The 144,179-nt window shown below is 43.8% G+C and overlaps 1 protein-coding gene across 3 annotated transcripts; it reads right to left on the reverse strand.

Moving 5' to 3' along the window:
- Positions 1-2,848: 2,848 nt before the first annotated feature.
- Positions 2,849-95,206, reverse strand: ULK1 (unc-51 like autophagy activating kinase 1). 3 transcript variants are annotated; one of them, XM_073676092.1, is made up of 28 exons: positions 94,582-95,206; positions 92,444-92,536; positions 92,321-92,362; positions 62,336-62,368; positions 61,275-61,311; positions 49,305-49,478; positions 48,220-48,293; positions 45,867-45,968; positions 34,304-34,362; positions 33,074-33,156; positions 32,435-32,485; positions 30,010-30,098; positions 28,372-28,540; positions 23,826-23,883; positions 23,455-23,541; positions 22,365-22,487; positions 20,303-20,451; positions 18,993-19,076; positions 18,117-18,376; positions 16,945-17,138; positions 14,294-14,409; positions 12,066-12,203; positions 11,792-11,979; positions 9,306-9,481; positions 8,738-8,856; positions 7,727-7,884; positions 6,427-6,562; positions 2,849-5,019 (listed from the first exon to the last, which is right to left on the reverse strand). In XM_073676092.1, exons 1-28 carry the CDS (start codon positions 94,669-94,671, stop codon positions 4,964-4,966), a joined length of 3,138 nt encoding a protein of 1,045 aa, XP_073532193.1. In that variant the 5' UTR covers positions 94,672-95,206; the 3' UTR covers positions 2,849-4,963. The 3 variants fall into 3 exon arrangements, with proteins under 3 accessions (XP_073532193.1, XP_073532192.1, XP_073532194.1); XM_073676091.1 differs by having other exon boundaries at positions 9,306-9,484; XM_073676093.1 differs by lacking the exon at positions 6,427-6,562 and having other exon boundaries at positions 9,306-9,484.
- Positions 95,207-144,179: the final 48,973 nt, after the last annotated feature.

The following is a 144,179-nucleotide window of genomic DNA, read 5'->3' on the forward strand; positions in this document are numbered from 1 at the left end:
TCCCTGGCGAAAGGCTACAACTTGGGGTGGAAGGAGATGAGCACTAGCCAATCTCCGCTAGCAACTAAAGACAATAGGAAAAGCCAAAACAAGGGAATAACAGCTTAGCTTTAGATGAACTCCAACAGTGCACACGGCCTCAAGACTCCAGAGAGGACGTGGTGCTGCTACAGCCAAGATCCAGGAAGGAATGAGTATAACCGGCGACGCCCACCTGGAGAGACCAGGTATATATACACCCAGGCCAGAGGGAGGTAGTCGCTGGGTCCTAAAGACAGCCTCCTATCTAGGAAGCTGTCTGCAATGCCAAGCGTGGAGATCTCCTACAAGTCACTGCAGGGTGACTGTTTGTCACCTCCGACACACCCGTGACACTTGTGGAGTGTGTCAATGACGGCCTTCTGGACATCTGTCAAGTCAGCAGTCTTCCCCATGATTGTGGAGCCTACTGAAACGGACTAAGGGACCTTTTTAAACGCTTAGGAAGCCTTTGCAGGTGTTTTTTGTTAATTATTGTAATTTACTGAGATAATGACTTCTGTGTTTTCATTGGCTGTAAGCCATAATCATCAACATTAACAGAAATAAACACTTGAAATAGATCACTCTGTAATGACTCTATATATTATATAAGTTTCACTTTTTGTATCGAAGAACTGAAATAAATTAACTTTTTGATGATATTCTAATTTAGTGAGATGCACCTGTATGAGGTCTACCAAGGCACACACCTGTGTCTTGATATTAAGACTTTTTAGTTGCTCCGGAGTGCTGTTACCTGTTCCCGGTCTTCCAGGACCTCTGCTACCTGTTCCCGTTCCTCCAGGACCTCTGCTACCTGTTCCCATTCCTCCAGGACCTCTGCTACCTGTTCCCATTCCTCCAGAACCTCTGCTACCTGTTCCCGTTCTTCCAGGACCTCTGCTGCTTGTTCCCGTTCTTCCAGGACCTCTGCTACCTGTCCCTGGTCTTCTAGGACCTCTGCTACATGTTCCAGGTCTACTGTCCACCTGCAGCTTTTGGGACTCCTGTCTGTCAGCTGTCTTTCAGGACCTCAGCTACCTGTTTCGGGACTGCTGTCTGTCAGTGGTCTTTCAGGACCTCTGCAACCTGTTAGTGGTCTACTGTCCACCTACAGCTTTCGGGACTCCTGACTGTCTGCTGTCTTCCAAGACCTCAGCTACCTGTTTCGAGACTCCTTTGTCAGCAGTCTTCCTTACCTCTGCTGTCTCTTTTCAGCGTGCCTCAGCTGAATGCTGCACCGACACCCGTGGGCCTTGTGCCTAGCCGGACCTTGGGATTTGAGGATCCACCTCACCTAGTGAGCCTGACAGGCACTGTGTCTGCATAAACTACAAAGGGGCCATGTCAAACTTTGCAGCCTAATTATTCTTTTAGGGACTGTACCAAGTTCTGGTGATGGATGTGGTCCCAAAACAAGACTAACATTGTTCACATATTATATATTACACATCCCTAGAAAATGACACAAATCTTCAAAAAGGTACAAACCCCTTTACAAGGCATCCTGCGCCGGGGTCCTGATTGTCTCTTACAGTGGTGGTGTCAAGTGACCGTTGCCGCTGATCGGCTGCTACCTTGACGTTAAATTTCAGCTAGAAGAAACCCTCATGGACCGAGCCTTAATTTGTTCTTTTTTTTGGGCTTGTTTTAAATAAAAACGAGAACAATACGTTTTTAAGATTTTATTTCTTTTTTTTTGTTTTTACATTTTCTTATTGAAGGTATACAAATAAAATAAATCAATGCAGCACACAAAAACAAAAATCGAAGAAAAATCAAAAAACAATCATATCTCAAACACTATCAATTTAACTATTTTTTTTTTTTATAAAAGCAGACATTCCACATCATATTTCTTCAACCATGTATTTTATCACCCAAACCAGCGTATTTCACATAAGTTTTCATAACACAAACAGCACATTTAGTAGGGAAGCCTACCGAAAAGTTATTTCTACATGTGTTAATATCAGATTTCTGCCATTAGTTTAACCCTTTCACTCTAAGAGAACAGTGGAAATGTCCGATTGACTCAATCCAGCAGAGTCTCTCCAGAAATGTATGCCTTTGGTGCAACGTTGGACTGTGGAACCAAGAGTAGTGGGCATAATGGCCAGTCCCTAGCTATTCACCAGAAAGGCTTGCCCAATGTCCTGCACTGAATTAGTAAGGCTTTAAAAACAAAGTCTTGTAAAACATTTTTCCATCGGGCCACTCACATATCATACATAAGCACACATGACAAAGCAGAATAAGTTACCTTCAGCCTTAAGTAGAGAATATTCAGAGTATCACTTGCCTGCGTATGCAATACTCTGATCAACTATGGTACTAAATGGGTTAAAAGGGCACTTTTCATTGTGAAAAATCTGCATTTTTTTTTTAAATTTCACCTTTTTTTATTTACTTATTGTCTTTTTGGCTAGCACACAATAAATACCAAATCTTTGAATAAATGCTACAAACAACATAAAAACGTGATAAAAATGCAACCCAGCTAATGGCAAATAAAACACAGTTACTTCACCCTTGTGGCCAGAGGCCTAACGCTACCTAGAACAGCAAAATAGATTTTGCTTCTACAAAACTGATTTCATTCCTAGGTCTCGATCGGCCTCAAGGCGCTTAATGTTTATCGACTAAAAGCTTTAAATAAATTTTCAAGTATTGAGAAGTAAAATTTGAGAAGCAGTGGTGACATGATCTTCCCAGGTTGTTACAATGACCAGGTTTCAGTGATTTCTCTACTACAACCCCTGGCAAAAATTATGGAATTTTTTGGTCTGAAAAAAATTACCCTTACTGAGTTCCACATTTTTAGTCTTGATTTCTTTTAGTGTTTCTTAAAGCCCTAAAGTTGCCATTTGAAATGACTTTAGTTTTGTGCCATGTCTGTGATCTGCTTTTTTTCAACATGAACATCCTCTTAGCCCGGTGATTCCATAATTTTTGCCAGGGGTTGTATGTAGGACTAACCCCAGATGCAGCCCCAGAACCTGAAAAAAGGTAACACCATAAATACTAATTAACCTGTATTCAGGGTTAATAGACAGGTCTATTGACAATACAGATAGAAGTTACCTCCATTGTATACTATCTGAACATGACCAACTGCTTCAAAAGACCTGTAAACCATAAGTTGCGGAGTAATACTTCTGGAACTAAGCAGAGTTCTTAATAGCAGCTCCAATCAGATCCCATTTCTGCCACCATCAAATTCTGTTATTGAGTCCGTCCATTCCCAGCTCATTTTTCAATGCAATTGTGCACTTATTACAGCCATATATTGCAAGTCCAGACTTAATCCATTGATACATATCTCTATTAGACACGGATTGTATGTATTAGATGGATCGGAGTATTAAAGTGGCGATATCCCAAAAGGCTTGTTGCTAATCCTTCTTCTATAGGCATCATATAAGTCCACAATAATGACCTTGCCAACACACGCGTGTCGGGTCTGAACTGCGTCGTCAACATAAGCACGGAGGAGCAGCAACCTTACATGACTATTTTCTCTGTTACACATGAGTGGATCAAACAATAAGAAAACTATAGGAAGACAAAGCAACAAACGTGTGATAGTCGCATCTTCCTGCAATTTACAGTTCTTGTAAAATCTACATTATATACATATATATATTTTATATACACTAAAGTATTTACACTGGTAGTGTAGTACAAAAGGAAACAAGACGAGAGAAGTAACCTTGGCTTCGGATAACCTGGCGTTTCGCCGTCTGTGCCACCTCTGAACATACCAGCCAGCTTCAATAATGATACGCTCTTTGTATGTTCAGGAAAACATTTTGGTTAACATTCTCAAATCTTCATTAAAAAGTGAATAAAGTGCAAGGAAAAACAGTTTTATAAAGAGAACATGCAGGGAAACGGTATTCTTCAACACTGCACTAGGGATCACAGTTCTATCCTCAGCTACATGAGGACATTTCTAAGTTTCTGATCCATATGATTCACTCATTCACTAAACTCCCAGGAAAACTTCAGTAAACTGCTCAAGACTGAGAAAAGGAGGCGTTTCAAAAGGAAAGGAATCCTAAAGGGGCACACCTAGGGAAATTAGCTCAATTTATGTCCTTGGATTACTCCATAGCCTGTGGCAGGTTAAAGTCCATGAGTAAGACTCCATTCTGTGCAAACGTTACTCCAAGCCTTGGCAAGTAAAATACAGTACTTTTTTTCAATTTTCCTTGATTATGGTGTTGAGATACATCCATCATTCATAAAGTATATTAGTTCTCAGTAAAGGAGAGCAAGGATCCAATCTACAGAACAGCTTCAATTATCTGGAACTGTGCAAAACGAAATATTAATAGGAGATCTGCAGAAAAGGTAATGACGGGCTTGTGCGAGATATCACGCAGTGAGGAACCTGTGATGTTCAGGGCCAGCTTGGGAGGGGAACATTACGGAAACCAAGACATGGCTGCTTCCTAGTCCACATCCCGGGCAGACTATGTGGCTATATAAAGAGTAACAGTGTTATCCTTCTTGTACCATCAGGCAGATCATGTCTCCATTTTGGCTTGGGTGATATTTGTTGCGGAGGGTGTATTTTTACACCAAGTTGGGCGCTCTCCACAGGTGACTGTGCTGTTATGCAGAACTTTACAAGCACTCTTGGCCATACATGTCCTTAAAGAGTGCATGGCGCCACATTTACCTTCTCCTTCGTGCCGTCCTGTTAATCCATGGTGTGTTCTCCAGGCGTTCTTCATCTGAAATAATGTCATATTAATGTATAAAGGAAAATGATGAAAAATGTAGTGGGGGCTTTCCATGAGGTACTGAGAGAATCAATGTTTTATAGGATTTATTCTAGGTAAGGAAATGAGAAGCATGGACTAGACACAATGCTGGCAATGCTCTTCTTCCAGAAGGAGAGGAAATGTAACCGGAAGACGTCTGGGACACGGACTCATGCACAAATGCTGCCTTGAAGTGCATACAGTCGTCGCTCTATACACAGTTTACCTGTAGGAAAGAACAGAAACATTCACAATGAGGATGAAAGGCAATGATCTATCAATCTATTCACACATCATCAATGGCGTTTTCTATGGACACCTTCTGAAAGTATAACGAACCTGACCGCAACTAAGATATCTCAGTACTGCAGCCTTAGGCCTTAGGGCCGTAACTTTAAGAAAACACATTCCAGCATAGACGAAGTATATATACAAAGGAATGTCTAATGTTGGAGATGTCGGTCTGTTACAATTGCTCCAGTTTATAGATCGGAGCTTTTCAAGTGATATAAACCTGCATTTGTCTGGGGCAGAAGTTGCTTAGCCATTAAAAGCTTGTGGATGATTTACTGTGAGGCAAATATGGGAATAATTTTTGTTCTTCATCCCTTTCACTATTAAATTAACTGAAACCTAAAAGTCTGATGAAAATACTGTAAAAGTTGGCAAACAGGAAATAGTTGTGTCAGGACAAACATCCAGTATTCAGTATTCCTGACACCTGCTAAAAGAAATCTGTCATCAGGTTTTTGCTACACGCTCTGAGAGCAGCATGATGTAGGGACAGAGAACCTGATTCCAGAAATGTATCACTTACTGGGCTGCTTGCTGCAGTTTTGATAAAATCACAGTTGTTTTCTGCTGCAGATGTAGCAGAGTACTGAGTTCTGTATAACCCCACCGACATCACTGATTGGTGGCTTTATATGTACACAGACAGCTGCCAATCAGTGGTGCGGGTGGGATTATACGGAGCTCATGAATATGAAGGTCTAGCTATCTTTCTGTTATTTTCATGAGAACATTCCCTGGTCCTTTTAAAAACTGAAGTAGGTAGACTGTCTGAACGTCTTATCCATTGACACCTTGCAATGGTTTTGATCTATGTTTAATGGACAACTCAGATCTGCAAAAATGATTACGGGACACGCACTGGCTTGAACTGATTGGACACAGAGATCCTTAAAAAAAATACAGATGTGTGAATAGTTCCATTAATCCCTTACCGACATCCGCCGTACATGTACGGGGCAAGTCTGTAGCTGGTGTATGGAGTGGGTTCACAGTGCGGCTCATACCATGCAGATAATGGCTTTGACATGCAGCCAGGACCTGCAGGACCTGGTGGAGCAGAGGTCCACCAGCAACTGTTAACCTGTTAAATGCGGCTGTTAAACTCTGACAGTAGCTTTAACTGCGTGCCGGCATGGGGGTGCATCATTACATGCGCCCATCAAAGCACCTGTGACGGGTCAATGGGATGCTGATGGGTTGCTATAACAGCTAAGGGTCTATTGAAGACCTCCATGCCTGTCATCACGGCGCTCCTATGGCTGGGCTTCAAATGAGACTGTGATTTTTACTACATGCAGATATACTGTAGTGAGTAACAGACATAACTGCATGAACTTACATTTGCTGATATTCTCTATATCAGCCTGGTCAGTCATGACGTTCAGCAATCCATCCATCAGGAGCAGAGCTTTGTGATATCTCTGCACACAGTCTTCTCGATGGTGAAACATTTCATCTAGCGCTGCGGACTGCACCTGTAATAACATCTCAGTATTATGATATATTGTTTAATACTGAAAAACTAAAAACCTAACATTTTTATGATAGTTTCTATGCAAGTTTGTGATTTTTAAAGGCATATTACAAATGGTGGACGCTAGAAGAGGCCTCTATATACTAGGAATGCCAGCAGACAAAGAAACCTCCCATTGCAATGTTTGAACAGAGTCATTGTAGCAAGTGATGGCCGGGGGTGATGGCGGGGGTCTGACCTAGGGAGAAAGTAACTCATCAGCATTTTCTTCAAATGAGGACCTACAAATTAATTGTATGGGAACTGAGGCCTGGTACAGCACTTGGTCAAGAGTGGGACAAGAAAGAAAAAGAATTGTCCACTTTGGGTGACATTTTTTTTTACTCAAATGCATGTAATTGGAGCTAAAAATCACTTTTGCACTTGGGTTGCATTAAAAATTGTGCACAATCTGTCTTCTATAGATTTTGTTATATACTCACCGATCACCGTCCTCCCACTTCCAGCGCCGATCCAGTCCTCTTCTGAGTCACGTGACTTCTAATCCAACTAGTTGACTTTGGGGCTTATGTGTGAGAAATCACTTTTACAATGTAACCCTATAGAGTGTCGGTACGAGGCTCCATAGACTTTCTTTGTAAAAGACTTCTGGCTCACACAAACCAGAGATTCGGAATAGAAGTCTGGAAACTGGGGAGGATGGCGAGCGGTGAGGATATTAACATACCTACACTAATAAAAATGATTGGGAGTGTTTTTTTAAATGATAATCCATCAATCATCCTGTTACTAAAGTCCAAAGGGGAGTTTGTAATTATTTTAAGAAAACACTGACACCCCTTTAAGAATAGAAAATTAATTAGAGGCCATTACACCCCCTACAGACCTTTAGATCCTTCATTCTAGCATGCAGTGGGGCTCCCCGTGGTTGGTCCCCCATATATGCCATCACTTGTTACAAGGGTTCTTGCCTGTAAATCTGAACACGTGTCTGACTGGTATGTCTTTTTTTTCAGTCCTGTAATTTTCTGCTGTTGATGGATCCACATTAAACAATTATTAAGCAAATGCAGAGGAATTATGGCGCGTAGAGTGATTCACTCATTCGTCCCATGATGATGACAACTTGAGACTGAATACTATGCCTATGTCTGCTGCCACTCACCATCTGGACCGTGTAGCTGAAGATCAGCTTTTCTGCGGTGATGCTGTTGATCCGGTCCATGAGCTTCTGTTTGTCAGCAAAGAACCTCTGGAGCCGCACGTTCAGGCAATGGCAGGAAGACACGCACGATTTGTACAGATCATTCAGCTTCTTTACCACTAAGAAAGCAAAAGACAAAAAAAAAAACTCGCATACCTATTGTTATCTATGTGCCGGAGATTACATTATAGTAAGTCAGAAATGGTAGATATTTGTCCATCTTGTTATTTATGAAGAACCTATGTCTGAGGCCGCCGTAGACTTCAGGATATGTCAGCAATGGTCATCTAATGTCTATGAAGATTCTTCCAAGACATCAGTAAAATTATCCGATACATTGGATTTTTACCTGTAGGCCAAGGCCCCACTATCAGTATTCGGTCAGTATTTTTTCTCAGGAGTGGGTGATAAATGCAGAATTGGTGACTTTTTTCTATTATATCTTTTCTCTGATTGTTCCTCACCTGGTTTTGGCTCCCACTCCTGAGAAAAAGTGGGGCCGTGGCTGTAGTCTGAAGTCCTTGTGTACCAAGAGATGAGCAGCGATGGATCTGCCTGGCAGCTATACTAAAGTAATGGCGTCAGGAAGGTTCAGATATTGGATATTTGTATAATTTCTTCTGACAGGTTACTTAGCATTACCCATCATGTGTGTGTAACAAGAGAAGCTTTGTTGACAATATTATTACTACATGGTTAGTGCTGTTGAAAAAAAGGCACATGTCCATCAAGATTAAAAGAGGAATGGGATAAGGTAAAGGGATGGTCACAAAAGTCACCATCTGGAGACCTGCTCTTCATAGCTGTTTGCTAGACCTGGTGCTAATGCACTAAGCTGGGAGGCAGCCGCGAGCCACACATGATGGGAAAGCGAGCCACAAGTTGGGGACCTCAGGACAAGATCAACAGTCAGAACAAGAATTATGGACATATACATAAGGATTTGTCATTGTCCTGCGCACTATTGCCTACCCTGTTTAACTGTAGAGGAGAGACACAGTTTCCCGGTCTTGACCTGCTCAATGGCCGCCTGAAGCCCATTCGAGAGAAGTTCCGCTGCTTTGAGATAGAGAACCAGTTGTTCTGCATAACTAAAAGAAAGTACATAAAAATGAGCTTGCGACCAATTGGCATCCATATAATTGTTATATTCACTCATTTTTGCATCCAAAAGTAACGTACGGCTTTATTTTCAAGATTCGAAAAAAAAAAATAAAAGTACCTTTAAGACTGGAAGTTATTTATTGATAAAAAAAAAACAGAATTATTAAAGTACAGAAAAAAGTGGCTTGTATCATTTTGGGCCCTGTTGCTTCTTGTTTTTAAGGTAAATTACTTTTTTCCCCAATTCACAGATTTCCATCAAAGCAATAAGATTACGTTTGTAGGGCAATCCTTAAAGGGTATAATTGTATCTGTCTGAACTACATGAGGTCGAGAGGATTAAATTCATGATAATGTCCTAATAATCTATGCACGATTAATCCCCCTGTCTGGATATTACATCTGTAGATTATGCACTTGTAGGAGACAGGCTTACCTCCACTCTCGGCTTAGCAGGCTAATCTGATCCGCCACAACACTCTCCTGCATTTGGTACTCGGATGTCACAGACGCACTCACGTCCACAGATCCCCCTCTGAGACTGGCGATTTCCATAATAGAATGAGCAAAGGCAAGTGTGAATCGCAGGCTGCGCAGCGAGTCTGTGTGCTCCTGCTGTAGAGAAAGTGCAATGTTACAGGCAGATTGTAGAATAAGAAGAAATCAAGCAGATCTAGAGCAGATTAATGGCTGATTTAAGAGGAGATTAAAGGGGTATTCCCATCTCCAAGATCCTCTCCCAATATGTAGTAGGTGTAATAATAATAATATTAGAAATTACCTCCAATTAGAAATGTAGTATAGTATTTCTGATTCGCTATGTTTGTCTCTTTCCTCATGTGCAGGCATTGCAGGACCTTTTGTATCCATGGTGACGTCCACTGATAAAGTAACAGTTAGTTAGCTGCTAGTGGTTGTAACCGTGGATACCTAAGGTCCTGTATTGCCTGCACATGAGGTAAGTGACATAGCGAATCAAAAATACTATACTACATTTCTAATTGGAGGTATTTGCTAATATTATTATTATTACAGCCACTACATATTGGGATATATCTTGGAGATGGGAATACCCCTTTAACTTATGAGTAACATGTGTATGTATGTATATACAGTATATATACACACAAATATATACATCCATGTGTAACAGCTGTAGTAATACGAAAAATAAATTACACACAGGTAGACTCAATTTACTAATTATGAAACTTCTGGAGGTAAATGTTAGGGGTATCGGACTACAGGGGGCTGAATATAAATGTACGTCACAATTTACTATTTTACAGCTGTGATTTTGCTCTAAACCACAGCTAAACTGCAGTCAGAGTCGCAGTCACCTTACATTTGGTTGGGCATATGGCAAGCGAGTTGTGAGCGACTGGCAACCAGCCACAGAAAATCTAACACGTGTGGAAACATTTGTGACGTTGTGTTGCATTAGGTCGCAAAGTAACAACATGAAAAATCCTTAGATGCAATGTAGCAGTGGGAAACTGCAATTTCAATGTTGCATGTAGTCAAAGCCTTAACGGGAATCTGTCTTCAGGTTTTTGCTACCCCATCTGAGAGCAGCATGACATAGGGGCAGAAACCCTGATTCCTATGATGTGTCATTTCCTAGGCTGTAGGTTTGATAAAATCAGTGTTTTATCTGCAGAAGATCTAGCAGTTCTCTGAATGCTGAGCTCCGTATACCCCCCCATCATCACTGACTGGAAGCTTTCTGGGTACACTGTGCATAGGCAATCAGTGGTGGGGGCTGGGTTATACAGAGCTCATGAATATGAAGGACTACAAGGTAGCAGCTTTACTAGTCCTTTACTGTTATCTCCTCTGATAAAACAGTGATTTTATCAATACTACAGCAAGCAGCCCAGTAAGTGACACACTGCTGGAATCAGGGTCTCTGTCTCATTATGCTGCTCTTAGATAAGGTGGCAAAAACCTGGTGACAGATTCCCTTTAAAATAACTAAATCCAATAAACGCGATGAGTATTTCCTACTGAAACAGAATTTCACTATCCTCAAATTAAAAATGAAATTATTTGGAAGATTTCCCACACTGATAAAGTCATAACCACATAAGTGATATATAATAACCTGGCACAGTGAAAATAGTGTTTATAATGTGAATATGGCAGATCATAAATCATACGTCAGACTCAAAATGTGAAATGGTGGGATCATGGTTACTGCACTGATAGCAATGGCTCGGTAAAGATGATGCTCATTTCTCATACACTACAATGGAAATCTATGTAGTCAATGGACAGCACATCGGCCACCACTGACATCTGCCATTCTGAAATGCTTGTCGTAGAGTAAGAAGAAAGTTTCTTTCAGCTTCACCAGATTTTAGCAATCATTGCTCCTCTGATTTACTGGATAACCACAAGGCGGAAATAGCGACACTGCATTATTGCCCCGAGTCCTGACCCGAATAAAGTGGAAAAAAACTCAATCTAACCACAAGTGCCTCTGATTCCACAGATTCCCATAATGACCACTTATGAAGGGCCGATAGTTACACAGCGGACATGTGTGCACCTGACCAAACATGACCTAATGATTGATCATCACACAGAATGAGCTCTGGTATGGGGCACGGCATCACAGACTCATATTTCCCGCGAGTCTGGAAAAACATGGCAAGCTTCCATTGTAACTTGTTTGTGAATTTCTGGTGGCCTGATCCTGTCCTCTTCTAAGGTCAGTCGCTCTACAAGGGTGTGTGCAGGAAACATGACTATTAATATAGAGCGGAAGGATGAAAACTATATAGGGATACTGTGTGTTCTCAGTGGAAATTGCTTACTAACTTTTTCCAGCTTTTTAGCTATTACTGTCATAGGGCATCTACCACCTAACACAACCATCATCATCGTCATCATCTTAGCAAACCTACTAATCCGTCTTACCTCCATCAGCGTCTCTTCAGGAAGCTCAGGCACTTCAAACATCACAATGCCTTCAGCATTTGCCATCCCAGTGTCAGGGAATGCGTATCTAAGGCTTGATGGGGCTTCAAATGTTTCGCCACCTGCCCCAACTACAAGATGTCTTCCAGTGTATGAGCCAGCCGAGCTCTGAGAGCTGGATGATCCCACTGAGAGGAAAAAGAAGTAAGGAACAATGTAAAAATGCATGAAAACATAACAAATAGTATAATAATATACAATCTGTCCAAATTACCCGAGAAGAGTCGCGTGCGTGTTGTCTGCGGCGGGGTCATGCCATCTGGTGGAGAACCCACGGTGAAAATGACAGGAGCGGGACTGACTGAGCCTTGTGCCCCGCAGTGCAGGTTCCCTCCATAACCAATTAAGGGAGCTAAATAGCAAAATAGTTTAGATAGTTGTTAGTTGACAGATATATAGTACAAATATTATTAAACAAATAGAATTAAAAATATATTAATGCATTTATTATGCAAATTGCCTCTTCAGAGAAAAAGAGGACTTGAACTCTATAGCGCCACCTATTGGAAGCAGCAATCCTATAAGTCACAATCAACCCACACAATCAATTATGTAATTGTCAGGATTTCTGTTGCCCTTCTACAGTAGTGGCCGCTATTAGTTACTTTAATATTGTGCTGCAGTTTCACTCCTTACCAATGGAGGCTCCTGTTGTGTTGTGCAATTGTCCTTTACCAAGGTGACGGTTTCTAAATCTATGGAATCCATCTTGTTTCCTTTTTGGGCCTACTTAAAACTGCATGGATCTCTCACTCATTGCTTGAGTATTCTATCTAGCTATTAGCCTAGTTTCAGTCTCCAGCTCTTGGACATTCTTACCCAGACTGTTCTATTCATCTACAGATTGTTTCCTAAAAAATCTTTGCTATCTCCAAGAACTTTTACTACCGCTTGCTGTTCCTGCTTGTGCTCCTTAGGCCCCTGGTTTCCAGAAGTACTACACCAGTATCATAACAGTAATTATGTACTACATTATATATATTGTAGCACAGCCAGGTAGGACTGGGTTAAATCCTAGCACTACAGGTCTTGATTAGATGCACCTCACTAGCTTTGACTAAGAACCAGGCTATGTGTTCACTAGGGGTGTCAGTCTGCTGAATATTGAGCAGAGTTGAGTGTACTGCTGGTGAGTAACCAGCCAAAATGTGAGCTATGGCTGGGAGAGAGACATATCAGGGTCTCTCTCTGAATGGAGACTACATGGGTCAGCTTGGAAAGCTGAACAGTCTATGTGTTGCACCTGCAGAGAACGGTTTGGAAGCTGCAGCCTGTTCAGTGTGAACTGTGTTCAGAGTTGAATACTTCTTTTTGGTACTGGAAGCTGCTGGAGCTTGGGCTGAAGGGGATACAGAGACTGGTGGGATAAGGCCTCTTCTGTGTATGAAATTTGCTCAGAGAGAAAGTACTGTAATCTGTTCCGGTGAGCTCATACTGTCATATACGTTCCCCTGCTGAATGAACTGTTTATTTGCTGTGATACCTTTGTGCCCAGAAGAGGCTGCTTTTGGTTTTGGATCCCTTGGCATTTTATGAAAGCAATAAAACTGCACCTGTTTGAATCAAACCGCATTGCCTGTGTGAACACTACCTAATGCCTACCTGAGAATGTGAATTCCTACTATATATTCACTGAAATACATCATTACTTAATAAATATTAAATGGTAGTAATATGTATTTATGTAAATACCCATTTTAATTATATTTATACTATATGTATGTCAATTAAAAGCAATCAAACGACATATATGGACACACAAATAATCGCCTGGAAAATACAGAAAGACATTGAGAAGAGCAGCAGAAAAAAATGAAGTCCACAAGATAAAATGAATGATACACGGAGCGGACAGTGTGCAGCCACAATGAGGAGAGCACGGAGGTAATTCATGACCTGGGATGTTTAATCGGTCTAAGATTACAAAGAACAACCCCATCTCTGAAACTAACAAAACACACAAAAGCTTTCTCATTTCACTGTATTTCCCTCGTCCTCATTCAGTTCTAAACAGAAATATCAGATGTGCTGCACCCACATAATGGAGCAGAGCTCATCCTGTGTATGGATGGCACCATGTATCGCATCCCCACTATTATAGGGTAACCACTATGTCGTTCCTTTACACTAGTTGTATACAGGAATAGTACACAGCTGATTCTTGACTTGAGAAAGCAAGTGGAGGATACAATTTTCTCTTTTCAAAACAATATAAGAGAATATTTTCGGAGCTAATGGATCACGGCTAACTGCACTGCTGGATCACTGGGGTCTGATCACTGTATAAAAGGATTGTCAGGGTCTGGACATTATTTCACTGACCCTAGACTGGCCAGAATGTCACAAGAGGTCGGATTTTGCACCACTACATAAAAAAAACGTAATGCATTACCCTGAGAAAGGAAATATGATATGGGATTATAGAAGGAAAGGGACGCTCACCTGCTATCTCCATTGGTTTCTCAGCGTTGAGGCTCTCTGTGCTGCCAATGTCTGGAGCCTGTGTCCCGAATGCGGCTTTGAGCAGGAGGTCTGTGAGTCTGCCAGTGCTGAGAGACCTGCAGGGACCCAGGGGGAGAAGCAAGTGAGAGGGGCCGGACACCGTGCACTCCAGCTATAGGGCAGCTGCCAATCTGATACTGTTCAGTTAGTGGTCTTAACCTTATTCCATGATTTCACACACATTGTGGACCCATCAAAATATGTTTGACACCCCCAGATTATTAATCTGCACATTAACCATAGGTATGAAGCGTATACCGTAGTGGGCACTGAGGGATACAGAAGCTATAGCATCAAAAATCGCCATTTTCCTGCTTTAGCATCCTAGACGTCCCTTGGCAAAATCAGAACGTTTGCTCTTACTTCATAAATGAAGGGTATTAATGCATTATTGGTTTAGCCTAGAAAATATTATGGCGCTAATTCATTAAAGTGGCGCAAAGCACTTTGAAAAGTCACATTTTTGTGAAATGTGAGGTTGTGGAAACATTTTGTGACTTCTGCAGTTTTCATGCCAGTTTCGACCAGCTCTGCTAACATGGGCACAGCTGGGTTGGGACAGGCAGAACGCTGTGTGGTGACGCCTGTTCGTCTAATTCAGTGTTTCCCAAATTTCAGCCGTCACGGCCCCCCACAGGTCTTGTTTTCAGGATTTCCTTAGTATTACACAGGTGAGAGAATCCCTGATGCCATAATAGTAATTCCATCACCTGTGGAATACTAAGGAAATCCTGAAAACAAGACCTGTGGGGGGACGTGAGGACGGAGTTTGGGGAACACTGGTCTAATTCATGATGAGCTGTGGTGTACCTTATGCCACAAACCTTACTCCCCTCCCTGACTGGAGTAAGATTTAAAACGAGGCGCACACGGAGGCACACGCCACTTGTAGTACGCGCCTCTGACTCCAACATGCTCTCTTATTAAGACTGGCATGAACAACACCAGATCTAATATATCTGGGCCATAGTTTTCAAAGTAATACTATTTTATTCAACATAAACCTTTCAACTCTATACATTTAATGCATTGATCAAATATGAATTCTAATCCTTTAGAAAGAAAAAAAATTGTGATATTATTCTGCAAACCACAACTCCACACCATCATGTTTTCTGGTTTTTGAGTTTCAGTTATAGAGAATAATCAGATGAGGCCAAATCAGAAGAATAGGGTGGGTGATCTACATTTTCAAAGCTGATTTTAGGGAGTTTTTGCAGGGCAGCACAAGACTTGTGGGTGGGTGCACTATCCAGCAAAAACAAGACCCCTCTGGAAATTTTTTGCTGAAGCTCCAATCTTCACCTCACTTTTCTGAATCTCAATTTCAAAATGACATCAACTTTTGTGCTAAAACTTAGTATGTGCACTTGTCAAAGTTTATTACTTAGTTATTTTTCTCACTTATATGGCGCCATTAATTTTCATAGAGCTTTACAGACATCACTGTCCCCATTGGGGCTCCCAATCTAAATTCCCTATCAGTATGTCTTTAGAATGTAGCAGACTCCTCTGCTAGAAATATTCAGCTTATCAATAATCAGCAAAGACCAGAGAAGCCTTTTCTAAATCAGACCAAAGTCTATATAGGAGAACGCTGACATAGTCTGATCATAACCTGATATGAAGGGGCAATTGATGTTTGCTCTACGACTAAAAGGCTGTTTTCTCCAACAGCCTACTCTATTAACCCAACGCTAAATATATTTAAGAGGGATGATAAGGACACGTATAAACACATTCTACATCTATATATAGCTGTCCAAACGATAATGATCTCAGCTGCACACAAGCACATTTATGAAAGCAATAAAAGGGTAATTACGGGCAGGGGGGAAACAAAGGTAAGGTAGCCATACACATTAGGTGGACGTTAGCTGCACTTGCTGATTGTGGTTGGACCTGTGGGCCATCTAATATGAGTGGAGGTGGCCAAAGTTTCCACTAACAGCAGATGACAGGGTAAAGAAGGATGGGGAATATGCTATATGAACAGAGGTCTACGGGGTAACGTCTCTCCTTGTGGAGAGTGCCAAGCCATGTAAGGAGGCCTAAAGACCATGCAATGCTCTTCTGGGAAATGAAATATGCAAATTGCCTCTTCAGAGAGGAAGACGACTTGAGCTCTTGTGCCACCTATTCGATGTAGCAATCCTAAAAGTCAATATCGACCCCTTAACAAGCCTTGCGACATGATTTAGGATAAAAGCCAAACCAGATACTCTATTTGCAGACATGTGTTGTTTCGGGATGTTTGCCCTTCCTCAGTGCAAGATTAGACCTTAAACACCCCGAAACAACACAGGTCTGCAAATAGAGTATCTGGTTTGGCTTTTATCCTAAATCATGTCGCAAGGCTTGTTAAGGGGTCGATATTGACTTTTAGGATTGCTACCCCCAATAGGTGGCGCTAGACTCCTAGTCCACTTCCTCTGGGCCTTTTATATGAACAGGAAACGCTCGTATCATCTCATAACTGAAGGGAGGAGATGTAGTAAACAGGTAACACAGCTCCGATGAAAACCATAAACTTATATACTGTGAATGGCATGCATAAGTGACAGTAAGGGACAATATGGCAACATGATTACCTGCCAAAAGGCCCCTTCATTTCCTCCACAGGACGCATGCCCATGCCAGTTTGCTGGCACTGGTATTGCCCGACATTCTTTAGGTCAGGAAGGGTCTTGTTTCTGGTCGGTGGGATGATCACCCCTTGGTGAGTGAGAAGCGTCACAAGATTCTGAGAGCTGGTTCCCCTGGGAAACTCGAATGGGGATATACTCTGAGGAGTGGAGGAAAGAGGAGATATCAGGTATTCATGGATTCAATCCTAAAAAAAGTGAATCATTTGCAGGAGACACATACTTTATGGCACATGTGGTATAAAGAGGAGACACATGTTCATGAATCATCAGCACCTACAATCAGGCTCAATGATAAGTTATGTCTTACAGAGTTGTCTGGTGCTGCTCACCTTCCCCTGCGGATGGCGTCATCTTCCAATACTGAAAGGAGCTGCACCAGAAAAACCCTTTTCAGCTGGTCATGTACATGTGTTTAGTGCTCCATATAGGTTGCCTCCCCACTCTTTCCTATTTTCTAGGACCACGCCACAAACATTCCTTTTATAAGGAACGACTGAAAAGTTACTCCCAGCTTGGCTACATAGGAAAGATTGATAGGGGTCCGACTACTGGGATCCGCACTGATTCTAAGAACAGTCTTCTAGGACCCCCAGCCATCAGCAAGCAATCACCTTGTCAAGTTAGGAATGACCTTTCAATGTTTCCTTAAAAAAGATTGTCACCAGGTTTTTGCCATTTGATATGAGAGCAGCATGATGCAAATACAGAGCAATGTGTCACTTACAGGCCTGCTTGCTGTAGTTTTGATTATATCATGGTTTAATCAGCAGAGTATCACTAGATGCCTTGTAAACCTGCTGAAAGGTAGTCCTCCATATTCACAAGCTTTGTATAAAGCCGCCCCCACCACGGATTGGCAGCTTTCTGCCTATGCACAGTGTACACAGAAAGCTGTCAATCGGGGATATTGGTGGGGTTATACAGAGATCAGTATTCAGAGAACTCCTAGATCTTCAGCAGATAATACAGGGATTTATGACAACGCTGGAATTAGTGTCTCTGCCCATACATTATGCTGCTCTCAGATGGGGTAGCAAAAATCTGGTGACAGATTTCCATTAAACATAGATGTAAAATACTTTTTGTTACTCCTTGATTGGTTAATGGTTTCTTACCTTTGTGGGTGAACCCAGTATAGTTGGAAGGGGGCTCCTATGCATAAACTCAGATAACTTGGGGGAGGATCTGAGAGGTCGAGTGGATTGAAGGCCGTGGATCTGCTGTGGAGAACTTGGCTTTATAAAGACGTCTCTAGGTATAACAGGATCTGACAGCTGTTTCTTTATCTTTTGCTTGCTTGGCTGTAGGTCAGACAGGTTCGGGGCGCTGTTAAGACGGGATCCCATTCTACAATTCTGTGCAGCCACCGGAATACCTGGAAAATGCCGAAAAATAAATGATTCAACCATCCGGCGAGTGGTGAAGCAAATACTGCGATAACATGGTGAGTACGGACCAAGATCCGGTAAAGCTGAAGACCTTGTTCTTTATCAAATAACTTACATTTACCACTTAATGACTCTCCACAATTGGCTCAATTAGAAATACCATTTACAGCCTGATTCTGGTGAAATTGTCTGCGTGACCTATGTGAGTGCTTGTGTGACGTGTCGCTGAGTGACTCACAATGACTCTCATATGTTTACTACATACACCAAAACCCGATGTTCTCATCTCAGGAGAGTGTTGTGTACGCCTAGTATAGATATCAATACTGAGTAACCTCGTCATGGCCACAGTGGTTTGTATAGCACAAATCTCTCTGTCCCCCCTTGGTAGTCGCTTTTATCTACACTGATCCATTGCAAGAAATTCTCAGGTCTATAAGCAATATATTATTATTACAGATTTTCCGTTTCAAAGGCATGGGGACAGAGATACTGATGCCCGTTACTATATCAATAGCAGACAAATAGGGGTTCACCGTGTGACTCCCCCACCAATCAGCTGCCTACGGGGACTGTCCCTTGTATTCTGCATGCTGTACCCACCATAGTCAGGGCTCCTGTTTCTGGGTTCTGCTCCTCCGGGGCTCCTGCTGATGTCCTGCCCTGGTTGCTCTGGGATAGTGCCCACTGCAACACATGGAGGAAGCAAAATTGTAATTAAAAAGAACATAAAGCTTGTAAGAATGAAAAAGTGATAAATACATCACAGTTTTCACGACCTTTTAATACAATGTTTTGTGTGCACAGTGTATTTAAAGGGAGTCTGTATGCAGAGAATGACTGTTCAAACCAAGCACAGGGGCTCGGTGCACCCTGACATGACCAAGCACCTTCCCACCTACTTGTTTTGTACTTATCTCTGCCTCGCTCCTCCTTCAATGATGGCTCAGACTTTACAGGAGGACAGAGATAGATGGAAACATGAAGGTGGGGAGGATTCTGTGCTGACAGACCCCATTTAAAGGGAATCTGTCACCAGGTTTTTGCCACCTAATCTGAGAGCAGCCTGATGTAGAGACAGAAACTTGGACTCCAGCAATGTGTTACTTACTAGGCTGCTTGGTGTAGTTTTGATTAAAATACTGTTTTAATCAGCAGGAGATTATTACTAGAGTACTACTTGGCCTGCATTCATGTAGTCCTCCATATTTCTGACATCTGTATGACCATGGACCCACCACAGATTGGCAGCTTTCTGCCTATGCACAGTGTACACAGAAAGCTGCCAATCAGGGGATGTGGGCAGAATTATACAGCATTCAGAGAACTGCTAGATCTGCAGCAGATAGAACAGGGATTTTATCTAAACTGCAACAAGCAACTCAGTAAGTAACAAATCACTACAATCAGTGCCTCTGCTCCTACATCAAGCTGCTCTAACACAGGGTAGCAAAAACCTGGTGAAATATTCCCTTTAACTCAGTCAATAAAACTATTTACACAACTTTTAATTTTATCTTTGATTTTGATGTTCCTGTATAAGTAGAATAACCTCTTTTTTATGAATGCAAAACACATAAAAATGAGAAAAAAAAAACATATGAAAAAGTGGAGGTTAGATATAAAGACATCAAACAAACATTGACATAGTTGTGGAGGTGAAGTCATATACATTTGGGTATACTATATACAACTTATGTCAATGTGAAGGTTATGCCTTTTAAGCCCTGTTAGTAGCTTCCGTCACAATGACAGAGAAATCAGCGATGCAATTGGAGTTTCTGCTATTTTTAATGGCAAATCAATGGCCATCGTGGTATTTACAGTCGTCAGGCATGATGGTTTCCTTTTACAAATGTAAACTGCCCACAGATGGGAATACAGGCAATAACCATTGTAACAATCCAGCGTACCTTGTGGAGAGGGAATGTATGGTTTCGCTCCTCCGAAAGACAGCCTCCTTGTTGGTGCAGAGGCAGTTTCTACAGGAAAAGGAGGAGAGGTTCCTGCTCTCATGAAATGAAGGGGGCTGGCACTGCTGGACTTACGCACCATGCCAGGTCTGGAAGATGACATACAAAACATGTTTGTTGTGTTGGAGAAATGTAATACAAGAGATCATGTTACCTTTTAATATGCCCAACAAAGAACACCTACACGTGCATACATACGTACATACTGCGGCACAGAGCTGAGGCTACACAAGCAATCTGGCACACTTTGTAATCTAGCCGGTATGCTAATCACAGCTCTGCTTGTCAAAAAACAGCTATTAGATTCCACAGGTTACTAATCACCTACACTACTGACAGCCTGAATCTTCTATGTCCATAGGACGGATGTTCACATCATTACAGGTAGATTACTATGAACAACTGTGCATGTTTGACTGCCGCACAAACAAAAAAGTGCCGCAGCACACTGTGTGCACCAAGGTATTTGCAAACATTGAATAGCTGAATTTTGAATCGCATTACTGCTATATAAACTACTCAGCACACAAATTGCCCAATTCATGTGTGCCCACCAGCCATGACAAGGCGTACCTTTGTTCAGATACTTCCTGTTGTGGCTTGTGAGCACACACAAATTGACTAATTTGTGTGCTAAGGAAATCAATTTTTTGTAAGTACAGTTTATACAGAAGTAAATCAAGTTTGTATATCATATATTCAATGTTTGCATATATCCTGGCGAACACAGTGTGTGACGGCACTTTTCCTACGTTAATGTTGCAGTCACTGCAACTTGCACCTGTTCACATTTGTTTCATTCTGTTAGGAGGTGCTGGCTTGTTATTTTTTTTCAGTATAGCACAAGTCGGGGACAACCAACTACTTATTATATAAATAATAAAGACAACGTCTGTGTATGATTGTTGCAATATGAAACGGGCTTTTAGGCTATGTGCCCACGATGCAGAAATGCTGCATATTTTTTCCGCTTCTCCCTGGCAGGAAAAACACATGCGGATTTTACATGCGTTTTTCCCACCAGGTAGAAGCGTTTGTCAAGCGTTCTTCACATGCATTTCTGCATGCGGGTTATCAAGCGCTTGACAACTTGGTCACAAATTATAAATCCATGCAACCGGCATGGATTTATATAGTGTGACCAAGTAATACTTAAAAAAAAGAATAAAAATGGTAAAAAAAATAAAAAATAAAGATTATACTTACCTTTCGATGGCCCCCAGTGTTTTCTCCCCTGCGTCCGGTCTCCCCGTGTCTCGCGGTGGTCTAAAAGGACCTGGGGTGATGTCATTTAGTCATGTGACAGGTCACGTGACTGCCGACGTCAGCGGTTGCGTGACCTGTCACATGACTAAATGACGTCACTGCAGGTCCTTTTAGACAATCGCGAGCCGCCCAACACACCGACGTATCGCTAAGGAGACCGGGGGCCATCCGGAGTTAAGTATAATCTTTATTCTTTATTTTAAATTCTTTTTTTACAGGTTTTATGGTACACGGTCCAGAGGAGAGCCTCCTCTTCTCCTGACCCGGGTACCATCCGCACACTGAACAGCATAACATCCGCATGTATAAATGTATACATAAGGATGTTAAGTGATTCAATGCAAGTCAATGGCGGCAATTACGCAGAGTTTCCGCAAAATTAATGGACATGCTGTGTATTTTTCCGCAATGATAATCCGCAGCGGAAATTTCTGCAGCATGTGCACAGCACATGCGGATTATCATTGGGGACCATGGGGCACGTATTACCAAGCATTTTTTAAGCGTTTTCGCTGCAGAAATTCTGTGGCAAAAACGCTTGAAAAATGCATAGTGGGCACGCAGCCTTAGTTAGTAATTTAGACTGTGGACTTATCACTGAAGTCAGACTAGACCTTTTTAGATAATAATACTATTAGCAGTTATCTAACCTGCTCCATCTCTAATAGGACAGATGTAGACAGGCAGCCTAGAGAAAAATGCAAGTCGTTCTTATATGGCATACAGGCATACAAACCTCTGTGGCGGGTACTGATTGGGTGACTGTAAATTCTGCTCAATCCTCCGATAATTGTCAACTTGAGATGGGACAGGAATGGGCACAGACTGGCCATATCTACTGGCGGACGCCTGAGACAACCTTAAGTAGAAAAATAAAAGAATACAAGAAGATGTTCTATAATTAAAGTCTTGTCAATACATATGGAAGGTTCAGATCATATTAAGATGCTAATGCCTAGGCCACATTCTAGTTATTCAGTAGGAGTTTGTGCACTTCTCTCCATCCAGTACTGCAATAATGGAGATATCTGGATATGTTACATGTATACATAGAGTGCTGGCTCTGTCGATACAGGCTCTCGAGTTATCTGCTATAGATTCTTTTGTGTCTTGTTATTACTTAGGATTTCATTGTACAGGTTCTAAAGATACAGTCACTTTAATACAGATATTGACTGAGTTTGTGTAAAATGATTCAAACTGATTCACTTTAAAGGAAATCTGTCAGTAGGATGGACCCTCCTAAGCCGTCTACATAGGCATGTAGTTCATAGAGCATTGAATAAAATGATACCTTGATATGTCTTATTTCAGAGAAATCCATGTTTTTCTCAATATGTAAAAGAGCCTGTTAAGATCTATAGGCCGGACACAGATCTCTCTGAGATTCTGCCCCCAGAGATGATTTTAAATGAAAGGTGACCTTACCAGTGTGAGACATGTAATGACTGACAGTCTGCTCTCAGGAACTACATGTCTCACACTGGTAACGGCCCCTTTCATTTAAAATAAGCTCTGTAAGCAAAGTCTCATGCAGATCAGTGTCCTGCCCATAGATCTTAAAAGCTCATATAAGAAAAAGACGGATTTCTCTGGAATAAGACATTGGATCGCAGATATGAAGGTATCAATTTATTCCACTTTCTATGACCTGCACGCCCATGATCCTACTGACAAATTCCCTTTAGCAGCAGCTTGAGGCTTACAGAAATCTGCTCAAGAATCCTTTCCTTTACAGGAAAAAAAGTGGTTAGTGCAAAATAAAACCTGAAAAAAAGCAAAGAAAGACTTTTATCTATGATTTGATCAAATAAAAGAGTTTTTACCGAGATGGACTGGGGGAGCAGCTATATGGAAGCGTTGGGGAAGGTGTTCGAGCCCGGCCTTCGAGACCAGCTGATGTCAACAGAGAACTGAGAAGAAACAGAGATAAGGATGAAGACCTTAAAAAGTATGAATTCATATTACTATGCCCATGTGCCGGATATCTGTCATTTCAAATAATTGGCTCAATATGAAGGGATATTGCACTGCGACACAGAACAGTCAGATCACTCACTATGTGGTATGTGTACTTTGACCTCCATAAAATTCAGTAAAAGTAGAAAATGATCCATCTGCTCAGCTAATGTAGGCATGACAATTCAGGGGTCCGATTATCGGATTAGGTGATATGTTAGTAACTGCACTTACTTACCCACTATACATTAAGGTATCATGAATGGGCTTGCTTGTGGCAGCTTCTGCGAGATCTCCTAGAACATAGAAAACAACCAATTAAGTAAGCTTGAAGCTATAATAAAGCTAATTATAACGTTACCATTATAATCCAACAGGTTTTTGTCTAACAAAACAGACATGGAAGATATAGCAAAATATCTCCATTATTAACTGCATTTTTGATTCTTGCCCAACATTGTCAAAAACACACGTTTGAAAAGCCACATTCATTTTTTATGCTTTCTTTTCTAATTATTATTATCAAATGTAAGACTAATGCAATTTCACTAGAAACTGAAGCTAACCATACACAAGATAGCCCATAGCAGAACGCTCATTGGGCCAGCACCTACATATGCGCCATATGCAGGGGAGTTAGTAGTGGAAGCTATAGGTTTTGTTGAGCCCAGAAATAATCCCAAAGAGCCCAGATTGTCTGGAATGAGCCGACCCATGCATCCAAATGGCAGTCATGTGTTCCATGCAACGAATATTGCAAACTCTTCTGAGATATTCTTGGCGGGAGGGAAGAAGAACCTGCTCCCGGCAGCAAGCTAGCAAACACCTAGCAGTCATTACCAACGGCAAGAGCAATGTAGAAGAGTTGTTGTCCAACCCTCTGGGGGAGATGTTGAGTAGGTAGACCAATGGGTCTAAGGAGACCTCCGGGAATAACAGTGCCTGAATCAGGAATTTGACTGTTTCTCAGAATGGAGTTACGGTAATTTAGTACATGACCAGAAGACGTGAGTTAAAGTATCCACTAAGGACCCACAGCGCCAGCAGACATCTTGGATTTGAGGATTCATCTTATGAAGAAGTGTGATATCGAAGTTTTGCCTGCTTTAGTCCAAGAACGTCTCCCATCTAGTCATATAGGAGTGTTTGACAAACGAGTCCCACTGTGGAGAATTAATTAACCTATAAATGTCAGATATCAACCCTTTAGTGGACAGGCCTCTCCTGCAAAGCCTTTCAAACTGTTGGGGAAGAAACTTTAGGGGAGCCAAAGAGAGATGTTGGTAAGTATTTGATCTGCAAGTATCGGAAGAATTCTTTAAAGGCTTGAGGGGCTGAGGCCACAGATCGTTCTTGAAGTTGTCTGGCAAGTAGCGAGTGTGACTTTTTACCTTTTTTGTAATACTTCTGCTTAGTGCATAGAAGCCACTTCTCAGTCTTACGCATAGACAGGTCTTTTAACTCATCTCTGAAGGCGATCAGTTTCCTCAGGGTCCCAGTAAATGGGGATTTGACCAGTATATTCTCCAAGTATTTAAGCTGAGTAGTGAGGGTGGAATGAAGTTGGCTAGCATTTTTCTTTGACCTAGACCCTTCAGCTATACAACAATTTCTCATGATGACATTATGAGCTTCCCACAAAATGTTTGGGGCAGAAACTGAATCAGTATTTAACTGGAATACTGGTTTATATGTTTAGTTAAGATGCTCCTGATAATGGGATCCTGAATGAAATATTCATCTCAGCGCCAATGGTTGGCACGAGCTTAGGCATTACTGACTATTTAACAGGAGTTTAAATGCGATTGGCTAATTCTGAACACATCCATATCCCCAAATATAAGAGGGTGTTTACACTTATGCAACTGCATTATTTTAGTTGTGTTACTTATATGTTTTCAGTTTGTTTCTCAATGGCTTTCTACAGATTATAGATGACTTTAAAAGGTGGAAAAAGTTCTGAAATGATTCTTCTTGGTATGATTTTTTTACATGACAAAAACCTGGCATTTTGACAGATAGACTGTATGTCTATCTATATATCTATCATAGGCATTGGAGACAAATATACTATCCTTCTCTCTTTCACAGTCAATGGATCCATGAAAAATAAAAACTGGAATCTTTCCAAACCATTCCTATAGCTCTTGGCCAAACTGTTATTTCCCACCTGCCAAAAACCTGAAGGGGCTTGGGCATGAAAACATATCTGAATCTTTGCTTTAATTACCTGGGAAACAGCCCAGACTCCAGACTTTAATTACTATATTCAGACGGAGCAGTCTTAATTAGCTAGCACTAAGCAAAAAGGAAGATCATAGGGACACAGAACGAGCATGACAATTGTCCTATTAGCCAGTGGAAGTCACTTGGCCTGTCCTTTTCGGTCACTGAGCTGCATTGAGCTTGAAACTAGAAGGGGCTTCAATGGGCAACAGGGGCTTTCAAAGTGCTGCATTTATACAAAGCTTTATGCAAAGTGCTCTGAAATGCTTGGAAGTGTGCTGTGCCTCGCTTTCCTGCTTTTCACAGCGTGTCAGGCAGGGAGACAAGTCCGTAACTGCTAAATACTTAAAAGAAACAATGGTTGAGACTTGAATGGAATAAAGAGTTTCAGGCGCCTCAAAGAGCAATAATCAGTCATTTGTGAAGCTGGAATGTCAGAACATGTCAGCTGGATTAGTCCTAGGTGAATGGATTACATTTGCAAATCTCGTCTTTCATTACCTATGTCAGTGGGTTGTCTCAGTGATGTACAAGTGCTTCTCACAAAATTAGAATATCATCAAAAAGTTAATTTATTTCAGTTCTTCAATACAAAAAGTGAAACTCATATTATATAGAGTCATTACAAACACAGTGATCTATTTCAAGTGTTTATTTCTGTTAATGTTGATGATTATGGCTTACAGCCAATGAAAAGACAAAAGTCATTATCTCAGTAAATTAGAATGATTAACAAAAAACACTTACAAAGGCTTCCTAAGCATTTAAAAAAAGTCCCTTAGTCTGTTTCAGTAGGCTCCACAATCATGGGGAAGACTGCTGACTTGACAGATGTCCAGAAGGCAGTCATTGACAAACTCCACAAGGTCCCAGAGTTCCAATTTTCATTTGGAAATCAAGGTCCCAGAGTCTGGAGGAAGAGTGGAGAGGCCACAATCCAAGCTGCTTGAGGTCTAGTGTGAAGTTTCCACAATCAGTGATGGTTTGGGGAGCCATGTCATCTGCTGGTGTAGGGCCACTGTGTTTTATCAAGACCAAAGTCAGCACAGCCGTCTACCAGGAAACTATACAGCACTTCATGCTTCCCTCTGCCGACAAGCTTTTTGGAGATGGATATTTCATTCTCCAGCAAGACTTGGCACCTGTCCACACTGCCAAAAGTACCAATACCTGGTTTAAAAACAACAGTATCACTGTGCTTCATTGGCCAGCAAACTCGCCTGACCTTAACCCCATAGAGAATCTATGGGGTATTGTCAAGAGGAAGATGAGAGACACCAGACCCAACAATGCAGACGAGCTGAAGGCTGCTATCAAAGCAACCTGTGCTTCCATAACACCTCAGCAGTGTCACAGGCTGATCGCCTCCATGCCACGCCACATTGATGCAGTAATTGATGCAAAAGGAGCCCGACCAAGTATTGAGTGCATTTACTGAACATACATTTCAGTAGGATAACATTTCGGATTTTAAAAACATTTTTCAAGCTGTTATAAAGTATTCTAATTTACTGAGATAATGACTTGTGTTTTCATTGGGTGTAAGCCATAATCATCAACATTAACAGAAATAATCACTTGAAATAGATCACTCTGTAATGACTCTATATAATATACGAGTTTCACTTTTTGTATTGAAGAAATGAAATAAATTAACTTTTTGATGATATTCTAATTTAGTGAGATGCACCTGTATACACATATATATTTTTTCATATCACTATCTACATGAAAAAATATAATAAATCTTGCAATTTTCCTACTAGTCCTAATATTAGACTGTTTTGTACAGAAAGCCACATGGACATAGGATGCAAAAGACTGGCTCAAATCCTATTTATTTATATAAAAGTTTCTGATCTGGGCAAAGGTTATTGTGAAGGGGATTGGAGGAGGTGAGCTGTGACATAACGGATTGTGATTGCTGGATCCTGTGTTATCAGCGGGTATAGAGGTGTTACATGTCATTGTAATCCTGTCTGTGCTGATAATGAGATTGCTGAAACGTCATCTGTTCACAATAGGAAGTGTGAGTCTGGTATTAGGCTTAGCTGCCAGTGTGACAGTTGCAAAATTTCTAATATATCTAGTGTAATAAGAAAAAATATATATATTATGTGTTTTGAGTATATATAGGTGATTAGATGGGTGCAAAAACTCCCCCAAGGATACAGGTCAGTATCTCATCAAAAGCATACAAATCCAAAAAAGGAGGCAGCTCCATAGAGAGAACTGAAATGTAACATATCTATCTGTCTATCATCTATCCCATAGCTATCTATTATCTATTTATCTATCTATCTATATATTATCTATCCATATATCTATTTATCTATCTATCTATATATTATCTATCCATACATCTATTTATCTATCTATCATCTATCCATACATCTATTTATCTATCTATCATCTATCCATATATCTATTTATCTATATCTGTCTATCATCTATCTATCTATCTATCCATCTATCTATCTATTATCTGTCTGTCTGTCTGTCTGTCGTTTTCTGATGTAACATTCCCTTTAATATTATATTGCTCTCAATAAACAAACCTTGGGTACTTGGAAATTGTGCAGGCACCATAACAAAATCATCGGTGTCACAAGAGGAGTTTTTGCTGCTCCCTGCAGATTCCTTTGAACCTTGAAGAAATCCTGGAGAATCAGGAATTGGGGAAACCAGTGTTTTTTCCTGCAGTTGCTGCAATTCACCTAGGGATTGCTGGGAGTAAAAGAATTAAATCACATAAATATGAAAGTAGTAGTACTAATTTACCATTTAATGTATTAACACTGCACTGCATACCCATCTATATAGTGGAGGCAGGTATAATAGAGAAATAATAGAGATGCAGGAGGAGATAGACAAGATATTGGAATATTGGAGGGATGGGGGAGCTAATGATTGATTTATACATAATGATGAATTACAACTGACATTGTGCAACTACCACTTCGGACACTGAATACAGCTAGAAAGACCATTAAACAGAAGGTATCAGGACTATTGACACTAGTGGTATGACTGCATTACCTGTATTATAGTGATTCAATGTGCCAGCACGGCGATATCAAGCTGTGAAAGCACATGCAAAATAGCCTGGCAGTGCATTAGGGGTGTATTGATGCGTCTTAAAGGGAATCTGTCACCAGGTTTTTGCCAACTAATCTGAGAGCAGTATACTGTAGGGGCAGAGACCCTGATTCCAGTGATGTGTCACTTAATGGGCTGCTTACTGCAGTCCTCCATAATCATAAGCTCTGTATAACTCCAGCATCGACTGGCAACTTTCTGCCTATGCACAGTGTACACAGAAGCTGCCAATCAGTGGTGTGGGCGGGGTTATACAGAGCTCAGGGTTCAGAGAACTGGTAGATCTACAGCAGAGAAAATGGATTTTATCAAAGCTGCCTAGTAAGTGATACATTGCACGAATCAGGGTCTCTGCACCTACATAATGCTGCTCTCAGATGGGGCAGCAAAAATTTGGTAACAGATTCCCTTTGTTACACTCCCACAATGCACTTCCAATCTAATTTGCATAGGTCTTCAAAGCTTGATTTCTCAGTGCTGTTACACTGGATTACTGCAAAACAGGAATCAATTTAATTGTTGTATTAAGACCAATTCAGCCATAGCACCAGCTTCAGTAGAAAAATCATCCTGATTATGTTGAACTTCTGAAAAGGAAACAATCAACCAAATTTTCTAAAAAAATGGCTGCAAACAGTGTAGTAAAGCAGTGATATGTGAACACAACCTAGGAAGAAAGTAACCAACACTTACATTCAGTCCATAAGGGGGGTTATACCTGAAGGGGCTCACTGTGTCCTGAATGGGCCTGAACCCCCCAATATTGATATGCTAAATAGCAGCATTCAGCCATCTCAGCAGATGCCATGGATTGTAGTCTCCAATATGGCAGGGTTTGGAATAAATTAGCAGCTTTCCTCCGGCCTTTCTTTAGGAAGGCTCCAGACCGAGCTATCTGCTGCCACACTTGTAGGTGTAGTCCGGCTCTGAATGCCGGGGCTCCGCTTCCTACAATCAATAGGTCCAGCTTGATCATACACAGATCGCTGGGTGAAGCCAAGCACTGACCGTTTACATAGTGTAGAGTGACATTTATCTGTAATAAATGCAGGATTGAAGGGATTTAGGCACTTCTTAAGGCAAATCGATATACTTACAGGTGGAGATGCCAAGTGTGACGTGGAAGAACTGCTACAAGAACTGCCCGAGCCTGAGCTGGGATATGACGGCATTGGCACAGGAGCAGCTAGAAGACAGAGAGGAGTATTACCGCGGCTGAATGAGAACGTATCTAATACAGGAAAGCTTCAGCACACATTTACTAGGTATTAAGATATTCACAAATGTTCAGATGGAGATTAATAATTAAAGGGAATCCGTCACCAGGTTTTTGCTATCCCTTCTAAGAGGAGCATAATGTAGACCCTGATTCCAGCGATGTATCAGTTACTGGGCTGCTTGCTGCAGTTGTGATAAAATCATTGTTTTTCTCTGCTGCAGATCTAGCAGTTCTCTGAATTCTGAGCTCTCTATAACCCCACCCACATCACTGATTGGCAGCTTTTGTGTACACTGTGCATAGGCAGAAAGCTACTAATCAGTGGTGAGGGAGGGGTTATACAGAGCTCATGAATATGCAAGAATACCTGGCAGCAGGTTTACTAGTCCTCTGGTGATAATCTCCTGCTGATAAAATAGTGATTTTATCAAAACAACAGTAAGTAGCCAGGTAAATGAAACATCGCTGGAATTAGTGTCTCTGCCCCTACATTAGGCTGCTATCAGACTAGGTGGGAAAAATATGGTAACAGATTCCTTTAAAGCTGTTGTCTGGGAATGATCTGTTGATTACCTACGACCAGCTGAACACAACAACCCCATACATTGCTTCACGGCCGCTGCCGAGTGCTGCACTTAATTTCTTATTCGCTTGAATGAGTGATAAAGGGCAGTGCTAAGCAATGGCCACCAAGTCACATACAGGGCTTATATCCAGCTACTGCCGGAGCCAATATCAGCTGATCAGTGAGAATGTCAGGTGTCAGAGCCCCACAAATCTCATACTGATGATCTAGCCTATAGGAAAGTCCTTGCTAGTTCAGTCCTGGACAACCCCTTTAAGAAATTGGAAATAAACGACATAAAAAATAAGTTAGATATTATACACTTTATTATATAATGCACATAAAAATATATTCCAATAAGAAATAACAAAATAAAGTGAACATACACACATGGAAAAAATACATTTATACACCACTACATGCAAATTCTACCCATATAGTGAAGCAATGGGATTGGCATTAAAACCCCCAGAGCTACATATTAAAGTGAATCTGTCAGGATAATTTCACCCCCAAACTATTTATATACACATGTAGCTCTTTCAAAGACAAGTCCAGCAATACTTTTTACATGACCAGTACATTCCTCTATTTCTGAGAAATCAGCGTTTGAATTGTGAGGCTGAAGGACTATGGTAGATCTGAAGCCTCTGTCACTCCAGATCTACACCCCACCCAGCGCTGCCTCCTCTTACTGCTTGACTGACGGCTCCTTTGCCTGAAGACACACAATATAAATGCTGTCAGTCAAGCAAGAGGGGGCAGCCCTAGGTGGGGAGTAGAGCTGGAGTGACAGAGGCTTCAGATCTACAGCCACATTTACATATCAATTAAAATGCTGATTTCTGAAGAATGGAGTAACAGACTGGCGAGGTAGAGGTATTGCTGGACTTGTCTTTGAAAGACCTACATGCGCATATCAATAGTTTGGGGGTGAAACCTTGCTGACAGGCTCCCTTTAAGAGTATTACAGTAAATAAAGCATTATGGAAATACAATATTCCAAAATGTTTTCAATATTAATTTCTCATTTTATTTAAGATCTCTGCTTGCTAAAACATTCATTGTTCACTTCTATGCGATGAAAATCAGTCTGTGCCATGTTATGGCCACACATACTCAGCTTATTACCCAGACCTAATAACTGAGCTATAAGTCTAATGAGACGTGTTCATCACATGGCGCTCAGGACAGATTTTTACCCCTGACGAGTGCTATTTATTTATTTTTCATGGGCAGCACTCATACCTATGACATTCTATGGGGCTGTTCACATGTCCGTGATTTTTTGCGGACCAATGGCTCTAAGGATCGGCCATGTCTCTGCAATTTTATGAATGTCAGATTATACTTGGCGATGGATGCTTATGGGTCTGTGAAAAAGAACAGGCAGCGTTTGGATGCCATCCATTTTTCACTCACTGATAGGAGAAGGTGGAGAAACTGGTTTTCTTTCTTCTCTTCAGTGAAAAAAACTAATAAAACTCTGACCAAACTCTAATGAAATGCAGTCTGTTTTTCTCGTATGTAAAAAAAACCCTGATGTCTGAATGAGGTCTTAAGGATAAACGTTAAGGCTCCTAATGAATGAAAGAAATCAGAGATTATGAAAATCCTAAATAACTAAAAGCATAAAATACATAGGACAATTGTATTATTTCTAATCAGACATTGGAAAAAAAAATTCTTCAGGAAGTGACAACTGCGCTCAATCTAAGTCATTATGAATGATACATACATTTCTTCATGGAGGAGCCTGCATCCAAAAAAGCATGGTGGAAGAATTCATCTGAAGAAGAAACAAAATCAAAGTTTAAGATCAAGCCAACGAAAGTAGTAAACATCCAAAACATTACATACCATTACGTGGCATCAAATCCACCATCTGTGTAACTAGTGAAGCATTAGGGACTTTTTTTTTACTTAAATGCGTGTATTTGGGGCTAAAAATCATTTTTGCTTTTTTTGTGTTTCATTAAAAATATTGCACCATTTGCCAGATGTAATCTGTGGTGATAAACCAGCTGAGAGGCGTTCAGAAAACCACAGAATTACAAACTCCCTGTCAGACCGTCATAGCTGACTTACTGACAGATTCTCTGTTAACTCATTCTGCAGCCTGCAACAGACAGTGCAATATAGAGGCCATAAAAAGTAACACTGTAAACATTTTTTAATAGAAACCAATTACATAAATGAACTTTAGCCCTAAATGAATGCATTTAAGTAAGAAAAAAAATGTCCCCAAAGGTGGACAAACCCTTTAAGTACACATTTTGGCTGAGATTTTAAGACATACAAAAATCTAGAAACTGCTTTACTAGTTCCTTATGCATTTACAGGAGCATTATCAAAAGAAGTATTATTAATACTTTACCAAAGTCCATTCGATCCTTCTGGTTCCTTTGTAAAAGCCCAAAAAGAAGCTGCTTCAAATGGCATGAGGTTTCTCGGGGGATACTGAAATAGGAACACACACAACAGTTAAAAAACACATACCGGAACAAAAATACAAGGGCGAAGCTGTCCAGCCGAGCAAAGGGAGAGCGAGAAGTCACAGTATAGGAAAAATGCTGAGCAGAAGATTCGAGCAGTCTGTGCGAGCGAAAAGCGAGAGGGGAGCTTGTTTGCCAGGGTTAAATTTAACAGTTGCAGGCACCCTGGGTATTATTCTTCATCACTCCTAAACTAGACTCAGTGTAGTAGCTAGAAAGGGGACAGAAATGCTGGGAAGTCGGCGAAATAACACCATGCGAGTCAACTAATATTGGCAAGAGATCAAAGAGATTCTACATCTATACAGAAACTATAGGAGGGTGTTGGGAGCACAAACGTTCGTAGCCCCTAACCTACTTCTTTAGGTCTTACATATGTGTAGATATTACGTTTGTGCTGATAATGATCTGTTATAGGAGTTACACCCAGTTATCCTTGGCCAACCTGATCCCGAGAACCGAAGCTCTAAAGAGCTCCATGTGAATGAAGCGGTGGTCGATCATGCGCAACTCTACTCCATTCATTCTCTATGGGACTGCTAGAGCACAGCATTCCGCTTGTCTTCGTCACTCCCATTAAGAATAAATGGAGCGGAAGTGCGCATGGTTGACCACTGCTGAAGAGTCCAGGTTATCAGGAGCAGAGGGGGTCAGATCCCCAGCGATCGGGAAGTTATCCCCTATCCTAAGGATAAAGGGGTAACTTCTAAACTCGATACAACCCCGTTAAGTACAGGAAGTGTCAATATTACTGTGTGCACTGTGCTAACACAGTCCCAGCCATTCCAGGCCTTTAATTTGGCCACTTTTTTGGTATAACACCTCATTAAAAATATAAACTAGTCTAAACATTTTCTTGTGCCCCATAGACTACTTCTGTAATAAAAAAAGGGTTTCCTCAAATAACCTGCCCCATTTGCTGGAGGGATTAAAGGGCTTTCTGTCTAAGCCTGGCACAAGCAGTTGTGCAGTGTTAATTAAGGAATGCTCAGGCCGGTGCCAGACATGCAGTGCCCATCTCCCTGGCAGCCTGGAACTGCTGCACAGAATCAACAGGTGTAGGCAGAGAGCAAGTCAATGGAAAAAGGCAGTCATGTTGAGAGAATGATTACTTGGGCGTGAGGGTCTTGTTTTTTTCATAGTAGAGACGAAGGTCCTGAGGGCTGCTGGCCTGAAAAGAGAAGGAAGCTTTAACCATGGGTGTGCTGTACGCTCCAAGAGATCTGGGCTGCGGATTATTATTTTTATCATAGTCATACGATAAGTAAGACACCCTATTGGCCTACCCAACACCTCCCTAACCACCGATGTGCTTATTTAGAGGCGACATGAAAAGAGCTATTCTTGTTATCTGAAACAGAAGAGGTGTAACTATGTCATGTAAACCACAAGGTGCAGCAATACACCGCCATTCCTCTGTGGATGCTAGGAAAACAAAATCCTTACTGTACAAAGTTTGTATTGTGCACACCAATTGCAATGTATATTATATTTTAGATCAGCTGCACTCAAGCAATGATTTCTGAGCCAACAGTCAAGAAGAAATAAGGATGGTCACTCAGTCATTCAGCCAACAGCTACAGTACTTCACCTCCTGGTACTATACACATGCAAGCTCAGCCAAGCATACATGCAGTGTCAATGTGTAAAGAACAAACCCATCCCAAACTTCTGTTAGGTTAAGTTCCCATGATGAGTTTTTGACGCGGCATATTTTCACTGAGGAAATATCTTCGGCATCTAAATCAGGGATGTCAAACTCAAACACACAGAAGGCCAAAATGAAAAACTTGGACAAAGTTGCGGGCCAACCAGTATACAGTATAATGGACCCCAGGTAGTCCTCCACACAGAATAATGGGCCCCACACAGTCCTCCACACAGAATAATGGGCCCCACATAGTCCGCCATACAGAATAATGGCCCCACATAGTCCTCCATACAGAATAATGGGCCCCACATAGTCCTTCATACAGTATAATGGGCCCTACATAGTCCTCCATACACAATAATGGGCCCTACATAGTCCTCCATACAGAATAATGGGCCCCACATAGTCCTCCATACAGAATAATGGCCCCACATAGTCCTCCATACAGAATAATGGGCCCCACATAGTCCTCCATACAGTATAATGGGCCCTACATAGTCCTCCATACACAATAATGGGCCCTACATAGTCCTCCATACAGTATAATGGGCCCCACATAGTCCTCCATACAGAATAATGGCCCCACATAGTCCTCCATACAGAATAATGGGCCCCACATAGTCCTTCATACAGTATAATGGGCCCTACATAGTCCTCCATACACAATAATGGGCCCTACATAGTCCTCCATACACAATAATGGGCCCCACATAGTCCTCCATACAGAATAATGGGCCCTACATAGTCCTCCATACAGTATAATTTCCCCACATAGTCCTCCATACAGAATAATGGGCCCCACATAGTCCGCCATACAGTGTAATGGCCCCACATCGTCCTCCATAAAGTATAATGGGCACCACATAGTCCTCCACACAGAATAATGGGTCCCACATAGTCCTCCATACAGAATAATGGGCCCCACATAGTCCTCCATACAGAATAATGGGCCCCACATAGTCCTCCATACAGTATAATGGGCCCCACATAGTCCTCCATACAGTATAATGGGCCCCACATAGTCCTCCATACAGTATAATGGGCCCCACATAGTCCTCCATACAGTATAATGGGCCCCACATAGTCCTCCATACAGTATAATGGGCCCCACATAGTCCTCCATACAGAATAATGGGTCCCACATAGTCCTCCATACAGAATAATGGGCCCACATAGTCCCCCATACAGAATAATGGGCCCCACATAGTCCTCCATACAGTATAATGGGCCCCACATAGTCCTCCATACAGTATAATGGGCCCCACATAGTCCTCCATACAGTATAATGGGCCCCACATAGTCCTCCATACAGTATAATGGGCCCCACATAGTCCGTCATACAGTATAATGGCCCCACATAGTCCTCCATACAGTATAATGGGCCCCACATAGTCCTCCATACAGTATAATGGCCCCACATAGTCCTCCATACAGAATAATGGGCCCCACATAGTCCTCCATACAGAATAATGGGCCCCACATAGTCCTCCATACAGAATAATGGCCCCACATAGTCCTCCCTACAGAATAATGGGCCCCACATAGTCCTCCATACAGAATAATGGGCCCCACATAGTCCTCCATACAGAATAATGGGCCCCACATAGTCCTCCATACAGAATAATGGGCCCCACATAGCCCTCCATACAGAATAATGGGTCCCACATAGTCCTCCATAAAGAATAATGGGCCCCACATAGTCCTCCATACAGAATAATGGGCCCCACATAGCCCTCCATACAGAATAATGGGTCCCACATAGTCCTCCATACAGAATAATGGGCCCCACATAGTCCTCCATACAGAATAATGGGCCCCACATAGTCCTCCATACAGAATAATGGGCCCCACATAGTCCTCCATACAGAATAATGGGCCCCACATAGTCCTCCATACAGAATAATGGGCCCCACATCGTCCTCCATAAAGTATAATGGGCCCTACATAGTCCTCCATACAGAATAATGGGCCCCACATAGTCCTCCATACAGTATAATGGCCCCACATCGTCCTCCATACAGTATAATGGCCCCACATCGTCCTCCATAAAGTATAATGGGCCCTACATAGTCCTCCATAAAGTATAATGGGCCCTACATAGTCCTCCATACAGAATAATGGGCCCCACATAGTCCTCCATACAGTATAATGGCCCCACATCGTCCTCCATACAGTATAATAGCCCCACATCGTCCTCCATACAGTATAATGGGCCCCACATAGTCCTCCATACAGAATAATGGGCCCCACATAGTCCTCCATACAGTATAATTGGCCCCACATAGTCCTCCATACAGAATAATGGGCCCCACATCGTCCTCCATAAAGTATAATGGGCCCCACATGTGCAGATTTTCAGAAATAGAATTGCATTGAACAAGGAAAATCCGCAGGTAAAAATTGCGCAGGTAACATGCATGTAACCACACATTAATGTATCAATAAAATATTGTCAAAGCCAAATACCAGGATGTATCAAAAACAAAGCAGATTTATCTAATACATAGTGGCTTTTCTCACGCTGGAAGAACGGATCTTACTTACTGAAATTCAACAAGCTGATACTTTTTTTCTCTCAACATCTGGGAGAGAATCGAGGGAAACCCATATACATAAACAATCCAAAGTCTGCCTGTCTGGCTTACATGTATCTAATGTACAAAGTAGAAACCATGTAACAGGTAACATTTCTTTTTCCTGACTGATTTAGCCCCCTTCTTTTTTTCCACACACGTTCATGGCTTCTGATTTAAAGATCTCAGCAGATATTGACTGGACGTCAAGTAAAATCTTAAATCCGTGACATGTCACATTATTATAGAGCTGTGATCAGGTAACAACTGACAAATCTCAGAGCTGGAATGGCATTCATCTAGAAAGGACTCTAGATCATTCCCATACGACTAGACATGAAGATTGGATACCTCTTTATTAATATTGTGGGCCCCTGGACATTTTCTCATATATAATACAGCCTGAATTTTGCTTCTTACATTTATAAAGAGAAAGGGAAAATGGAAATACCAGCAAGTTGTGAAGAATACATTAAATAGACTAAATGTGTTGATCCCTAAGTTGTGCTCATTTCACATAGGCTGGATATAAAAGTCTTCACACCCTTTTGTCATGTATAAAAAGTCATACCAAGAAGAATTATTTCAGAACTTCTTCCACCTTTAATATCACCCATAATTTGTACAACTGAATTAAATAATAAACTGAAATATTTTTCAGGTCGAAAAAGAAAAATGAAGAACTAAAATAATGTGGTTGCATAAATATGCACACCCTTAAACTAATACGTTGAAGTACCCTTTGACTATATGACAGCAGTCAGTCTTTTTGGGTAGGAGTCTATCAGCATGGCACATCTAGAGTTAACAGTCTTTGCCCACTCTTCCTTGAAGCTGTGCTCCAAATCTGTCAGTTTGTGAGGGTATCTCCTGTTTACAGCGCCCTCTTCAGATCACCTACAGATTTTCAATTGGATGCAGGTCTGGGCTCCGGCTGGGTCATTCTTAAACTTTGATCTTCTGGCGAAGCCATTCTTTTGTTGATTTGGAGGTATGCTTAGGGTCACTGTTGTGCTGAAAGATGAAATTACTCTTCATCTTCAGCTTTTTAGCAGAGGCCTGAAGGTTTTGTTGCAAAACTGACTGATACTTGAAACTCTTCATAATTCCCTCAACACAAATTCCAGCTGCCAAAAAAAGCCCCATAGCATAATGCTGCCTCCACCATGCTGCACTTATCGTGGTGCACAGTGTTGGCATTTGTGCCAAACATACCTTTTGGAATTATGACTAAAAAGTTCAACCATGGTCTCATTAGACCATAACACATTTTCCCACATGCTTTTGACAGATTTGATGTAAATTTTGGCAAAACATAGCTGGGCTTGGATGTTTTTCCTTGTAAGAAAAGGCTCCAGTCTTACCACCCAATCTCACAAGCCAGACATGCAAAGAATTTGGGAGCTTGTCACATGTAGTACACAAAAAGTGCTTGCCAGGAATTCCTGCAGCTCCTTTAAAGTTGCTGCAGGCCACTTGGCAGCCTCCCAAAGTAATTTTTTCTTTTAATCAATTTTTGAAAGATGTCCAGTTCTTGGTAAAGCCACCGTTGTGCCAAATTTAAACCTCTTTTTCACAGTGTTCCAAGGTATTTCTAGTTCCATGGAAATTATTCTGTGCCCTTCTCCTGAATGATATCTTTCAACAATGAGATCCCTTTGCTGTGCTGTAAGCTGTTTACGGACCATGGCTTTTCCTATATAATGCAAGTAAGAAAATGTCAGGAAAATCCTACTAGAGCAGCTAAACTTTATATGGAGTTAATCCAGAATCCCTTAAATGATGGCAGCTGTGTACTGACTACTATTTAACATGAGTTTAAATGTGAATGCCACAACCACATCTCCAATTAAATGAGGGTATTCACACTTATGCAACCATTCTCAATGGATTTGTTCAGATTATGGGTGACATTAAAGGTAATAAAAGTTGGAAAATGGTTCTTCTCATGACAAAAACCTGGGACTATAACAAGGGTGTGTAGAATTTGTATATTCACTGCAAGTAATCAATGCAATTGTGCCCATCTATTACATAAAAATAGGAGAGAAGTATTATATTCTAAGAATAGAATCATGGTCTGACAAAGATTAGAATCTTAATATTAGCATGGAAACCATGACTGACCATGGATGTTAGAACAGAATGTGCTTGACAACTATTTGATAAGTCATCTAAAAGAGACTCTGTCAGCAAGATTTCACCCACTATGTATATGTGCATGTATCTCTATCAGAGACAATTCCAGCAATACCTTTACCTGTACAGTCCATTCCTCTGTTACTGAGAAATCAGCATATGAATGGACATGCAAATGAGGATGACGAGATTTCCATGTGTGGAAGCACTTCACAAACCTCTGTCACTCCAGCTCTATTCTCCATTCATCTCCTCTGCTTGAAGTCACACAGCAAAGTTGCGGTCACTCAAGGAGGAGAAGACAGGGAATAGAGTCAGAGTGACAGAGGCTTGGGAAGTGCTTCTACATGCGAAAGCACTTCAGCCTCATTTGTGTATTGATTCAAATGCTAATTACCAATAAATTATATTTAATTCTTATATTGCCAAGTTCTACCAATTTCACAAACTACTTTGACATATACTTTTCAATAAATTCTCTGACACACATGACCTGGCCCACATTTGACCATCGAGATCATATAAGAACTAAGAAGTAGTACTACTTTTTCTAGTAAATCAGTTTTTTTTCAGTGAAAAGCTCAAGAATCTTGCCAAATATAAATGTCTTCTGTTTTTTTTATTAACAGGAATATTATTTTGGTACTTTGAAATGTCCCTATAAAGTATGGGTCTAGACCCATCTGTGAATTCTTTAAAATCGGCCAAACAATGCTAACTTTATACCGGGCTTGGAGAAGGGATTTCTTCGAAAGTCAGATGCCGAGGGCGGCCTAGACGTAAACAGGAATTAGGTTTCCGAGTTACTGAAAGCGTTAACAGAGTTTTGCCTGTGAGCTGCACTTCAGGAAACATGTGGGGCCCGGGTCAAGGTCTCACATTCCTGCTGGTATAGTAACTTACTGTATAGCGAAAAAGCCCCTATATTTCAAAGTTGTGTATATGGTTTCTTGATGACACTTCAAGTGAAGTGTGTTATAGAGCGTTCCCTTTTCTACCACCATTTCTTTTTGAATCTAAATATCATTTTTAGTTAGAAAAACACGTATCCCATAACAAAGTATTCCAAGCACTTGGTCGAAACCTTTTTCATCAGATTCCTCGAAACCATCACACATGGTAATCCGTAGAAAATAAACTACTATGCTGAGATAATCTTCTAAATTATTCCGAGCAGCCCAAACTCACGCCCCAGAGAATCCTGTGCGCAACGGCCCCATAAAAAGGCCAATATCTCTAAAACTATATGGTGGATGTGAATAAAATAATAAAACAAAAAAACAGGTCCCCTTTAAATTCTGATCATGGGTGTTGTAAAAGAAAAAAAAAAGATGAACAAACAAAAGAAAAGGATAAGTCACAGCGTCATGGGATGAAGGATATCTGCTGGGTGTTTTTATGTACTGCTTTATTTAATGTGCTAAAGAGCTTACACTTTATTTTATGGAACAGACTTTGCGACCTTTCCAGGAAATCATTGTGTAACTGATGAATCATACCATTACATCCAAAATTTGTCAATTATCTACATGAGAGGCTAGGGGTAATAGATTGAAAAAGTTGCATCAGCCACTTGTAGGCCAAAAAAAAAGTGAAGAACGGGGGATTTACGTGAGTTGTTTTGTAAACTCAGTGAATAGAAGCAGAATATACATGTTAGAAAGACCCCGGTGATGCGATGAGTGCAGAGACCTCAGCAGAGTAGACTTTTCATAAACTCTGCCTGTCCTTCAGAACAGATGAAAACAAGCCTGAGGTTCTGTTCCTGGAGATCCATGCTGACGTGCATTTATACCAGTGACCAATGGGGCTGTATCTCCAGCAGAGGGCACAGCCATTGTACATGGTGAATTCTCTCCTTATTAATCCTCATGAGTCAATGATCTATAAATACGTGAGCAACAATCAATTAACCTTGCCGTGTTGATCTCTGAGGGCTAGCATAACACGGACACATGCTATTTTTACTTAGGATTTGCCTACCGCGTACAAGAAGTACTCGGATCACTGCATTATTTGGGGATTTGTAATATATAACTTCAAGGCCAGATGATGGACTAAAAATACCCTAAAGAAAAATATATATATTACTACCCTCCTAAACAACACACCCATCCACATAACAAGAAAAGAGCACTTCTTTCAAATTTAAGACCCTTAAGGTATTTGCACAAAATGTCTTTTTCAGGGGGATTTCGCTCTGAAAACCGCCTGAAAAAGTGCTACCTAAATTCTCAATAGAATGAACATATGCATTTCTATGTAAAAACGACTTGCGGTGCGAATGTTCAGGCTTTGAGCATCTTTTAACCTCTTCAATTTTTCAAAAACACCAAGCGGTAAAAAAAAAAAGAGCCGACAACTCTGCGGGCGCTTTTCGCTCTGAAGGCACTCTATTCTTTCTAATAGAAGTCAATGGGAAGGGTCAAAGGACGTCTGGAAGACGCCAGTGCATCTTTTTGAGCGTTTTGCCAGCACTTTTACTTGAAAAACTGCTAGTGGGTTGTTCAATGGTAAATGGATTAAATAAAAAAAGACTGAAAAATGCTAATAAAAAAGGCGCCACATAAATGGCGGAAAAACACAAAAAACCCCCCCCAAAGAACGCTGGCAGTTAATAATGAAAAAAAAAGCGCCCATGAGCCGACTCCCCCAAAAAAGCCAAAAAGAAGATCCAGGGAAAAAAAAGCCAACGTTTCCTGTAGCATCTCACTCCTGGTAAACACGGTGGGTCGGCCCGTCTGGAAATGACGTCATGAGCACATACCCCTAGGCTGTAAATGTCTTGGATAGAAACAAGCATACAGCATATGCCACAAATGTCCACCTAATCCACCACTGGGACTTGCATCCATCTGAAAAAAGGGGTCTGTCAGTAATGGGGGGGGGGGGTCCACTCACGGCTCTCTCATTTATTCGATACAGGATATTTTACTGCACCTCTGACAGACAACGGTACAGGCATGCTTAACACTGTTCTGGTTTATGTCTGGGGCTGAGACTATGACTGGAGCCAGCTTTATAACACGTTTTAAATAAATTAATACTTCAATTGTTTCATATTTGTCTATGCAGTTAGCATTTTACTGGATGAATAGACCACCAACAATCATATCTTTCATAAACACACAGAATTGGAAAACCTTCTCCATTTCCTGTCTGCACAGCCTACAACTTCTTCAGGGAGCCATAAGCTTAAGGGCCCCGTCACACTAAACTCTGCAATCTACAAATGCCATATCTATAGAGTGCAATATCTGTAGAGCGCTAACAAGGCCAAGTAGGGGTAGATGTAGAGTGCTACCAATGACATGTAGGGGTAGATGTAGAGTGCTACCAATGACATGTAGGGGTAGATGTAGAGTGCTACCAATAACATGTAGGGGTAGATGTAGAGTGCTACCAATGACATGTAGGGGTAGATGTAGAGTGCTACCAATGACATGTAGGGGTAGATGTAGAGTGCTACCAATGACATGTAGGGGTAGATACAGAGTGCTACCAATGACATGTAGGGGTAGATGTAGAGTGCTACCAATGACATGTAGGGGAAGATATAGAGTGCTAACAATGACATGTAGGGGAAGATATAGAGTGCTACCAATGACATGTAGGGGTAGATGTAGAGTGCTACCAATGACATGTAGGGGTAGATGTAGAGTGCTACCAATGACATGTAGGGGTAGATGTAGAGTGCTACCAATGACATGTAGGGGTAGATATAGAGTGCTACCAATGACATGTAGGGGTAGATGTAGAGTGCTACCAATGACATGTAGGGGAAGATATAGAGTGCTAACAATGACATGTAGGGGAAGATATAGAGTGCTACAAATGACATGTAGGGGTAGATGTAGAGTGCTACCAATGACATGTAGGGGTAGATGTAGAGTGCTACCAATGACATGTAGGGGAAGATATAGAGTGCTACCAATGACATGTAGGGGAAGATATAGAGTGCTACCAATGCCATGTAGGGGTAGATATAGAGTGCTAACAATGACATGTAGGGGTAGATATAGAGTGCTAACAATGACATGTAGGGGTAGATATAGAGTGCTAATAATGACATGTAGGGGTAGATGTAGAGTGCTACCAATGACATGTAGGGGAAGATGTAGAGTGCTACTAATGACATGGAAATGTAGATATAGAGTGCTACCAATGCCATGTAGGGGTAGATGTAGAGTGCTACCAATGCCATGTAGAGGTAGATGTAGAGTGCTGCCAATGACATGTAGGGGTAGATGTAGAGTGCTACCAATGACATGTACGGGTAGATCTAGAGTGCTACCAATGACATGTAGGGGAAGATCTAGAGTGCTACCAATGACATGGAAATGTAGATATAGAGCACTACCAATGCCATGTAGGGGACGATATAGAGTACTACCAATGCCATGTAGGGGACGATATAGAGTGCTTCCAATGCCATGTAGGGGAAGATATAGAGTGCTACCAATGATATGGAAATGTAGATATAGAGTGCTACCAATGACATGTAGGGGACGATATAGAGTGCTACCAATGACATGGAAATGTAGATATAGTTTGCTACCAATGCCATGTAGGGGTAGATATAGAGTGCTACCAATGCCATGTAGGGGTAGATATAGAGTGCTACCAATGACATGGAAATTTAGATATAGAGTGCTACCAATGCCATGTAGGGGTAGATATAGAGCGCTAACAAGGCCATGTAGGGGTAGATATAGAGTGCTACCAATGACATGGAAATGTAGATATAGAGTGGTACCAATGACATGGAAATGTAGATATAGAGTGCTACCATGGCCATGTAGGGGTAGATATAAAATGCTAACAATTCCATGTAGGGGTAAATACAGAGAGCTACTGACTGTTAGCAACCAATAGCTCATCTTACATTACTAGATTCTTGGCCTCATTGTCTTATTGGTACAGTTGTAGCAAATCGGTTTCCATGACTTGGTCCATCGGTCACAACAGTAACCTATGGCCGCAGGACGGGAGCCCTGTGAACCAACTCTTACCTGACGGCATCCCTGGCTCTTCTTTTGATTTGACTGCTCAGCGGAATGTCATTGTTGTGGCGTGACACACGTGATGTCACACTAGGCCATCTAATCAATGGAAGAGCCGCGGATGCCATCAGATAAGAGGCAGTTCTCAGGGCTCCTGAAGGATCGGGTCCTGAGAATTCATTTGCACAAATTCTACTTATTGGTGTCAAAGTTAGATGAAGTCAAATATGCTTATTAATGCGGACAACTGGCGTCTGAAGAAAAGCTGGTCAGCTACTTGCATAGAGCGTCTTGGATTACCGCTGTACTCTGAGCGCCGGGTGGTCTGAGAAGTAGAACAGCCAACTTAAATGACAGCAGGGGAGCCTGCAAATCGGCAGCCTAAATTTTTAAAAAGAAAGCTCCAGGTACATCAGCTTAAAAGTAACATGTGGGATGTTTGGGATAAAGTACAATGGAGATAGTGTTAGTGTTCAATCAATTTGATGCCCAGTTATAATGCCAACTTATATGAAGCATACCACCAAACCAACTAAAGACATCATTTTAACCAAGCTTTTCATAAACCACTGTTTCTAAAGTGGCAACTTCCTACCGAGTAATCAATCCTGTAGGCCACAATGAAGTGCACAATCCACATGCAGAGAACTCTGACAAGTATACAGGTGTGAGCAGCATGGAACCTAATCAAGGTAAATGAACCCATCCCTGAGCCACCATGGTCTAATATATCAATGTCTTTTTGTAGGCCTATCTAGAGACATTTCATGGAGCTGGTGTTTCTCTCAGAATTGTCCATGTTCTCCTGCTGGTGCTTATGGCAGTTCTGATGAGAACACGAGACAGCGGCTGGTTCTCATTACACAGACAGGTGTCAGTTTCTCTCAGAGATGTCAACTACTAAAAGGTGCTGACATATGAGGCTTTTGTTACCCTGTCTATGAGCTTGATGAAGGTCTGAGCTCATTTAATCAGGGTTAACAAAAGGTTAATAGCTTTCAAAGGTCGTAATGTGAAGAATACCGGTGTAGCTGAATGAGAACTATAATCCAGACTGGGGGGAAAAGCAGACATACCATTGCTGCCGCCTGTGCAGCCGGAGGGGGGCCTAAGAGGTAAGAGGACCCCACTTCCACCTCCAAGTCAGTGAGCAACATGTCACAGACACATAATAGAGTGCAGTATGATGAACAATTGGCCATATAGGGCCCATAACTGTATCGTACCATGAAGGCAATTAATGTAAATCATCAGGAGCAAATTCAGTTCACGGTCACTAATTCTGTGGTAGATCTGAGATGACACTTACCTGGAATGGAGCCTTGCCAGTCAGGCACTGGTAGATGATCGTGCCAATGCTCCACAGATCAGCTTTGGCATCATAGTGCTGAGACATGATAACCTCCGGTGCCTGGCAGGACACACAAACAAAGACACCATGGATCTATAGTCTGTAGCTCTTTTACAATGTGTTAACCTTAACTAGCACCCCCCCAAGCATACAATGTACACATCTGGCCCCGAGAGCCAACACCAACTGCGTGGCCCAGGCGGCTGTATTATGTGTATGCCTAACAGACCTACAAGTATGTGTTTAGGAAAACTAAATGATGCCGAGGACGGAGGAAACACACATGCCGGAATTCTGAATTCTTTCCATGAACCGGACCCTTCGTAAGATATCTGTTTAGGATTCATATTCTGCCTGTGTAGATGTTTAGGCAGAGGCAGTAAATCACTAGGTATAAATAACATCAAACTGGCGGCCCAGCCGTCTGTCCGGCTGAATAGGGAGCAGGGCCTGACTGACAATGAGAACGGCTGGGATACATGAGTTCCCATCACTTCTGGGGTTGCCAGCTGTCTACTTAGCAGCAAGCAGTCAGGAGGCACAACCTTGTTGGCAGATGTGGTTAACACCCTTCCCTAAAGTAGTCAGGGAAAGAAGGTGAAAGCTGCATTACTCTAATCCATCTCTCACACTGAGTGCAGAAAGAAGGAAAAACATAAAATAGGCAAGCTACAGTTTATTAGAGATCACTCCCTAAAAAATAGAAACAAAGACAACCAATATTCCTGAAATTACACATCAGAAGCACAGCCAGGATCAGAACACAGAAAATCAATCCTTCAATAACGCCCCAGGGGAGTACTAATACAATAATTGGCAATCAATGTAGGTACTCTGGAAAATTCAATCATGAGCACCCATCAGCCACCGAGCCGGCTCTTTGACTGGCACACTGACCAGCCTTGGCCACTCAGCAGGACCGTCACTAACCCCAATAGACTTGTCAACTGCCCAAACCCTCTCTCCAAAATTTGCTGTCAAGAGACAATCTGGGGGCCTCCATTTGCAGAAGATGGTTGTCCTGTCTAAATTCACGGGCTCGTCTTACATAAATTTTTATTCTACTAGTTTTCCAAAAACAAGTCTTGCCCTAGTTGTGCTGCAATGCTGCCTCCTCTTCCACAATCAAGCACTGGATGCAACCCCTGTAGAAGCTGCAATTGCATAAATGTTGGTAGATAAATTTGCTGAACAAGAAAAGGACAATTTAGAAACTGTGCTTAACGAGAACCTGTCACATGATTGACGCTGCCTGAGCACAGACAAGCGGCCTTCTCCCCAACCACCTAGCTAGACTGACAGATCTCTCTATGTGAGTGTACAAAGGGGAACCTGTCAGTCTAGCTGAGAACGGACGTAGCTGCAGGACATAGCTCTTCAACTAATCACTAGGGATGAGTCAATCGATCTGCAGTTCTCTGGCCCAGCGGCCACATCAGTGGTACATGGCTGCCGGAAGGGAGAACTGCCTACATCCCAGGCACCTCTTCTGATTAGAAGGTCTAGGCTGACATCATGCTTATATCATGCCACAAAATGACATCACACGGCCTACAAGAAGAGACGCTGGGGATGCCGGCAGGTAGGAGGCGGTGTGCAGGGCTCCCATCCGGAGGCAATGAAATGCTGATGTGGCCTCTGGACGATGGTACTGCAATTCGATTAGCTCATCTTTACTAGACACAACTTCTTGGTGGCGCTTTCTCTGAGATGGTTTGGTTTTGGCAGCATGAATCGTGTGACAAGTTTCCTTTAGTGGAAATAATTGGTAAAGAAAAGAAATAAATTAAATAGATTCTGCTAACAATGTCCCCAACGTGCAGAATGTGGTTGTGGAACTACTCTGACACGTAAAACTACCAACAGCCTATACGCTTGAAGAGGTTAACAATGCACAGGAAAGGGCTTTAATAAACCATCATTATATTAGGAGAAACAGCAAGTTAGGCCCTGTGAATCTGTGGGAAGGCACCACGGAATGAAAGTGTCTACTAAGTACTTAGTTTACTGAACTTATATGCGAGGAATTATATTTAGAACATATCAAACCCATAAACATTAATCTGCTTTGTTTTGGGGGCTTCATCCTAACAGATTACTGTGCTGAAGCATTTCTTTTTTCCATGTCGCACATGTGGAGACCAGATTTAGCTTTGGGGACCTTTTTTTGACATATCAAAACAATAATTGTAAATTTTGGAGGACATTATTTTGCAGACAACAGTCCAGAGAAAGCATAATGGGCCGTTATAGTCCTAACTAAAGGTCTATAGGACTTCATGGACAGTAGAGCTAGGAAGATATTGATTACCATATACATGGGGGATCCACACAAAGTTGCTGCCATCATGTTGTTCTGCAGATACCTTGCAAATCCAAAATCAGCTGTGAAAGGGAAAAATCAAAATGGTTACAAACCTATTTCTCGCTCCCCATTTACCCTGCACACATTTTGCTTAGACCTTACATTGAAAAATTAGCTACTTTCGGGAAGAATCCCCAACAATAAAATTGACCTTTAAGGGAATCTGTCACCAGGATTTTGCTATGTAATCTGAGAGCACCATGATGTAGTGGAAGAAAGCCTGATTACAGTGATATGTCACTTTCTCTGTTTTGCTGCTTCAATATAATCAGTGTTTTACCAGCAGGAGATTATCACTACAGAACAACTACACTCCAGTTATCAGGTTTAGTTTGCTTTCATGGAGGAGTATAGGAAACTAAATACAAGGGACTAAAAGTAGAACAGTAGAAGTTAAGATCCATTTACATGGATCATTTATAATAACGGTGGTTCCTTATACTGCATAAATCAGCCGATGAATGAGCAAAATCCTTGTTTGTCAGCTGATTGGATGGTTTATGCTGGCATAAAAATCACCATCGTTCTGCCCTTATCCAGTTTGTATCACTCTGTGTACAGTTGATTGGCGCTTATTTACGGGGTGAATCTGCCCGCCTAAATGCAATATCTTGGAAAAAACACTTGCCTCACATAAAAGAGACTATGGGTGGGGAATCTTGCAAGACGACTTAAAACAATCACTAAACAAGCAAGAAAAATAAGACTACGGTACTGTAACTATAAATAACTAGATAAAGTACTTGTATACAAGGCGCCAGGAAAGGGAGCAGAAACAAAGCCAGGATAAAAGGAGTGAGGCTCCTACTGAGCTAGGGATTTATGCTACACTGACCATTAATAATAGGAAGACGACCTAAGATGGTCACCAGTTACTAAGGAAAACGACCATAGTGGCACCTGCGCACTCCATCCGGCACCAGATACAAACTACAAATATTGTACAGGTACATGTGTGATCTCTGTAATATGGGGCAGCATTGCTCTACACGTTGTATATATACATATGGGGGGATCCACATATATCTCACCTATCTTAATGCGGATATTGTTGGGGTTGGACCTGCGGCCACCTGTGCAGGACAGGAGGATGTTCTGAGGCTTCAGATCGCGGTGAATAATGCCTTTACTGTGCAACATCTTCATTGCTCCAGCAATCTGCTGCAGGAATAGTCGGATGGTGTCTTCGCTGAGGGTCCGCATCGCTAGAAGATAGAAAGAGAGAGTGAGGGTCACGTACCGTCACACGCTACATCTCTGATGACTCCTTACAGCAAGATCAATATTATGCTCAACTGACTACAAACCTATCCGTCACGTGAACACATCTCTTGCAGTTTCTGTTAATGGTTTGAACACATTTATTTCATACAGTGTACATGTACATATATATATATATATATATATATATATATATATATATATATATATATATATATATATATATATACATACACACACACACACTAATATATTATATATATATATATATATATATATATATATTATATATACACATATACATATGTGTGTGTATATATACAAGGAGAAACGTTACCCCTTAGACCTCAGTCCAGAGTTTTTCACCTAGCCAAATCAGTTCTCATACTTTGCACTGACGAGGGGCAATAGCCCGAAACACCGTGTCTGCAGAATGAGATTCTGATTTGGCTATTATCCCAAGTCATATTGCATGACTCGTTAAAGGGTCGAAAGTGACTTGTAGGATTGCTGCCTCCAATAGGTGGCGCTATAGAGTTCAAGTCCGCTTCATCTCTGAAGAGGCAATTTGCATATATATATATATATATATATATATATATATATATATATATATATATATATATATATATATATATATATATATATATATATATATATATATATATATATATATACACACACACACACATATACAGTCATATGAAAAAGTTTGGGCACCCCTATTAATCTTAAGCTTAATGTTTTATAAAAATTGGTGTTTTTGCAACAGCTATTTCAGTTTGATATATGTAATAACTGTTGGACACAGTAATGATTCTGCCTTGAAATGAGGTTTATTGTACTAACAGAAAATGTGCAATCTGCATTCAAACAAAATTTGACAGGTGCATAAGTATGGGCACCTCACCAGAAAAGTGACATTAATATTTAGTAGATCCTCCTTTTGCAAAAATAACAGCCTCTAGTCGCTTCCTGTAGCTTTTAATGAGTTCCTGGATCCTAGATGAAGGTATTTTTGACCATTCCTCTTTACAAAACAATTCCAGTTCAGTTAAGTTTGATGGTCGCCGAGCATGGACAGCCTCTTCAAATGATCCCACAGATGTTCAATGATATTCAGGTCTGGGGACTGGGATGGCCATTCCAGAACATTGCAATTGTTCCTCTGCATAAATGCCTGAATAGATTTGGAGCGGTGTTTTGGATCATTGTCTTGCTGAAAGATCCATCCACTGCGTAACTTCAACTTTATCACTGATTCTTGAACACTATTGTCAAGAATCTGCTGATACTGAGTGGAATCCATGCGTCCCTCAACTTTAACAAGATTCCCAGTGCTAGCATTGACCACACAACCCCAAAGCATGATGGAACCTCCACCAAATTTTACTGTGGGTAGCAAGTGTTTTTCTTGGAGTGCTGTTTTTTTTGCCACCATGCATAACGCCTTTTTGTATGACAAAAAAACTCAGTCTTGGTTTCATCTGTCCACAGGACCTTTTTCCAAAAAGAAATTGGCTTCTCCAAATGTGCTTTTGCATACCTCAGCGGACTCTGTTTGTGGCATGCTTGCAGAAACGGCTTCTTTCGCATCACTCTCCCATACAGCTTCTCCTTGTTCAAAGTGCGTTGTATAGTTGACCGATGCACAGTGACACCATCTGCAGCAAGTTGATGCTGCAGCTCTCTGGAGGTGGTCTGAGGATTGTCCTTGACTGATCTCACCATTCTTCTTCTCTGCCTTTCTGATGTTTTTCTTGGCCTGCCACTTCTGGCTTTAACAAGAACTGTCACTGTGTTCTTCCATTTCCTTACTATGTTTCTCACAGTGGAAACTGACAGGTTAAATCTCTGAGCCAGCTTTTTGTATCCTTCCCCTGAACAACTATGTTGAATAATCTTTGTTTTCAGATCATTTGACAGTTTTTTTTGAGGAGCCCATGATGCCACTCTACAGAGGAAATTCAAACAGGAGAACAACTTGCAAAGTGGCCACTTTAAGTAGCTTTTCTCATGATTGCATACACCTGGCTATGAAGTTCAAAGCTTAATGAGGTTACAAAACCAAAAAAAAGTGCTTTAGCAAGTCAGTAAAAAGTAGGTAGGAGTATTTAAAACAAGAAAATGATAAGGGTGCCCATACTTATGCACCTGTCAAATTTTGTTTGAATGCAGATTGCACATTTTCTGTTAGTACAATAAACCTCATTTCAAGGCAGAAACATTACTGTGTCCAACAGTTATTACATATATCAAGCTGAAATAGCTGTTGCAAAAACACCAATTTTTATAAAACATTAAGCTTAAGATTAATAGGGGTGCCCAAACTTTTTCATATGACTGTACATACACTGTCGCCTAGAATTGATACTACTGTGGTCGTTTATAGTCAAGCATGAATATCCACTGCCACCAAAATAGAGAGGAGGTTTATGGAGAAAGCTGAATGCTCATATGATATTCCATAAACGTGCAAAAGAATGATGGCGAGAGCAGCATCATCTAGTATAGGAAATACTGTATACTCATGTGTAGTATAATATTCTAAAATGCTATCATCAGCTAATGAATAAAAGAAACGGAAAAAAACAAAAACAAATGGTGAATATATTACACATAATAAATATATTTTTTAATTGCCACAGTTTTTTTTGTTCTGTATGTCCCTAATGTGACATGTTATAATAACTGAATAATAGGTCTAATATTGCTGAGCACTTAAAGGGGTTATCAGGGACTTCCATCAATACGAGATTTGTGGGGGTATGATACTGCCGGGGTGAATATCAGCTAATTAATGGGTGTCAGACCCCCATCAATATCAATATGTACTGTAAGTCTCTGACAAAGGGTAATGCCCAGCTCAAGACCCTGACAATCCCTTTAATGAAGCAAAATTGGGTTTTAGGTAAACAGCCAGGAGTAAGGCCTCATTCACACCACAAAACCAGGAGTGTCTCCAAAACACAGAACAGGTATCAATCTTTCAATTATAGATGCTCAGTAAGATCCACTCCTGGTTTTGGCATATAAACACTGACGTGTGAAGGAGGCCTAAAGCTTGGATAAAAATCATTCTCGGCAGCACATCATCCTATGTAGTCAGGACATGTGCTGCCGAGAACAATGAAAGTCTATGAGCACAAAACGATCTATTACTGATCATTCTGTGTGCGATTAGCCTGACTACTGCTATTAAACAACCGCCTATTGGCAAACATGTAGCCGGTTGGTTTACAGCCGCAGGTCGTATAGTGTAAATGCGCCCCTACATCTCTTTTTATGGATATTTAGTAAAATCTGTTCATTTTATTCTTGAGAAAATAAACAATGGTGTCCATCTCTCATGGTGTACAGGCACACGCTGTTCAGTACGCACACAACACAAAGGAATAAGACATTCACGGGACACAATCCGACCTGAGATAAAAGAGGACTTTCCACATACAGCACATCAAACACGGCTCTGCTCCCCGAGCCGCTCGCCAGCTCTACACGGCCCGCAGTAGCCTGAAAAAAGCTCCGTCATCTAAAGGCTGGAGGTTATTAAACGCTTATGAAAATATAGTCTATGTTGTAACAGCACTCGAGAGCAACACAGGAAATGGAAGGTTAAAAGTCCCAGCAAGCGTGGGAAAGTGCGCGGCTTAATATGGGCTTTAGGGGAAATATGGAACATGGATAAATAATGGAGAGCTTTTTATTATTGGGATTCTATAAACATGTTAGCAGCTCCTATACATGCAACCCGCTGAATACGGACAGTGCTTCCTTTATGTATTGTAGTCAATAGCATTAGGATTCCATAATGTGATCATTTCTCTCTAGCCGTACAAGTATTTATATCATAAGGGTTCGGGCACAGAGTTTAAGGAGGTTTATTTTTCATTTTTAGAGCTAGATACTCCTAAAATCCTAAACAAAAACTCTTGAAAAACCTGCCAAGGATGTGTGCACACGACGTCTTTTTCAGGCAAAATTCTGCACACGATGGCATTTACAGCTGGATTCCGCCCAGTATCCCCCTGAAAAAGCACCGCAAAAGCGCCCCATACAACAAACATAATGCACAGCAATGTCAAAACGGTATTGCTATCAGGGCTGTGGAGTCAGTAAGCCAAACTTCCGACTCCGAAATTTCCATGACACCGACTCCCTCATACAAGGCTCATGTGTAAGTGATAAATTTACTGTAGCACAGATTCATCTCAGCTAAAAGTCTAGACCCTTAGATCAGGAATAGGACAGACATTTATAGGACATTTCATAACTTTCACAAATTCTTCTGAAAAAATATTCCCCACAAACTGCACTGAACTACTGTACCCAATTTATTATATATTTTAGGAGTCGGAGTCGATCCATTTTATACCGACTCCGACTCCACCAAAATGGGCTCCGACTCCGACTCCACAGCCCAGATTGCTATGCACATATTCTGTCTTACATCACTTCTTTTAACCTCTTCGGGGTTCGGAAACCCTGAAACGGTTAAAAGAAGTGACAGTGCTCATCCTTTTAGCGGCTTAACAGTAAAAGTGAAAGCTGCAACAAGAAGGAGTGCAAAGCTGCGGGAAAACGTGGTGACTGTGCCGACGTCTAAATGATGTCGTGTGCCCGTACCCTAATTCATTTCTATGGGATGAGTTTTTGGAGAACGGCAGCAGCATGGGAGGTGAGTATAGGTGGTTTTATTTTAGCGGGGGCAAACATTCAGAGTGAGGAGGGGTTGTACTAGTAGTGGACAACCTCTTTAAGGTGAATTTGACAGGCTAAAATTGTCACGTGTAAATGCACCATAAGCCCTGTTCTATCACAATACTTAGGCTACATGGGAGGTGTACAGTTCGGGAAGCTGAGAAATATCCCATTCTATATAGAAGGCTGTGATGTATCCCATTGTATATAGAGTTGTCGAATATGTAGCCTTCTTCGTCTCTGCACCATTGGTTCTGCAGACCCTGCTCTGACAAGGGACTGCAGGGTGAGTGCAGGGGGCTTCGCTTGTGGTCTGATAGCAGGAGGTGGGGGGGGGGGGATATCTGAACTGGCTGATGCTGGTTGCATTGCTCTGATGCCTCCAATGTAGCAGTAGATGCGCAGAGGAACAACCAGAAGTTACTTCTATTAAACCCCCAAGCCATTACTGTAACAAAGGTGAAGCCTTACCAGACCATATCTGAGTAAGCAAGTCACTGACACAAAGCACTAACTATTCTATGGAGAATCAGAGGTGAGAGCCGGGGGGTGAGGTGTGACTGGTGAGGCATTATTGGGGGAGGACACACTGCTGAATGCTAATTCTCCGCAGTCTCCCCGGGACCAAGAGCAGACCTCAGTCTGGGCTCCTGTAGGGTCACCTAGGAAGCGCTAATGATTAGTGGCCCATTATAGTGCCATCACTGGAGCTTGAGGACACACACTAAGGTCTCCTTCACAACTCCGTATCAAACACGTTCGTGAAAAAACGGTACCGGTGTCAGTAATTTGCATCAGTGTGTCATCCGTGTGTCAGTATTTACCATCAGTGTGTCATCCGTGTGTCCGTTATTACCATCAGTGTGTCATCCCTGTGTCCGTTTTTACCATCAGTGTGTCATCCCTGTGTCCGTTTTTACCATCAGTGTGTCATCCGTATGTTCGTTTTTACCAGTGTGTCATCCGTATGTCCGTTTTTACCATCAGTGTGTCATCCGTATGTTCATTTTTACCATCAGTGTGTCATCCGTATGTCCGTTTTTACCATCAGTGTGTCATCCGTATGTTCGTTTTTACCAGTGTGTCATCCGTATGTCCGTTTTTACCATCAGTGTGTCATCCGTATGTTCATTTTTACCATCAGTGTTTCATCCGTGTGTCCGTTTTTACCATCAGTGTGTCATCCGTATTTACCATCAGTGTGTCATCCGTATGTTCGTTTTTACCATCAGTGTGTCATCCGTATGTCCGTTTTTACCATCAGTGTGTCATCCGTATGTTCGTTTTTACCATCAGTGTGTCATCCGTATGTCCGTTTTTACCATCAGTGTGTCATCCGTATTTACCATCAGTGTGTCATCCGTATTTACCATCAGTGTGTCATCCGTATGTTCGTTTTTACCATCAGTGTGTCATCCGTATGTCCGTTTTTACCATCAGTGTGTCATCCGTATGTTCGTTTTTACCATCAGTGTGTCATCCGTATGTCCGTTTTTACCATCAGTGTGTCATCCGTATGTTCGTTTTTACCATCAGTGTGTCATCCGTATGTCCGTTTTTACCATCAGTGTGTCATCCGTATGTCCGTTTTTACCATCAGTGTGTCATCCGTATGTCCGTTTTTACCATCAGTGTGTCATCCGTATGTCCGTTTTTACCATCAGTATGTCATCCGTATGTCCGTTTTTACCATCAGTGTGTCATCCGTATGTCCGTTTTTACCATCAGTGTGTCATCCGTATGTCCGTTTTTACCATCAGTGTGTCATCCGTATGTCCGTTTTTACCATCAGTGTGTCATCCGTATGTCCGTTTTTACCATTAGTGTGTCATCCGTATGTTCGTTTTTACCATCAGTGTGTCATCCGTATGTTCGTTTTTACCATCAGTGTGTCATCCGTATGTTCGTTTTTACCATCAGTGTGTCATAGAATGGTAGAGTTGGAGGGACCTCCTGGGTCATCTGGTCCAACCCCCTGCTCAAAGCAGGATTCACTAAACCATCTCAGACAGATGGATAAAGAAAGAAATAAATGACAAAGCTTCTCTTATACTTTGCAATGTTAAACACAGGCAGCACACGGTTCACACATGGATGTCATCCGTGTGCTGTACGTTTTTCACAGACCCATAGACTTGTACTGTCCCTTTTCATCTTTGCTGTCAGAAAAAAACTGACACGTCTGTGTGTTCTGCAGGGACACACGGTCCATGTAAAACCACGGACATGTGCACAGCACCATAGATTATAATGGGCACGTGTGGGATTCGTGAAAAAAATGGATGTCACACGTACTGGAAACACAGAGGTGTGAAGGAGGCCTAACAGAGAACATACAGTGGTATTAGTCATCCACAAGACGGTAGATTATTTTAACTGGACCCGACAAAATGCAATAATGCAATTATTATTTTTGCAGTTTATTTGGTCTTTATATAACATTAAAATAGTTTTATTTCACAGACATTTAAATACAGCAGTCCTGTAAGTTTCTCCTCCAAAAAAAGCCTTTCGAGACTGTTTGAGCTTATGCTTTGCTGTAAGGAGCAAGATACAGAATGACATAAGAAATCTTCCATGTCTCCACTCCAGATCCTGTCCTTCCTCACCCCTCTAACCCTACAATCTGATTTCTCTTCCTTAGTAGAAAATATAAGATCAAATACTGTCTTTTATAAGCTAGATTTTAGTTAAAATGCTACATCTATTATGCTACCTATTGGGGGTAACAATCCTAAAAGTTAATATTGACCCTTTAAGGGGCCTATTTACACAACTTCAGATAAGAAGTCAGACCAGAAACTTCATTTACATACACATGTTTCGGGTATTTGCCCCTCATCAGTGCAAAGCAGGAGATCTGGTTTGGCTGGGTGAGAGGCTTCTGACAGGAGATCTTTTCCATGTAGAGAGTTTCTCTGGGAATTTGAATATGTATTATTTATATTGCACAATATCCACCTTGTTAAACAAAAAGTGACTAAGCCAAATAATATGTGATCTATAAGGAGTATCCGGTCTTCCTGTGAGTGGCTCGCCTTCTGCCTCAGACACCAGCATGTTAAATCCTAGTAATATATGCATTCAGTAGGATAGGCCACAGGGGATAGATAAGCCAAGCACTCATCAGAGCTCTCTGCGGCACCCGATAATAAGCAGTTTATTTGCTCCCAGGACGCAGCTTTGCCAGCAGTGCTTGGAAGTAACTATATCCTTTGTTTATTTCTCTGGGATGATGATGAGACCGAATGATTCTCCCAGGAACGGGGCTGTTTATTTAGACGTTTCCCCTCTCATCTGCTTGGCATGAGATCGGTTTCACAGGGTAAACACACGCTGTCTGACCAGGTCATGCCTAGGAGCAGTCTGGTGTAACATCCCAGCATCCTGATAGACTTTACGAACACTACAGCCTAGCATGGAAAATCAGACAGCGCCAAGTCCATGCCAAGAGGATGGGAAGAGCAAGACATTCCCAGAGATGCTAATCAAATACTTATGTTTATGCTAACGTCTTATGCTGGGTTTACAGCCGTCAAGCGCGGCTGGTAAATGACCACTGATCGGCTACATGCAAGCTAAATCAGCATTCATTTAATGGCGTGTTTGGACAGGCAGAACACGTCTGTGAGCACAAGACGATTGTCAATACGATCATTATTTGTCCATAGAATATTATTGGCAGCACATAGCCTGTTTCCACAGGACGATTGTCAATATGATCATTTTTTGTCCATAGAATATTGTTGGCAGCACAAGCCTGTTTCCACAGGACGATTGTCAATACGATCATTATTTGTCCATAGAATATTGTTGGCAGCACATAGCCTGTTTCCACAGGATGATTGTCAATACGATCATTATTTGTCCATAGAATATTGTTGGCAGCACATAGCCTGTTTCCACAGGATGATTGTCAATACGATCATTATTTGTCCATAGAATATTGTTGGCAGCACATAGCCTGTTTCCACAGGACGATTGTCAACATGATCATTATTTGTCCATAGAATATTGTTGACAGCACATAGCCTGTTTACACAGGATGATTGTCAATACGATCATTATTTGTCCATAGAATATTGTTGGCAGCACAAGCCTGTTTCCACAGGACGATTGTCAATACGATCATTATTTGTCCATAGAATATTGTTGGCAGCACATAGCCTGTTTCCACAGGACGATTGTCAATACGATCATTATTTGTCCATAGAATATTGTTAGCAGCACAAGCCTGTTTCCACAGGACGATTGTCAATACGATCATTATTTGTCCATAGAATATTGTTGGCAGCACATAGCCTGTTTCCACAGGACGATTGTCAATACGATCATTATTTGTCCATAGAATATTGTTGGCAGCACATAGCCTGTTTCCAAAGGACGATTGTCAATATGATCATTATTTGTCCATAGAATATTGTTGGCAGCACATAGCCTGTTTCCACAGGATGATTGTCAATACGATCATTATTTGTCCATAGAATATTGTTGGCAGCACATAGCCTGTTTCCACAGGATGATTGTCAATACGATCATTATTTGTCCATAGAATATTGTTGGCAGCACATAGCCTGTTTCCACAGGATGATTGTCAATACGATCATTATTTGTCCATAGAATATTGTTGGCAGCACATAGCCTGTTTCCACAGGATGATTGTCAATACGATCATTATTTGTCCATAGAATATTGTTGGCAGCACATAGCCTGTTTCCACAGGATGATTGTCAATACGATCATTATTTGTCCATAGAATATTGTTGGCAGCACATAGCCTGTTTACACAGGACGATTGTCAATGCGATCATTATTTGTCCATAGAATATTGTTGGCAGCACATAGCCTGTTTCCACAGGACGATTGTCAATGCGATCATTATTTGTCCATAGAATATTGTTGGCAGCACATAGCCTGTTTACACAGGATGATGTGCTGACGTTAACAACGATTTTAAATTGGTGTAAAAATCATCACTCTCGTGGAACTATGGTTTTTAGTCGTTCAACAGGTGATTGCTGGCCTGTTTATATGGCCTCATAGTTGGAAACCTGAAACGTTCGTTTGGAAATTATCATCCCATTGAAAAGCAGCATTAAACGAATACTACAGGACCTGAAATCCTATAATATCAGGTCAATGCTATACCTTATAATCTACATATAGGCATTGCCTTACAGGGGTATTCCCATCTCCAAGATCCTATCCCAATATGTATGGTGTAATAATAATATTAATAAATACCTCCAATTAGAAATGTAGTATAATATTTCTGATTCACTATGTCTTTTTCCTCATGTGCAGGCATTGCAGGACCTTAGGTATCCATGGTTCTGACCACTAGCAACTAGCAAACTGTCACTATATCAGTGGTCATAACCATGGATACCTAGGTCCTGCAATGCCTGCACATGACAAAACAGACATAGTGAATCAGAAGAACTATACTACATTTCTAATTGGAGGTATTTGCTAATATTATTGTCATTACACCTACTACATATTGGGATAGGATGTTGGAGCTGGGAATACCCCTTTAAGCCCACTAGAATACTGGGTCCACCATCTCTAAAATGGCAGTGAGATCCCAGAGGCTGAAGGATGGTACTTTTAGTCTCCATAGAGGTGGCATTGTGTACAAGCCCTAAAATGTAACCACTTAACAAATAAAGTAGCAGACTGCAAAGCTAAGTATGTAAACATGAAATATGAGTAGCATTACTGCTGTAGAAAATAGAAATAAATTAGAAATCTCAGCGCATAAATTGGCCAATTCATGTCTTTCTTTTATAATAAATTTGCAAAAAATTCTACATTTCAGTTTTTTTTTCAGTCAAGATGGGGCACAGAGTGTACATTAACGAGAAAAAAATGAACTTTTTATAATTTACCAAATGGCTGCAATGAAACAGAGTGAGAAATGTAAAGGGGTCTGAATACTTTCCATACCCACTGTACATGGGAGTAGGATATTGTATGTGCTGTGCGGTACGGAAACACACTCAAGGCTCAATGGTATAATGGTAGCTCTACTTGTAGAACTGATATGAGTAAATGTTCCTTTAGGAGGATTTTATGAAGGCACACACAGTGGTATATAAAAATATACAGCGTCTTTGTTGTCCTTATGGTTAGTCTATGTCTGGCCAGATGACGACTCAATGTTACCAGATGGCGGTTATAGAGAGAATAGAAAATGATGGCACAAGTCGGCAAAAGTCTTATCACCCTGTCGGCTGTGGAGGCAGCCATAAAGCCTTCAGCCGGCTGGCTACTTGAGGACACTCACTTGTCAGCTGTTTCACGTACGGTACATTCCTATTCCTATATCCTAGACAGTAAATAACAACTTACATTTACAGCCATCAGAGCAGAGATTTGCATGCTAATTCATAGGAAATGTCTCTATCATACACAACCCAAGTAACGAAAGCAAAAAACACAACATTTCCAATGATGGCAAAGAAAGACATAAAATACTCAGACATAATAATGAAGCCATGTACAAAGCGGTTAAATATTCTGCCCACTGAATACCACGGGATACGATACCAGCCATAATCCGGCAGTAGGCACGTTATATATTTATGGCACAACATGCTGCAGCAAGTCTGGGAGAAATACGTGCTTTATTCTTCCAATTCAATTATTGTGGTTTTAATGTAGCTTTTATGTCACATTCAATCTGTTCTTTGTGCAGAAAAGCCGGGATACACATTGTGTCTGTGCCCACCGTCATGGCATATGCTCTGACGGTGGGCACAGTCAGGATTGATGCGTCCGCCATAGGGACCTATTGTTTAAAAACATATACCATACTGTATGCTTTCCTTTACAGGGGTCCTCTGTATAGGAAAGTGAAGTCAGCTGCACTTTCTTATACAGTTAAATGGTATGGAGGCGCACAAATAGACCCTGTCACCTCCGTCTGGTGAATGGCCGCCTATAGCGACGTCAGTATACGTAGAGAAAAGCTTTCAGCCGTATACCATGGTTAGGTGCATGCACACAGTCTGCACTTAGCCTTAGTTGTCTTCAAAGACTACAATCACTGAATGAAAAAAAAATGTTTTACTTACTGTGCAGGTAATCTGCTAAATCGCCACCATTGCAGTACTGAAAAGCAGAAGAAAGAGAATAAACATTGAGAAATTCTGCAAAACACACACCGGACAATGTGCAATACTCTACAATGGTGGCGGGGCTACATGTGGGCTGTGTTCTGTATGGGAAGAGGGGGTACGCCACTGACTGACCACCTGCGAGGCCGATTTCTCCAAGGAACAAAAGGATCAGACATACTGAAGTCCAATCAGAAGGCCTTCAACACATTGTATGGATGGCCAGCTCTCACAAAATCATTGCGTGGCGGCCCTTAATGTGTGAGCCGGGGTCTCCAGTGTAAAGCCAATCACACCTTACATAGCGTGCATGTCCGACATATCTCCCAAGGAGAAGAAAAAGCTCAAAGTCTAACATGCTAGATCTTCATTTGCGCCACATTAGATTTCCAGAGGATGCGCCAATTTTGGTGGAATCCATTGACAATAATCTAATATTAGTTTTAGATTACTGCATTCTGCTGCCCAAAAATTGCCAGTCCTACAAGCGGACCCAAGCTAAAGGCAATGAGAGTGGGAAATTCTCTATCACCTTTTATTTTCTGAATACATAAGGATGACTTCTCAGAGAAGGTAAAACTTTAAAGAAAAAAAGAAGTGGTTTTGGATTGCAGGACATTTAGGCTGGGGCTACACAGCGACTTTGGCAGTGATGCAGGTCTCAGAGTCAGATATCCTTATACGCCGCTGCTACATCACTGCAAAATGCCAGTGGATGGGGTTGCGTTGTGACCCGTAAAGTACCACTACAAGCAAAAAATCCAACTGGTCCTGACTTTTTACCACTTGCTTGTCGCGGTACTTTGCAGGTCGCAATGCGGCCCCATCCGAAATATGCTGCAATATCACAGCAGCAACTAGCAATATATTTCTTATGTCCACACCAAATTGCCGTGTAGCCCCAGCCTGATTGTCATGTAACAGAAAAGTCACTATATTGTCTACCAATATAGGGAATGGCCACCTACGGAGAACCACTTTATCCCATGCTGTGTATATGTGAGAATATAGGAACTCACCTCCATAACCAGGTAGACGGAATTGGCCACTTCCTGAAAACAAAGAAATGAACATCAGATAGGATCCGATTAAATGACTTACACAGTGTCTATTCAGGCCAGGTGACAGGCTAGGGGGTCGCATATCATACATGGATACAGCACAATACAGCAGGTTTACATCACACCAAGGGTTATCAGGCAAATTAATGCAAAACCAGAAGTGCAAATTTACACCGGTCATCATTTGCCTAGGAAAAGGTTTATTGTTGGTTGTTATTGAATGCAACTAATCCGTGGATATGGTACATCCGCATGATCTGCTGCCATGGCCATAAGTACAGTATTTCTTTTATGACACCTAACAATGTACTGAAAGAACAGGCAATTCTGAGAAATGTTTGCTTTGATTTATTGACCATGACATTATCCATTAACATTCTGCTGCCTAGTTAATAAAGTACCCAGAAGCCTAGGGGCGAAGCACACGGAATTATTAAGACCCGGGGGGGGGGGGGGGGGGGGGGGGGGTAATGCAGCACAGCACACAAAGAAGAGCTCTCGTAATTGGCCACAATTCCTCTAATGTACAGTATATTTACTGCACATGCATTTGTTCTGCTTGTATAGCACCAACCTATTCTGCAGCGCTTTACACTCACTATCCCGAGTTGGGCTCATAACCAGTAGGTCTATGGAGTGTGGGAGGAAACCGGAGTAACCAGAGGGAACCACACAAACAGGGGGAGAACACACAAACTCCATGTACAGTGGTGGCCAAAAGTATTGGCACCCCTGCAATTCTGTCAGATAATACTCAGTTTCTTCCTGAAAATGATTGCAATCACAAATTCTTTGGTATTATTATCTTCATTTAATTTGCTTGCAAGGAAAAAACACAAAAGAGAATGAAGCAAAAATCAAATCATTGATCATTTCACACAAAACTCCAAAAAAGGGCCAGACAAAAGTATTGGCACCCTCAGCTTAATACTTGGTTGCACAACCTTTAGCCAAAATAACTGCGAACAACCGCTTCCGGTAACCATCAATGAGTTTCTTACAATGCTCTGCTGGAATTGTAGATCATTCTTCTTTGGCAAACTGCTCCAGGTCCCTGATATTTGAAGGGTGCCTTCTCCAAACTGCCATTTTGAGATCTCTCCACAGGTGTTCTATGGGATTCAGGTCTGGACTCATTGCTGGCCACCTTAGAAGTCTCCAGTGCTTTCTCTCAAACCATTTTATAGTGCTTTTGGAAGTGTGTTTTGGGTCATTGTCCTGCTGGAAGACCCATGACCTCAGAGGGAGATCCAACTTTCTCACACTGGGCCCTACATTATGCTGCAAAATTTGTTGGTAGTCTTCAGACTTCATAATGCCATGCACATGGTCAAGCAGTCCAGTGCCAGAGGCAGTAAAGCAACCCCAAAAGATCAGGGAACCTCCGCCATGTTTGACTGTAGGGACCGTGTTCTTTTCTTTGAATGCCTCTTTTTTTTTCCTGTACACTCTATGTTGATGCTTTTTCCCAAAAAGCTCTACTTTTGTCTCATCTGACCAGAGAACATTCTTCCAAAACGTTTTAGGCTCTCTCAGGTAAGTTTTGGCAAACTCCAGCCTGGCTATTTTATGTCTCGTGTAAGAAGTGGGGTCTTCCTGGGTATCCTACCATACAGTCCCTTTTCATTCAGACGCCGACGGATAGTACGGGTTGACACTGTTGTACCCTCGGACTGCAGGGCAGCTTGAACTTGTTTGGATGTTAGTCGAGGTTCTTTATCCACCATCCGCACAATCTTGCGTTGAAATCTCTCGTCAATTTTTCTTTTCCGTCCACATCTAGGGAGGTTAGCCACAGTGCCATGGGCTTTAAACTTCTTGATGACACTGCGCACGGAAGACACAGGAACATTCAGGTCTTTGGAGATGGACTTGTAGCCTTGAGATTGCTCATGCTTCCTCACAATTTGGTTTCTCAAGTCCTCAGACAGTTCTTTGGTCTTCTTTCTTTTCTCCATGCTCAATGTGGTACACACAAGGACACAGGACAGAGGTTGAGTCAACTTTAATCCATGTTAACTGGCTGCAAGTGTGATTTAGTTATTGCCAACACCTGTTAGGTGCCACAGGTACGTTACAGGTGCTGTTAATTACACGAATTAGAGAAGCATCACATGATTTTTCAAACAGTGCCAATACTTTTGTCCACCCCCTTTTTTAGGTTTGGTGTGGAATTATATCCAATTTGGCTTTAGGACAATTCTTTTTGTGTTTTTTCATTGAAGACAAATTAAGTGAAGATAATAATACCAAAGAATTTGTGATTGCAATCATTTTCAGGAAGAAACTGAATATTATCTGACAGAATTGAAGGGGTGCCAATACTTTTGGCCACCACTGTATACGTTGCCCTTCGTTAGATTTGAACCCAGGACCCCATCGCAGCAGTGCTAACCACTGAGCCACTCTGCTGCCCATGTTACACAGCTGATACAGATGTTGCTGTCATGTCACTTTTTTTTCTGCAATTTTGTGAAACTGCAGCAGTAAATGTGAAGAAACTATTAGTATATTTTCCCAGTATTTAACTGCAGGGCTCATGTACGTGGTCACACTGCAGGTCCGCACTGGACGGATCTATAAAATGGATTTCACTAAGGTAATGGGGCCTCTTCTGTACCTCCATAAGCTTTTTATTTCATACACAGGCATACAGACATTTTCCCCATCACAACATAAAACGTTGCGTGTTCCACCGCACTCTATATGTGCAGAGATCTTCAAGGGAGATAATCACTACAAACTCTGCTTCAACCATCAAACCCAATTCGTTTGCAATCGTACAGGTTGTAGGAGAAATGAAAGCTCACTAGTTGCATATAAGAAATTATAGCCAACTCTTCTGTTTTATACTGTCAGACGTCAGCTGTAAGAGTACCAACATTTTCTCTTATCCCAGGAGGCAATCACTAGTGACAAAGATGAATGCAAGCTCTGGTGTCTACTCTGCCTGGTAACAGGGCTGCCAGCTCTGCCCACCCTCCGGCAGCTGCCTCCTACAGATAAGGGGCCATTGCAGGCCATCTGTTGATGTCAGGAGCACGTAGGCCTGCTATATAGATAGGACAAAGGCGTTGGGGTATAAGGACATGTCTGGTCCTATTTCACCCTCCCTCATTTCCCTATCAATGGACTGGAGTCAGACACACAAGGCACCAGCTGAAGACACGAGACAAGGACTGACAATGTGCATTATACATTGGTGTAATATATATCTGGATATATATTACACACATACACACTTGTTGCTAACTACGAGTCTTTTCGTGTAACTGGATGTCCTCGTACAATGGTGCGTTTTTCACTACAAATCCCAGTAAGCAATGCTTCTAACCAGCATCAATAGTAATCAAATAAGCGTCCATCTACACTGATCACATATAGGCACCAAGTAAGAAATGTCATCCAATACCACCCATAATATGTGCATCGTTGAAAGACTGAAGGTGGATAGAGGTATTACTTCTTTTAATAAGACTGGATATAGGTCAGATGTAGATTCATTTGCAATTATGAATTCTGATTGGAAATATTAATACTTTCATTTTCTGATATTTTATATTGTGTCAGAAGGGACTGGATCCCAAGGTTTTCTGCATCTTCCTGCTGGCCAAAATACTATGAAATGAAATAGAGACCTGAGATAGAGCCACTAAAGCGAATGTGTCATCAGAAAATAACCTCAGGCTTTTGTTTTAGGAATTTTTTAAGAAGTTTTGGTAATTTTTTTTTTTTCAGATCATGATCTGTATTAATAATGATCTTGTAGTTTTCACAATATCTGCTGGGGCCTTTTAGACATGTACTTTCAGGAAGAATTTTCAGCAGGCTTGTTATCATCAGAGGCAGGGTTACAATGACAGGTAACACTTAAGTACACAGCTGATAACACAGGATCCACCATTAACAAAAGGCGATGTCACAGCTCCTCCTGCTCCTGTCTTCACAATGACCTTTGCACACGCTCATTAGATGCTTCAATACAAAAGATGTGGTCTGAGGCAGTCTATTGCTGCTAATGTTCATGTAAATTTCCTAAAAAAAAATGGAAATTAAGAGTCTAAAATAGCCCCATTGGCCAGTGTTAAAATGGAAAAATGCTGCCAAAAATGAATGTATGTATGTATGTATGTATATATATATATATATATATATGTATGAATATAACACAAAATTGTAATTTAAACTATAGGTCATTTTCTGATCATCCCATTCCTTTAAAAGGTTGCAAACATTCTGTAATAACTTTGAATATTCTCTATTATCCAAACTGCAAACATAAAGTTAACAGTTGGAGTAAAAGAGCTATAGTGCAATTTCTCCAAAAGTTATAATAGAATTGGACCAATACTTAAAGAGGTTGTCCACTACTTTTTCATTGATGACCTACCCTATAGGAGGCGGATGTACAGTACCCGGCCGCGGCCACTATCAGAAGACGGAGCAGGTCCGCAATTGGGCAGTTCCAGCCAGCGCTGCCGACACTGAGAACATTTGATCGGCGAGGTTGCCGGGTGTCCGACCCTGACTGATCAGACACTGATGACCTATCCTAAGGATAGGTAATCAATGAAAAAGTAGTGGACAACCTCTTTAAAGGTCATGTGTAGCTTGTACATTCCCAACACTACAGACGCATGTCCAGTACCAGATTCCTATAAGAATCAGTCTCATAACTTGAAGCTTGAAGGCCCCAATGCAAGATCTCCAAAAGAGCTCCCAACCATCAATAGTATTGGCCTTCTCATATGGGACATAGGGATCATTTGGGACTTCCTTGGCTCAAGGGCCCGGGTTCAACTGCAATTTGATGACTTCTGGATTGACTTTATGTTATATGCTGGATCATTTACAGGTGATGACTATTTAAAGCCCACCATAAACATGTGATCTTCTCTGACTTGTAATATTGAACCTGGGTGTTGTAATGTTCTATGTCTAAAGTTTGTCACGTGATAGTTGTTTACTATTGCAACAGCAAATTACTAGGTATTTGTCCTGCAGCTTCCATGATTTTTCTTCTTAGGTTGTTTTTTTCCCAACCAGTGGCTCAGGATCCTAATGTGGCCCAGGTCTAAGGCTATGTTCACACATGGCGTTTTTGCTGCGTGCTTTACGCAGCATATTTGGTGAGTAAAACAAGAAACATTTTACATTACCAACATAATCAATGAGGTTTCTGAAATCTCATCCGCACGCTTCACTTTTTCACATGCATTTTGATCCCTGCTGCGTTTTTGACAAGATGCAATATGTCAATTCTTTCAATGTTTTTGCAGCCTTTTTCACCAAAACAAACGGGGAAAAGGCGCAAGTAAAAACGCACCTACTATTTTATAAACCATTTCTTACTGCCACCATTCTGGTTTTTGGTGCAGAAAAAATGCTGCAAATATGCCATGTGTGAACATACCCTTAAAGGTGGTTCTATAGCTAATGGCATTGTAGACCAATGACTCCAGGGACATTATGCCAATACTAAGACCATTCCATTCAGAACTATACCACAAGCAATTGGCACGAGACCCAAACCCATATCCCTTACACCTGGCTCCTTCATTTCGCTAATTCATATAATAATCTTTATTTTTGGCCTTAATTGTATTTTTTTTCACTGTTTAGCAATATTTTTTATGATTTATTCTTTAATATTTTATATCATTTAACCTCACTATTGATTATCCCATACACAAGTTGGCCAAACTCGCTGCTACTGGCAGGCTCGGCAAACAGTCTAATGTGTATGGGGGCCTCTCGTTTCTACCTCAGGTGACATCAGGGGAGATTAGAATCCAACACGGTCGCTAAGGTGGTGATTGGCACATGGCGCCGCACCTTTACGGTCATGGACCCACTAAGGGGTTCACCGTGATGTGGCAGTGGGCTTCATACAGTCTAACAAAAAACAAATATATCTAGATATTCAAGCAAAGCTTACAAAACCTAGATATGTAAACTATCATAATACTATGGAGCATACATGTCAAACTCCGGCCCCTGGGCTAAATCTGGCCCACAGGGTGGTTATATTTGGCCTGAGACACCAGCACCACCATTCCAATGTGGGGCCATTATTCTGTATGGAGGACTATGTGGGGCCCATTATTCTGTATGGAGGACTATGTGGGGCCCATTATTCTGTATGGAACACTATGTGGGGCCCATTATTCTGTATGGAGGACTATGTGGGGCCCATTATTCTGTATGGAGGACTATGTGGGGCCATTATTCTGTAGGGAGGACTATGTGGGGCCCTTACTCTGTATGGAGGACTATGTGGGGCCCATTATTCTGTAGGGAGGACTATGTGGGGCCCATTATTCTGTAGGGAGGACTATGTGGGGCCCATTATTCTGTAGGGAGGACTATGTGGGGCCCATTATTCTGTATGGAGGACTATGTGGGGCCCATTATTCTGTATGGAGGACTATGTGGGGCCATTATACTGTATGGATGACTATGTGGGGCCCATTATACTGTATGGAGGACTATGTGGGGCCCATTATACTGCATTGATGACTATGTGGGGACCATTATTCTGTATGGAGGACTGTGTAGAGCCATAATTATGTATGGAGGACTATGTGGGGCCACTATTCTGTATGGAGGGCTATGTGGTGCCCATTATTCTGTATGGAGGACTATGTGGGGCCCATTATTCTGTATGGAGGACTATGTGGGGCCCATTATTCTGTATGGAGGACTATGTGGGGCCCATTATTCTGTATGGAGGACTATGTGGGGCCATTATTCTGTATGGAGGGCTATGTGGGACCCATTATTCTGTATGGAGGACCATGTGGGGCCCATTATTCTCCATGGAGGACCATGTGGGGCCCATTATTCTCCATGGAGGACTATGTGGGGCCATTATCTGTATGAAACACTATGCGGGGCCCATTATTGTATATGGAGGACTATGTGGGGTCCATTATTCTGTACGGAGGACTATGTGGAACCCATTATACTGCATTGATGACTATGTGGGGACCATTATTCTGTATGGAGGACTGTGTAGAGCCATAATTATGTATGGAGGACTATGTGGGGCCATTATTCTGTATGGAGGGCTATGTGGTGCCCATTATTCTGTATGGAGGACTATGTGGGGCCCATTATTCTGTATGGAGGACTATGTGGGGCCCATTATTCTGTATAGAGGACTATGTGGGGCCATTATTCTGTATGGAGGGCTATGTGGGACCCATTATTCTGTATGAAGGACTATGTGGGGCCCATTATTCTCCATGGAGGACCATGTGGGGCCCATTATTCTCCATGGAGGACTATGTGGGGCCATTATCTGTATGGAACACTATGCGGGGCCCATTATTGTATATGGAGGACTATGTGGGGCCCATTATACTGTATGGAGGACTATGTGGGGCCATTATAATGTATGGATGACTATGTGGGGCCCATTATACTGTATGGAGGACTATGTGGGGCCCATTATACTGCATTGATGACTATGTGGGGACCATTATTCTGTATGGAGGACTATATAGAGCCATAATTATGTATGGAGGACTATGTGGCATCCATTATTCTTTATGGAGGACTATGTGGGGCCCATTATTCTGTACGGAGGACTATGTGGAGCCATTATACTGTATTGATGACTATGTGGGGACCATTATTCTGTATGGAGGACTATGTGGGATCCATTATTTTTTATGGAGGACTATGTGGGACCCATTATACTGTATGGAGGACTACGTGGGGCCCATTATACTGTATGGAGGACTATGTGGGGCCCATTATTCTGTATGGAGGACTATGTGGGGCCCATTATACTGTATGGCGGACTATGTGGGACCCATTATACTGTATGGAGGACTACGTGGGGCCCATTATACTGTATACTGGTTGGCCCACGACTTTGTCCAAGTTTTTCATTTTAGCCTCTGTGTGTTTTGAGTTTGACATCCCTACTATAGAGGTACACACATCATCTGACAAACAGAACATGGAGTAGCAGCGGCAATAAAATACTCCAATTTGTGAGGATTACGTGACCCCATGTTCACCCATTGATCTCTACTCTGTAATATGGCTCCTCTCTCTATTAACATTTCCTCAAAAATTATTTTATTTCATGTTTTTCAGTGTCGAGTCCTCTATAATGGTACACTCCCACGCAAGGATGGATTATAATGGTTCCAGTTTCCCAGGCCTATAGAATGCAGATGACCAAGTCTGTAATATGTAGGCGCTATTTAAGCAAGTATAATAAATGACGAGCACAACGACGGCAACCTGAAGTAAACCGTGCCTTTAATCCCATGCGGGGGCTGTAGATTATGCATTATAGATAATCCCGGGTGATGGCATATTTCCCACAAAGCATTCAGCCTCTTCTCAGTAACAAGAACAAAGCCAATTAAATTGCAGATGAGGCAGGAGACTGATGTTACTATGGCGGTACAGACACCACCTGTAACCTTACATCACCTCCATTCCGAGCTGGACACCTGCCACCATTAACAGGCTCCAGGGGACTGAGATATAAAGGAAGAGGAACCATTCAGCTGGAAATACTCAATTACACTGTGTGACAATGTGTGACCAGGAGGTGACCATCCCCCCTCCGCTTCCAAATGGGGGGTTTAGAAACCTATTGACTAAAATGGCCAGAGGTCATCAAATGTCAATGAGTGGTATCAGTATCACTAGTGGTCACCAGAGGTCTACTGCAGAAGAAAGACTCATGTATTGCATCTGTCTGTATAAAGCCACGTTCACACATTCAGTATTTGGTCAGTTTTTTACCTAAGTATTTGTAAGTCAAAACAAGGAGCGGAACAATCAGAGGAAAAGTATAATATAAACAAGTCACCACTTCTGTATTTATCACCCACTCCTGGTTTTGGCTTACAAATACTGAGGTAAAATACTGACCCAATATTTTGATTGTGTGAACATGGCCTAAGTGTGATTTCCACTTATATTATGCTATATACTTTTCTTTTTTACATTGATGGCTATAGGTAATATAAGCCTCTCTATGGTTATGAAGTAGAATACATGAAAGCCTCCAACAGAAGGAATAGATTCCTACTCAACATTATTGGCACCCATGAAGTTTAAGTACATAATGTGGAATATCTCCTGAAAAAAATGAATCAAGTGAAACAGTTTTTTGTATAGAGAACTCGTGTTAAATACAAAAGATAAAATAATAATTTATAACAAAAAACAATGGGAGGGAAAATAGAAAAACCTAAAGCTTGCTGTGTCACTGGTATTGGCACCCTTTACATTAATTTAGTATGGAAACACATTTTGACTCAGCTGTGGTAAATCATAAAAGAGATTCTCCTGTGATTGTCGGTGCCAATGTGACATGAATTAGCCAATGAATGATAACTTCAGTGTTTTAAAAAGCCACATGGTAGGCCCTGTTCCTTTGTCACAATGATGAAGACAAAGGAGCTGTCTGAGGACATGAGAACTGCTATTATTAACAAACACAAGATTTCCAAAGGGTATAAGGCCGATGCGCGTTTCAGTCCTGCCTTCGTGGTCCCCCCCTGACGAAGGCATGGCTGAAACGAGCGTCGGGGCGGACGTGCTGCCAGTGGAGTCTTCTGTGCGCTCTCTCTTTTCCCTGCACCCTAGGTATTGAATTTTTGTTATAATATGACACCATTTTGTTTGATGTGTATATGAGGTTCTACTGTTGCAGGGTATGATACTATATGTATTGCTATACCCCTTACTTATACGGATGTCTACCTAATGGAGGATCCTTTCATTACTTGGCAGGGGTGATGGATTGATATATATAGCTATGACGTATGAGAGATGTATATATACACTGCTCAAAAAAATAAAGGGAACACTTAAACAACAGAATATAACTCCAAGTAAATCAAACCTCTGTGAAATCAAACTGTCCCCTTAGGAAGCAACACTGATTGACAATCAATTTCACATGCTGTTGTGCAAATGGAATAGACAATAGATGGAAATTATTGGCAATTATCAAGACACCCTCAATAAAGGAGTGGTTCTGCAGGTGGGGACCACAGACCACATCTCAGTACTAATGCTTTCTGGCTGATGTTTTGGTCTCTTTTGAATGTTGGTTGTGCTTTCACACTCGTGGTAACATGAGACGGACTCTACAACCCACAGAAGTTGCTCAGGTAGTGCAGCTCATCCAGGATGGCACATCAATGTGAGCTGTGGCAAGAAGGTTTGCTGTGTCTGTCAGCGTAGTGTCCAGAGGCTGTAGGCGCTACCAAGAGACAGGCCAGTACACCAGGAGACGTGGAGGGGGCTGTATGAGGGCAACAACCCAGCAGCAGGACCGCTACCTCGGCCTTTGTGCAAGGAGGAAGAGGAGGAGCACTGCCAGAGCCGCGCAAAATGACCTCCAGCAGGCCACAAATGTGCATGTGTCTGCACAAATGGTTAGAAACCGACTCCATGAGGGAGGTATGAGGGCCCGACATCCACAGATGGGGGTTGTGCTCACAGCCCAACACCGTGCAGGATGCTTGGCATTTGCCACAGAACACCAGGATTGCCAAAGTCGCCACTGGCACCCTATGTCTTCACAAATAGAAGCAGGTTCACACTGAGTACATGTGACAGACCTAACAGAGTCTGGAGACGCCGTGGGGAGCGATCTGCTGCCTGCAACATCCTTCAGCATGACCGGTTTGGCAGTGGGTCAGTAATGGTGTGGGGTGGCATTTCTCCATGTGCTCGCCAGAGGTAGCCTGACTGCCATTAGGTACCGAGATGAGATCCTCAGACCCCTTGTGAGACCATATGCTGGTGCAGTTAGCCCTGGGTTCCTCCTAATGCAGGACAATGCCAGACCTCATGTGGCTGGAGTGTGTCAGCAGTTCCTGCAAGATGAAGGCATTGAAGCTATGGACTGGCCCGCCCGATCTCCAGACCCGAATCCGATTGAGCACATCTGGGACATCATGTCTCGCTCCATCCACCAACGTCACGTTGCTCCACAGACTGTTCAGGAGTTGGCGGATGCTTTAGTCCAGGTCTGGGAGGAGATCCCACAGGAGACCATTCGCAACCTCATCAGGAGCATGCCCAGGCGTTGTAGGGAGGTCATACAGGCACGTGGAGGCCACACACAATACTGAGCCTCATTTTGACTTGTTTTAAGGACATTACATCAAAGTTGGATCAGCCTGTAGTGTCTTTTTCCAGTTTAATTTTGGGGGCGACTCCAAATCCAGGCCTCCATTGGTTAATAAATTTGATTTCCATTGATTATTTTTGTGTGATTTTGTTGTCAGCACATTCAACTTTGTACAGAACAAAGTATTCAATGAGAATATTTCATTCATTCAGATCTAGGATGTGTTATTTGAGTGTTCCCTTTATTTTTTTGAGCACTGTATTATGATATGGATATTTAAATGAAGTGCAGCTCCATTGCCGCGCGTCCCTTGCGCACATAGTCATTTGCACGTTTGCACTTTCTCCCCTATTCTTCCTGTTTATTGTTGCTAATAAAGAATATTTTTATTGAGATAACAAAATTGTGTGGCCTTTTGATCGCTTTTGTCGTGGTTTCTGTCATGGTCTATGATGATTGTCCAGTTATGGGTTCCTATGAATCACCTTTATACTGTAAGTCAGCATAATAAATAATAATCACTATAAAAATGAATAATAGATTCTGTATGATAGTGATTGGAGTCTTTTTCCATAATACCAGGGAATCTCTATGCCAGCAATTGTTTGTATTAGGGCCATGTTCTAATGCATACTTAATAACATTAGTAATGCAGGTCAATGTGATAAATAAGAGGTCGACAATTAGGCGGTGGTCCCGCATAGTGTTTGGCAACGGCTTTCTGCTGTGTCAATTAATTGCAAATGGCTTGCTTAGCGCTAATGGACACACGATTTTAGATGCTAACGGGACCCCAGCCTGAAACAATATATTTTTATATATCATTGAACAGTTTTTACTACTGATAAATTACCTGGAGACTATACTTACAAGACCATATAAATTGGCCTTTATGTGTATGCTGTTATCACCAAAAAAAACAAACACTATTTATCAAAACCAGAAAGTTCCTGAACGAGGCAGGAAAACCAGCAGATCTATAGAAGTAAGCATAATAATATCTTATCAGGGAACAGAAAATGATAAGAAAAGTTATACTCAGCTTGCATCTACACTTGCTGACTTGCAGCGTTTAATATGTACATATAATATAGCCTGTTTAGACAGGCCGATAGCACTTGCCATGTGCACAAAAATCTGTAATATATCATTCTCTGGTCATTAAAGAGGTATTCCCATCTCCAAGATCCTATCCCAATATGTAGTTTGTGTAATAATAAAAATAATATTAGCAAATACCTCCATTTGGAAATGTAGTATAGTTCTTCCGATATGCTATGTCACTTACCCCATGTGCAGGGCATTGCAGTAGCTTAGGTATCCATGGTTAGGACCACTAGCACCTTACTAACTAACTGTCAAGATATGACTGGTCGTAACCATGGATACCTAAGGTCCTGCAATGTCTGCACATGGAGTAAGTGGCATAGCGAATCAGAAGAACTATACTACATTTCTAATTGGAGTTATTTGCTAATATTATTATTATTACACCTACTACATATTGGGATAGGATCTTGGAGATGGGAATACCCCGTTAACTGTCATTGTTCTCGGCAGCACATGCTGTTTATATACGACGATGTGCTGACAAAATTTATGATTTTTAAGCCAGCTTAAAATTATTTTGCACGTTCATCAGGTGATTGGCGGCCTGTTTACACTGGCCAATTCCTAGGAACGTTCATTCATGATAGTAGTCCTGTGTGAAGACACTCTTAAGCTTAATTTGTGGATATATAGGAGTTTAATTATAATTCGAATCCACTGTGGGACGCTAGCCTATACAAAACTGTATACATTTTGAAAGCAAGGTTAATTAAAAGTAAATCATAAATGTCACTCGGGATCCTTCACGGTATTTTAAAGAAGCACATTTATAGGCAGGGTTCTGCCATAGATTGCAACAAGCTCTCCAAATTTCAGGTGTGGGCTGCCCGTGGTTTTTTCCTAATAAAATGGACACCATACCAGAGGAGGCAAATATAAGGAACATGTTATGGTTGGGCTGGACAGATTCCAAGAGTTGCAGAATATGTTGACTAGGAAAATGTAGAGTCCGAATTGGACCATTCAGATGAATGACCGGCTATTTGGTAAGAGTGCATTTACACTGGCCGATTGTGCCTAGTAAATGATCACCGATTATAAGCTGATTGGCGTTCGTTAATGAACTTGTTTAGACAGGCCGACTGCACCTTCATGAGCACAGAACGATCATTAATATCGCCCAATCTGGAGCCACAACACAACACACAGGACATACATCGAGCCCTGGCTTTAATTGTGAGCTACGTCCGGTCTCCTTTTCACTTCCCATTCAGATGAGGTTGGTTTGGCACATGGATAGGTAGGACATTAGTGTTTACGTATATTAAAGGTCACCTTGACGTGGTTGGATGTCTTTTGTGCTGATTGATCAAAAAACGCTAACTAAGTTCCTCATATTTTTACCATTTGCAGCAATATTGGAGAACATGTATTCAGTAATCGCAGTGTGATGATGCGCCGTGTAAGTATATGTTCGTATATTGGCCACATAGCGTATTTGTGCACCTGTACATTAATTTAATACTAATGGTATGGGCCTTATTTTTTCTTTTTGTAATACATCGAGCCTTTGGACACTTCAGTATCAGAGTTTGAAAAGCAAGTTAAACCACTGTTACCTAAAGGGACATATATGACTGAACTCTTACACATTCTATACATAGCTGAAATGTTTAACCACTGTCCATCATTTACTGTCAATTCTTGTTTTTTTCTGATTTATGACCAAGGAATCCAATTTGCCCTTCAACCGTTGTATCAATCTAGGAATAGATGTCAAGGAGACTTCTAAATGTGACCAGATAACAGAAAAGGAAAAAGTCCAAATTAATAAATTCCGGATGACGGGCGCTAAAGTCAAAAGACTATTTTAGTATTTTCATGGAATTGGACACTTGTTATTTATTGTAACATTTTAGTTAATTAATCCCAGTTCTGATCTAATATGAAATACGAGAATAACAACTTATGGAAGTAACCTTATTAATACAGAGGAGATTATTAGTCACAGCTGCCGATAAGCAAGAGCTGCTTCTAAGTCTGCAAAGCTACTTCTTTAATAAACAGGATCGGGGCTACTTAAGTCTTCGTTGTGTCTGCTCTGGTGTTTGATGTGAATTACAGCTGACCTAAATCCTCTTGCTTGTCCTCGTGCTACCCGCTCTTTGGAAACAAAATAAGGTCATGGTCTTGCCAATAAAAAACTGTAAGGTAGTGCTAGGGCATAGGTGCAATAAGGATACCTATGAGCTCACAACATATAGAGGTCCACATAGGTAACAAGTCCTGAAATTGTCTTATCTAGACAGGTGTTCTCGCTGAAAACGGACCATGACCTATTGCTCAAACACGTCTTGCCGCCACGTGTTGAAAACATATCATAAAATATAGAAGCACAACGAGGGAGTCTCCGAAAACAGGAGATAATAAAACCAAGCAGATAAGAGGGCACCCAATAATGTAAGTACAACTGATGACATCCAGTAAGTCGATCAAACCACGCTGACATCGGCGGGATTGTCCAAGAGTCTAATGTGTATGGTGGTCGCCCGACGCTCCCTGACAGATGCTGTTGGGGAAGAGAAGGATCCGCCCTGCTGGATTTTGGAAGATAAGTTAATGTGAGAAGAGACAGGCAGCGGATCTCTCATAGAGCGCTCAGTCGAGTGCAGTCAGGGAGATAGTTGTTGCCTGAATAATTGTTTAGCCGACAGCTGTCTAATGTGTATGGGGGCCTTTTGGTGAGTGCCTGATATGACAAAGTTTATGCACAAATTTGTAAAAGAAAACACACATTGTTATGTAGTCTTAAAGTTGTCCACAGACATTAGAAGATTTTCAGGATCTGCTGGCCATATACAGTGGGGAAAAAAAGTATTTAGTCAGCCACCAATTGTGCAAGTTCTCCCACTTAAAAAGATGAGAGAGTCCTGTAATTGACATCATAGATAGACCTCAACTATGAGAGACAAAACGAGAAAACAAATCCTGAAAATCACATTGTCTGATTTGGAAAGATTTTTTTTTTCAAATTTTGGTGGAAAATAAGTATTTGGTCAATTACAAAAGTTCATCTCAATATTTTGTTATATATTCTTTGTTAGCAATGACAGAGGTCAAACATTTTCTGTAAGTCTTCACAAGGTTGGCACACACTGTTGCTGGCATGTTGACCCGTTCCTCCATGCAGATCTCCTCTAGAGCAGTGATGTTTTGGGGCTGTCGCTGGGCAACACAGACTTTCAACTCCCTCCAAAGGTTTTCTATAGGGTTTAGCTCTGGAGACTGGCTAGGCCACTCCAGGACCTTGAAATGCTTCTTACAAAGCCACTCCTTCGTTGCCCTGGCGGTTTGCTTGCGATCACTGTCATGCTGAAAGACCCAGCCACATTTCATCTTCAATGCCCTTGCTGATGGAGGGAGGTTTGCACTCAAAACCTCACGATACATGGCCCCATTCATTCTTTCATGTACACAGATCAGTCGTCCTGGTCCCTTGGCAGAGAAACAGCCCCAAAGCATGATGTTGCCACCCCCATGCTTCACAGTAGGTGTGGTGTTCTTTGGATGCAACTCAGCATTCTTTTTCCTCCAAACACGACTAGTTGTGTTTCTGCCAAACAGTTCTACTTTGGTTTCATCTGACCATGACATTCTCCCAATACTCTTCTGGATCATCCAAATGCTCTCTAGCAAACTTCAGACGGGCCCAGACATGTAATGGCTTAAGCAGGGGGACAAGTCTGGCACGGCAGGATCTGATTCCCTGGCGACGTAGTGTGTTACTGATGGTAGCCTGTGTAACGTTGGTCCCAGCTCTCTGCAGGTCATTCACTAGGTCCCCCCCGTGTGGTTCTGGGATTTTTGCTCACCATTCTTGAGATCATTTTGACCCCATGGGGTGAGATCTTGTGTGGAGCCCCAGATCGGGGGAGATTATCAGTGGTCTTGTATGTCTTCCATTTTCTAATTATTGCTCCCACAGTTGATTTCTTCATGCCAAGCTGCTTGCTATTGCAGATTCCGTCTTCCCAGCCTGGTGCAGGGCTACAGTTTTGTTTCTGGTGTCCTTCAACAGCTCTTTCCACCAAAATTTGAAAAAAAATTCTTTCCAAATCGGACAATGTGATTTTCAGGATTTGTTTTCTCGTTTTGTCTCCCATAGTTGAGGTCTATCTATGATGTCAATTACAGGCCTCTCTCATCTTATTAAGTGGGAGAACTTGCACAATTGGTGGCTGACTAAATACTTTTTTTCCCCAATGTAAAAACTCTATAGAGGTGTCAGACCAACTGGCAAAACCTACAACATATATAGTGGCTGTGCACTGCTTTTTACCTTGTTAACTGTCATCATGGATATTAGAATGGTCTATTGTATGATTGTATTGTCCTTACACCATACCATCTGCCCTACTAGACTGACCATCTACTGCTGCTGGTTACTTATTAACTTCACCATATTCACAATTTTTGCATGGTGGTTACTAGACATCCACAAGTCTTTAACTACTTTTTTTTTAAACCCAATATCTGAGAAGCCCACCGTTTTTTTGACGTTTTATACGGACTTATCTTTATTCTTCTACATATTGACAATAGCAGTAGAATTGATATTGCGGGTTTTTTGCGCCTTATTGCATTAGAAAAGTAGTGTGATATATTGTTATGCTTAGCATGTCTGGTTGTGTGTGTTAGTTTATGGGTGTTCGTATGGTAATATTTATTGACATTTCATTTAGCCACACGTCACCAATGAATGATTAACTCTTAAGGCATTCGGCAGCACACAGCAGTCATGGGCGTTAGCACAGCAGGTCTGACTGTGATTGGGGAAGAATCCTCTAACGGGTCGGGCTCAGGTTGTTCACCTGCAGGGTCACTGGGGTCAGGTGTACAGCAGCTGTCACCGGAATCTAAGTAATATATCAGATGCTATTTATTTCTGTTCCTAACAGTCAAGGACAAGACTGTGTCAGCAGGTCCATGGAGGAAATAATCAGAAACGTTCATTCCGAGTCATAAACAACTCTGCCATTAAATTCCCATTAATGAAAGAAACAGGTCAAAATAGCTTAACTCTCCAGCTCTCATTGATGAGCTTCAGATCACCTTACAAACTTTAATAATAAAGCCCCCCATACACATTAGATACCTGTCACAACAACTCTATATCCCGAATCCCCCATACACAGGAGCGTTGGGCTGTGCGCCCTTGTGTTCTCTATGAGAGCTTATCTCCAGGAATTGTGAATGGCGAATACATTTTATGCACTTAAAGCTGCGCCACAACCTAAAATCTACACTGGTGTTGATGTCTGCTAATATATGGTGTGAAATATAGTAAAGTCGTAAGATCAACGCCCCTCCCGCCAACTTATATATTTTGTTAAATATCAAGTTTACGCAAATCTGCTGTCAAAATGTATTTTTTTCGCTAGAATACTGGGGCAAAAAGCCTAATAAAGTCCCCAAAGAGTACTAGGAAAATCTAGTGCATGGAATGGCAGCAGTCAGGTGGTTATACTAGTTATACAGTATAATAGGTCCACATTGGGCATATATGTATGCCAGAGCCATCTCTAAGTCATGCCAAGCCTGGTGGCTTTTTTCCTGCCCTCAGCTAAGCACTTAAGGTTGATCAGTCATATATCTAATACAGGGGTTTACCTTACTCTCCCCAGACAGCAGATGTGATGACTGAATGAACACGCCCTAGCATTAGGTTCATATTTTTAAGCGTATCAGCCCATTATTTCTGTATTGAGAATGACTTAAAGGGGTTCTCCTATACCACTCACTTCCGCACCAACATTATTCATTCATTAGATGAGGAAAGATGTACCACGTCGGACAATCATACATGCATCCTGGCAGGTATGTGAAGACGCAAAGGTTATGTTCACACACTGCTGTGGATTCACAACAAGTCTGCCATGAACCACATGTGTGGATTTCACCCTACTCCATTTTCTAAGTATTGAACAGGGTGAAATCCACAATGAAAAGCCGCAATTGCTGAAGATTGCGGTTGTAAAACTGTGACATGTGAACTTGGCCAAAGTCTTTTGCACTGCTCACCTCTCGAAGTGAGAGTCACCGGACAAGCCATCTAAGCATGACTGTTTGCTACTTAGCAGCTCCATTTGTGCTTGTTAACCAGCATGTCCCTATCTACTAGACGTGTCCCTATCTACTAGACGGTCAGAGATATCTCAGCTCGTCAGCTCAAAGCAGAATAGACGCTGTGCAGAAGGATGAAGCAAATTAGTGGCGGTCAGATGAAGAACCTCTACACATTCTTCTACTAATCGATCTGTTCTCTAGGGGTATACCCGTGGTGGAGAAATGGAATTGATTTGCCCTTCAATCATGTCATGACTAGTCTTGGCTCGGGGTCAAGAAAACATCAAAAGAAGGAAAAGAACTAAAGATGCTGACCATCACCGGCAGAATTCATCATCATCTTGTATTCCTCCTAAATCATGGATGATATGTGACTGTCACTACCAGTTGAGCTGGTTCTCACGTTTTGCCCCATGAGCACAGAATTAATGTTGGCTGTGATAAGATGAACGATGGCTGAGGAATCCTACATTTCATAGCAAAGTGGTGACACGGACATGAGTCATTAGGTAAAGTAGAATTCCAGTAACCTGGCGGAATAACACCCTATAATTCAACCATTGTCAACAACTCGGCGTTCTCCTGACAGGTGGCACGGGAATGAGACAATAGTCCGGCTCCTAAGGCTATGTGCCCACGTTGCGGACCTGAAGCATATTTTTTACGCTTCTCCCTGGCGGGAAAATCGCATGCGGATATTACATGCGGTTTTCCCGCCAGGTAGAAGCGTTTGTGAGGCGTCTTTGCATGCATTTCCGCATGCGGGTTATCAAGCACTTCTCCAAGCATCACTTGGAAAAGTGCTTGACAACTTGTTCAGAATGGTAAAAAATAAAAAAATAAACTTTATACTCACCTTCTGATGCATTCTCTGCCCCGTCCGGAGGGTTGAGCGGCTCACGCTGTTGTGTGCAGGACCTGCGGTGACGTCATTGAGTCATGTGGTGGGTCACATGACTCAATGACGTGGCAGGTCCTTCAGACAACAGCGCGACGGAGGGAAAACATCAGAAGATAAGTATAAACTTTATTTTATTCTTTTTTTTACAGGTTCTTTGGTACCCAGGTCTGGATGAGAGTCTCCTCTCATCCAGACTTGGGTACCATCCGCACATTGATTCCGCTGCGCTTCCGCAAAATTAATGAACATGCTGCGGATTTTTGACCGCAGCATATAGGCTGCGGAAAAATCCGCAGCATGGGCATTGACATTGCGGAATGCCATTGGGGACCATGGGGTGCGGATATACATGCGTTTTTCAAGCGTTTACGCTGCGGAAATTCCGCAGCATATACGCTTGAAAAATGCTACGTGGGCACACAGCCTAATACGCAATGGCTTTGTTTTCTATAGACTCCTTAATTAGATCATTAACCATTTCAGAACCACCATCCTTACTAGAGCCATCTTGGTGATTTTGATAATGTCTGTGTACTATTTTCTTTCCCCACAAACTAATACCTTTCATTATTACCGTAATAGGAAATACACGTATTCTAGGTATAGAAAATAAAGACCACAGACGTTTTTGGTTGGTTTTCCACATACTTACGCACTTGCTAATGTGCCTCTAACAAACATCTATCACATCACTTTTATAAAATGAGAGTCCCCACATAGTCCAGTGTATCTAACAGAAATATCCCAAGGTAATGGACGTCTGACACTAGCACCACTCGGGAAAAATGACCTATTACACTATAAAAAGTAACAGCTTTCTGGCGCGCGTCACCAGCCATGTGTTTCTTAGAAAGGACAACCAGCAGATGTACCGTGCATGGGGACAAGCCATTAGGAAAGCGATATCTCTATATTTACTGGGAAGCGTGGCTCCTGAGTCAGCTGGCAGGAGGCTTATACACATGGAATTACTTTAGGTGAAACTTTTTGAACTTAACCAACCACTCATTGATAGCACACCTTGCTTAGCATCGAGGGCCCGTGGATAAAAGTTAAAATATACGTCTTAACTAAACTAACATTCAATGTGCATTTTGTCAATCTTCATTACTTAAAGGTCCACCAAGCAATTAATAAGGTCCATACGGGCAGGGATTTTTTGGACTTTTTATCATTAGTCCCAAGCTAGTCAAACACTTGTTCAGCCAACGACTATCTCTCCAGCTTCCAATACACATCAATGTTCGATTCAGCCAATCGGTCACGTGTTTTCAAAGGGGAGAAAGAAGAACGCAGCGGCCAGAGAGTTGTGGTGGCGGCTTATATCCCAAAGAACAAAAGAATCAGGGAATTCCATGTATGGCCCCCAATACACATGAGATTGAAGTCGGCTGAACCCGCTGACATGGGTGTAATCTGCTGACCATCTGATGCGTATTGGGGGGCTCTACAGTCAAGGCCCCGTCACACTAAGCGATGCAGCCGCGATCCCGACAACGATACGACCTGTCAGGGATCGTTGCTGCGTCGCTAATACATCGCTGGTGAGCTGTCAAACAGGCAGGCTCACCAGCGATCAGGGGAGCAGCGACATCGTGGAAAGGATCTTTCCACGATGTCCTGCTCCCGGTTACCAGCCTGCTGCTGAAGCAGGAGCAGGCTGGTAACCATGATAAACAGTGGGTTACTAAGTGCGCGTGTGCCCCTAGTAACCCGCTGTCTACCATGGATACCACTCTGCTACAGTGCGCGGGAGGTTACCGTTCACCTTAGCAGAGTCGTATCCATGATAAACATCGGGTTACTAGGGGCACACTCGCACTTAGTAACCCGATTTTTATCATGGATACGACTCTGCTAAGATGAACGGTAACCTCCCGCGCACCGTAGCAGAGTGGTATCCATGGTAAACAGCGGGTTACTAAGTGCGCGCGTGCCCCTAGTAACCCGATGTTTACCATGGATACCAGCCTGATCGTTGGTCCCGCTGGTCACACACAGCGATGTGTGCTGACCAGCGGGAGGGCAACGACCAAAAAATGGTCCAGGACATTTTGCAGCGATCAGCGACCTCACAGCAGGGGCCTGATCGCTGCAAAGTGTCACACATAGCGACATCGCTGGTGAGGTCGCTGTTGCGTCACCAAAACCGTGACACAGCAGCGATCACGCTATGTGAGACGGGGGCTTCAGATTATAATGTCTGCTCACAGGAAACAAAAGAGAGACTTACTGATCACTGTTTGGCAAAGAACGGATTTCTCCACTGTCCCTTTTCTTATTTTGCTCTTTCACAAAACTGTCAAGAGTGTAAATGTATGTAACTGTTCACACAACCGTATTTCCGGTCAGAGTGCTGTGCATAGAAAAAAACTAAAATCACATGGACAGCACTAGGACCAATGTTATTCAATAGGGCTTTTCAGAAGAAATTTTTTTTTTGTTTCTTTACAAGGACTCAATGTACAAGTGAAAATAATTGAAGCCTCCAGTAGTTTCTTTCGTATAATGTATCAGATCCCATACAGATCAACCGCCTAATATCCGATTATGGATACATTTCCATTATTAACCTAGGAAACTGTACTTGGGTCTTATAAATTTTATTCACTGCTGATATATAAAAACTAATGCCATATGGGTGACAATACAGGTGAAAAAGCACCCGTTTTTTTCCTAAGTGGACAATTTTTTTTATACGCTCATGTGAATTGAGTTTAAAAGTGCCAACACAAAACTCAGCCAAATCTGCAGACGCCACGGGATTGTCTGACGATCTGTAATGTGTAAGCGGTCTCCAGACTTTCCTTCACTGGTGTCAAAAAAATGTATTCCAGATCGTTTGCTCTCATGGGGTATAAACTCCCGATAGAGAGGTCTGACAACGGCTTATAAGCGTCTACCTTTTGAACTACACGTGAGCTTGTTCCTTCTTCTTGGCCTTGTTTATCGTGAAGTCGGTTGTCAGTAGTTGCCAACAAAAACTTATTTCACGTGTACGCCCTTTGTAAGATTAGGACCACCAGGGTCAGTCACAGACTCCAACATCAAGTTGCTGCAGAATAAGACAATTTATTCCATCCCATGGTTTAGCTCATTTTACCATGATTTACAAGATTAATATCTTTCATATTGTGTCCTGAACAATAAATAATCTCATTTTGCTATGAAAATGCCAACAGACAAGGGTCCTAGACAAATATATGACTGGTAGCTGAGATACAACTGTATACTGGGTGACAGGCCAGAGCTAGAAGAATGGCGTCTTCAGTCCTCTTCTACCAATGTGAGACAATTCTGGCTCGGGGGTAAAGCTGCAGTCAAACATGGGAGTGAATCGGGGCTAAGGCTATGTGCCCACGATGCAGAAATGCTCCGAATTTTTCCTGAGCGTTTCTGCATCTCCCTGGCAGAAAAAATGCATGCGGATTGTACATGTGTTTTTTCTGCCAGGGACAAGCGGATGTGAAGCGTTCTTCACATGCATTTCCGAATGCGGGTTGACAGGCGCTTTCCAATCGATTTTAGCATCACTTGGAAAGTGCTTGTCAACTTGGTCACACTATATAAATCCATGCAACCGGCATGGATTTATATAGTGTGACCTTAAAGAATGTTTAAAAATAAAAAACTAAATCTATACTTACCTTCTGATGGCCCCCGAAGTCTTGCTTCGCTCTGTCCTGGCTGCCGGCAGCTCACGGTACACTGCACTGAAGGTCCTGCCGTCACATGACTACGACGTCAGCGCAGGTCCTTCAGTCCACCGCGATCTGCCGGCAAGGGAGAACAAGCGCACCGCGGGTCATCAGAAGGTAAATATAATATTTATTTTTTATTTTATTCTTTTTTTTACAGGTTCTATGGTACCCGGGTCCAGAGGAGAGTCTCCTCTTCTCCAGACCCGGGTACCATCCGCACATTGAAACGTTTGGATTCTACAGATGCAGTGATGCGGATGTTGTGCGGTCTAATGCAAGTCAATGGCGGCGAAAACGCAGCGGTTCCGCAAAATAATTGGTAGTGCTGTGGATTTTTCCACAATGATAATCCGCAGCAGAAATTTCCGCAGCATGTGCACAGCACATGCGGATTATCATTGGGGAACATGGCAGGCCTTCTACCAGGCATTTTTTAAGCGTTTCTGCCGCTGCGGAAACGCTTAAAAAATGCATCGTGGACACACAGCCTAAAGCTGAGGAAGGCGACGATTGCCGTCATGATGGTGTATGGCATTCACACAATCTCCTTGAGGCAAATACACAATTATGTCGGCTCCTGCTAAACGTGCTCACTGCCCGGCAAAGAGATCCCAGCCATTATTACTGATTCACTGCAAAAACACTAAAGAAAGCAAGAACGCCCTGAGATGACTAATGACATTATTCACATGCTCGTCCTCATGTCACTGAAGGCCTGATGTAACATTTGCCATTTATTACATAACAAAGCAGGTCCAGGGCACATTATGCATGAAACAAATGCCAAGGTGATGCCCATTGTACCATAGCTGAGGTCTAACATCACTTCCTTCGTTACTAATGAGCCCTAATGCCAAGGATAACACAGCTCTAGTCTCCCAACAATACAATATTCTCTATATACATTGGACATATACAGATTAGATAGTAGCTGATACATACAGCCTGTTTTACCTACCTACTCCCAGATACACATACATACAGCCTGTATACCTACCTACTCCCAGATACACATACATACAGCCTGTATATCTACCTACTCCCAGATACACATACAGTCTGTATACCTACCTACTCCCCCATACACATACATACAGCCTGTATGCCTACCTACTCCCAGATACACATACATACAGCCTGTATACCTACCTACTCCCCCATACACATACAGCCTGTATACCTACCTTCTCCCCCATACACATACATACAGCCTGTATATCTACCTACTCCCCCATACACATACAGCCTGTATATCTACCTATTACCCCGCATACATACAGTCTGTATACCTATCTACCACTCCATACACATACATACGGCCTGTATACCTACCTACTCCCCCATACACATACAGTCTGTATACCTACCTACTCCCCCATACACATACATACAGTCTGTATACCTACCTACTCCCCCATACACATACATACAGTCTGTATACCTACCTACTCCCCCATACACATACATACAGTCTGTATACTTACCTACTCCCCCATACACATACATACAGTCTGTATACCTACCTACTCCCCCATACACATACATACAGTCTGTATACCTACCTACTCCCCCATACACATGCCTACAGCCTGTATACCTACCTACTCCCCCATACACATACATACAGCCTGTATATCTACCTACTACCCCGCATACATACAGTCTGTATACCTACCTACTCCCCCATACACATATATACAGTCTGTATACCTACCTACTCCCCCATACACATACATACAGCCTGTATACCTACCTACTCCCCCATACACATACATACAGCCTGTATATCTACCTACTACCCCGCATACATACAGTCTGTATACCTACCTACTCCCCCATACACATACATACAGTCTGTATACCTACCTACTCCCCCATACACATGCCTACAGCCTGTATAACTACCTATTCCCCCATACACATGCATATATACAGTCTGTATACCTACAGTGGCATGTAAAAGTTTGGGCACCCCTGGTCAAAATTACTGTTATGGTGAATAGTTAGGCAAGTTGAAGATAAAATGATCTCTAAAAGACCTAAAGCTAAAGATGACACATTTCCTTTGTATTTTAGGCAAAAAAAAGGTCATTTTTTACATTTTAAAAACTACAAAAAGGAAAATGAACCAATGCAAAAGTTTGGGCACCCTTGGAGATTTGTGTGCTCAGATAACTTTGACCAAGGTTTCAGACCTTAATTAGCCTCTTAGGGTTATGGCTTGTTCACCATCATCGTTAGGAAAGGCCAGGTGATGCAAATTTCCCAGCTTTATAAAAACCCAGCCTCCTCTAACCTTGTGCCAAAAAACAGACAACAGCCATGGGTTCTTCTAAGCAGCAGTCTAGCACTCTGAAAATGAAAATAGTGGAGGCCCACAAAGCAGGAGAAGGCTATAAGAAGATAGCAAAGCATTTTCAAGTTGTCCTTTTCTCAGTTTGACATGTAATTATGAAATGGCAGTTAACAGGAACAGTGGAGGTCAAGATAAAGTCTGGAAGACTAAGCAAAATTTCAGTGAAAACTGCTCGTAGGATTGCTAGAGAAGCAAATCAGAACCCCCGCTTGACTGAAAAAGACCTTCAGAAAGATTTATCAGACTCTAGAGTTATGGTACATTGTTCTACTGTTCAGAGACACCTGCACAAATATGGCCTTCATGGAAGAGTCATCAGAAGAAAACCTCTCCTGTGTCCTCATGTTAAAATTCAGGGTCAGTAGAATGCAGAAGAACTCTAAACAAGCCTGATGCATTTTGAAAACCAGTCCTGTGGACCGATGAGGTTAAAATAGAACTCTGGCCACAATGATCAAAGGTATGTGTGGAGAAAAAAGGGAACAGAATTTCAGGAAAAGAACATCTCGCCAACCATTAAGCATGAGGAGGATCAATCATGCTTTGGGGTTATGTTGCAGCCAATGGCACGGGGAACATGTCATGGGTAGAGGGTAGAATGGATTCAATGAAATTTCAACAAATTATTGATGCAAACGTAACACGATCTGTAAAAAAAAGCTGAAGTTGAAAAGAGGATGGCTTCTACAAAAGGATAATGATCTTAAACACACTTCAAAATCCACAATAGACTACCTCAAAAGGCGCAAACTGAAGGTTTTACAATGGCCCTCACAGTCCCCTGATCTAAACATCATTGAAAATCTGTGGCTAGACCTCAAAATGGCAGTGCATGCAAGAAAACCCAGGAATCTCACAGAACTGGAAGAATTTTCCAAGGAAGAATGGATGAAAATCCCTCAAACCAGAATTGAAAGACTCTCGGCTGGCTGAAAAAAAGTCTTTACAAGATGTGATATTTTCAAAAGGGGGTGCTACTGGGTACTAACCATGCAGGGTGCTCAAACTTCTGCATTGGACAATTTTCCTTTTTGTAATTTTTAAAATGTAAAAAATGACAATATTTTTTTTTTGCCTAAAATACAAAGGAAATGTGTCATCTTTAACTTTAGGTCTTTTAGAGATCATTTCATCTTAAACTAGCTTAATTGCTCACAATAACAGCAATTTTGACTAGGGGTGCCCAAACTTTTACATGCCACTGTATCTTATGAGTGCCCCATACAAATGCACTCTCGTCTCAACTGAGTGTACATATGTTCTCAAGGAGGAGATGGAATTGAGTAACTCCCAAAAACAGCTTATCTCCCCCAAGAACAAAGCAGACATGTTGAAATCTAATTCTTCTGCACTGGGAGGAGAATTGGGACATCCCCAAACCCATCAGACGGTTGTGTGATGCCCATTGTAACTGGCAGGTCTGGCTGACATTCACATAGCATGCACTGCTGTACATTTATCTGTGCCACCAGAACTTCTGGGTGCCGCTGCCAGGGAGATGAAGGTGGCAGACAGTACCCAGGGTCACTGGAACAAGGACGGCTTGGTTTTTCCATTGGTGGAGTATTGGAGATGAAGGAGGCCTCAGGGGACTTTGAGTTTCTCTGCCGGAGTTCACCGGACTAATATTTACTACTTATTATCTAGATCTGTCTTAGATATTTTACTTAGCATTTAAAAAAAGTCCAAAGTACATAAAGGTATAGTTGTCTGAATGAAATGTATGAAACAGCATGTGGAGAAACAAAGGATCAAACAACGTAACGATTACAAGCAAAGGTTAGCTGAGATAGGACACTCTTTAGTCAAAAATAGTTCATTTTGTAATTGTTATATTGCTTTACACTTGTATGTGGATGGCCGTGTCCGGATATAGGTTATCTGCGTCTGGGGAACAAGAATCCCAATAGATAACCATGGAGGAAGGGCACGGACACGCAGCAGGCGGAATGATCACAAGGGTCTACTGCCCTCTCCCATCCAGACACATCTCATTGGTTTCCCAGGCAGGCTGTCCTTTAACACCAGAAACCAAACATGTCCACCATCTGTAGCCAGCACAATAGGACCTTACATTAGAGGCAGAGTTATTCAGAGGTAGACATTTCCATGAACAGATCTCATATTCAATATCTATTGTGCACGGGTGGTGAATAGTTTGGTGACAGCCACCTCTAACACAAGCGTAACTAACAGGAAACTGCTGTATGAGCACAGCCCAACCACAGATCTATTACTGGAAGCAGGGAGAACGCAGAACATAGACAGCAAGGAAATCACAGGCGGCAGCTGCTTCCCTGGGGCTAACACAGGGGTCTGTTACAAGCCCCCGATACAAGGCAACTGCTTAAGGCTGTGTGCCCACTATGCGTTTTTTAAGCGCTTCCGCAGCGGCAATTCCGCTGCAGAAACGCTTAAAAAACCCTTGGTAGAAGGCCTGCCATGTTCCCCAATGATAATTTGTATGTGCTGTGCACATGCTGCGGAAATTTCCGCTGAGGATTATCATTGCGGAAAAAAACGCAGCACTACCAATTATTTTGCGGAATCGTGGCGTTTTTGCCGCCATTGACTTGCATTGAATCGCTTAATATCCGCATGACTACATGTGCACATGCGGATATTAAGCGATTCAATCTGCGGATGGTAAAAAAAAAAGAATTTAAAATAAAAAAAAAATTATACTCACCTTCTGATGGCCCCCAGTCTTCTATCCCATATGTCTTGGCTCCCCGGCGGCTCGCGATGGTCTAAAAGGACCTTCCATGATGTCATTCAGTCATGTGACAGGTCACGCGACCAGACGGGGAGACCGGACGCATCGGAGAAGGAGACCGGGGGCCATCGGAAGGCGAGTATAATGTTTTTTTTTTACCGTTTTTAGTCTTTTTTAACTAACTTGGTCACACTATATAAATCCATGCCGGTTGCATGGATTTATATAGTGTGACCAAGTTATCAAGCACTTTCCAAGTGATGCTAAAATGGCTTGGAAAGCGCTTGACAACCCGCATGCAGAAATGCATGCAAAAACGCTTGACAAACGCTTGTCCCTGGCAGAAAAAACACATGTACAATCCGCATGCGTTTTTTCTGCCAGGGAGATGCAGAAACGCTCAGGAAAAAATCCGGAGCATTTCTGCATCATGGGCACATAGCCTAAAGCACAACTCCCTATAGCTGAAACAATATCTAAGTCACTGTAGGGAATCGTTGTGCTCAGTGTCGGCTATGACTCCTAGGTGGGGATCAGGAGAAATTCTTAATTCAGCTTAGATGTCCATCCCCCATTGGCTATAGGCTGCCGTCAGAAAGGTGCAGCAGCCTGGAGTCAGTGACCAGACCTGTGGGGTGCTGTAGAATCAGTGGTGGCAGGGGGAAAGCATAGAGTGGTCATGGAGGTGGACCTGATGGTTGGAGTTTCTTGGACCAGCTTTGACCACAAATTGAGGTGGCTTCAATAAGCTTCACCTGTCCTAGCTGAGACACATGGTAATGAGCTGGGAAAGTGCGCTATTTTGGCAGCACAGCTCTCTCACTAAGGCCTCATTCACACGGCCGTATTTTGTACGAATGCGATCTGTTAAAACAAGGAATCAACTCATGTTATTCAATGGGGCAGCGCAGATGAGCGATTCTTTCACTGACCCATTCGGAGCGTGAAAAAATTGCAGCATGCACTATTATCCTCCGAAAATGTCTATGGGTGTGAGAATAAAAATACATCAGATGCCATACAGAGCCACAGCACAGCATATGATTCTACTGATACATTGCAATTCTGTAACATAGGACACTGTAAATGGTTAATAGCTGCTGGGTAAAAAATGGATAACTGAGGAAGAAATCGTCCCACTTTTTTGGATGCTGTGTGAACGTGGCCTGACGCTCTGCCTTCACAACCCTTAAAGGATCTGCTGTTCACTCGGGCTTAGCAGCAGCTGGACTGTCCCTTTAATGACAGGCATCTTGAGAGCATAGTCAAATCACAGACAGGTGTGCAGCCTTTAGCCAGAAGTCTATTCTGGAACAATGTCTTATTGTCTTATATATTTCACTTGTCTTGTAAAATGTCTATAATTAACCAAATAAGTAAATTCTGTTCTGGAATTCTTAGAAATCAGAGCGATCGTCCCATCCACAATAATGACTGCAGGCTCCTCTTACAATGACAGAGCAGTTCTCCTGCCACCCCTTGTCTGGGACACAGTACACAAATTAAACCCTCTTCAAATAATCTAGCTAGGACGGATGCCAAAAAATGTGTTTACATCGCGCACAGGTGCATGGGAGTTGTAGTTTCCGCGTAGCACAAAAAAAGCGTAAAACGGCTGTAAAAAACTACAACTCCCGAGAGTCTCCGCTCAGCCTGACAGCTGGGCGAGGTTTTCTTAGAATTCCGTGACGTAAATAACCGCGGGACCAATAAGAATTCAGTAAGCAGGAATGTCAACAAACAAGGAGGCGGCCACGTGACAGGGAAGCAGGAGCCGGCACAGCGGCGGCCGAGGCTGTGCAGGGAGGGAGCGCTGCGCAAGGGATGACGGCGGCACGGTACCCCGGCATAGCGCTGCCCCGGAATACTCCCAGCAAGTCTGCCGCTGTACGGCCATGCTGGGAATTGAAGTTTTACTGCCACAGTCCCATTGTATGACATTACACGCAGGGTCTCAGCAGTATTGTCACCTACCTGGAAATCGTACAAGGCCACAATGTTTTCATGTTTCAGCTCCTGCAATGAAAAGAGTATGGCGTCAGCAGGTCGCACAGAAGCCGCACCAGAGACGCACCGACAGCACAGGGCTGCGCTCACCTTCAGGATCTTGATCTCCTTCCCTAGTAAAGTCTGGGACTTGGCCAGGTTCTTCTTATTAATGCATTTCACGGCCACCTCCAAGTCCTGCTTCTGAAACGTAACACAGGCCACCATCAGTATCGCATAGGGGGCAGCACTACATGATAGGAAGAGACCCTGCAGAGGGGCTCCTAACCTGCGGGCACAGGGGCTCCCAACCTGCGTGGCAGAGGGGCTCCCAACCTGCGTGGCAGAGGGGCTCCCAACCTGCGGGCACAAGGGGGGTTATCACATTACTATTGGTATGGTGCACAGTTTATACTTGGGGTACTACAAGCACCAAACTGATCCTCCAGAGTGCACAGGGGTCCTGTGTAGTATATAGTATAGGGGTACAGCAAGCACCGACCCAATGTATATAGTATACAGTATATACTGGGGACCGCAAGCACTGACCCAATGTATATAGAATAGGGGTACTGACCCGTAATAAGTATATTCTGGGGTACCACTAGCTCTGATTGGGTATAGTGTAAAGTATAGGGGTACCCCAAGCACTGATCCTGTGTAGTATACAGGATACACTGTGGTACCAGTAGTACCATTAATCCTGAACTGGTTCTTGCCCAGACTTGTCCGGCCCAGAATTATTCATTATTCAGGCTTCTCGAGAGATGGTGGGGAATTGATGGTGGTCCAAATTCTGTGGGAAGGATTTAATTTCTGCCCCATGCAGAGCTTCCAAGAATAGATCTAATCTTAGCCATTTTTATTATACAAATGTCCCTATTAAATTGCAGCCCTGGGTCCCATGGGCACAGGTCATGTGTTGGGAGCATATCCCTATCACACATGATTATATCACTATCAGATCCCTATCACACATGATTATATCACTATCAGATCCCTATCACACATGATTATATCACTATCAGATCCCTATCACACGTTTGTGCTGCTCCTCTAAAGCAGGTTCCCCTTAATCACACAGCAGTTAGGAGCCTCCATGACAGCAGCTCATCACACTGCTCCACTGCCACCAGGTCACTGCTCATAAAACCCCTTAGATTATTGGTCGTGTATCACACTGTCACCTATATATCGGCCAACCTGTTTAGTAGATTTCAGAAATAATTCTCATTGAAACAATCCTAAATATTGTGTCAACTGCCAATCTACAGAGCGATCGGCCAGCTTCCCCCCTAGAGACAATCTACAGGGCGATCGGCCAGCATCCCCCCCCCCGAGACAATCTACAGGGCGATCGGCCAGCATCCCCCCCCCCCCCGAGACAATATACAGAGCGATCGGCCAGCATCCCCCCCCCGAGACAATATACAGAGCGATCGGCCAGCATCCCCCGCCCCGAGACAATATACAGAGCGATCGGCCAGCATCCCCCCCCCCGAGACAATATACAGAGCGATCGGCCAGCATCCCCCCCCCCGAGACAATATACAGAGCGATCGGCCAGCATCCCCCCCCCCCGAGACAATATACAGAGCGATCGGCCAGCATCCCCCCCCCCGAGACAATATACAGAGCGATCGGCCAGCATCCCCCCCCCCGAGACAATATACAGAGCGATCGGCCAGCATCCCCCCCCCCCGAGACAATATACAGAGCGATCGGCCAGCACCCCCCCCCCCCGAGACAATATACAGAGCGATCGGCCAGCACCCCCCCCCCGAGACAATATACAGAGCGATCGGCCAGCATCCCCCCCCCCCCCGAGACAATATACAGAGCGATCGGCCAGCACCCCCCCCCCGAGAAAATATACAGAGCGATCGGCCAGCATCCCCCCCCCCCGAGACAATATACAGAGCGATCGGCCAGCATCCCCCCCCCGAGACAATATACAGAGCGATCGGCCAGCATCCCCCCCCCCCGAGACAATCTACAGAGCGATCGGCCAGCATCCCCCCCCCCAGACAATATACAGAGCGATCGGCCAGCATCCCCCCCCCCCCCCGAGACAATATACAGAGCGATCGGCCAGCATCCCCCCCCCCGAGACAATCTACAGAGCGATCGGCCAGCATCCCCCCCCCCGAGACAATCTACAGAGCGATCGGCCAGCATCCCCCCCAGAGACAAAGGCTCCACTAGAGCAATCAGATCGTGCCAACCTCTATGGATGTACGATACATTACCTCTTTGTGCCTGCCTTTGAACACAACAGCAAAGGCTCCATGGCCGATCAGATCTTTCCTACTGAACTCAAACTTCCCGACCGACTCCATTGTAAATTCCTGGATCGGGCCGACAATAGTGCGATAAGGTGTAGAAGGATTTCTGATTTATGGGTAGAAGGAAGAGGGAGCAAATCAAGAGCTGAGGACCAGCTGGAAAAGAAGGGCTGCTCTCCTGTCCACCTCCCTGCTGCTGAGGATCAGGCTCCGGGGGGTCACTGGCATGGGCTGCTGCTCCCAGCACTCCGGTCCTCCCTGCCGCATGTTAGTGGGTAGCAGTGGAGGAAACTGTAGCTTGGATGGAAGGGGTGACAGATCCCCTAGAAGAGGAGGAGGAGGTCAGGGCCCCCTCTCTGGCACCGGACCACTCCTGCCATGGTGATATATAGGGCGCTGATGCCACCAGTATCGTCCACCAGGGCCAATAGAAGACGAGGCTTTGTGTACAGGCCGGAGCGGAGAATGAGGGAAGGAGCTGCTGCTGCACCGCAGGGACTGATAATAAGGGCCGCAGCTGATTGCACAGCGCAGTCCTCCGGCAGCTGAAGGGCCTACGCCTGCGCACAGACTCCTCCAATGACTGCCTCCTACTGAGCATGCGCTTCTCTTGGCTCTTTGTTCTGTGAGATAAATGTTGACTAAGCGGCGGTGCGGACAGTGGAGCAGCTCCTGCTGTATAGTGAGGTCTGGGGGGAGCCTCCAGCACCGTGCACACTATAGGGAGCGGGGGGAAAACGCAGGGACAAAGCACAGAAGGCATGGCGTTATCACAGTACGGGACACAGTCATGGTGATGGTTGCATCAGTCAGGCCCTTTCCGTGTATTTGGTAAATCAGAGTAAATTCCGATCAGTTGTCGTCTAAGCCCTGAAGTTCCTTGGTGTCGGCAGTGAGAGCTTCTCCATGAATTTACATCGGTCCCTGGGTGACGCTGGCACATGCCCAAGTGGCTGTGGTCCCTGGGCGGTGAGGCCTGGGTTATTACACATGGGCCACAGATGTGTCCCTCAGGGGCTGTGCCCCTGACGGATCCCACACCAACGTATCACACACCGACATATCACACACTTGGCGTATATCGCACACCTGGGGTATATCACAAACCCAGCGTATCACACATCCGGCGTACTACACACCCGGTATATCACACACTCGGCGTATTACCCTCTGTTACACACCCATCGTATATTACTGTCACGGGTGTATCAGAGGTGACAGACAGTCGCCCTGCAGTTGGTTGCAGGAGATCTCTACTTTTGGCATTACAGACTTCTTAGGACCTAGGACCCAGCGGCTAACTCTCTCTGGCTAATTAGCTCCCTGGCCTGAGTGTATAAATACCTGGTGTGTCTGAGAGGGAGGTGCCGGCGATATTCATTACTACTTGTGAGGCTTTAGCAAGAGCAGTACTTCGTCCTCTCTGGAGCTTGAGGCCGTGTGCGCATTTGTCTGGAGTTGTCTAAAGCTAAGCACATCTGTGCTGTGATGCAAAGAGGGACCAGAGGAGCGTGACTAAGTTGCTACCCGGACCAACCCTGGCCACACGGCGGCTTAGTCGACTCCGTGAGCCAAGGAGGGACCGGGAATGTGAACCAGGTGACACTCTCGGACCGACCTTGTGTGAGAGCAGGCGACTTCCACGGGTCAGATGGCTGAAGCTGACAGGTACAGCAGATGAGCATGGCTGGTAGACAGGTAGGTGATGTGGGTAGGCAAGCAGGCGGGCACGGCAGGTAGACAGGCAGGCGGGCACGGCTGACGGACAGGCTGGCGAGCACGGCTGACAGGCTGGCGGGCACGGCTGATAGGCTGGCGGGCACGGCTGATAGACAGGCTGGCGGGCACGGCTGATAGACAGGCTGGCGGGCACGGTGACAGACAGGCTGGCGGGCACGGGTGACAGACAGACAGGCTGGTGGGTACTGGAACCTGAGGGCTGAGGAGAGTGGTAGCACACAAACAACAACCTTGCACAGGCACCTCCATTTTGGAGGAGGCGCTTAATATAGGAGTAGTCCTCCGAACATTGGCCGGGGACTCTTTAGGACGGCGCGTGCGGCCCCTTTAAGAGGGAGCGCGCGCCCTAAGTACAGTGCCCGGGAAACCACGTAAAGCAGCAGGGGAGCTGGAGTACGTCGGACCGCGACCGCGGCGGTGAGGGGATCGGCATCTCTGCCCGGCAGAAGGCAGAGGCGCCGATGCTACACGTATTACACACCATGCGTTTCACACACCCGGCGTATATCACACACCCAGCGTATATTACACACCCGGCATATTACACGTCTGGCGTATTACACCCCTGGCATATTACACACCTGCAGTATTACACAACCGGCTTATTACACAACCGGCGTATTACACACCCGGTGTGTATCACACACCCGGCGTATATTACATACCCTCTGTGTTACACACCCGTCGTATTACACACTCGGCGTATATCACCCACCCGTCGTATTACACACTCGGTGTATATCACACACCCGTCGTATCACACACCCAGCTTATATTACACACCTGGCATATTACACACTTGGCGTATTACACACCCGGCGTATTACATACCCTGTGTGTTACACACCCGGCGTGTATCACACACCTGGCGTATCACACACCCGGTGTATGTTACACACCCGGCGTATATTAGACACCTGGCATATTACACACCCGGCGTATATTACAAGCTCAGCGTATATTACACACTCGGCGTATATGACACCCGGCGTATATCACACACCCGGCATATTACATACCCTCTGTGTTACACCTTCGGCGTATATTACACACCCGTCGTATTACATACCTGGCGTATCACACACCCGGCGTATATTACACACCCAGCATATTACACACCCGTCGTATTACACACCTGTCGTATATTATACACCCAGCGTATTACACACCCGGCATATCACACACGCGGCATACAGTACAGACCAAAAGTTTGGACACACCTTCTCATTTAAAGATTTTTCTGTATTTTCTTGACTATAAAAATTGTACATTCACACTGAAGGCATCAAAACTATGAATTAACACATGTGAAATTATATACTTAACAAAAAAATGTGAAACAACTGAAAATATGTCTTATATTCTAGGTTCTTCAAAGTAGCCACCTTTTGCTTTGATGACTGCTTTGCACACCCTTGGCATTCTCTTGATGAGCTTCAAGAGGTAGTCACCGGAAATGGTCTTCCAACAATCTTGAAGGAGTTCCCAGAGATGCTTAGCACTTGTTCGCCGTTTTGCCTTCACTCTGCAGTCCAGCTCACCCCAAACGATCTCTATTGAGTTCAGGTCTGGTGACTGTGGAGGCCAGGTCATCTGGCGTAGCACCCCATCACTCTCCCTCTTGGTCAAATAGCCCTTACACAGCCTGCAGGTGTGTTTGGGGTCATTGTCCTGTTGAAAAATAAATGATGGTCTAACTAAACGCAAACCGGATGGAATAGCATGCCGCTGAAAGATGCTGTGGTAGCCATGCTGGTTCAGTATGCCTTCAATTTTGAATAGATCCCCAACAGTGTCACCAGCAAAGCACCCCCACACCATCACACCTCCTCCTCCATGCTTCACAGTGGGAACCAGGCATGTAGAGTCCGTCCGTTCACCTTTTCTGCGTCGCACAAAGACACGGTGGTTGGAACCAAAGATCTCAAATTTGGACTCATCAGACCAAAGCACAGATTTCCACTGGTCTAATGTCCATTCCTTGTGTTCTTTAGCCCAAACAAGTCTCTTCTGCTTGTTGCCTGTCCTTAGCAGTGGTTTCCTAGCAGCTATTTTACCATGAAGGCCTGCTGCACAAAGTCTCCTCTTAACAGTTGTTGTAGAGATGTGTCTGCTGCTAGAACTCTGTGTGGCAATGTCCTGGTCTCTAATTTGAGCTGCTGTTAACCTGCGATTTCTGAGGCTGGTGATTCGAATAAACTTATCCTCAGAAGCAGAGGTGATTCTTGGTCTTCCTTTCCTGGGGCGGTCCTCATGTGAGCCAGTTTCTTTGTAGCGCTTGATGGTCTTTGCAACTGCACTTGGGGACACTTTCAAAGTTTTTCCAATTTTACGCACTGACTGACCTTCATTTCTTAAAGTAATGATGGCCACTCGTTTTTCTTTACTTAGCTGCTTTTTTCTTGCCATAATACTAATTCTAACAGTCTATTCAGTAGGACTATCAGCTGTGTATCCACCAGACTTCTGCACAACACAACTGATGGTCCCAACCCCATTTATAAGGCAAGAAATCCCACTTATTAAACGTGACTGGGCACACCTGTGAAGTGAAAACCATTTCCGGTGACTACCTCTAGAAGCTCATCAAGAGAATGCCAAGAGTGTGCAAAGCAGTCATCAAAGCAAAAGGTGGCTACTTTGAAGAACCTAGAATATAAGACATATTTTCAGTTGTTTCGCGCTTTTTTGTTAAGTATATAATTCCACATGTGTTAATTCATAGTTTTGATGCCTTCAGTGTGAATGTACAATTTTCATAGTCATGAAAATACAGAAAAATCTTTAAATGAGAAGGTGTGTCCAAACTTTTGGTCTGTACTGTATATTACACACCCTGCGTATATCACATACCTGGCGTGTTAGGGATTCCACAGCGATGCTGCCGGGGAGATCATGCAATATCTCACCGTGCCGTTACTATGTCATGGATTTCGTCCGGAATCGCGAGCACACGATCCAGACTACTCACTTCTTAGGTATCGGCAAGCGACCAGTGAGCTTATGGCGTCACACCTCTGGATTCCAGCGCATGGAATATGTGTTAATGCCCTCTGTACGGTCACTGTCAGCTTCACGATAGCCCAATTATTATTATTGTCTGCCACCACCGTCAAGATTTGAAATATAAAACAGTCCTGGGCGAACACCTGCGTTCTGGTAGCGTATATGGCTTTGGAGGCGAGAACAATTACAGGACAAAAGAAACAGAACTATTAAATTTTATATTTAATCCAAAAGGGAGGCAGTGTTTAGGAAAAATATACAAGATTTTACAAAGAAGACATACAATACATAAGCAGTTACACAAAATAATAAGGATTAAAGAAGAAACTTACTCTATACTGTTCGCAGGGACGAATCAGCATAGGTGGAGGAGGGGCTCCCCGATTTGATTTGAACGTTATCGAACTTAACCCATTGCTTATAGTATCTATACCACCCTGGCAATGAGTTCTCCAACCTCAGCAAACTATTTTATGCTTAAGGGAGAGACCTGTCCACACCCTCTTGTTCCGACATCACGGGCTGGGGCTCCACCCTTCATGTTGTATTAAAAATCAGTTTTTTGGGATAACTTATCACTGATTGATCCCAGAAGCCCAAAAGTGGTACCAAATTTTCTATTATGATTTTACCTTTATTTAGAGGCCACACATGATATAGTTGCAGTCTGCTATTTTACTACTTTTGCGCCACAGCTCCCTGGTTTGGCTTACTGCAATGAGAAATATGCATATCGCTCCTTGGCTGTCCCTGCCACTAAAAATATAGGTCCCATCATTATCGGAATTATGGAACTTACAATATTCCATATTCTGTATCGGTGCCGGCGAGACTATAGACTTCCTTTTGAAGCTCGAGAAGCAAGCTTCAACAGTTACACGTAAATTATTGCAAGCCTGCGTCTAATCACCACCTGCGTCTGCCAGGGGGAAAGATGCTCGCATTTTAATTAGGTTGTAGCTTTACAAGTCACTTCTACTGTAGGTGATAATTTGCGGAGAGACAGATGCTGAACTGTCAGCTCTCCTGTGACAAATGAGGGAGGGGTGAGGGGGCTTCAGGGGAAGAAAGAAAGGAAGAGAATATATTCAATTTTTCTCAATATTTCCCTGACACTGCGTATCACACACCCAGCGTATATTACACACCCAGCGTATATTACACACCTGGCGTATTACACACCTGGTGTATTACACACCCGGCGTATTACATACCCTCTGTGTTACACACCCGGCGTATATTACACACCCGGCTTATTCAGGATCGGACTGGGGTGTCTGGGGCCCACAGGGGGAATTGACTCTAGGGGCCCACCCTACAGCTATATGCAAATATCTCTTAGCCGTTAACACTGTTATAGTGGAGCATCGACTGTAAAACACAGGCGGCTCCTGCACATCTACTGTACGCCACTATAACTGGGATGAACAATTACGATAGTTTACATTACAGGGGTTCTTTGATGAAAACAATTTATCACCGATTCACAGGTTAGGGGTAAGTGATATCTTATTGACTGGTATAATCTGACGATTGGAAACCGCACCGATCAGAAGAATGGGGAACTTTTAGTGTACAGGAAATACAGTGATCACCAGTGACCTTATACAAAGGAGCTCTGTATATAGTGTCAGTGTACAGGTAATACAGGGATCACCAGTGACATTATACACTGGAGCTCTGTATATAGTGTCACTATACAGGTAATACAGGGATCACCAGTGACATTATACACATGAGCTCTGTATATAGTGTCAGTGTACAGGTAATACAGGGATCACCAGTGACATTATACACAGGAGCTCTGTATATAGTATATAGTGTACAGGTAATACAGTGATCACCAGTGACATTATACACAGGAGCTCTGTATATAGTGTATAGTGTACATTTACATGTAATACACTGACTCACCAGTGATGTCTCTAGTTGAAGTCCTTCATCTTCGCTTTTCTTTTTCATCTGGCACAGACCACTATCACTTCTTCCATCCAGGACTTGTCGCTGCAGAAAATAACACACAGTTATCAATAGCTGATCACTTCTACAGCACATTCCACACTTATTTCCTGATTTCTGCACGACACCAGATGAAGAAAAAAGCAACATAGTGCCGCCCTGCACAGTAACAGGACCTCCCTTTTGTTACTCCCCCCATGGAGAACAGTACGTATCCTCAAAAGAAAATTATATTACAGCAGTAATGTCCCCTACAGTAATTACAGTATGTCCCCACTTGCCACCATAAACTAATAATACCTCATTCCGGCCCCCATACTGTAATTGTCACCCATCCTGGCCCCCTTTATTTAATAATATCCCCCATCCTAGGCACCCATGCATCCTCCCCCACCCATCCTGGGCCTGTATGTATCCCCCATCAACCCATCCTGGGCCTGTATGTTTCCCCCAGCCACCCATCCAGGGCCTGTACAGTGGTGGCCAAAAGTATTGGCACCCCTGCAATTCTGTCAGATAATACTCAGTTTCTTCCTGAAAATGATTGCAATCACAAGTTCTTTGGTATTATTATCTTCATTTAATTTGTCTTCAATGAAAAAAACACAAAAGAATTGTCCTAAAGCCAAATTGGATATAATTCCACACCAAACCTAAAAAAGGGAGTGGACAATAGTATTGGCACTGTTTGAAAAATCATGTGATGCTTCTCTAATTCGTGTAATTAACAGCACCTGTAACTTACCTGTGGCACCTAGCAGGTGTTGGCAATAACTAAATCACACTTGCAGCCAGTTAACATGGATTAAAGTTGACTCAACCTCTGTCCTGTGTCCTTGTGTGTACCACATTGAGCATGGAGAAAAGAAAGAAGACCAAAGAACTGTCTGAGGACTTGAGAAACCAAATTGTGAGGAAGCATGAGCAATCTCAAGGCTACAAGTCCATCTCCAAAGACCTGAATGTTCCTGTGTCTTCCATGCGCAGTGTCATCAAGAAGTTTAAAGCCCATGGCACTGTGGCTAACCTCCCTAGATGTGGACGGAAAAGAAAAATTGATGAGAGATTTCAACGCAAGATTGTGCGGATGGTGGATAAAGAACCTCGACTAACATCCAAACAAGTTCAAGCTGCCCTGCAGTCCGAGGGTACAACAGTGTCAACCCGTACTATCCGTCGGCGTCTGAATGAAAAGGGACTGTATGGTAGGATACCCAGGAAGACCCCACTTCTTATCCAGAGACATAAAAAAGCCAGGCTGGAGTTTGCCAAAACTTACCTGAGAAAGCCTAAAACGTTTTGGAAGAAGTTCTCTGGTCAGATGAGACAAAAGTAGAGCTTTTTGGCAAAAAGCATCAACATAGAGTGTACAGGAAAAAAAAAGAGGCATTCAAAGAAAAGAACACGGTCCCTACAGTCAAACATGGTGGAGGTTCCCTGATGTTTTGGGGTTGCTTTACTGCCTCTGGCACTGGACTGCTTGACCGTGTGCATGGCATTATGAAGTCTGAAGACTACCAACAAATTTTGCAGCATAATGTAGGGCTTAGTGTGAGAAAGCTGGGTCTCCCTCAGAGGTCATGGGTCTTCCAGCAGGACAATGACCCAAAACACACTTCCAAAAGCACTATAAAATGGTTTGAGAGAAAGCACTGGAGACTTCTAAGGTGGCCAGCAATGAGTCCAGACCTGAATCCCATAGAACACCTGTGGAGAGATCTCAAAATGGCAGTTTGGAGAAGGCACCCTTCAAATATCAGGGACCTGGAGCAGTTTGCCAAAGAAGAATGGTCTACAATTCCAGCAGAGCATTGTATGAAACTCATTGATGGTTACCGGAAGTGGCTGTTCAGTTATATTGGCTAAAGGTTGTGCAACCAAGTATTAGGCTGAGGGTGCCAATACTTTTGTTTGGCCCATTTTTGGAGTTTTGTGTGAAATGATCAATGATTTGATTTTTGCTTCATTCTCTTTTGTGTTTTTTCCTTGCAAGCAAATTAAATGAAGATAATAATACCAAAGAATTTGTGATTGCAATCATTTTCAGGAAAAAACTGAGTATTATGGGCCCCTATGAATCATCCTCTTACCTCCCCCCCCAAGCATGGACACCTATGTATCATCCCCTTTCCTCCCCCTCCCCCAGCATGGGCCCCTAAGTCTCATCCTCTTTCCTCCCCCCCAGCATGGGCCCCTATGTATCACCCTCTTCCGCCCCCCCAGCATGGGCCCCTATGTATCATCCACTTCCCCCCCCCCCCAGCATGTGTCCCTATGTATCACGCTCTACCCCCCCACCTTAGCATGGGCCCCTATGTCTCATCTTCTTTCCTCCCCCCCAGCATGGGCCCCTATATATCATCTCCCCCCCCCCCAGCATGGGCCTTTTGTATCACCCTCTACCCCCCCACCCCAGCATGGGCCCCTATGTATCATCCTCTTTCCTACCCCCCAGCATGGGCCCTATGTATCATCCTCCCCCCCCCCCCAACCTGGACCCTTATGTATCATCATCTCCCCCCCCCCCACGGGCCCCTATTTATCATCCTCTTTCCTCTCCCCCTCCCCCAACATGGGCCCCCATGTATCACCCCCCCCAATTCATATAGGAAAAGAATAAATTCTTAACTTCCTTCATGTCTGTGTGGTCTTCTTCAACGGGGCCGCCGACCCATCAGAGGCCGCGCGCTGACAGCAGCCCATCGGCCGGAGGCCATTTCACATCACTGTTATGCGCTGCGCACTGATGTCAGCGCCCGGTGCATAGCAGTGACGTTCAATGCCCGCCAGCCTAATAGAGGCCAAACGCTGACACGCGCAGCTTTGATTGACCGGCAGCTTTTGAACGTCACTGCTATGCGCCGTCTGTGCGCACTGCATAGCAGACGTTCCTGGCGGCGGCCAGCAAGAAAAAGGTATGCGCCGCCAGTCTGATGGCACCGTGGCCCCCACTATATCCGTCTCGGGGGCCAACTGAAGACCCTGGGCCCAACGGGGGATCTCCCGGTGTCCCGATGGGCCAGTCCGACGCTGGGCATATCACACACCCGGGTATATATTACACACCCAGCGTATTACACACTCGGCGTATATTACACACCCGTCGTATTACACATCCGACATATATTACACACCTGGCGTATTACACACCCAGCGTATATTACACATCCGGCATATTACACACCTGGCGTATTACATACACTCTGTGTTACGCGGCGTATATCACACACCTTGCGAATCACACACCCGGCGTACATTACACACCCGGCGTATTACACACCTGGCGTATTACGCACCTGGCATATTACACACATGGCGTATTACACACCTGGCGTATTACACACCCTGTGTATTACCCGGCGTATATTACACACCCGACATATATTACACACCTGACGTATATTACACACCCGACATATATTACACACCAGGCGTATATTACACAGCCAGCGTATATCACACCCGGCGTATATCACATATCTTGCGTATGACACACCTGGCGTATATTACACACCCGGCGTATATTACACACCCTGCGTATATTACACATCCGGCGTATGACACACCTGGTGTATATTATGCACCCGGCATATTACACACTTGGCGTATTACATACCCTCTGTGCTACACAACCGGCGTATATTACACACCCGGCGTATATTACACACCCGGCATATTACATACCCTCTGTGTTACACTCTGCGTATTACACACTCTGCGTATTACACACCTGGCGTATTATACACCTGGTGTATTACATACCCTCTGTGTTACACACCTGGCATATATTACACACCTGGCGTATTACACACCCGGCATATTACACACCTGGCATATTACTCACCTGACATATATTACTCACCTGTCGTATATTATACACCTAGCGTATATCACACCCGGCGTATATCACACACCTGACGTATGATACACCCAGCGTATATTACACACCCGGCATATTACACACCTGGCGTATTACATACCCTCTGTTGTACACACCCGGCGTATATTACACACCTGGCGTATTAAACACCCGGCGTATATCACACACCTGGCATATATTACACACTCGGGATATTACACACCTGGCGTATTACACACCCGAAGTATTACCCTCTGTGTTACACACCAGGCGTATATTACACACCAGGCGTATATTACACACCCGGCATATCTTACACACCCGGCGTATATTACACACCCGGTATATATTACACACCCGTCGTATTACACACTAGGCATATATTACACACCCGGCGTATTACACACCTGGTGTATTACATACCCTCTGTGTTACACACCCGGCGTATATTACACACCCGGCGTATATTACATACCCGGCGTATATTACACACCTGATTTGGCTTACAGCAATGAGAAAATATGCATATCGCTCCTTGACTGTCCCTGCCACTAAAAATATAGGTCCCATTATTATCGAAATTATGGATACAATACAATATTCCATATTTCGTGTCGGTGCCGGCGAGACTATAGACTTCCTTCTGAAGCTCGGGAATCAAGCTTCAACAGTTACGCGTAAATTATTGCAAGCCTGCTGTCACAGGTGTGTCGCCACGAAGATCGTCACGATTACACAGCCTGACTTCTCGCAGCTGACTTTTTGGTGCTTTGTGTTTTTCGGCAGTGAGGGAGTTAATTCTCTCTCTCTCTGTGCTAGACGAGGTCCAGCCTCGCCCAGCTGCAATCAATACTGCTGTAGTGAGACTCCTTCAAATGCCTGCTGGTCTGTTAGGGAAGTGTCGGTGAAAGCATTTCATGCAGACTAACAGAGCGGATCGTGGTATTTGGAGTTTCAGAGATAAGTGTATTTGGAGTGTTTTTTCCCTTCCTCGCTTTATCATTTATCTCCTTTCCCGTTGGTGTTCCCTCTGTTGTAGTTGTGTAGTTTTTGTATGCAAGGTGGTTTTGGTTTTTCCCTTGTACTGTCTCGTTCGTCTAAGTACTGTGTGTGGGCATATTATTACTTGTCCCCTTTTGTTGTGATCGGGGTCCTTCTCAGGACTAGATTACTTAGGTGCAGGGATCCTCAGGAGGTAGGGGTTACGCTGGCGGCCTGGACCTCTGTACCTTTAACAGTACCTCCAGGTTGAGGGATTAGTCAGGGCCCCAGCTTAGGGTCAGCTTAGGCCCCCTACCTCCAGTATACAGAGACAGCGTGACATTTTCACCGACCACTTAGTTTTTCTCCAGCTACCATGGATCCAGTAGCCGGTCTAGCTCGGCAGTTGCAGAGTTTGTCCATGGAGCTGGCAGACGTTAGGTCCAAGGTTTTGTATCCTCAGGAGCAAGCCGGACCAGAACCTAAAGTAGCTCTCCCTGACAGGTTCACTGGGGGGCGGGACAAGTTTTTTGTTTTCCGGGAGGCATGCAAGTTGTACTTTCGGCTGCGGCCTCGGTCATCGGGGAGTGAAGAACAAAGGGTGGGAATTGTCATCTCGCTCCTGCAAGGGGACCCACAATCTTGGGCGTTCTCTCTTCCCCCGGGCTCCCCGGCTCTCCAGTCAGTGGATAGGTTTTTCGCTGCTCTGGGACTCGTATATGATGACCCAGATCGGATCTCCCTTGCTGAGTCTAAGTTACGTAGGATCCAGCAGGGAGATCGTCCGGCGGAGGAATTCTGTTCGGAGTTCCGTAGGTGGGCCACGGACACCCAGTGGAATGACCCGGCTCTTAGGAGCCAGTTTTGTCAAGGTTTATCCGACAAATTACAGGATGTGTTGGCACAGTATGACTCTCCCGCGTCACTGGAAGCCGCTATGGCCCTTGCTATTCGCGTTGACAGCCGGCTTCGGGAGAGGTGCGGGATAACTCTACCCCCTGTGATGACTCCACCTCCTACAAGGTCCCCTCATATGGTGGTTCCCCTGGTCAGTCCAGAGGAGCCTATGCAATTAGGAGGGACATCATTTCGGGGGAGGGGACCGGTGGTGCGCCATAAGACAGGAAGGTGTTTCTTCTGCGGGAGAAAGGGACATTTTATTGGGGGGTGTCCATCCCGTCCCTTGCAGAGTGAAGAGTCGTCGGAAAACTGTTGATCCCAGGTTGTGTGGTGGACGGCAATCTGGGAGTAGGTATTTCGTCCCTAGGTTCGTCTCAGTTTCTCGTACCGGCGGAGGTGGTGGTGGGTACGAGAACTGAGAGGATATCTGTTCTTCTGGATAGTGGGGCCGGGGCTAATCTGGTTGATGCTCGGTTTGCCCGGGTTCAAGGTATGCGATTGAGTGAGTTGGCTAAACCCATCCCCATATTCTCGATCGATGCCAGGCCTCTCGGTCAGGGAAGTTTTTTGCAAGCTGTGCATGACGTAAAACTTCAAGTGGGGGCGATACATAAAGAACTGTTGTCTTGCTACGTGTTGGAGGGTCTTCCCACTCCTATAGTGTTGGGCCTTCCTTGGTTAACTAAGCATAACCCGGTTATTAATTGGCAAACCAGAGAGATAAGCCAATGGAGTAAATTCTGTAATAAAAACTGCATGAACACGGTCATCGGTGCGGTTACTCCTTGGGTCTTACCTCCATTTCTGGCGGACTTTGAGGATGTATTCTCGGAGAAAGGGTGTCAGGAACTACCTCCTCATCGCGAGTATGACTGTTCTGTAAAACTGCTCCCTGAGGCCAAGTTACCTAAAGCTAGGTTGTATAACCTTTCTGGTCCTGAGAGGCAGGCCATGAAGGATTATATTTCAGAAAGTCTGGCTAAGGGGCATATTAGACCTTCATCTTCACCGGTGGCTGCGGGGTTCTTCTTTGTTAAGAAGAAAGATGGAGGCCTACGCCCTTGCCTGGATTTCCGTGAACTTAATCGGATTACGGTCCGAGATCCGTATCCGCTCCCACTTATTCCCGATCTCTTTAATCAGATCGTGGGCGCCAAATGGTTCTCTAAGTTGGATCTCAGGGGGGCGTACAATCTGATTAGGATGAAGGAGGGGGATGAGTGGAAGACGGCGTTTAACACTCCGGAGGGGCATTATGAGAACCTTGTCATGCCATTCGGTCTGACTAATGCCCCGGCGGTGTTCCAACACTTTGTTAATGACATTTTTCGCCGCCTGGTGGGACAGTTTGTTGTCATATATCTGGATGATATCTTAATTTACTCGCCGGATCTGGTGTCTCATCAGGAGCACGTTAGGCAGGTGTTACAGATCTTGCGGGATAATAAACTGTATGCCAAATGGGAAAAGTGTGTGTTCGCCGTACAGGAACTCCAGTTTTTAGGCTTCCTGGTTTCAGCGTCCGGTTTTCGTATGGACCCTGGGAAAGTGCGGGCAGTTCTTGAGTGGGATCGGCCAGAGAATCTTAAGGCACTACAACGTTTCCTGGGGTTTGCTAATTATTACCGGAAGTTCATTCGTAATTTCTCGTCCATGGTTAAGCCTCTCACAGACATGACTAAAAAGGGGACGGATTTTTCTAGGTGGTCTGACAAGGCTTGTCAAGCATTCTCCTCCTTGAAAAAATGTTTTGCCTCGGCACCCATACTCATTCAACCTGATGCGTCACAGCCATTCATTGTAGAGGTAGACGCTTCCGAGGTAGGGGTGGAAGCAGTATTGTCACAAGGTTCGTCCCCTGGTAAGTGGCATCCGTGCGCCTTTTTCTCTAAAAAATTGTCGTCCGCTGAGAGGAATTACGATGTCGGCAATAGGGAACTCTTGGCCATTAAGTTAGCTTTTGAGGAGTGGCGCCATTTTTTGGAGGGGGCAGTCCATCCGGTCACCGTCATCACCGATCACAAGAACCTGCTATATCTGGAGTCCGCGAAACGTCTGAATCCCAGACAAGCTAGGTGGTCATTGTTTTTTACCAGGTTTAATTTTGTCGTTACATATCGTCCTGGGTCAAAAAATGTAAAGGCGGATGCCTTATCTCGTAGTTTCCCTGGGGCCGGGAATACGGACGACCCGATTCCTATCCTTCAGGAGGGGGTGGTGGTTTCGGCAGTATGCTCTGAGCTGGAGGAGGAGGTATTGGAGGCTCAGGGGGACGCCCCTGTTGGACCTCCGGGGAGACTGTTTGTTCCAGATCAGTTGCGACAAAAGGTGATCGAGGCACACCATAACTCAGTTTTTGCAGGACACCCAGGGAGTAGAGCAACTGTGGATCTCCTCTCGCGTCGGTTTTGGTGGCCTAACTTACATAAGGAGGTGGTAACTTTTGTCGCGTCCTGTGGGGTTTGTGCGCGCTCTAAGACCTCACATACCCGTCCGTCTGGGGCCCTCTTACCTTTGAAGATCCCGGAGCGTCCTTGGACTCATCTGTCTATGGACTTTATTACGGACCTCCCTCCGTCTTCGGGTAAAACGGTCATACTCGTTGTAGTGGACAGGTTCAGCAAGATGGCACATTTTATCGCTCTTCCGGCTCTCCCTAATGCTAAAACTCTTGCGCAGGTGTTCATTGGGGAGATTGTGAGGCTTCACGGGGTACCCTCCGAGGTGGTGTCTGATCGGGGGTCTCAGTTTGTGTCCAAGTTCTGGAAGGCGTTTTGTGCACGGCGGGGGATGCATTTGTCGTTCTCATCGGCTTTTCATCCTCAGACCAATGGTCAGACGGAACGTATGAACCAGAGCTTGGAGACATATCTCCGGTGTTTTGTGTCAGAGAACCAGGAGGACTGGGCTTCTTTCTTACCTCTGGCAGAGTTTGCTCTTAATAATAGGCGGAGCGAGTCCACTGGTAAGTCCCCGTTTTTTGGGGCATATGGTTTTCACCCCCAGTTTTGTACTTTCAGTAGGGGGGGCTATTCGGGGGTTCCTGAGGAGGAACGATTTTCCTCATCACTCGCTTCAGTATGGAGAGGGGTGCTGAAGAATCTGAATACTATGGGGAACCGATACAAACGTATGGCTGATAGGAGGAGAGTGTCTGGTCCGGACCTTAGTGTGAACGATCGGGTATGGTTGTCTACCAGGAATATAAAACTTAAGGTTCCCTCCTGGAAACTGGGTCCCAGGTTCATCGGGCCGTACAGAATCAGTTCTATTATTAATCCGGTGGCATTCCGTCTTGACCTCCCCCCTACGTTTAAAATTCACAACGTGTTCCACAGATCGTTGCTTAAGAGGTATGTGGCGCCGGTGGTACCGTCACCTTTACCTCCCCCTCCAGTGGTGGTCAAGGGTAACTTGGAGTTCCAGGTATCGAGGGTCATCGATTCACGCTTTAATCGCCGGTCCCTTCAGTACCTGGTTCATTGGAAAGGGTATGGTCCTGAGGAGAGGATGTGGGTTCCTGCGTCGGATATTAACGCAGACCGATTAGTTCGGGCCTTCCACACGACTCACCCGGATAAACCTGGCCCTGAGGGTCCGGAGGCCCCTCGTAGAAGGGGGGGGTACTGTCACGGGTGTGTCGCCACGAAGATCGTCACGATTACACAGCCTGACTTCTCGCAGCTGACTTTTTGGTGCTTTGTGTTTTTCGGCAGTGAGGGAGTTAATTCTCTCTCTCTCTGTGCTAGACGAGGTCCAGCCTCGCCCAGCTGCAATCAATACTGCTGTAGTGAGACTCCTTCAAATGCCTGCTGGTCTGTTAGGGAAGTGTCGGTGAAAGCATTTCATGCAGACTAACAGAGCGGATCGTGGTATTTGGAGTTTCAGAGATAAGTGTATTTGGAGTGTTTTTTTCCCTTCCTCGCTTTATCATTTATCTCCTTTCCCGTTGGTGTTCCCTCTGTTGTAGTTGTGTAGTTTTTGTATGCAAGGTGGTTTTGGTTTTTCCCTTGTACTGTCTCGTTCGTCTAAGTACTGTGTGTGGGCATATTATTACTTGTCCCCTTTTGTTGTGATCGGGGTCCTTCTCAGGACTAGATTACTTAGGTGCAGGGATCCTCAGGAGGTAGGGGTTACGCTGGCGGCCTGGACCTCTGTACCTTTAACAGTACCTCCAGGTTGAGGGATTAGTCAGGGCCCCAGCTTAGGGTCAGCTTAGGCCCCCTACCTCCAGTATACAGAGACAGCGTGACACCTGCGTCTAGTCACCCCTTGCTTCTGCCAGGGGGAAAGATGCTCGCATTTTAATTAGGTTGTAGCTTTACAAGTCACTGCTACTGTAGGTGATAATTTGCAGAGAGACAGATGCTGGACTGTGAACTCTCCTGTGACAAATGGGGGATGAGGGAGGGGTGAGGGGGCTTCAGGGGAAGAAACAAAGAATATATTCAATTTTTCTCAATATTTCCCTGACACGGCGTATTAAATACCGTCTGTGTTACACACCCGGCGCATATTACACACCCGGCGCATATTACACACCTGTCGTATCACACACCCGTCGTATCACACACCCGGCATATATCACACACCCGGCGTATATCACACACCCGGCGTATTACATACTCTGTGTTACACACCCGCTGTATATTACACACCCGCTGTATATTACACACCTGGTGTATTACACACCTAGCATATTACACACCTGGCGTATCACACACCCGCTGTATATTACACACCCGGCGTATATCACCCGGCGTATATTACACATCCGGCAAATCACACACCTGGCGTATTACATACCCTCTGTGCTACACACCCGTTGTATTACACACCCGGCGTATATCACACCCGGCGTATATTACACACCTGGCATATTACAAACCTGGCGTATTACACACCTGGCGTATTATATACCATCTGTGTTACACACCCATCGTATTACACAACCGACGCATATTACACACCTGGCGTATTACACACCCAGCGTATATTACACACCCGTTGTATCACACACCTGGCATATTACACATCTGGCGTATCACATACCCAGCGTAAATTACACACCCGACGTATATTACACACCCGGCGTATTACATACCCTCTGTGCTACACACCCGTTGTATTACACACCCGGCTTATATCACACACCTGGTGTATTAAACACCCAGCGTATATCACACGCCCGGCGTATATTACACACCCAGGATACTTCACACCTGGCGTATTACTTACCCGGCGTATTGCATACCCTCTGTGTTACACATCCGGCGTATATTACACACCTGGCGTATTACACACCTGGCATATATCACATACCTGGCATATCACACACCCGGCGTATATTACACACCCGGCATATTACAAACCTGCCGTATTACACACCCGGCGTATTATATACCATCTGTGTTACACACCCATCGTATTACACAACCGACGCATATTACACACCCAGCGTATATTACATACCCGTTGTATCACACACCTGGCGTATCACATACCCGGCGTATATTACACACCCGGCGTATATCACACACCTGCCAAATATCACACACCTGGTGTATATTACACACCAGGCGTATTACACACCCAGCGTATTACGTACCCGGCGTATTACATACCCACTGTGTTACACCCTGGCGTATATTACACACCCAGCGTATATTACACACCCGTCGTATTACATACCTGGCGTATCACACACTCGCTGTATATTACACACTTGTCGTATTACACACCCGTCATATTACACACCCGTCATATTGCACACCCGGCATATATCACACACCCGGCGTATATTACACACCCGTCGTACACACTCGTCGTATTGCACACCCGGCGTATATGACACACCCGGCGTATATGACACACCCGGCGTGTATTACACACTGTGATTTCAGCAGGTGACACAGGTGAAGGTTTTCCTGAAGCTTTTTCATCCTTACCATAGTCATCTTTATGGAGCCATTTTTTTCTTACTAGTGATAAGATGCCTGACGAATGGTCCGGGCACTCCTTATAGATGCTTCACAGATTTCAAAGCATTAAGCAGTTAAAAGGCACCCAAGAGGGCTGAATGTATGCCAAGCAGAATCCATTTGAAAAAAACGTGGTGTGCACATCCCCTTACATGACATCTGTTCCTTTAAATCAAGGGTGCACAACTCGCAGCCCGGGGGCCACGTGCGTCCCGCCATTCTATTTTATGCGGCCTCCAACCTTTTGTGTAAAGTAGTTTTCATGTCAGAGGGATGGAGAGCAGCAAGCTGCCCCGGAGCAGGGATAAGGAAGAACAAAGTACTGTGTAACCAAATCTGGGCCCCCCATACAAAAGAGAATAGCGTTTCTCCACCTCTATATAGCCCTCCAGAAAGGCCTATGTCAGTTAGAGTGCTGGCTGCCTCTGTGCAACTCTCTCCATTCTAGTTTGCGGGAATTGGGAAGCGCAATCAGATACTACAACACCCATAGTATTCAATGGATAGTTACGTGGGAGCAGGGTGTACTTCTCTATAGAGTACTGATTGGGGAGAAGAGCGCCAATTCTCCAAATACGTGGTGTCCTGGTAGTGACACCTATATCTCTTAGACATTTATGGTTTATAATTTTTAGATGCCAGAAATCTCTGAAAAAGTAATTCCCCTTTAAGTTTTATTGCAGCCCTTAAATTACCACACCAGCTTGTTATTTCAGTGCTGGAGTGGCGCTGTAAATCTAAGCCCCGTGTCCCCAGTCATATACTCACCCTCCAACTTCTTCACAGTTTTTTCAGTGCCGCTCCGGTCCCACGATGCCATCTTGTGAGCGCAGCTTCTGACTGCCCGGAAGTCAAAAGCTACGTCACAAGCTCTCAGTGCAAGTCTATGAGAGCCAGAACAGGGCCAGAACAAGGCTCTCATAGACTTGTATTGTAAAGTGACCGCCGCTCAGCTCCATGAAACACTGCAGCTGCCACCAGGTCACTTTTTGCCGGAGACCTACGGGAGCGACGCTGGAAAACGATGAAGGCGGCAGGTATGAGACAGGGGGCTGGGGACTTGTGCTCCAGCGGTGCAATAAAAAAAATGCTGGAGTGGTGCCTTAAAAGTCGTTCAGTACGACAATGTGACCCTGAGGATCAGAAGAGGTTGTGCACCCTGTTTTAGGCAAGGGTTACATGACGATTTTGGTCACAACACCTGTCGCGTGACCACAGTTCACATTGTGCCGCTGCTACATCATGGCACAATGCAAGTGAATTGGGGTCGCATAGCGACATCAAGAACACTGCTACTACAACAAGCAAGTCGCAAACGTCCGATGAGGTTGGTCCTTTTGGATTTCCTTGTTGCAGTACCCTTGGGTGACAATGCAACCCCCATTCACTTGCATTGCACTGTGATGTAGCAGTGCCACCGACCGAACCTTGGTGGTGCGACGTGTCGTGGCCAAAAACGCCATGTAGCCCAGTCTTAAATGGAATATGAAGTTATTTGCAAACCTACTCTGGAGTTTATTATGTTCTTTTCATGCTAAAATAAAAACAAAACTCTGGAGTGGTGCTTTACATCTCAGGCTAAGGGCTCGGGAACAAGCACATTCCAACATCATTTTTTCTCTACATACAGCTCATGCCACATCATTATCAGATGTATTGAAAGTATGGTGGGAGCATGTGGGACATCTGCCCCTGGCGCAGACAGCAAGGTGGGGGTCGTCAGGCAGCCTCTGTCATAAGCCAAATTTAACACCTCATGCAGCTGACGCGCCCCCTGGGCCGTGCGCGAGGGGAACACCCGGAGCCAGGTCTCTGTGCAATGCTGGGGGCTGCAGTCTCCGTGGCGGCGACCCGGTCCCGTGGCTCAGGGTGGTCAAACCAGTTTATTTGTTTTTTAATGTTTAAATGTCCGACTACGCCACCGTGGGTTGCGGTCACTGAGAACCGCCGCTGCGGGGCAGACCGCTGAGGCTGATGTTGTGTGCGCAGCAGAGAGTAGTATAACTCCCCACGGGAGGAGTATAGACTCAGGGCAGCGAGTGAAGATGATGGCGGTGATGGTGCGCGGGAGCAACAGTAATGACTCAGAGTCCAGTGATGCAGTCCAGGGTCTTTACTCACAGTTTTACACTCCAAGCCACTTCTGCAGGTAATGGCTGCCCACGTCGTACTGTGCTCACCAGGTGAGGGGCTCGGCCAACTCCCAGGTACCTTTGGAATGCTTTTCAGGACCCCCTTCGTGTGTCCTTTCGCTGGCCCATCGTACCCCACAATTGACCATGTTTCTGTCCAGCTGCCTCGGGCCTTGGCGGGCAAACGTATGTTCCATTTCCCTGGGCCCTATATGGTGCCTTCCTAACGGGTGTAGTGAGGGGCCGTGCACTTACAATGCCACGGCCTCCGGTTACTAGCTGAGGGTAGTTGCTCTCCTCCACTAGATAAGGGATCCGGCCTGACCCCCCTACTCTGGTAGCGGCGGGCGTGCGGTGGCATCTGGCCGGTCCGCACCCCTGGGGTCCCTTCAATCTTCTTCTAGAGCTTCCTCCGTTCTTCTCCCTTCCTTCCTTCTCCTCCAGGCCCAGGCCTTAAGACTTGGCCTGCCTGCGGAGCAGAGCCCATGCAGAGCCCCTGCTCCCAGCCTCCTTCTCTCTCTGCTCTCTCTCACTTTCTACTTCTCCCTGACTCTAAAATGGTGCCCACCATATATACTCCTCTATACAGTGCACCCGGGATCTACTCTCCCCACCCACACACTACCGGGTTCCCCCTTTCTAGGTGTTTCCTCCCCCCCACTCCAGCCAGGGACAGGCACAGTTGTGCTCACACCCAGGAGCATTGTCGCCCTGTCCCCCGGAAATGTGGTGTAGTGCATGTGGGTGTTAGGGTCCTGAGCCATACTCCATCCTTACCTGGAAGTGAGATATCACACCTCTGGGTGAGATGCAATACCTCTGTAGTGACCGAACCCTCGGGGCGCTACACAGCAGCTTGAGGTCTCTCCTAGGATGTGGTATTTTGCCACCCCAGGAGTGGGATTTGGCCATTCTGTGAGCTGGTTGTTAAATTTACAGAAGGTAAAATGCCGGCTCCCTGCTGTCAATTGTACTGCATCTTTTAGTCACAAATCCATTATCACAATTCTCCTATTCATAGGTATGCAAATTGTCTCTTCAGAGAGAAAGAGGACCAGAACTCTAGTGACACCTACAGGAAGTAGCAATCCTAAAAGTCAATAGTGACCCTTTAGTTCTGGTTTGGCTGGGTGAGAGGCGTCAGACCGGTAATATTTCTCCTTGCGGAGAGTGACATGTTAAGCATGTCGTCAAGTGTATTGAGTTTTAGGATTGCTACTTCCTGTAGGTGGCAGTAGAGTTCTGGTCCTCTTCCTCTCTGAAGAGACAATTTGCATATTTCCCAGAGGAGCATTGCGGCTTTAAAAGTCTCCTCACCGTGACATGCCTAACATGTCACTTTCCCCAAGGAGAAATATTGCCCTTTGGATACCGGTCTGACGCCTCTCACCCAGCCAAACCAGAACTCACACTTTGCACTGACAAGGGGCAGTACCCCGAAACAGAGTGTCAGCAAATTGAGTTTCTGATTCTGGCTTATATCCTAAGTCATGTGATAAGGCTTGTTAAAGGGTCACTATTGACTTTTAGGATTGCTACTTCCTGTAGGTAGCACTAGAGTTCTTGTCCTCTTCCTCTCTGAAGAGACAATTTGCAGATTTCCCAGAGGAGCATTGCGGCTTTAAAAGTCTCCTGACTTGATGACATGCTTAACATGTCACTCTCCACAAGGAGAAATATTACCTCTTGCATATGAATTCTGGGATAAAATCTGTATTCAGTGAACACAGACTTTCCCATTACTGAGCTAGGAGATGGCAGGTGGTACTGATAAGATTCTATGTAGATAGGGAGAAGAAGAGGGAGGAGTTCTGTCTCTAGCTCCTCCTCTCCCTTCTATCTGGAAAGAATCTTATCCATCTCCTATCTCAGTAATGGGAAAGTCGGTCCTCACTGAATACAGATTTCACCTTCAAATTGAGCATTGTGATAATGACTGATCAATTGTGGCAGAGAAAGAAGCAGGATTCTCTGATAAGATATATTACAAAGTTTCTTATTTTCATGTGCACCATTGATTTATGAAATAAAAATAAAAACAACTGTTACACTTTAAGACTGGTGTGCACAACGGAAGTCTTAATGAATGGGCACCATTGTGTCAATCAATTATAAAAAAAAATAAGCATTAACAACTTTAACCCTTTTACTCCCAAGGGTGGTTTGCACGTTATGACCAGGCCAATTTTTACAATTCTGACCACTGTCACTTTATGAGGTAATTACTCTGGAACGCTTCAACGGATCCCCCTGATTCTGAGATTGTTTTTTCGTGACATATTGTACTTCATGATAGTGGTAAAATTTCTTTGATATTACTTGCGTTTATTTGTGAAAAAATCGGAAATTTGGCGAAAATGTTGAAAATTTTGCAATTTTCAAACTTTGAATTTTCATGCCCTTAAATGAGAGAGATGTCACACAAAATAGTTAATAAATAACATTTACCACATGTCTACTTTACATCAGCACAATTTTGGAACCAAAATTTTTTTTTGTTAGGAACTTATAAGGGTTAAAAGTTGACCAGCGATTCCTAATTTTTCCAACAAAATTTACAAAACCATTTTTGTATGGACCACATCACATTTGAAGTGACTTTGAGGGTTCTTTATGACAGAAAATACCCGAAAGTGACACCATTCTAAAAACTGCACCCCTCAAGGTGCTCAAAACCACATTCAAGAAGTTTATTAACCCTTCAGGTGCTTCACATGAATTTTTGGAATGTGGAAGAAAAAAATTAACATTTAACTTTTTTCACAAAAATGTTACTTTAGACACCAATTTTTTTATTTTCGCAAAGTAGCAGGAAAAAATGGACCCCAAAATTTGTTGTGCAATTTCTCCTGAGCACGCCAATACCCCATATGTGGGGGCAAACCACTGTTTGGGCACACGGCAGGGCTCGGAAGGGAAAGAGCGCCATTTGACTTTTTTAATGTAAAATTTGCTTGAATAATTAGCGGACGCCATGTTGCGTAAGGAGAGCCCTTGATGTGCCTAAACAGTGGAAACCCCCCTGAAGTGACACCATTTTGGAAACTAGACCCCTCAGGGAACTTATCTAGATGTGTGGTGAGCACCCTGAACCCCCAGGTGCTTCACAGAAGTTTATAACATGGAGCCGTGAAAATAGAAAAATCAAACTTTTTCCAGAAAAATTATGTTTTAGCCCCAAATTTTTTATTTTCACAACAGTAAGAGGAGAAAATAGACCTCAGAAACTTTTGTACAATTTCTGCTGAGTACACCGATGCCCCATATGTGGGGAAAATACACACGGCAGGGTTCAGAAGGGAAGGAGCACTGTGTGACTTTTTGAGCACAAAATTGTCTGGAATTGAGAGCGGACGCCATGTCGCGTTTAGAGAGCCCCTGATGCACCTAAATAGTGGAAACCCCCCACAAGTGACCCCACTTTGGAAACTAGACCCCTCAAGGATTTTATCAAGGGGTATAGTGAACATTTTGAACCCAGTGGTATGACACAGAAATTGCTGACATTAGGTCATCATATTGAATAAGTTGTTATAAGTCTTTAGCGCAAGTGCTCGCTACTTAAGTTTGCATCGGGTACTCAGGTATGCACCATGTATCGTGGGTGCTCGAGTCCCTGCCCTGCATGTTTCATGGTTGTTAGACACCCAAAAAAAAAACATGCAGGGATCGCTCGTGCATGGCAGGCAATCCCCGCGAGGTTTTTTTGGCCGCTAAGCATATGGGGTGGAGATTCGAGCATGTCACTCGAGCACCCGTGATACTTGGTGCATACCCCAGCACCCGATGCAAACTGAAGTAGCAAGCACTTGTGCTCAACACTAGTCGCCTTATCGTCATCATTTTTTTTTCTTTACTTTTGAAAAAATCCCAACCCTAGCACCCAACCCTAGCACAACCCTAACCCTAGTACAACCCTAACTGTAACCCTAGCACATCCCTAACCCTAGAGTTTATTTTTTACGCCGTTTCTTGTGCGGTATAAGTGATTAGATTACTTTATTCTTCAGGTCAGTGCGATTACAGCGATATTAGATTCATATCGGATTTTTATGATTGACAGCTGTAACACACTAAAAGACACTTTTTTTTGCAAAGGCTAGTTTTTGCATCGCCATATTTTGAGAGCTATAATTTTTGTATATTTCATATTTTGCATATAGCTGACTTATGCAGTCTTCAGAGAGAGACCCCGGCATGTCTCTCTCTCAGCTACTGCTCACATTTTGTCTGGTCAAACGCCAGCAGCCCACTCAACTCTGCTCAACATCCAGCGGACTGACACCCCTGGTGAACACAGGGCCTGGTTCATAGTCAAAGTTAGTCAGGAGCATCTAATCAAGACATGCAGTGCTAGGACTTAACCCAGTCCTACCTGGCTTTGCTACAATGTATTTACTGTATGTTTTGCCACTTTAGATCATACTCAAACTCTGTGACCTGTGGACTTGTCAGGTGGGGGGATTAAGGTGATTTCCATTCTTTCTCTCAAATTAGTGAAAAGGAAACTCCCTGCCAAAAGGAATGTCATAAGATTGGAGTTTACACAGCAGAGGTGGAAGGGTGCTACGAAGAACCTGAGTATGTCTTGCTAGATAAGTAGTGTTGAGCATTCCGATACTGAAATATCGGGTATCGACCGATATTCGCTGTATCGGAGTTCCGATACTGAGTTCCGATACTTTTACAATATCGAATACCAGAATCGGAAGTTCACATAATGCCTGCGCTCTGCAGTGTCTATGAAGGATGGCATGCTGGATGGCAGCGCTCAGCTACGATCCAGCCTGTCACCAGAATGCCATCCCAGCGTGGGAGAATTCTCCTGCTCAAGCGCTGACATTACATTATCTCCCTTACATTACAATTAAATGGAATAGCTGGAATTAATATTTTTTTAAGACGTTAATGGTGGTTGTGGCATTACAGTGGTTGCCCAAATCGATGGGAACAGTGCTCACAGTGAAACATGAAAAACCGGCAATTCATCAGCGGCATATGCCAGTACCTGACAATTTAGAACAGAAAGAATAGAGCTTCACACATAGATTAGATAGATAGAAACATGTCAGTCACATATATAATAAGTACAGTGACAGTGTTGGTTACTGTACTTGTCATTTAGTGTTAAAATAAAGGATTTATTAAAAAAAAATTGGCGTGCGGTTCCCCGTAATTTTAGTCTCTAGCGGAGGTTAAGCAGACTGCTGGGGCAGATGTTTGAAGCCTGGGAAGGGGGTAATACCCACGGAGCTTCCCAGGCTACTAATATCAGCCCCCAGCTGAATACCTAGCCTTTACTAGCTATTAAAATGGGGGACCCCCAAAAAAATGACGTGGGGTCCCCCCTATTTTAATAGCTAGCAAAGGCTAGGCAGACAGCTGGGGGCTGATATTAATAGCCCAGGAAGGGTGCCATGAATATTGGCCCCCTCCCTGGCTAGAAACACCAGCCGTCAGCCGCCCCAGAAATGGCGCATCCATAGGATGCGCCAATTCTGGCACTTAGCCTCGCTCTTCCCACTGCCCTGTAGCGGTGGCAGTGGGGTAATAGGGCTGGGGTTGATGCCAGCTGACATCAAGCCCAGGTTAGTAATGGAGAGGCGTCTATAAGACACCCCCATTACTAACCCCATAGTCAAAGTTAAAAAACCCCACAAACACCCAGAATAAAGTCCTTTAATTGAAATAAACACACAATTCTTTATTGTTCTAAATTAAACCATACCTACCGTCACGCCCATTCCAGCTGAAGCCAATGTCTTCTGCAATAAAAGTAAAATAATAAAACAACATCATCCTTACCTTTCTATGGTTCCCAGGACGGCTTCGGCTCTGCTACATTCACATGACAGGCAGTGGATCCTATGGATGCGCCATTTCTGGGGCGGCTGACGGCTGGTGTTTCTAGCCTGGGAGGGGGCCAATATTCATGGCACCCTTCCTGGGCTATTAATATCAGCCCCCAGCTGTCTGCCTAGCCTTTGCTAGCTATTAAAATAGGGGGGACCCCACGTCATTTTTTTGGGGGTCCCCCATTTTAATAGCTAGTAAAGGCTAGGTATTCAGCTGGGGGCTGATATTAGTAGCCTGGGAAGCTCCGTGGGTATTACCCCCTTTCCAGGCTTCAAACATCTGCCCCAGCCGTCTGCTTAACCTCCGCTAGAGACTAAAATTACGGGGAACCCCACGCCAATTTTTTTTTAAATAAATCCTTTATTTTAACACTAAATGACAAGTACAGTAATCAACACTATCACTGTACTTCTTATATATGTGACTTACATGTTTCTATCTATCTAATCTATGTGTGATTCTCTATTCTTTCTATTCAAAATTGTCGGGTACCGCTGCTGAATTGCCGGCCGGCTTTTTTAAAGAGGCGGTGCATGAAAACACTGTTATTTTTTTAAATAAATCCTTTACACTAAATGACAAGTACAGTAACCAACACTGTCACTGTACTTCTTATATATGTGACTGACATGTTTCTATCTAATCTATGTGTGAAGCTCTATTCTTTCTGTTCTAAATTGTCGGGTACCGGTGTATGCCGCTGCTGAATTGCCGGCTTTTCATGTTTCACTGTGAGCACCTTTCCCATCGATTTGGGCAACCACCTCCCCCAATACATTCTACATTATTATTAGTTGTTTTCCTTCATGTAGAATTAACCTACAAGGAAAGAAAGGGTTTATTTTCATTCCGATATTTGTGTCCCATTGACTTGCATTGGTTTCCGGTATCGGAATCGGCGATATCCCATACTTTTTGAGTATCGGCCCGATCCAATCCGATCCGATATTTCCTGATATCGGAAGGTATCGCTCAACACTATAGATAAGGCAAAAAGTTGATCTGGTGACCTTGTTATTCAATTGGACCTCTGGTCCTGACACTGCCTTATGCTCATGTCTGTATAATGGCTACTTATGGGGAAGCATGTGACCAGACCTGGCCAGTTCCCTCCTCCAATTGTAAAACACTTCCATAGTAAAGGTGTTTTTAATTGGAGGAGGATGACAGACAGGACTGGTCACATACTCCTTCACCTGCTGCCATTTTATAGACAGCAGAATTGTGATGTCTGTGAGCTGTGCTGAAAAATTTGGGAAGATAACCTGTAAATCTTATACATGATATCTGTTAACATGAAGATAAAGTTGCTAACCCCTTTAAAGATAATTTTACATGGGCTAGGGTCACATGATCTTATGTTCTCATCCTAGAGAATCTGGACGATTATACTACGAGTGTGGGGTTGATGCACGCGTCTTCTTCCGAAAAGTGTGTCTTCATCGCCAAGTGTGGGCAGTTACTTCAGAGGCACTGGACTAACACCCGTCTACTTCTCTCTCCACACAGGTACAATACCTCTACTTGCTGTCTGTCATGTGCTGCTACTCCCCCCTTGAAACAATCTAATGGTATAATACCTCGGCTTGGTATTTCTGCTTTATCTATTACATTCCATTCAATGCTCACTGGTATGTCTGTCCTTTCCCCACTGTAGACTTTATCAGATATCTAAAGGTGCTAAACCGCATATCCACACACAGTCCTAGCTCTGTCTTTGATCACCCAGCCATCTCCTGGTGATCTGACCAGCTGCTAATTTATCCACAAGCAGCTCCCACAATGCCCCTCACCTGATGGTTTAGTCTGACCCATAAATTTAGAAGCTGCATAAGGGGTGCACGCGTGTGGGGTTAATGCACGCGTCTTCTTCCACAAAGTGTATCTTCGTCGCCAAGTGTGGGCAGTTACTTCAGAGGCCGTTAGTAAGGGCAGAAGTCAGGTAACTCACACTTTGACTGCTTACTCTTTTTTAACCATGTTTTTGTTTGTTTTCACTATCACCCCCATAATCCTTCACTTTCTACTAATCCCTACACCTAGTAAAGAACTCTCCCTCCATCCTCCCCATCCACCTCACCTCCTCCTCCGATCTATTCCTCAACATTCAATCTTGTGTCTCTAAGCACAGACAGCCACCTCATGCTCTCTCCTGCTCCCACCTGCTAACACTTTCTCTGTCCCTCCTCACTGCTGGTGATATCTCTCCAAATCCTGGTCCTCCTCACCACTTTCCCAGTCACTTCCACCTCCTATCCACGATCTGTCACAAACTCTCGCAACATCTCTAACCTCATTAACATTCACCCAGTCCCCACCTGCCCAGTCGCACTAACAGGATCTCTATGGAACGCTCGCTCCGTCTGTAACAAACTTTCCTACATTCATGATCTTTTCATTACTAACAAACTTTCCTTCCTCGCCATCACTGAAACCTGGCTCACCCCTTCTGACACAGCTTCTCCAGCTGCACTCTCATATGGTGGAATCCACCTTTCCCACACCCCACCTCGCCCCAGCAGCAAACATGTTGGAGTAGTAGGCTTTCTCCTGTCTGATTCCTGTGCCTTCACCCAAATGCCACTACCGCCCTCCGTTACTCTCCCCTCTTTTGAGGTGCACTGTGTACTCATCTACTCCCCCTCCAAACTCCAACTGACTGTCATTTATGTCCCCCAGGGTCAGCCACCACCTTTGTCGAACATTTCACCACCTGGCTACTTCACTTCCTTTCCACTGACATCCCCATTTCCCCATTATCATAATGGGCGACTTCAACATCCCCATTGACACTTCCCACTCATCTGTCTCTAAGCTTCTATCCCTCACTTCCTCCTTCTGCCTTGCTCACTGGTCTTCCACAGCCACTCACAAAGATGGCCACACACTGGCCCTCATCTTCACCTGCCTCTGTTCCCTATCCAACCTCTCTAACTCTCCTCTCCCTTTATCTGACCACAACCTACTTACATTCTCTTCCCTCTCCTCTCCAGGTCCACAAACCCCACTCCACAAACTTACACATCCTCGCAGAAATCTCAAACACCTTGACCTACACTCACTCTCAGAATCCCTCCTCCCTCTTACAGACATAACTTCCTTACACGATGCAGACGTTGCTGCTGCTTTATATAACACCAGAACAGCTGCAGCTCTCGATTCGGTCGCCCCCTCACACACACCAAAGTTCGCACAATCAATAGGCAACCCTGGAACACCAACCGGACTAAAGAACTGCAACGGGCCTCCAGGGTTGCTGAGCGGAGATGGAAAAGGTCCTGTTCCAACTTGCACTTCATTGCATTCAAACAATCCCTCACCATTTTCAAGTTCACATTCACTGCAGCAAAACAGACTTCTTATCTTCATATCCTCCCTGTCTCACAACTCTAAACAGCTATTCAACACTTTTAATTCTCTCCTCCGTCTCCCAGTGCCTCCTCCCTCTCCTCTCATCACAGCCGAAGACTTTGCCTCATTCTTCAAGCAGAAGATTGACACCATCAGACAAAGCGTTTGCCTTAAGTACCCACAGCCCCTCCCCATATCTGCCCAACCTTCCTCCTCCAAAACCAGCTTCTCCACCATTACAGAAGATCAAGTTTCCTCTTTACTCTCCAAATCACACCTCACCACCTGTGAACTCGACCCAATCCTGTCCCACCTAATTCCTAACCTTTCCAGTCTTCATCCCAACCCTAACCCACCTCTTCAACCTGTCACTATCAACTGGTGTCTTCCCCTCATGTTTCAAACATGCCTCAATCACACCCATCCTCAAAAAGCCCTCCCTCGACCCATTCTCTCTGTCTAGCTATCGCCCCATATCACTCCTACCCTATGTCTCAAAACTACTGGAACAACATGTCCACCTTGAACTGTCCTCCCACCTCTCCTCCTGCTCCCTCTTTGACTGCTTACAGTCAGGCTTCTGACAGGACCATTCTACTGAAACTGCCCTGACTAAAGTCACCAACGACCTACTAACCGCCAAATCCAAGCGTCACTACTCTGTCCTCCTCCTCCTCTTGGACCTGTCACCTGCCTTTGACACAGTGGACCATTCCCTCTTACTACAGACTCTCTCTTCTCTTGGCATCACAGACTTGGCCCTATCTTGGATCTCTTCATACCTAACAGACAGAACATTCAACATCTCCCACTCACACACCACCTCCTCGTCTCGCCCCCTATCTGTCAGTGTCCCCCAAGGTTCAGTCCTACGACCCCTGCTCTTCTCTATCTACACCTGTGGCCTGGGACAGCTCATAGAGTCTCACGGCTTTAAGTATCACCTCTATGCTGAAGACACACAGATCTACCTCTCTGGACCCGATATCTCCTCCTTACTAACCAGAATCCCACAATGTCTGTCCTCGATTTCATTCTTCTTCTCCGCCAGATTTCTAAAGCTTAACATGGACAAAACTGAATTCATCATGTTTCCCCCACCTCACTCAACCCCCCCAACTGACCTATCCATTAAAGTTAATGACTGCTCACTCTCCCCAGTAACACAAGCTCGCTGCCTCAGTGTGACCCTGGACTCTGATCTCTCCTTCAAACCACATATTCAAGCCCTCTCCACTTCCTGCCGACTCCAACTCAGAAATATCTCCCGGATCCGCACATTCCTCAGCAAAGCCTCTGCAAAAACACTAGTGCATGCCCTCATCATCTCCCGCCTCGACTACTGCAACCTCCTGCTCTGTGGCCTCCCTTCTATCACTCTCGCACCCCTCCAATCTATCCTAAAATCTGCTGCCCGACTAATCCACCTGTCCCCTCGCTATTCCCTGGCCTCTCCTCCCTGTCAATCCCTTTACTGGCTCCCCATTGCCCAGAAACTCAAGTTCAAGACCCTAACCTTGGCATACAAAGCCATCCACAACCTGTCTCCTCCATACATCTGTGACCTAGTCTCCCGGTACTTACCTGCACGCAATCTCCGATCCTAACAAGATCTCCTTCTCTACTCCCCACTTATCTTCTCTTCCCACAATCACATTCAAGACTTCTCCCTTGCATCCCCCCTACTCTGGAACGCTCTACACCAACATATCAGACTCTCGCCTACCGTGTAAACCTTCAAAAGGAACCTGAAGACCCACCTCTTCCGACAAGCGTACAACCTGCAGTAACCACCGCTCCACCATACCGCTGCATGACCAGCATCCCCACCTACTGTATCCTCGCCCATCCCTTGTAGATTGTGAGCCCTCGCGGGCGGGGACCTCTCTCCTCCTGTACCTGTCGCAGACTTGTTTTGTTCAAGATGATTGTAAGTGCATTTGCTATGTATACCCCTTTTCACATGTAAAGCACCAAGGAATAAATGGCGCTATAATAATAAATAATAATAATCACACTCTGATCAGAGTATTTTACGATTCTCTTGGATGAGGAGAAGATGTAAAAAATAAATTTCTCTATCTTCTCCAGTGTGTGTGTGTGTGTGTGGGGGGGGGTATGATAGAGAGGGGCATTGTGTGTGGGGATATTATAGAGAGGGACATTCTGTGAGGGGATATAATGGAGAGGGACAGTGTGTGGAGAATATGATGGAGAAGGGCATTGTGTGGGGAACATTATGGAGAGGGGTAGTGTTGGGGGATTATTATTGAGAGGTGCGGTGTGGGGGGAATATTATGGAGTGGGGGAGTATGGGGAGGATATTATGGAGAGGGGCTGTGTGGGGGGACATTATGGAGAGGGGCTGTGTGTGGTAGACATTATGGAGAGGGGTAGTGTGAGAGGGATATTATAAGAGGCCAGTGTGGGGAGGGGGATATTTTGTGCTGGAAGCACAGTGAGGGGCAATTATTTATTCAGGGGCGCAGCATGGGAAATATTTTTATTCATTTATGTTCTGATGGTGGTTTTAGCACTTCATTCATGTACTGATGGTGTTTCTGGCACTGTATCCATGTACTAGCAGTGCTTCAGGGGCTGCATTTATGCACTGACTGTGTTTCTGGAGCTGAATTCATGTACTGATGGAGGTTCTGGTGCTGCATTCATGTACCTATGGTGGTTCTGGAGCTTCACTCGTTCTGACAGTGGTTCTGATCTTGTACACATGTAGTAATCCATAATGTGCTTCATGGCTAAATTAAAAAATAATCTAAAATCTCTTAGTTTTTAGGATTTTTATGAGGAGGATTTAGCCAGGTTGTGCTCCAAGAACTCAGTTTAAGTTAGCATTTGTTCACACTGATTTTTTTGGAGCAGAAACTGTTCAGAAACTCTACAAATCTTCCTCAAACACTAAACTTGGTTCTGGTGATATTTTAAAGTACTGATGGTGATTCCGGTGATGTATTTATGTAATTACCCCTTTAATTTTTTGTGACTCTTTGACCAAAAAAATGTTGTGCGCTCCTGCCATAGAATAACAGTAGTCCATGTGCGATCCAATGTTGGTCGTATAAAAGAGCCCTTACTGGAATTGTGATCTGATATTGATGACTTATCTTGATGATAGGCCATCAGCAAAATTGTAGTGGAAGATCCTTTTAAATTTATGCAACCTTTTCCCTTTAGGAAGTTCCTCTTCCAAAAAACTAATTCTGTACTTTTAACAACGTACACCAAGTCCTTTAAATACATTTTGCTCAATGTAATGCTGAAATTTAAGTGACTAATTAAGCTTTTTATCATGCTGAACAGCACACTTATAGCAAAGCACTGGACAAGCACTAGAGTTTTCTTTTCTAGCCTTCATCGTGGACTCTTTTTCACAAATAAAAGATATATTATATATTTTTATATATTTTTCTATTATATTCTTAGCAGAAACAATAAACTTTGTTACGTGGCACACTCATTAATGAATAGCTGGGTTATAACTGCCGATATTACCTAAATGTGTTTTATTTTTTTTAAAACAACTATGATGTTTAAACTAACTTATTTGTAGCTGGTACAGTTATTGGAGGTGTTCTTTTTTACTGTTATGAATAGAGTATCAGTTTGCTTGCATTACTTTTTAGTGTGCCGTACTGATTAGGCACATTTTGCAATAATTTATGGTTAGCATTATGTCCCCACTGTGGAGACCGTTTGCTATGTTTTGTTACCACCCTATGGAGCACATACAGTCATCTAAGTGACTGACTTCTTGAGGCACTTTGGTCAGTTTAAAGGGGTCGTCCGGTCCAAACCAATGAGTCTGCAGTCACTTTGTGTGACTGTAGACTTATGAATCCCCCCAGCGCACAGTGCGTGCCGGTTTCTGACGCAGGACTGTAGGGTATGTATGCATTATACATACTCGTGGCCACTGGGTGCGGCCTCGCTCTCCATACACTTGTATGGAGTGAGGCCATGCCCCTAGTCTGCCATGCCCATTGGTCGGCCGCGTCATTAGATGCTTTTCCCTGCTTTCTACCATTGAGTGCTAGGTGTCTATGTTTTTCTTTGAAATGTCAGAGTTTCAGTAATTTACCCACAATTTTGGAAAGGTGCCAACAATTTTGTCCGGACCATTTTTGGAGTTTTGTGTGAAATTTTGTTCAATTTGCCTTTTTTTCTCAGGTTTTTTTTTTGTGTTGTTCCAGTACACAGAAAGGAACTAAACATATGTATAATAAAACATGTGTAATTGCAATAATTTCCTGGGAGAAATAGTTCATTTTCTGGAACAATTTCAAGGTTGCCAACACTTTTGGCCATTACTGTATGTTCATTGTGAGATATCTTTATGGATTTTAATTTTTCTCTATGACAATAAACATGACAATTGTGAGTAAAAGCCACTTATCCCCTTAATGACCGCCAATACGCCTTTTCACAGCGGTCGTTAAGGGTACTTATACATCGGCGCTGCTGTTTAACGGCGCTGAGAAATAACAGTGTAGCGCCCACCAATGTCGTAAAATCTCCGAGGTCTCCACTACCGGAGGTAGCTAAGACCCCGGAGAACATGATCAGGGCTGTTTTTTACGGTCCTCTGTCACGTGTTCGACGTTATTCACTGAATCACAAAAAAAAGTCTGATTTAAAATTAATTTTTCTCTCTCCTCTGATATGATCTAACATATCAGAGAGGACAGAAATGGGGTCGCCGAGCCCCCCACGTCAACTTGGGTACCGGATCTGTGATCCCCCGGCCCTTCTTCTTATGACGAAAGAAAATGGCGGACGCATGCGCAGTGCGCCCACCAAGATCTGCCTCCCTGCGCCCGACAACAGCAGGGATTTTTCTCTTTGGCTGATGGCTTTTGATTACTGTGATAGAACCTCATTGTTCCCCCTCCCCCTACTGTGTCTTCCCCCTTGTCAAATTAATTTTTTTTTTTATAATTTTTATTTGTTTCATTCTTTGCAGTTAGGGTTAGGGTTACTAGAGTTAGGGCTAGGCTTATTAGGGTTAGGCTTATTATTGCTAGGCTTATTAGGGCTACGCTTGTTAGGGTTAGGCTTTCAGTTTTTTCAAAAGTAAAAAAAATATATAAAAATAAAAAAATACTAGTGTTAGATTAGGTTTAGGCCTAGTAGTGTTAGATTAGGCTTAGTCTTTTTTGTTAGGCAGGCATATAGAAAATACTAATGGCCCACAGAACATTCAGCGCGAAGCAGGCATACACTCTGCTTTGCTCCTTCAGCTCCAAGTTCTGCCATTTGTCCAAACAGAACTTTTTGACTACATGTGGGGTATCGCCGCGCTCGTAAGAAAGTGGGTAACAAATTGCGGGGTCCACTTTTCGGTATTACCTCTGGCAAAAGTGAGAAATTTGGTGCTAAAGCAAATATGATGACCTAATGTTATCAAATTCTGTGTTGTACCTGTGGGTTCAAAATGCTCACTATACCCCTTGATAAAATCCTTGAGGCATGTAGTTTACAAAATGGGGTCACTTGTGGGGGGTTTCCACTGTTCAGGCACATCAGGGGCTCTCCAAACGCAACATGGCGTCCGCTCTCAATTCCAGCCAATTTTTGCGTTCAAAAAGTCAAACGGTGTTCCTTCCCTTCCGAGCCCAGCTATATGCCCAAACAGTGGTTTTCCCCCACATATGGGGTATCGGCTTTCTCAGGAGAAATTGTACAACATATTTTCTCTTGTTACCCTTGTTAAAATAAAAAAATTTGGGTCTGAAGTAAAATTTTTGTGAAAAAAAGTAAAATGTTAATTTTTTCCTTCCACGTTGCTTCAGTTCCTGTGAAGCACCTTGAATGTGGTTTTGAGCACCTTGAGGGGTGCAGTTTTTAAAATGGTGTCACTTTTGGGTATTATCTGTCATATAGACCCCCCAAAGTCACTTCAAATGTGATGTGGTCCCTAAAAAAATGTTTTTTTAAATTGTGGTGGAAAAATTAGAAATCGCTGGTCAACTTTTAACCCTTATAACTTCCTAAGAACAAAAAAAAATTGTTTCAAAAATTGTGCTGATGTAAAGTAGACGTGATTTAAGGGGCTGAAGAATTCAAAGTTTGAAAATTGATAAAAAACTTTAAAATTTTTGCCAAATTTCCATTTTTTTCCACTAATAAATGCAAGTGATATCGAAGAAATTTTACCACTATCATGAAGTACAATATGTCACGAAAAAAAACAATCTCAGAATCTGTGGGATCCGTTGAAGCGTTCCAGAGTTATTATTACTACATAAAGTGACACTGGTCATAATTGTAAAATTTTGCCTGGTCATTAAGGACATAATTAGCTCTGTCACTGAGGGGTTAAACGCACTAGTTATGTTTGAAAGATTATTGAGGATTTATCTGTTTTTATTTTTTTGTTTCTGGACGTTTTTCATCTGAATACTTTTCATATAAACACCATCTCTCTTATGAGAACACAGTAATTAAGCCTGGGAGGATTTTTTGCACTGATTCCTCTGCATCTTAATTTGTGTAGTTTCAAAGACTCCTTTGTGGATGTGATAATTTTCCAAGGAGTCTCCTAACTAGGCTTCCCTAAAATGTGTTCCTATATACGGTACTCCTGTCAAACATTTCACTTTGCTCCTAATTAGTTCCCTACTAGATATAACTCTATGAGAATATTCGTCCCTGATCACATGAATTACACTTTCCTAGGATATATTACAGGAAGTGAAGTAAATCTACATTTTCCACTTTTCTTAATTATTGGCGTTTTTGACCTGATGAGAAGGAAAATAAAGTTACATTTCTGACTTCATAAGCATAATTTAACTCACCACATCTAAAGATGACTTTCTAGACCCAAGAACATCAGCATTACTCGCAGTAAGCTTAAAATAATTGCAGACTATGTTTTGACATCTGTGTTCAGCTCATTCAGTTTTTACTTTCATTGCACTTTTCTACACTCAAAACATTTAAAGTGCCTGATGACATCACTAAAAACACATCAGTCAATCAGAGACAGAATGAAAATCATCTCCCTCAGCACCACAGTGCACCACAGAGCCTTCTTCACATAGAGAGTATTTACAAGGCTATCTCAGTGGAAATGGTTTTTATTTAACCCAAATGCCACAAAACCTGTGTTGTGCAAACTCATACGTAGCCCATTGCAAGCTCCATAAAATAGAGTAACGCACCCAACCTGCTCACTAGCCTTCTAAACTAGAAGACCCACCCACGGTCAGGGTCACCTTTCTATGCTCTGATGTTTGTCTAGGCCATTGTCCAATCATTCTCTAATGCTCAAAATTCCATGTTTAGCTCCTGTAAAAGGGAACGTTTAATAAAGGTCTTTATTGACCAAAATGTCACTGTAAATTTTGGATTGCCTACACCTACGAAACTTGTGAATTTTTTTCCTAAGCCCATCTGTGCATAGACAGAAATATGAAAATGTGTTGTCCCCAGGAACTGTGTCTCAGAAGCTATTGTTTTAACACTTCAAAGGACTAAACAACCTTCAACAACTGAATTTTAGCAAATAGGGGCACTGGTAAACTCACCCAATGGGCCTGCTGGGGGTGGTAGTAGGCACCATAGACCATATAGAAGAATTAGGAGTAGTAGGTAGTGTCCACAACGCTAGTCCACCGGAGCCAAAGGTAGCCAATAATCCTGATGAAGGATACCGTGCTATCCGAAATGCGTAGGAATCATAATTGGTCCTCCTTGCTATCAGTCCGGACTGCTGTCACGTGACCGCACATGACCAGACATCACGCAGGTCCTCCTGCTCCAAGCGCGCTCACACAGATAGCGCGCTGCTCTGTCAGAGTCTCCGGCCGGGACTTTGACACATATCTCCTCCCAGATGCCGCTATAACTAGCATCCTTACCTCTGCCGGCAGCTGCCAGCCTCATCCTCTGGACTCCGGAGGACGCCGGAGCTGTTACACTTTGGCTACCACCGGAACATCCCCACCAAGACAAGGTACGCCTCTGTATCACTAACGCATTATCACTCAGACCAATCACCACTGAAGTGGAGATCTGGACCCACTGTATGCTCCGATTACTCGGCGCAACTCAAGGGCTACCAACGCTGGCTCTCCTCATCTCTTGAGACATACTGCCTACAAAGCACCACCAATGTCAATACCTCTCTCCTCGGACCAGCTGCCTAGCTTAATGCACCACTAACTCAGGTCATCCACTGGGAGCATTATCGCAGCACCTTCAAAGGTATTAGTGCCTTGGAGAACCTAGCTCCAAGACAGCTAACCCATGTAAGCCTGAGCCATAGGTATTTTTGTCCTTAAAATATACTAACCCTTTGTTCCCATCTGTTTATAAGGTTAATCCTGAAACAATCAGTTCCTTAAATATAGGGCCATACCTTAACTGACGCTATAACCACCACCAAGGAATATCTGGACCTTAGCTACAGTCCACCAATCCTGCCTCTTCAGGTAAAATACTTTAACCAAAGGGGTTAACAAGGGGTGCCACCTTTCCTAATATATCACCTTCTCCATTATAGCACCTTCTGCGCAGTACCCTCTTGCAGGACGAATCCTCTGAATATCTACCCTTCAATTCATCTCCCGTCCAAGCTGACCAGCAGCATCAGGTACATACCTGTGGTTATTATATACTATCAACTTGCCATAGCTATTTAACTCAGTGCATTAATTAACACCATTTATTTCAGGGTAACAATAGTTTCTGGACCCCCTCTTGGAATCATCACTTCACCTTTGGACCCTTTTTGGACTGGAACACTTGATAATCTTAATCCATGTGTACTTTTTTTTTTTCGTATTATTTTATCTAATACAATTTTCTTTCCTTATTGGCTACTTTCGGCCCCAGTGAACTAGCGCAGTAGACACTACCTACTACTCCTAAACCTTCAACAGCTGTATACAAGTAAACCGTTCTGAATAAAGAGCATACATGTCAAACTCTGGCCTGTGGGCCAAATCTGGCCCGCAGGGTGGTTTCATTTGTCCCGCGACACCAGAACCACCACCCCTATGTGGGGCCATTATTCTGTATGGAGGACTATGTGGGGCCATTATTCTGTATGGCGGACTATGTGGGGCCATTATTCTGTATGGAGGACTATGTGGGACCCATTATTCTGTAGGGAAGACTATGTGGAACCCATTATTCTGTATGAAGTACTATGTGGGGCCCATTATTCTATATGAAGGACTGTGTGGGACCCATTATACTGTATACTGGTTGTCCCATGACTTTGTCCAAGTTTTTCATTTGGGCCCTCTTTATGTTTTAGTTTGACATCCCTGATATAGAGTGTGTGTCACGCACAGTGTAGGCAAGACAAAGTGCAACACGAAGGGATGAGGGGTAGGGAGCCCAGACACTAAGGAAAGAGGGGGTGGGGACCTCTTAGGCTGATCTGATATCACCCTGTCTTCCCTACCGTACCTATATTGGTTTCTCACCAATCGCCGATCAGGAACCTAAAACCGTGTATCTCCCTAGATCTAGGCCCTGGTTAGGGAAGCGGGAGGGTGAGCTTTAATCAGTCCCCACTAACAACTAAAGACCGCAAGACATGGGGGAAATATCTTAGCTTGAGCCGACTTCAGAGAGATTACACACATAGCCTCTTAGCACCAAAGAGTAAGTAAGTAGACTGCAACAGCTCCAAGCCTTCACAAGGGGTAATGTGAATATCACCAGCACCTCCCTATAGCAAACAGGAAGTATTTAAACACCCAGACCTGGGTGTCAATTAGCCGGAGGGAGGTAGCCGCTGGGTCCTAGAGTGAGACAGATCCAAGAAGGTGTCTGTAATGCCAAACGAAGAAATCTCCTGCAACCAACTGCAGGGCAATTGTCTGTCACATCTGACACACCCGTGACAGTGTGATGAAAAATAGGTAGGTGGGAAGGTGCACTGAACTATTTGACCACTCCATGATGCATTGAGCACTTGTACTTGGTTTGAACAGTCAATCTGTGCTGACAGACTCTTTATAATAAAAAAACACGCAAATATAAGATAATTCTCCAGTCCTGAAGCTCTATGTCTGATTGTTATTTTAGTGAGGCTTGTGCCAGTATTGTTAGCAGTGAATGCTTGTGGAACTTCGGGTTTCAGTAGTATAGCAGCATTATTGGATGAATGCACCAACACCCGAAGCATGACGAAAACTGAGGATTCCAGGTGATTTGGATTCTTCTGTAGAGATCGTAGATGCGGTAAAGTTGTATTTCATCTTTATTTATTGTGAAGCATGTTGGACTGCTTTATTGAACATTGCCTTGCTGAAATCTCATTGGTGTCTGTCATGTCTGTCAGAGGCCGCAGGCTCAAAAAAGCTACCTCGGATAGACTTGGCACAAGCCACCTTAAGCCTTATAGAGCAGAGCATAGTGAGGTTTACGCACCCCTGTCTCAGGAGAGGATGATACATAGGGACCTATGCTGGGGCGGGGAGAGGATGATACATAGGGGCCCATGCTGGTGGGGGAGAGGATGATACATAGGGACCCATGCTGGGGGGGGGGGAAGAGAATGATACATAGGGGCCCATGCTAGGGGGGGAGAGGATGATACATAGGGGCCTATGCTGGGGGGGGAAGGAAAGAGGATGATACATAGGGACCCATGCTGGGGGGAGAGAGGGTGATACATAGGGGCCCAATCTGGGGGGGAGGGAAGAGGATGATACATAAGGGCCCATGCTGGGAGGGGGGGGGGAAGGGTGGTACATAGGGGCCCATGCTGGGGAGGAAAGGAAGGTGGATTATGCATAGGGGCCCATGCTGGGGGGGGAAGAGGATGAGACTTAGGGGTCCATGCTGGGGGAGGGGGAGAGGAAAGTGGATGATACATAGGGGTCCATGCTGGGGGAGGGGGAGAGGAAAGTGGATGATACATAGGGACCCACGCTCTGGGGGGGGAGAGGATGATACATAGGGGCCCATGCTGGGGGGGAAGAAAGAGGATGATACATAGGGGCCCATGCTGGGGGGGGGAGTATTATTCATAGGGGCCCCTGCTGGGGGAGGGAGAGGATGATACATAGGGGCCCATGCTGGGGGTGAGAGGATGATACATAGGGACCCATGCTGAGGGGGAGGAGGAAAGAGGATGATACATAGGGGCCCATGCTGGGGGGAGAGAGGATGATACATAGGGGCCCATGCTGGGGGAGAAAAGGGTGATACATAGGGGCCCATGTTGGGGGCGGGAGGAGGATGATAAATAGGGGCCCATGCTGAGGGGGAGAGGAAAGAGGATGATACATAGGGGCCCATGCTGGGGGGGGAGAGGATGATACATAGGGGCCCATGCTGGGGGAGGGGGGGATGATACATAGGGGCCCATGCTGGGGGGGGAGTAAAGAGGATGATACATAGGGGCCCATGCTGGGCAGGAGAGAATGATACATAGGGACCCATGCTGGGGGGAGGAAAGAGGATGATACATAGGGGCCCATGCTGGGCGGGAGAGGATGATACATAGGGGCCCATGCTGGGGGGTGAAGGAAGGAGGATGATACATAGGGGCCCATGCTGGGGGGGGGGAGAGGGTGATACTTAGGGGCCCATGCTGGATGGGAAGGAAAAAGGATGATACATAGGGGCCCATGCTGGAGGGGGGGGGAGGATGATACATAGGGGCCCATGATGGGGGGGGTGAGGATGATACATAGGGGCCCATGATGGGGGGGAAGAGGATGATATATAAGGGCCCATGATTGGGGGGGTGATACATACAGGCCCAGGATGGGTGGATGGGAGATACATACAGGCCCAGGATGGGTGTGTGGGGGGGTAAATACAGGCCCAGGATGGGTGGGGGTGGATACATACAGGCTCAGGATGGGTGGAGGTTGATACATACAGGCCCAGGATGGGTGGGGGTGGATACATACAGGCCCAGGATGGGTGGAGGTGGATACATACAGGCCCAGGATGGGTGGGGGTGGATACATACAGGCCCAGGATGGGTGGGGGTGGATACATACAGGCCCAGGATGGGTGGGGGTGGATACATACAGGCCCAGGATGGGTGGGTGGGGGGATACATATAGTACCAGGATGGATGGGGGAGGATACATGGGAGCCTAGGATGGGGGATATTATTAAATAAAGGGGGCCAGGATGGGTGACAATTACAGTATGGGGGCCAGAATGAGGTATTATTAGTTTATGGTGGCAAGTGGGGACATAATTACTGTAGGGGACATTACTGCTGTAACATAATTTTCTTTTGAGAATACTGTTCTCCATGGGGGAGTAACAAAAGGGAGGTCCTGTTACTGTGCAGGGAGGCACTATGTTGCTTTTTTTCTTCATCTGGTGTAGTATAGAAATCAGGAAATAAGTGTGGAATGTGCTGTAGAAGTGATCAGCTATTGATAACTGTGTGTTATTTTCTGCAGCGACAAGTCCTGGATGGAAGAAGTGATAGTGGTCTGTGCCGGATGAAAAAGAAAAGTGAAGATGAAGGACTTCAACTAGAGACATCACTGGTGAGTCAGTGTATTACATGTAAATGTACACTATATAGTATATACAGAGCTACTGTTTATAATGTCACTGGTGATCACTGCATTGCCAGTACACTATATACAGAGCTCCTGTGTATAATGTCACGGGTGATCACTGTATTACCTGTACACTATATACTATATACAGAGCTCCTGTGTATAATGTCACTGGTGATCCCTGTATTACCTGTACACTGACACTATATACAGAGCTCCTGTGTATAATGTCACTGGTGATCCCTGTATTACCTGTACACTGACACTATATACAGAGCTCCTGTGTATAATGTCACTGGTGATCCCTGTATTACCTGTACACTGACACTATATACTGAGGTCCTGTGTATAATGTCACTGGTGATCCCTGTATTACCTGTACACTGACACTATATACAGAGCTCCTTTGTATAAGGTCACTGGTGATCACTGTATTTCCTGTACACTAAAAGTTCCCCATTCTTCTCATCGGTGCGGTTTCCAATCGTCAGATTGTGCCAATCAATAAGATATCACTTACCTAACCTGTGAATCGGTGATAACTTAGTTTACATTACAGGGGTTCTTTGATGAAAACATTGTAATTGTACATCCCAGTTATAGTGGTGCACAGTAGATGCCGCTTGTGTTTTACAGTCGACCCTCCACTATAACAGGGATAACGGCTAACAGGCATTTGCATATAGCTGTAGGGTGGGCCCCTAGAGTCAATTCCCCCTGTGGGCCCCAGACACCCCAGTCCGACCCTGGATGGTGCTGAAAACCAAATCTACTGATGATTTGTCCAATATGAGCACTATATAGGAAGAAGAAGAGGGGACTTAGGACTGAACCCTGAGGAATCCCAATAGTAAGGGGAAGAGGAGAGGAAGAGGAGCCAGCAAAAGATAAAGTGATGGAGCGGTCAGAAGGTAGGAGGAGAACCAAGGGAGAGCAGTATCCTTGAGCCTTATAGAGCGGAGCATAGTGAGGAGGAGCTGGTGATCCACAGTGCAGAGAGATCCAGGAGAATCAGCAGGTAGTAGTGGCCATTAGATTTAGTAGATCATTAAAGACTTTAATAAGGGCAATTTCAGTAGAGTCAGAGGCATAACTAGGGGTCCAGCTCATGGGGGCGAAACATCTGAGTGAGCCCCTAATCGATAATCCTGATTACAAATATGGTGGCGAACCCTAACTGTGCTGAGAGAGGAATCTCAGCAGATAATGCTGTTACTGAAAATAACTCACTATACAAAGAACAACACTGATATTACTGTCATATGGTAACCATATAGTGGTAGAACATGCTGTGTAAGAGATCACAGTACAGTTATAGATAGTGACATACAGATGATGTTCTTTCTGATGGAGTCTTTCACTTTTTCTGTCTTTTCCATTTGGCCCACACCGACATGCAACTTCTTCTAGCCATAACTGGTCTGCAGAGATTACAACACAGACACATTTAACTCTCACATTTCCAGCACCATTCCCATTTATTCCCAACCTGCACAAACTCCTCATCCTGCTGTCACCCTAATTCTGAGCCATTGCTGCTGTATGTGTCCCTATTACTGCACCTGCTGTTTAGCACAATAACAGCTCTCCTCTTAGTGCCCACATAATAATGCCCACCACTGTGCCCCTTACAAAGTAAAATGCCTCCTTTGCGCCCTCTAGATGGTAAAATTTCCCCCTAGAAAATATAGTGCCCTGTGCAAGTGCCCAAAAAAACAGTGTCCACATTTTGGCCCTAGAAAGTAATAATGCCCCATGTGCAACTTAGATGGTCACAGTACCCTGTGTGCCCCTACAACAATAATATTTCTTAACAACATTTAATAATGTCCCCTGAGTCCCCCCATGTACAGCTCCCCTATATACAGCACGATGGGCCCACAGCTCCCCTATATACAGCATGATGAGCCCACAGCTCTCCTATACACAGTATGATGAGCCCACAGCTCCCTTATACACAGTATAATGCAGCCAAAGCTCCCCTATACACAATGTGGTGGGACCCTTTGTCCCCTATACACAGTATGCAGTGCCCACAGCTCCCCTATACACATTATGATAGATCAACAGCTCCACTATACACAGTATGATGGGCCCATAGCTCCGCTATACACAGTGTGATAGTTAGCGCGCCCCTGGGCCTGAGTCGCGCAGCGTTGCGCACGCGGGAGCCTACCCGGAGCCGGATCGGATAGGGGTAGTAGTCTCGTGGCGATGACCCGGTCCGTGCCCAGGGAGTCAGACTAAGTGGCGGTGTATTAGCAGTAGATGTTGGACGACTACGCCACCCGTTGAATGCAGCTATGGAGCTGCCGCTGCAGGGCAGACCGCTGAGGCCGGTGGAAGGATTGTGCAGCGTGGATGGGATAACCCCCAACGGGAGGGGTATGGCCTCAGGGCAGCCGACGTGGATGATGGGGGTAGCAGGAACCACTCAGAGACGATGCGGTGTAGTTCAGGGTCTTTACTGGTGATAAAGATAGACCCTCCCGGAGTACTGGCTAGCGATCGGGGCCTGGTCAGTCTTTGAGCAGATGGGATTTCCCCTGGCCAGGCGGAGTTGTAGGCCTCCCCAACTAATTGTACTCTTCTGGCTACCTTGCTAGAGGCGGGTAAAAGTAGCCCACGTCCCTGAGTGTACCGTGTGGTGCTCACCCGTATGGCCGGTGACTCGGGGCCTTCTAGTGGCTTCCGCTCCACGACGGCGGTGCTGGTCCCTCGCGTGTGACCGTGCCTTCGGGTTTCTTGGCCAGAGGACCTGAAATCCCCTGCCGGTCGGTTTCTGCTGCTGGGTCAGGGTTAATCCCCACAGCCTCGGACTCCGGGTCCGGTGGTAACTCTTCAATCAGGGCGAGCTCTTCAGCTGCCAGCCCCTGATTCCTTTTAGCACTACTTCCCCAGAGCTCCTGATCTCTCTTTCCTATAGCTGCTTCTCCTCTTCTTAACTAACTAACCCTGCCTCAGCCCCATTTTTATATAGGGGAAGTTCTTCCCCTCCCAGGACTGGGCAGGAGGTGAGGCATGCATAGGATTCCTGACCAAGAGACCTCCCACCTGCTCTCAGACATAATATTGCTATTACTGTGGAAACCAGACCCCTGGGGTGCCACAATAGACCCACAGCTCCCCTATAAACAGCATAATGCTCCCACAGCTCCCCTATACACAGTATGATGCCCCCACAGCTCCCCTATACACAGTATGGTGTTCCCATTATTCCATCAAAACAGTATATTGGTCCCCACAGTAGCCTCCACACTGTATAATGGCCCCACATTAGCTCCAACACTGTATAATTTCCCACAGTAGCTTCCACTCTGTATAATGGCCCCACATTATCTCCCATGCTGTATAATTGCTCCATATTGGCTCCCACACTGTCTAATTGCCCAATATTGGCTCCCACACTGTTTATTTGCCCCACATTAGCTCCCATGCTGTATAATTGCCCCGCATTAATTCCCTCGCTGTATAACGGCCCCACTTTAGCTCCCACATTGTAAACGGATCCAACATTAGCTCCCACACTGTATAATGGCCCCACATTAGCTCCCACGCTGTATATTGGCTCCATATTATTTCACACGCTGTAAACGGTCCCAACATTAACTCCCACACTGAATAATGGCTCCTCATTAGCTCCCACGCTGTATAATGGCCCCCACATTAGCTCCCACATTGTTTAATGGCCCCACATTAGCTCCCACACTGCATAATGGCCACACATTATCTCACGCCAGAATGGATAAACCTCGTGATGAGCCGACTAGTTGTCTCCGAGATTTTGCTTGGGCGCCCACCTCTTGAATGGACGGACTTCATTTCATATTCTTCCAACTGTCATGGCACTCACATGATGCAGTTTGGCAATTTTCTTGGCCGAGAGACCTTTATCCATGAGCTGGATGATGCTGTTTCTTTTTTTCTTGGGAAACTTTCTTCATGGTTGCTCATCGATTCGAACCAGTGACCTTTCACTTGGGAATCAATCTAATAACACACTGAGCTATTAGGGAATGTGACAACAGGGACGCTGGACTGGAGTCCAATGAATCGATCTGCTCATCTCTAGTCCCAACCATCCCGAATACAGAGGACAGTCCCAGATTTAGGTCTACACCCTGCAGTCTCCGGCATCTGGTGAATGTCCCTCACTGCCACCGCCCCTCTGACATCTCCTCCTGCCATGGTAGAAAGAAATGTCAAATGAGTGTGGATTTGGATGAGGCCAGGGGCGTGACCAAAAATTGCCATGGCGTGAGAAGTGGGGATGTCCTGAGCAGGGTGACTGTTCTTGACAGAGAATGAATGAAGGTTGAGGTCAGAGAGCGGGAGAGGGGTGTTAGTAAAATAATGCACTGAGCAGAGCCGGGAGATCAGGTCTAGCGTATTCCTGTCTTCATGACTAGGAGAACTAGTAAGGTTGTAAAGGCTGAGAGAAGAGGTTAGAGATAAAAGATGAGTGGCACCAATGGGGATGTTAAAGGCCCCCATGATGAGAATAGTGACGTCACAAGATCGAAAGTGTGGAAACCAGGTGGCAAAGTGATCCAGGAACTGATGGGATGGGCCCAGAGGGCGATATGCAACCGCCACTCGCAGGAAGAAGGGGCGTAAAAGTCTGACAGTGTGGACATCAAAAGAAGGGAATATAAGTGAGTGTACTGGGGGGATGACCTGAAAAGCACATTTTGTTGAAAGGAGCAGACCAACATGTCTATCTGGTCTGTTCTCCCATCTGGCAGTATGTGAAAAATGGAGGTCACTATATAATAGTTTTTTTGAGCATATGCAGTAAACAATAAGACCGTAAAAATGGCATCGTAGGAAGGGTTTAAAGATTGCAATAAATACATGGGGGCCGTTTGTGGGGCCTGGGTAAGCTGCCACGCTCCCTATAATCTCTCAGCTATTGCTCTCTTTAGATGCTGCATGAAGTTGATGGCACCATTATGAGCATTTTTATAGAAACAAGTACTCCCTCTACTGGTGAACTGTGGATTTTATTTCTGATATTTCAAACCAGGAAAGAAAATAAATAACGAAAAGCGTGTAGACATATCAAACCCGTGTTTAGTGTTTTGCGCCTTCTCTTAATTCTACTCCATCCTCTGGTCCCTGATGATAGCTGGCATAATATCACACAATACTATTACAAAAGTGTAGGACATACTGTCTAAGACACGTAAAGTATGGAGCGTTAATATCCTTTAAAAACAGACATTTAGGTATTTGTAGATCATTGCTTCTCTTCACTGATGTGAAAAATAACTGAGCTATTTGTTCCATATTGAATGCAGCTCTTTGAATCCTGTAAGTCCTCTTCACTGAGAAATGTGGAAGCCAAGCTGTATGAAGTAGGGCTTAGGGAGCAGCAAGAAACAGCTGTGTGCACATTAACTAAATGGCACTATCATTTTAGGTTTTATCTGGGCTATAGAGCAGTATACAGCAGCAGTTCTGGATGCATAGTTGGCCTCAGGGGTGAAAAGGAATGAATTGCATGACATTGTTATATGAGAAGGAAACCGCTTGTTTCTGGGATTAGTAATATACTGTAAACAGTGTCGGATTGGGGTGCCAAGGGCCCACCGATAACATTGACTCTGAGGGCGCACTGCTCAGCTACATACAATTATTACATTATCCTCATTCACAAATGTATCTATGCTTCTATATACAGTGGCATGTAAAAGTTTGGGCACCCCTGGTCAAAGTTAGTGTTATTGTGAACAGTTAAGCAAGTTGAAGATGAAATGATCTCTAAAAGGCCTGAAGTTAAAGAGAACAGATTTCCTTTGTATTTTAGGCAAAAAATATATCTTTTTTAATCTTTTACATTTTAAAAATGCCGAAAAAGGAAAATGGACCAATGCAAAAGTTTGGGCACCCTGCATGGTTAGTACCTAGTAGCACCCCCTTTTGAAAGTATCACAGCTTGTAAAAGCTTTTTGTAGCAAGACAAGAGTCTTTCAATTCTTGTTTGAGGGATTTTCCTCCATTCTTCCTTGGAAAATTCTTCCAGTTCTGTGAGATTCCTTGGTCATCTTGCATGCACTGCTATTTTGAGGTCTAGCCACAGATTTTCATTGATGTTCAGAAGAGGGGACTGTGAGGGCCATTGTAAAACCTTCAGCTTGCACCTTTTGAGGTAGCCTATTGTGGATTTTGATGTTTGTTTAGGATCATTAACCATTTGTAGAAGCCATCCTCTTTTCAACTTCAGCTTTTTACAGATGGTGTTTTGTTTGCATCAATTTGTTGAAATTTCATTGAATCCATTGTTCCCTCTACCCGTGAAATGTCCCCTGTACCATCGGCTGCAACACAACCCCAAAGCATGACTGATCCACCCCCATGCTTAATAGTTGGCGAGATGTTATTTTCCTGAAATTTGGTGGCCTTTTTTCTCCACACATACCTTTTGATCATTGTGGCCAAAGACTTCTATTTTAACCTTTTCGGTCGACAGAACTTGTTTCCAAAATGTATCAGGCTTGTTTAGATGTTCTTTTGCATACTTCTGATGCTGAATTTTATGGTGAGGCTGCAGGAGAGGTTTTCTTCTGATGACTCTTCCATGAAGGTCATATTTGTGCAGGTGTCTCTGAACAGTAGAACAATGAACCACAAAGCTAGAGTCTGCTAAATCTTTCTGTAGGTCTTTTGAGGTTAAGCGGGGGTTCTGATTTGCCTCTCTAGCAATCGTACAAACAGCTCTCACTGAAATTTTGCTTGGTCTTCCAGACCTTATCTTGACCTTCACTGTTCCTGTTAACTGCCATTTCTTAATTACATTTCAAACTGAGGAAAGGGCAACTTGAAAACACTTTGCTATCTTCTTTTAGCCTTCTCCTGCTTTATGGGCCTCCACCATTTTCATTTTCAGAGTGCTAGGCAGCTGCTTAGAATAACCCATGGCTGCTGATTTTTTGGCATAAAGTTAGAGGAGGCTTGGTTTTTATAAAGCTGGGAAATTTTAATCACCTGGCATTTCCTAACGATGGTAGTGAACAAGCCATAACCCTAACAGGCTAATTAAGGTCAGAAACCTTGGTCAAAATTATCAAAGCACACAAATCTCCAAGCGTGCCCAAACTTTTGCATAGGCCCATTTCCCTTATTGTAATTTTTTAAAATGAAAAAAAAAAACACAATATATATATTTATTGCCTAAAATACAACTGAAATATGTCATCTTTAACAATATGCCTTTTAGAGATAATTTCATCTTCAACTTGCTTAACTGTTCACAATAACAGTGATTTTGACCAGGGGTGCC

Source organism: Phyllobates terribilis, unplaced genomic scaffold (assembly GCF_046119375.1).
Source record: "Phyllobates terribilis strain yellow unplaced genomic scaffold, ASM4611937v1 Scaffold_1__5_contigs__length_1240528914, whole genome shotgun sequence".
Lineage (NCBI taxonomy): Eukaryota > Metazoa > Chordata > Amphibia > Anura > Dendrobatidae > Phyllobates > Phyllobates terribilis.

Coding starts and splice junctions, on each gene's coding strand:
- ULK1 (XM_073676091.1), bottom strand. CDS start 94,671: ATGGAGTCGGTCGGGAAGTTTGAGTTCAGTAGGAAAGATCTGATCGGC. Junction 34,363..45,866: donor CTGGCAAGGCTCCATTCCAG/GTAAGTGTCATC, acceptor TTCTCTTTTCAG/GCCAGCAGCCCTCAGGACCT. Junction 33,157..34,303: donor AACAAGACCCTCACGCCCAA/GTAATCATTCTC, acceptor TTCCTATTTCAG/TATCCCCCGAGAAACCTCAT.